The 132661-nt window shown below is 48.1% G+C and overlaps 2 protein-coding genes across 2 annotated transcripts; one reads left to right on the top strand and one right to left on the bottom strand.

Annotated features, from left to right (window-relative positions):
• Positions 1-11034: 11034 nt before the first annotated feature.
• On the top strand, positions 11035-48901 carry LOC149325569 (uncharacterized). The gene is made up of 5 exons (XM_089563541.1): positions 11035-11133; positions 11208-11359; positions 29171-29241; positions 32513-32599; positions 48783-48901. Exons 1-5 carry the CDS (start codon positions 11035-11037, stop codon positions 48899-48901), a joined length of 528 nt encoding a protein of 175 aa, XP_089419667.1.
• A 16232-nt stretch (positions 48902-65133) lies between these two features.
• LOC149325568 (anticoagulant protein rhipilin-2-like) lies at positions 65134-97220 on the bottom strand. The gene is made up of 5 exons (XM_089562917.1): positions 97137-97220; positions 85798-86014; positions 74766-74815; positions 68201-68383; positions 65134-65301 (listed from the first exon to the last, which is right to left on the bottom strand). The coding sequence occupies exons 1-5, from the start codon at positions 97189-97191 to the stop codon at positions 65189-65191; spliced, it is 618 nt and encodes a 205-aa protein (XP_089419043.1). The 5' UTR covers positions 97192-97220; the 3' UTR covers positions 65134-65188.
• Positions 97221-132661: the final 35441 nt, after the last annotated feature.

Raw genomic sequence — 132661 nt, 5'->3', positions numbered from 1 at the left:
ATGAGTACATATCAGAAAACCTAAAAGTTGGATACTTTTTTTGGAGGAATTTTTTTAACTATGGTGGAGCCAGTTTGTATTGCTAAAATATTTTGTGGTAGTTGTAAGAAAAATTACGGTTGCTGACGCAGCATCAGACGGCTCTGTTGTCTTTGCTTAAATTGGTGTCACTAAATGAAGAATGCAAACTATTAAAGCAGTTGTCTTTTTTATGCACGAAAACTAAATTCATTAAGCACCGAGACCGGAAGAAAAACCTTTTTTCGCATTGTCTTCTTCATCTCAATAAACGAAACGAAGCTAATATCTGGAAGACAGCAGAAGGCACTTAAATAAACGAGAAAGAACCCACAATTATTTAATTTTTAAAATTTGTAATAAACGACACTCGCATGAAAAAAGAAACATATACCACATTAACCAAGGTCTTCACGAATTTTTATATACTCGGCAAAAACGCAAAAATACATACACTCATCAACATCCTTATATATGGCGCAAACTTCAGCCTAACGCTCCCTCTAAATGCCGATTCTGTATTTTTCTGCGTTGGTCACTGTAGCACTGATCTGCTACCCTAAATCGTTTAAATACGCATCTCTTTCTATTTCGACCCCGTTGCCTTCAGCGCTTTCGACAGTACCTAGTCATCCTTATTTAAGAGTATCAAGTATCGCGTCTCGGCCTTAAGTTTGCACCTGTCTTTTCGGGAGACGAAGACTAAAGTCGTCAGTGCTGCCCATGTCCGAAGGGAGCTGCCAGTACGGGCAGATGCTTAGTAAGCTCGGGAAAAGGCACCATCGGCGCGTCTCTACATCACTACACCTCCGTTTTTTAATCAGAAACTCTCGAAAGCAATAGCCTGAGGTAATATTGCGCTCTGGCAGGGTCATACAGTTGGTTCGAGAGTCATTTTGAAATAGAAGACGGAGATTAAGCCTTCTTCTATTATGTTTTGTTAAGGAGCAAAAGTACACGTTTACAGTAATATATCATGTTATATCATGTTAATATCATGTTAAGGAGCGTGTTAACCATCCAAGTAGCATGTTCAGTATTTAAAAAATGGCTGAGGCTTAACTAAGGTTAAGCCTAGTCAGATGCGAAGCATATTGATGGCTAGGCTTGGTAAAGTTCCTCGCTTTGTTCTTCAGTTGTTGTAGAACGTTGTCGCCGAGCCACATATTGACCACGCCGCTTAGCCAGACGTTCATCCCGCTCTTCATCGGTCTCTGTGGCATGCTGAAGCTTTCGCTTCTCGTTCAAATCAGCCCTTCTTCTAGGCGGCATCCCAACACCTGGCCGCCTCGTAAGTGCCCGGAGAGCGAGGCAAGCTCAGCTTTATACCGCTGCTGTAGCGTCACGTGGTCAGCTGCAGCGCCTCTGATGTGGAGCTTCCACCGCCGCGGCCGACCGCGCGAGCCGGCAGCCCATCTCTCCTCTGCTGTGACGTCATGTTGTCACGTGGTCATCCGCCGCGCCTCTGATGTGGAGCCTCCAGCGCCGCGGCCGGCCGCGCGAGCCCGCAGCCCATCTCTCCTCTCCTGTGACGTCATGTTGTCACGTGGTGTCACGTGGTCACGCTAAAGGTCAATGGTAGCTCCACCGCCGCGCTCGACGGGCTGTAGTGTAGCTCTAGTAATATGCTTTGCATAAAACGAGAAACATCGTATCAAGTAAAGATATCACGTTCGAGAAATGCTCTGAAGACACTCCGCTCAGAATCTAAGGCCATGAGTGGCGGCTCTGTTTTGTAAAACAATTCTGTCAAGTAAGTACAAAAAAAAATTCAGGGGGCACTTTGACTGTCTAAAGTGCGTAGAGGCGAAAGCGTTTTCTGAACCACTTTCGCTGCTTCTGTGGCACTGGTGGCGTCACATATAATTGAGTACTAATTACTAAGTGATGACAAATCACTAATTAACGGTTAATTACTGATTAATGCCTGAATACTGATTAACTGCTAATTAATGACGCTTAAGCTTCGCCTTTAGGAGTGGAACGCGACAACGTGTTGTAGCGCTGCCAGGAAGTACACGGAACGCCACCACCCGTTCGGCGCGATGCCTTGCCCTTTGAACGCAACGCCTTTTGAGGAAAGGAAATTACGCAGTAACTGTCTCACATATCGCGGTGAACACCCCTCAAAATTCAGGGGGCACTTTTTTTACCTAAAGTGTGGTCACTGATATGTGGTTAAGATGTTAAGTTTCGTTAAGAGGCTGCCCGTACACCACCATGAGGGAGCCGCAGTGTTTTTGTGTGGGCAAAGAGCTAGTATTCCCGCCTTCAGCCGACATGGGTCCCACGTAGGAAATACCGGGGCTAAACTATGGGCTTCACAGTGGCGAAGCGTTTCAGGCATGCAGTTTGGGCTGTCTTAGCAACACCGGCGAAGGTCCCGCGTGGGCTGGGCATGGGCACATTTGAGATTCCGACGTCTTCACCGCCTGTATTCTAAATCGGGTATGAAAGGGGTAAGCATGGGCTGCGTGCAGTTCGTGTGCATAAAAGATGGGGCTACATGACGGTGAAGTGCGGGCACACCCAACAGGGGCTGCCCGTGCAGCGCCCTAACGGAACCAATTGGGCTGTAGGTGGGCTAACACCAGTATTCCCGCCTGTAACCTAAATTGGTCCTGCATGGAAAATATATGGGCTAGGCATGGGCACAATTGCGATTCCAACATCTTCCACGCCTGTATCGTACATATCTGGTAGATAATGCCTAAGCGTGAGCTGCGCAGTAGCAAGACATACAGTGTGTGCGGGCAAACGGCTAGTATTATATCCGCCAGCAGCCTTCGTAAATCCTGCGCAGACTACTCTGGGCTTCACAGTGCAGAAACATCATGCGCCATTAGCGAGTTGCCGGGCAAAACATATCGACAGTCACACGTACACTAGTTGTACACGGGAAGAGTTGACATTCTTGCATTTAGTCTGCCTGCATATCCTACATCAGAGGTAAAAGGGTTAAGCGTGACCAAATAGCAAGACCTTGCACGTTTCACTCTGACGAAGAGCTGCTCTTTGAACGTCGTAATAACAAAAGAACCAGCTTCTGAGATTTGTTGGTGCTTCTTTTGCGTTTATCGCATTGTATTTTTTTCTGGTGTGCTGCGGTCGCCGCGGAGAAAGCTGCCAGGATAAGGTTTCTTGCTTGTTTCAACGTACTTCAATTACGCCTGCACTTCAAGCGCTTTCGTCGTCTCCATGCAACATGTGGCGCATGGAATTCATGACTAGTTGATGAACATAGCGAGCCTCCGGCGACTGCGCCAGAGGCTGCAAAAGGTATGTTACTGTCGCGTTAATTGGAGCAGCTTTCTTAATGTCCGCTAGCAGCAGTCTGTAGCGACACATCGATCAAGACACAAAATTCTTGGTTTTTGTGCAGGCATTCTTTGCGCGTCTTCTTCGTCTAGTGATCGCACATTGATAACGCAACTTGGCCAAGCGCCATCGCGAGCTGCCGCACCCTTCACCCTATCAGGAAGAGATACAAATCACAAATCGCCGAGAACATTTCTATCGACGAACAAGAAAGGTTAGCTAGCGAAAAGGTACAGTGCTAGAGAAAACAAAATAAAAACAAACTCCTGTAGAAACGTCACATGAGTAACCTGTCCTTGCGCACTTTTTTTTCAAGTTTTTTTCTTTCCTCTCACCACCGCCTTCCCTGCTTTTCCTGAGTCCACTCTCAAAAAAAAAAACCTGCTCAACCCTGGTTTTTCTGTCTGCCTTTGTTGCTTCCCCGAGGGCTCCTTTGTGTCTGTCCTGTCCCTCCCAGCCCCCTTCCCCGAAATGGCGCGGAGGCACTCACTCTACAGCCCACTGCCGAACATTTTAAGCCGCCCTCCCGACCACACTCCCCGCGACGCACAATGAAGTGGAGAGGGGGCTCCGCAGAAGTGCACCCCCGCCTTTCCTGCGTTTGTTTGGAACAGGGTTTTCTTTCCTGCGGTTGGGTTGAGTGTCAAGGGATGAAGGTAGCTGCGAAAACACGCTGGCACTTGCTAGTCCTCGTTGAATTTGTGTTATACAGTTTTTTGTGCATTTCCTCGTGTTGCTTGATCAATCCACGAACGAAGATGGCATCGCCTTCCATGCGTACGTCTAGTGCAAGTATGGTGGAACCCTGTCGTCCTTGTCTCAGTGTTGAATAACTTCGCTCCGAAAGACGTGAGTGGTGAACAGTGACATTTACTGACATATGAGCGGTGGAGGCCACGGCGGAGAAGGCGGATTTTATGACGGCGACGTCGTGCTGCTAGGACGTAAGTACGCATTTGAAATCACTCTGTTGTCTGAGTACTGCCGCCGTCTCAGTGATATGCTCGGCGTAAACAGAAACTTTCTAGTTGTTCAGTGTCTTTTTTGAACCAGCCAGTTCTAGATTGCACAGCGTAGAGAGACAAAATACCGAAAAATTTCTCTGTTACATACCGAAATTTCTTGTCCTTCATGGTAACAAGACTAAAATTAGTTTTCTGGTGTGTATTCTTTCTTTACACAGGCATATGGTGCATACGTGCGAGCGCAATCATCGACGAGCGTCCTGAGGGGGAGCGGCTCAAGGCCCTGAAAAAACATCACGCATCGCATCGATGCTGCGGAACGTGCCGTAAAAAAAGAAGTATGACCAAGCAAGCATTGGAATCGTCCGAGCAACCTGTTTACACACCAACACTGTTACGACACACATTTGAAACACAATATTAATTCAAATACGAAAGGCGTGAGATGCATTCACGATACTGAGCATTGCCAATCGTCAGGGCCAGGCGTCATGAGACGCCTGGCTTGTCCGTGCCTTCTCTTTCGTCCTGTCTTCTTTTGCACGCATTATCTCTTTTTAAGTAATGTGACGTACACCATCCGCTGCGTGAGATTCTCGGTAGCTTCTTTTCGTCCTTTTTTCTTTTTCTTATTTCTTAGCGATTACCAATCCACAATCACTTTACCGATAACGATCGTCGATTAGAATCCCAATTATTGATTACCTATGATCAATCCTTATCTAGCTTACAGAGCACGGCATACTACGCCACTTTTACACATACACACCATTTTTTCCAGTACACTGAAGCACCATAACACCCCTTTTCATTCCGTCCAATTTCTGACGGGTAATTTGCACATTAATATTTGTCTGGCTCCGCGGTGGCTCAATGGCTACGGCTCTCGGCTGCTGACCCGAAAGACGCGGGTTCGATCCCAGCCGCGGCGGCCGAATTTCGATGAAGGCGAAATTCTAGAGGCCCGTGTACTGTGCGATGTCTTTGCATGTTAAAGAACCCCAGGTGGTCGAAATTTCCGAAGCCCTTCCCTACATCGTTCCTCATAGCCTGAGTCGCTTTGGGACGTTAAGCCACCATACACGACACCAATATTTTTTTCACTACCAGAACACATCCCAAACACCGGTTACTAAGCCATACACCCGACCACGCGTTCAATCGGTGTCGCTCAAACACGCCTGAAGCAATTACCCTTCGTGGCCTACGGGAATAAAGAACAAACAAAAACCTTTGTGGCATACGCGTTACTTGCCCACCTGGCGCAGTGGGGCTATTTTCGTTTTCTATTTACAGGAATTTGGGGGTTTTCCCGACGGGCGGAGCCGGGATTTCACCTGAACGAGCTCCTTACGCTGTCGCTTAATACCTTCGACTGTCCAATACTAGACCTTTCCCGGAATGCATCACAGCTCGCGTTTCATGTTCAAAGGGAAAAAGATAGCGCGCACCGAGGTGTCTCTAACAAGGAGAAGAAATTGGGAGGGGGAGCCATCACCCAAGGAAAACCGGTTGAGAAGCAAAAGTGGACTGTTTTGCCTGCGGATGAGGTCCAGATTGGGATAATTAGCGTATATTCATAATGATGGTTCAACAGCGCGAACACACCAAGTCCAAGAAAGAGGGAGGACAAACACACCAGCGCTGAATTCAGCGCTGGTGTGTGTCCTGTCTCTTTCTTGGTCTATGTGCGTTTGCCTGTGGGCCGAACTTGGGCTAGCCCACGTGGGTCGGACTTGGGCTAGCCCACGTGGGCCGGACTTGGGCTAGCCCACGTGGGCCGGACTTGGTCTAGCCCATGTGGGCCGGACTTGGGCTTGCCCATGTGGGCCGGACTTGGGCTTGCCCATGTGGGCCGAACTTGGGCTTGCCCATGTGGGCCGGACTTGGGCTAGCCCGTGCGGGTCCCCGCTGCACTGCCACCTAAGCCCCCCTGGAGGTCCCCTCTAAGAAGCCCATTACTGCCCCTATGGGTCCCACAAAGGACCGAGGAAAGCCCCTGTATCGTTTTTATGCATGCAGACCATAGGGGTCCCCTGCGGGGCCTATCTAGCAAGCCCACTGGGCTGCCCCTGTGGGTCCCGCGCGATGCGGAGTTGCAAATCCCGCTCATATCCGACATCGGGCCCCCATGGGCTGCCCGTGTGGGTCCCACGAAGGCCCGCAATTCCGAGCCCCGTTTGTGCTACTGGGGTATAGACAAGGCAAGGTCATTAACTACATCATGACCGTGTCGAATTAATAGACGTATAGCGCACTGTCACAAAGCGGTGGGGCCAAAGAAACACTATACCGCGGCCTCGTAGTGCGCAGGCACTTCTGTCATGTTTCGCCGCCTGGCTATAAGTTATACCAATGTACAGCTGTCTGTTGGATGCTCACACGATGCGTATAAAGAACTGGCTTGGTGTATTCGGGGTCTGACTATGATATAGGCCGATGCCTTTCTACTAATGCTTGGCTGGTCTTTCCTTTTTGTCTTGATTTAAGGTTTTTTCTTGAATTACACCCTTCTTGTTCAAACTGCACAACCACTGCCAGGAAATCACAACCGCGGTCTGGTTCGCTTGTTTTTCCACCGGCTGTCGCATGAGTAGAACCTAACATTTCTATGAAACATTAGGTCGCCATGGCCATGCTTCGATCTGCTGTCACACATAATGGAAAGTGTTGTAAAATTATCTGTTATGGACAATTTTCCTGTTTGCAGCGAAACTATTTAACAAAATGAAAGACCAGTTCCTGTCCTATTTAAAAGGGCACGAAAAAGCGACTGTAGATGTTGATCGTTCGCGAATCCTGTTTCTATCACCCTAATTGACTAAATTCATCCTTTCAGCAACCATTGCCTGTTATTTGATTTGTTGTGGAAGAAATGTTAACCGAGGTATCGAGGCGCCGCTACATTTTAGGTGTACACGAGACCACCTTCCATCCAATCCCATTAAATTCAGTCGTTTGCCTCTATGAATGTTAAACCAAAAAGCGCGACTTCTCGTACTGAAGCAGCATAGGCCGCTAATCGTAGCGGCGATGCTAGCACCTGCCTCGAATTCCTCGTAGCATTATAGTTGTTTTTTCTTCTTTTTATGCTCTCTATACGATTTCTTGTCACACGTGCATGGACGTAGCATTCTCTCTGTTTTGTCATTTTCGTGTTCTCATTTTTTACTTATTCCCTCCTGCTACGGTCCTTCTTATGTGATTTTCTTTTGTATTTTCTTGGGGTTTTTAAAATATTGCGGTGAGGCGATATGGGTTCTAATTTATTTTCGCTGCATTTTTGTGGTTCATCCTAATGATGGCTTTTCTGTATTGTTCCCGCACCTCTCACTCTTAGGCTCGCAATTTTTTACGGGCTTCAGTCATCATCTATTTTTTGTCCTCAGCCTCGTTTTAGCCCTGACGTGCCGCCATACCGTGCTACTATTTCTTTTATAATCCTTTGCTGCTTTTATCATGTCTTTTAAAACCTTTCCCATTTCGCTTACTCTGTTTTAGTGAGTTGATAGCTGTGCTGGAACAGAGGTGTCCTGGCATTTATATTTGTTTTCTTTGGCTGGTGGCTAATAAGATATGGATTCAAATAAGTAAATCATTAATATTCTTTTAAAAACCGGCTTACTGCAAAGCATTCACTTGTACGGCTGAACCAAAGATACTAGAATGTAGAAGACTGGAGAATAGCCGCTTAGCTCACTTGATAGAGCACCCTACACGAAATGCGGAGATTGTGGATTCGGATTCAACAGGCGGCATATGGTTGCTTTTCCTCCTGCTTCATAATGATAAAAAATGATTACACTAAATATTTACTCTACATGAGAACAAAGCAATCAGAACAATCCGATATATTTTTCGTTCTTTCATTGACTGTTGGCTTCTTTGATATGTTTGTCACATCAAGACTATTGCTCCCTATCCTTTCTTGCTCAATAGCGCAACAAGGTCCATGGTTTTCGCAGCACTAATGCCTTAGGTAGCAAAAGAGGACGCATGCACAGCTGGCGCCCCCCGTGTCCAGTGCCGTTGCTTGTTGGCATTACGGCTTTACAAAACGTTTCACTGCCGACTCTGATTGCGGGTGGCTCTCAAGGTTAGACTGCACACACTACAAGTATATTCGAAATTAGATTTAGATAGGTGCCGTAGCTATGTTGTAGAGCCCCGATCGGGACAAATGGATGTCTTGAGTTCGATTCCCACCAAAAGCATGTGGTTGTTTGTCTTCTCTATTTTAATCAGTATTTTTCCAGTTAAAATGATTCACTATTAATATGTCTTCGATGAGCATCAAGAATCAAAATGAAAGCATGCTCCTGGGTTTTCTTTGGTTTTAATGACTATTGGCTTGCTTCATATATATCCTTACGAGCTCCTCATTTCCCTATCTTTGTCTTCTACAAGTGTTCTATTTTTTATTTTTGGTAATCTACAGCATTGTACTCATGTTCCTTTAGTGCTTTCACGAATACGTATCGTACAGTGAAATAAACGCAAGTGGTGACTAGACTAAAATCAATTAAAACCTAAAAGAATAGTAAAGTTGTGTGAAGGCTGGAAGATCGAGTTCAAAAATTCGGTGTTCAAGCCTTAGGTAGAGAAAAAATTTCTTCGATTTAGTTATGAAGTTATCAGTGTATGTGAGAAGGAGTTTTCAATAAATACGTAAGCTTAAGATGTGCACATGATCAGTGATTGAATACCCAGATTGAAAACGTCGTCTCCAAAGCTAAACCACTATGATACCTGAGGGGCACTATGCACAAAGCTATTCCGGGAGTAAAGTACCCCGAATACAAAACCCACGTTAGATTGCTAACTGATACGGTAAAGCATTACGGAAACTTGACACCCCAGCTCACTGTCTCAACTTTGATCGGGCACAAAAACAGCGAGGTTTATCTGTAATAATTACAGCTGCGACCATTAAACTAAATGCTATAAGCTCAGCGACGTAGGCTAGGAACCAGAAACAAGTATGAAGGAAAGGAAAACCTTTATCTGATTAATAACCATTTCTTTAAGTAAGCACATAAGATTACTTTGGAATCAAAAGAAATTGAACATTATACATCACCACTCTAATGTCATTCCCCTAACCACTATACGTAGTAACTGTTTTTAGTTTATTTACTTTCTCCGATGCTGCATTGTGGAACTATCTTACAGACTCGGCTGTTCTGTCCGCATCAGTAACTGGATACCTACACAATTTATATCGTATATTTCAAATTATTCAGTCGAGTTTCATTAGATCTCATGTTAGATACGACAAAGTAGCTTGTGCAGGTTGGTTGTAGAAGACTGCAGACATTACGTACCTGAACTCTATATTGAAACCAATATATAAATTCAAGTAATGAACGTCTTTGTTTTATACTTAAAGGGGAAATGTCATGTTGCGAAATGGAAGGCTGTCTGCGCCAGTGGTAGCCCAGGTTTTAAACATTGTTGACCGGGCGCGCGATTCAACATATTGAAATTCAAAAGAAAGCAATGCAAGAATCTTTGCCTGGTATTTTCTGCGGTGCACGCTTAAACAATGAAATCGCTCGTATCTTTATAGCAGCTAATACAAAAAATTGTGTATTTTATGACATAGAAGCAATTTAAATGACTTTAGCATCTATACGGCGCACAGCGGTTCAATTGTATGCTAATGTAATGCGCAAAAATCAACTCAAGTAGCTTCTAAAAGTGTATTTTTGACGCTTGATGTTTCGAACCCCATAGCCAATTAGGAAAATATAAAAGCTGGCAGCACCAGCGGCATTGCCAGAATTCAATTTTTATTATTACCTTTCCTTCTAAAATAAAAACAATATAAAGTTTAATCCTATTTTTATGTAAATGGTTCAGATTTAAAGCTCCATCACCGACATGATATCCGCCATGCTGTTAAATCCACCTACACAAACTTCATTGTCGTACCTTTCATAGCTTTTCTAAGTGAAAGCTATTGAACATTTCGAAACACACGGTATAAGTTTCTGTATGACACCAGCACACGGAGGCACAGTATTTTACTCTTACTTCAGCCAGCTTTTCTCTTGGATTCTAATGTGATGCATTTCGTTTTGTTTACGCGTGTGTTTAGAAACTATTCTCTGTTATGTGATGCCTGTGTATGTTTCGCAAAAGGTGTCCCTTCTTGCACTACTACTTGTACTGTTGAGCTTTGATTGATTTCTTTTCCACGCCTGTTATAGCATATTTTGGTGCTGACTGTAATCATAGATGAAATGAATAGCAGTGTACACCACCAAACTTGTAGTTATTATTAAGAATTGGAGTATTTAAGGTGCCGGTTAAACTGAATGTACCCTACAAGCCTTCTTCGAAGATGTCGAAGATGCCATCAGACGCGAATATATTCATTAGCAAAGCAGCATTCAGGGTAGGTTCTGTTCATCATACCGCCATTTGTTTGTCTTCTGTTTTCAGATTGCCTGCCTGTCATTAATTGAACCTATCATGTAATCATTTTTCTGGCCTGGACGTAAGCCCTAGGGCTGACCGATAAAAGTCGCCGCTCGTGCAGCTGCGCTGAACGAACGTTGACATGTAGGTCGGAGAACGGAAAAGTTGATTGGAAAACAGAAAGTGACTCCATTTTTAATCACACGTCTGTGATCGTCAGAAGCGGACTATTGCTACGCTTGTTCGCCTGTCTCCAGTGCCGTAGGCGAGAACATCAGAACGAAGCACGGACAAAGCCAGACTGGTCGTGATGAATCTGCCCGTTCTGCTCTGGCTGATGGCAATGTTTGCCTTTCATTGCATTTCTGGAAATGAGGCCCAGGCCAACGAACCTGTGGATGCTCTAAAAGTAAGGAACCTTTGTTTCTTCTATCAGCCTTCGTCGCGAGGAGTGATAAGCGGGAGGTTTTTCTTTTCCGTCAGGCCGTGGCGTCTTTGCCACACGCTGTTCTACGAGCAGCCACCGTAGAATTTCCAATGTTAGAGTGCCTTACGGCTGATGTGACATCATTCGACAGCACGGCAATGACTGCATCTTACATTTGGCATATGAAAGGAGTGGACGGAGAAGAAGGGTGAGTAACGATTGTAGAGAATGCATTTTGACAGAACTCCGAAAAAATAATGCCTGTCCGCACACTCGCGATTCGTTAATTTGTGATCGCAATTGTAGATGCTGTTCAGATAAAATTGGATTATCTAACATTCGCCACACACAAGCAGCTCGCATCTTTTAGTTTGTCTGACAGAGGCATCAAGCGCACTATCGCCGCCATACTACGCCTTGATAATCATTAAGAGCTGCCTTCTTTTTGTGCCTTGGTGCTCCTCTCATTTTTCAACACTTGCACAGAAAATCCAGCACTAAACATACACACGGAAGAACGGAAACCTTAACGACACCGGGCTCCCTCATGCCATCATGGTGAACGTAAAAAGTAGGTTCATTCAGGTAGTCGAAGGAATCGGCAAGCGTAATGGGGCCAGTCCTAGGGCTCGTTCTGCTTGAGGACCTCGCGCTTTGGGGCCTTCGTCGTCCCATTCAAGCCCAACCACGTGCGTTGGCTATGCCACCGTAGAGTTGCCTCCCAGCGAAAAAGAATCTTTCCGTCTGCTTATGAAGTGGAAACACTGCGTTCTGGGGAGATGATTCTTCCTGTATTCAGGAATATTTACACCCACACAGGGCAGGACATGACAGGGCACACACACATGCGCCCACTTAATACGAATTTTACTAAAATTTTACTCTGATATCCACGTTGTTAAAGCATATATTGACACCAGCGCTCGTGAAGACCAAATCGCCTTTCAAGAAGAGGAGGAAGTGTGCGTGGAAGTGTCCTAGAAGCGCACGTCCCTGGCTACGCCGCTGTTGACCCTAGGCCGATTAGTACACACGTGACAATATATATATATATATATGCCGGCGCGGTGGCTCAGTGGCTATGGTGCTCGGCTGCTGGCCCGAAAGACGCGGGTGCGATCCCGGCCGCGGCGGTTGAATTTCTTTGGAGGAGAAATTCTAGGCCCGTGTACTGTGAGATGTCAGTGCACGTTAAAGAACCCCAGGTGGTCGAAATTTGCGGAGCCCTTCACTCCGGCGTCTCTCATAGCCTTAGTCGCTTTGGGACGTTAAACCCCATAAACCAAACCACCATATATATATATATAGATTTGACAGCCGTCGCCGTACCTCAGCGGTAGAGCACCGGACGCGTAATTCGGAGGTCGTGGGTTCGGATCCCACCGGCGGCATGTGGCAGTTTATTGTACTGCTTTTCTAATCAATTAGCTTTAAGCCAAAACATAATCAGTAGTATTCTATATCGAACAACAGCACAAAATAAATAAATTTAAAAATCCCCTCTTTCCTTAGGTTTCTGTGGCTGTTGGCTTCTCTCATATTAATAACGAGCTCCTCATTCCCCTTCCCTTGATTGCTTATATATATATATATATATATATATATATATATATATATATATATATATATAGCACAATAAGATAAACGTACTTCGTTGCTAGGGGTAAGATGCTAAATTGGGAAACGCTGCATTTAAGTAAACATTTATTGGGAGTCGACGTTTCGAACAGAGCCTGTCCTTTTTCAAGACTGAAGTTACAGGGCTCTTGCTTCTCTTCTTAAAGGATCTTCACTGTACTGGTGTTCGACACAAGCGCCAAAACAAGCAGACGATGCAGAAGGAAGAACGGCTCAAGGAAGAGAAAAAAAAGAAAAAATAACAAAAATACACAAACGGAACAAGGAGAGGGGAGGGTAAATATCTTCGCCCGCCACCCACGCAGGCGGTCGCGGGGAGATGAGACGAAAAAATAGAGAAGAAAAGGAGGAAGAAAAAAAGAGCGGGAAGGAGAATGGACGGAGAACGTGAGTCCTAACATAGCGGAAAGCTAGTAAAGTGTATGGAGACAGACGTTGGCCGAAGCACAGCATAGATTTGAGATGCACTCAAATGTTGTCCACTTAAACAAGTAACCAAAATACACAGGAGCAAAAGGAGGGGCGGGGGGAGACTTCCGCCATGTGCAACTTCTTCGGCAGGATGAGTCAAGGCGGGCAGAGTGGAATTTAACTACACACACGTGGGGTGTAGATGAGCTCACATGCACACACCCACAGAAACAACAAAAAAAAAAGGAAAAGACAAGGCCCGAAACGGAGGCAGGCGACTTTGGGGAAGAATTGTCGCGCGGGGCCACTATGAATGGCGCCAGTGCTTAGGGTTCATTGAGTGCACCGCTCTCGTCAAGATGGTCGAACGGGGGAAGGTAAGAGCGCGGTGGGCGATGAGGACATCGGTGTAAGCGTATGGGAGAAAGCTTGCGAGGCTTGTCAAGCCGGCACTCCAAGGTCAGTACTGGATTTGCAAGGGGCGTACTGAAGACCAAACGCCCAGGTTCTCATTAATGCCTTGGGCAATTGTTCCAAACTTATAAATAAAGTACGACACGCGTTGCTCCCGTTCCCGGGTGTTGTTGAACCCACCCTGTAAGACTGTTACTTTAAATGCTTCAAATGGGTGTTTTTGTCATTACTGTGTTTTGACAAGGGGAGGTTACGTAGAGATAGGGAAGCACCCCTCTATCTGGCTACGATCTCCTAAAGCGCTGTGGTTCCGCACAACGCGTTCGTCAATACTGACAATCAGGCCGCGTGAGTACGCTGACTCTCTCTTTCTCAGCCTACCGACAGCCTTTCTCAAAGAATTCCAAATTTTTAAAGTTGAGAAAAATCAAGGATAAACGAATAAGGCCCGAACTCCATATCCATAGCCTAAAGATCTATATGCAATCCAAAATCGCACCAAAAGGTTTAAAAATTTCAATAACACCATCAATGGGTAACCTGTGTAATGAGGAAAAGGATAATTGGAATCGTGTACTAGAATCTGCCTCTTTGGTTTTGCTTGGAGTTACGATTCGCCATTTTGAGAGGGTTTTGGGGCCTCTGTAAAAAGAAGAGAGTCGTGCTCGTCAACACATTTCCCTAACCGCGCCTGAGGCCACCGAACTTACGCTCTTTGAGCGAAACAGAACCAGCGAGGTACGCGAGATAAAACGCAAAAAATTCATTAGGGACGGGATTCCACACCTCGCGTGGACAAACCCAGCTTTACGCGAAGAATCCGAAACGGAGGTAACTACTAATAATCACCCCATTGTTACGGCAAGCCGCAACAACAAATTCAACGCAACGACACAAACAACATTAATACCGACTACACAAGCAGAACGCTCTGGAACGGCAACATCCACCAATCATAAACCCGCTGCTACAAGCTCTGGCTATGGTTTCTAGGATTGCATTATTAATATATCATCCAGCGCTCTAACAATTGACGACAAATCAGTTCTTTCTCGAGGCCTTACGTTCTGTTGCACCACAAGTAAATACAATGAATTCTCAGTTTTAAAATATTTGGTCGATTTTGCACGAATGTTACGACTCAAAGAATACTTTTGTGATAGGCCCCAACTAAGTGCGGACAGCAGAGAATTCTGCGTTACAAACCAACACTGGACTCCTAACATGGGATGAGACAAACACTTGGACAAGTATATTAATGCGGTCCAGAACGACATAATTCGCGCTTACAAAAGGCATACTCCAGGGAGACCGAACCTGTTCAAAAAAGTACGGGATGCATTGAAGGCTCTCAGCAGATGGACAGATGTAACCATAAAGGCAGCAGATAATGGAGGCGGTATAGTCGTCATGGATAGTGAAGCATACATTGAGGAAGGCTTGAGACAACTGTCTAACACTTGCTTCTATCAACTTCTTGAAAAAGACCCAAATCCACAATACCAACAATATATAGCAGAGACTCTGGATCAGCTGCGAAAATAGGGGACATAACCCTAAGGTTATCTAAAGCCCTCCCTGCACCACACCCGTCGCCAGGTCGATTCTACTTACTACCGAAAATCCGCAAACAGGATAATCCTGGCCGCCCTATAGTATCTGGCATTGGCACGATTAAGGAACAAATTTCCAGTTACATTGACACATTAATCAGGCATATTCCAACAACACACCCATCCTACATACGAGACACAAACCATTTGCTTCGCGAAATAGCAGGCCTTAAACTTCCGGAAGGGGCCTTTCTGATAACATTAAATGCAATCTCACTCTACACTAACATTTCTCATTCCGATGGCATCAGATCTCTGACCGAAGCGTACAAGCAAGATAGAAAACAGGAGTCCCCTGACCCACGTGTTCTAGAAATACTTGCGAAAATCGTACTCGAATACAACTTTGAATTCAACGATCAACACTACTTACAAATTAATGGCACAGCCATGGGTACTAGGCTGGCCCCCACCTACGCCAACATCTTCATGCATAGTATTGAATCTAAATTCAGGCAAGATTCTCTCATCAAGCCCATCCTATACAAATACTATTTGGATGACATTTTTTCATTTGGACTGACACAGAGCAAGAACTACTACATTTTATTGAACAATTCAACCTTGTCCACCCCAACATATCGTTCACTCACGCTTACTCCCACACCAAAATTAACTTCCTAGATGTTGAGATTTCGGTAAACGAAGGCTCACTTAACACCAGCGTATATAGAAAACCGACAGCAGTCAACAATACTTACACTCTCAAAGTTGTCATCCTCGCCACTCGAAAACAAGTATCCCATACTCTCAGGCACATCGATCTGTTCACAAGAATCTGTTCACAAGATCAAGACTTCGTGAGAAATTCCAATCGCATGCGAGAAGTCCTCACCAAGCAAAGATATCCCCCCGCCATTGTCGACGATGCAATTCAAAGGACATCTAAACTCAACCGAGAGGAAATACTAGATGGACGTCGACGGAGTGAAGAAGCAGATCATCGGGCAAACTTGGTACTCACCTACACAAGTAATCCTCCCAACGTAAACCAACCCCTTAAAAAACATTTCAACATTTTCACAACTCACAACTACAAATTTTCACTACTCCCTCTCACGTAGTCTACAGACGACCGAAAAACATTCAAACCATTCTCGTACACTCGAAAACACATAACCACCTGGGGTTGGGTTGCCGACCCTGCTCCAAAAGTAGATACCACGGCTGCAAACATATGCAAACAACAAGCTGTGCAATCAGCACAGCCTCAGGATTTAAATGGGAAACCAATGGCGACTTTAATTGTGACTCCTCCAACGTTATCTATCTCCTAGAATGCGGTGTGTGCAGTATGCAGTACATTGGGCATGCGGTTAACCCTCTACGAATTCGCTTTAATAACAACCGCGCTCATGCCCTATCTCTGCGTAACCTCCCCTTGTCAAAACACCTTAATGACAAAAAACACCCACTTGAAGCATTTGAATTAACAGTCTTAAAAGGTGGGTTCAACAACACCCGGGAACGGGAGCAACGGGAGTCGTACTTTCTTTATAAGTTTGGAACAATTGCCCATGGCATTAATGAGAACCTGGGCGCTCCGTCTTCAATACGCCCCTTGCAAATCCAGTACTGACCTTGGAGTGCCGGCTTGACAAGCCTCGCAAGCTTTCTCCCATACGCTTACACCGATATCCTCATCGCCCACCGCGCTCTTACCTTCCCCCGTTCGACCATCTCGACGAGAGCGGCGCAGTCAAAGAACCCTAAGCACTCGCGCCATTAATAGTGGCCCCACGCGACAATTATTCGCCTAAGTCGCCTCCGTTTAGAGCTTTTTCTTTCCCTTTTTTTTGTTGCTTCTCTGGGTGTGTGCATGTGAGCTCATCTACAGCCCACGTGCGTCTAGTTAAAATCCACTCTGCCCGCCTTGACTCATCCTGCCAAAGAAGTTGCGCATGGCGGAAGTCCCCCCCCCCTTTTGCTTCATTGTGTTTTGTTTACTCGTTTAAGTGGACAACATTTGAGTGCATCTCAAATCTATGCTGTGCTTCGGCCACTGTCTCTCTCCATACACTTTACTAGCTGCCCGCTAGTACTCACGTTCTCCGTCCATTCTCCCTGCCGCTCTTTTTCCCCCCTTTTCTTCTATTTTTTTTAGTATTTTCTCCCCGCCACCGCATGCGTGGGTGCCGGGTGACGACATTTCCCCTCCCCCCTCCCTGTTCCGTTTGTGTATTTTTTGTTAATTTTTTTCATTTTCTCTTCCTTGAGCCGTTCTTCCTTCTGCATCGTCTGCTTGTTTTGGCTCATGTGTCGAACTCCTGTACAGATGAAGACTCTTTAAGAGAAGCAAGAACCATGCAACTTCAGTCTTGTAAAAGGACAGGCTCTGTCCGAAACGTAGCTCCCAATAAGTGCATACTTAAATGAAGCGTTTCCCATTATCGCATATATATATATATATATATATATATATATATATATATATATATATTGTAGGGGTGCGTTTATTAGGCTTCCTCAAGAGCCCGAACCGCCGTGCAGGATCTGGCAGCGTAGACGGGCGTAGCCAGCACCAAGAGAGCGGGGCAACTTCGTCGTCGTCAGGCGCAGCGTAGTGTCGGCGCATAGCTTCGTCGTCGTTAGGCGCAGCGCAGTGTCGGCGCATGGCGGTAGCGGAACCTGTCACAGTTGGCACACTACAGTTTCCCCCGGGTGAAAAGGAGCCATCCTGGCGTCTTAAGGGGAAGGAAGAACAGAGGGGTCGTAGTACGGCTTCGGTCGGTCGACGTGGACGGTTTCGCGGCCACGGCGACGCAAGTCCGCAGCGGTTGCAACAGGCTCAACAATATAATTGACCGGAGATGTTTGCTTGAGAACCCGGTAGGGACCATGATACCGATGCAGCAGTTTCCGCGAAAGGCCGGGAGTTGTGGGAGGCACCCAGCCCAATACCGCTGGCGTCAGTGTGGATCTCAGTAGGCGCAGCCGGGTCAAAGTGGCGAAGGATGGGAGGCGAAACCAAAAGGCGGCGCACGGTGTCGAAGGCGTCATCGCAAGCAGCCGTCTAGGCGGAGAGGTTGGAGCTGCCTGCGAGTAGCTGGGTCAGAGGAGCGATGATCGTGGCGAAATTCAAGATGAAGCGACGGAAGTAAAAGCAAAGGCCAACGAAGCTACGGAGCTGCTTCAGTGAGGTGGGCTTCGGAATTCGGCAACTGCACGAAGTTTGGAGGGTCCGGAAGAATGCCGTCTTTAGAGACTACATGTCCTAAAATGGTAAGTTGTCGGGCAGCAAAGCAGCACTTTTTCAAATTCATCTGGAGCCCAGCGTCAGTAAGACAAGTCAGAACGCGCTCGAGGCGGATGAGATGAGAAGAAAAGTCCGCAGAAAAGACGACGATGTCATCGAGATAGCAAAGACAACTCTCCCACTTGAGTCCACTAAGGATAGTGTCCATCAGGCGTTCGAAAGTAGCCGGGGCGTTGCAAAGGCCAAACGGCATGACGTTGAACTCATATAAGCCGTCAGGTGTTATGAAGGCAGTTTTTGAGCGATCAGCGTCAGCCATGGGCACCTGCCAGTAGCCTGACCTCAAATCCAGCGAGGAGAAATACTCAGCTCCCTGCAAGCAGTCCAGGGCGTCATCGATTCGTGGCAGGGGATAGACGTCCTTGCGTGTGATGTTGTTGAGCCGGCGGTAATCAACACAGAACCTGATGGAACCATCTTTCTTTTTTACCAACACAACAGGAGACGCCCAGGGACTGTGGGAGGGCTGTATGACACCCCGACGGAGCATGTCGTCCACGTGATCAGAAATGACGCGGCGCTCAGAAGCCGAGACACGATAGGGGCGCTGGCGAAGAGGGGCGTGTGTACCGGTGTTGATGGTGTGCGCAACGTCAGACGTACGGCCCAAGGCAGTCTGAGGAAGATCGAAAGAAGAACTGAAGCGCTGGAGGAGGGCGACGAGTTGATCACGTAGCGCGGGTGGAAGGTCGGCGTCAATGGCACGGTGGAAGACGTCGGAGGGCGGTGGATCATTCTTAACATCACAAGAGCTGAGCACATCGACATCGAAGGAAGCGGTGGTGTAAATTTGGCGATCAGGGGAAACAAAGGGGGGACCAGGTGGCCTTGTCGGCGAGGATAGTTCGGCATCGTACGGGTAGGAGCGCAGATCACGTCGAGAAGGTGGAAGGCGCTGGCGGCAAAACCGCGCGACATGGCCGGGCAGACCACAGGCGTAACAGATGGGTCGGTTGTCTGCAGTACGCCCGGGATTGGTAGGATGTGGGCGAACCCTTGAGAACGGAGCTTGAGACGGGGGCTCAGACGGCGGCGGAGGACGGAAAGAAGGGGCGGCCTGGTAGGAAGCGGGAAAAAACATGACCGCGACACTTCCGCGGCCTCTACCTCCTACCCAGAACCTCCACCAATTGTAGGGGTGCGTTTATTAGGCGTCCTCAAGAGAGCGAACCGCCGTGCAGGATCTGGCAGCGTAGACGGGCGTAGCCAGCACCAAGAGAGCGGGGCAATTTCGTCGTCGTCAGGCGCAGCGTAGTGTCGGCGCATAGCTTCGTCGTCGTCAGGCGCAGCGCAGTGTCGGCGCATGGCGGTAGCGGAACCTGTCACAGTTGGCACACTACAATATATATATATATATATATATATATATATATATATATATATATATATATATATATATATAGCCTGCTGTAGTCCGGCTGGCTTAGTCGGTGGCGTCGTGGGACTTTGGCACTCGCGGCCAGTTCGGACGTAACGCTGTACAACTGGAGCAACCCTGGGCCAGTAGTACTTTTGGCGTATCCGCGCCAAAGTGGGGGAAGAACCCAGGCGACCAGAGGATGGGTCATCATGGCACGCCTGCAGGACTACGTCGCGCAAGGCCGCAGGTGCGACGAGCAGATAGACAGCTTCCGTCTGGTGGTAGTTTTTCTTATACAGAACGCCATCGCGCGAACAGAACGACGACAGTCCACGTGAGAAGATTCGCGGTGGAGACTCAGCGCTTCGTTCAAAATACTCAATGAGAGGCCGTAATTCTTTGTCGTCTTTTTGGTGTTGAGTGAGTACGGATGTGGAGATGGCGCCGACAAAAACAAAATCGGTGTCGGGTTCAGCTCAGTTGTCCTCAACAGGAGCACGAGACAGACAGCCGGCATCACTGTGCTTCCTACAGAATGATGGTGACGTCGAAATCTTGAAGGCGAAGGCTCCAGCGTGCAAGCCGGCCCGAGGGATCTTTGAGGTTCGCCAGCCAGCACAGCGATTGGTGATCACTGACGACTCTAAAAGGGCGGCCGTCCAAATACGGGCGAAATTTGGTCACTGCCCACACAATTGCCAGGCATTCTTTTTCAGTGGTAGAATAGTTCGCCTCCGAGCGTGACAAGGTGCGGCTTGCGTATGCTATTACGCGTTCGAGACCATCCTGCGACTGTACAAGGACCGCACCGAGGCCGATGTTGCTGGCGTCTGTGTGCAATTCTGTCTCGGCAGACTCGTCGAAGTGGCCAAGGATGGGCGTACTTTGGAGACGAGTGCGCAGGTCTTCAAAGCCCTGTTGTTGCTCCTGGTCCCACAAGAACGGTTTCGCATCTTTCGTGAGGCGGATAAAGAGCTCAGCGATCTGGGAGAAGTTCCGCAAAAAACGCCGATAATAGGCGCAGAGACCCAGAAAGCGGCGCACACTTCGCTTATCGGTTGGCATGGGAAAAGCAGCGACGGCGGCTGTCTTATCGGGATCAGGGCTAACTCCCTTAGCGCTCACGATGTGGCCCACAAACTTCAACTCTTGGAAAGCGAAGAGACACTTTTCTGGCTTGAGGGAAAGACCGGCTGAACGAATTGCGGCGAACACGGCGCGCAGGCGCCTCAGGTGCTCTTCGAATGTGGCGGAGATGACAACATCATCCAGGTACACGAGGCAGGACTGCCATTTTAGGTCGGCAAGCGCGGTGTCCATCATCCGCTGGAAGGTGGCAGGAGCCGAGCACAGTCCGAAAGGGACCACCTGGAATTCGTACAGACCATCCGGTGTAATTAAGACGGTCTTTTCCCGGTCGCGTTCATCCACCTCGATTTGCCAATAGCCACTACGTAAATCTAGCGACGAGAAGTACGTGGCGTGGCGTAGCCGGTGCAAGGAGTCATCAATCCGTGGCAGAGGATAAACCTCCTTTTTGGTGACTTTGCTTAGACGCCTGTAATCAACACAGAACCGTAGGGATCCATCCTTCTTCGCCACCAGAAAAACAGGCGATGCCCACGGGCTCGTCGACGGCTCGTATCGCGTCGTCCTGGAGCATTTCGTGAACTTGTCGGTGAATGGCGTCAAGTTCCTTCGAAGAGACCCGATAAGGCGGCTGGCACAACGGTCGCTGGTTTGCGTCAACTATAATGCGGTGCTTTGTGAGCGGAATCTGCCTAACCTTAGAGGTCGAGGCAAAACAGTCGCGGAAAGATTCGATAATGCTCTCCAGGCAGCGTTTCTGATTAGACGGGAGGTTCGGGTTTACGTCGGTCTTTATGGGAGTGGTAGGCGCCTCCACTAATGCCATCATTATGCCGGCATGCCCGGCATGATGAGATGAGGTGCTTGGAGACCTCGGGTAACACAGCAAAGCAACCAGGGAAAGTAACGCCGCGGATCTCGATTCGCGAAGTGCAGACACCAATCGGAGTTACGACATGGGCACCAGCTGTCCGGATCCGCGGCCCGGACCAAGTGGTTAGAACCTTCCTCAGGGCCGGGGCTAACAGACTGCTCATTACAGAAAAATTGGCGCCGGTATCCACCAGTGCGGTAACGTCATGGTTGTCGGCGGATACCGGAATTTCGGCGGAAACCAGTCGATCGCAGTGCGTCGTTGAGGTAGTCATGTCAGGTCGTCGTCGATCGGAGAGTCGTGGCGAATCTTCGGATGGAGGCTCTTGACACGTTCCAATAGCGACGGCCCTACCCCCGGAGGACGCCGTCTTCAATTTTCCCGATGTGGGGACGCGCCTCTGGACTGGCCAGAGGACGACGGGCGGCCGGGCGAAGAGACCCCCCCTTAGGGATGGGGATCGGGACTGGCGTCGCTGCAGGGTCGAGGACTGCACGTTATCAGCCAGGTGCAGCTCGATATCCTGGGGTATTTCACCGTAGCGCGGTCGAGGTGCGTCAGGCGAAAATCCCCTTAAGCCCATTCTGCATAGGGGCAGTAGAGGAGGATGTGGCCGGGCTCCCCGCAGTGGTAACAGAGCGGCCGATTGTTTGGTGTACGCCACAAGTGCGCTTTGCTCATGGTAGGCCTGGACTCCTGCGGCTCGAATGCTACTGCTGCGGTTGGGTGCTGCAGAAATCGTACTGGCACGGGAACGACGGGGGAAAAGGCTTGCATCGCTGGCCCAGGAATTCGTAGTGTAGTGCTTCGCTGTACGTCATAACGGAGGGCGCCGAGTGTGGAGCTGGCGGCGACTGCACATCTCGTCGGATTTCGTCACGGACCACGTCCGTTACGGCAGCGACACTGGCCTGTGGAACTTCAAGGCAGATGATAATATAATTTAATGGCTAGCGCCTGGCGCAAGCGCTCCGTCCCGCGCTACTGCCCTCTTTGTCTTCGTAAGAATATTTTAAATCATAAAAAAATCCAATTGAAGTCAACGACTGTGCGTGTCCCCTTTCATACCGTGTCTTGTGTGCGCACAAATATTTCGAAAACCATAGGGAACAGACGTAGCTGGCGGATCGTAAAGCGGCATGAGGTGGCTGATGTGCACACTATCCCGGCCTCCACGACGCAGATAGAAAACTGCTTCAATAACGTAATTAACGGTAGAGGTCTTGACTAGGGTAAGGTAAGGATGCGGGTTAGTTGGTAATCCATGAATAAAAATATACAGCGAAGCTTAAAAGATTAAAGAGACAAGCACAAAGACGCGAGCAGACACACGAGGGCTTAATTCCAACTAACGTTCATTGACAGAAACAATTACTTATATGCTTAAACGCAAAAAATCCATAAAAAAATTTCATCGCAAAAAATTTCGATGGAGGCGAAATTCTAGAGGCCCGTGTACTCTGCGATGTCAGTGCACGTTAAACAACCACAAATGGTCGAAATTCCCAGAGCCCTTCACTACGGCGTCCCACATAGTCGCTTTTCGACGTTAAACCCGTATAAACCAAACCGAAAAAAAAAATATGAGACATAGGGGCCTTAACTCTTCAAAAATTGCAACTCAGCTTCTGCCAGGGCAACCGATGGCACACAAATACAGGAATCTTGCAGCATGGCTATCTCGGCAGCCTCTAACATCTCCCGCACTATCTGTTCAGAGTGCCTATACACCACAGAACAGCTGGTGAGATCTGGTTCACATGCCCTTTCGATGCCGGCACCTTCGTCTTCTTCTTTTCATCGACGACGTTGCAGCGCCAGATTTCCGGTGCTGTATACGTCGGTCAGACGGGGAAGGTGTTTGAAGGAGTGGTTGAAAGAACACGAGTATAGAATCCACTAAACAGGCACCGGAAATATGGCTCTGCATCGTTGTTGATTGGTTAAATGCACAAAAGGTTGCGTGCGTAAGACCATTGACGTTTGCTTGCACCGGACAGAAAAAACGGCTGCCGGGCAGCTTCATCCAAGGTGCTGGTTTTGTTTCATTTCTTGCAGTTTAACGTCTCAAACCGACTCAGGTTATTCGGGACGCCTTAGTGAAGGGCTCCGGAAATTTCGACCCCCTGGGGTTCTTTAACCTGCGCTGACATTGCACAGTACACGAGCCTCTATAATTTCGCCTCCATCAAAATTCGAGCACTGCGCCTGGGATCGAACCCGCGACTTTCGGGTCAGCAGCCGAGCGCCACAACCACTGAGCAACGGCGGCGGGCTGGAGTCTGTTAGGATCAGCCGCCTGTAACACTACTGACAAAAGCTGGCAAAATAATCATTTAAAAGGCTGTGATCACGTACAAAATGATAGTATTGTACAGCACGTAATCGTCAGCACATAAGCGAATTTCAGTGGGTACGTTAAAAGGCGGGTCATTAATGTGCAACATGAAAAGAAATGGACTTAAAACAAATAACACCTGACGACACATACCCTGTAGAAGAAATGGCCGTGTGAAACGCACATACAGCGACCGAAAGGAAAAAAAATGGCTCATGTACTTATGCGTGCATGAGTAATAAAGAGTTCGCCAGAATTACATTACTGAGTAGGCGATGCGAGCTAGACACGGAAACTCTGTCCCATTCGAGTCTTAAAGGCGAGCCCTCCCCAGTTTTGTGTACTAGAGGGACAAAGGTACCCCAGCATTTTCTTCAACATTATACTTACCTACGTGTGCGTTAAATTGCTTCAGTCGCGGCAAACATATGTCTCTTATTGGACTGGCTGTACTTTACTCCTCGGCCATCATTGTCCAGCCCAAGACACAGGCTTCGCGCTGCAGGCGAGAAGCAGATGAGAAGCAGATGAGAAAAACGCCCATGTTTCCCTGCTCCTGATGTCAAACAAAGCGGCCTCAGTATCGCTAGATGAACCCATGCATAAGCACCTGCCTTCGAGCCACCGTTATTTTGACAGCGGCATAAACACTTTACTTCGTGCTCAGAAGCCCGAGGGAGTAAACGAAGCAAAAGCCACTAGCGACAGTTGCCTTGCCCTTTCCATTCAACACAGAAACACGTATCGAATTTTAAGGCGAAAGCCTTTAATACCTCATCGTTGTCGACAGAAGGTTGTCAGCAGAGGTGTCACGCTTCTTATAGTCAGACCAAAACAAATAACATGATAGGAATCGAACCACCATCCTTCCGTTCAGCAGTCGAGGGTGCTATGGCTACGCTACTTCCTGCCAACGCATATGTAGTTCTCGTTGTCTACGACGCTGGACAGTGTTTGCAGAAAGGCGACGAATCAGATAGACGCCTCCCAAACGCACTCTAACGTCTCCAGCATTTAAGATTCATAAACAATTGTGTACTTAATTAACATCTTAACCACACATGAGTGACACAAGCAGCAACACCGCGCTAAAGGCGTACCTCACCGCGCTTTAGGTCAACAAAGTGCCCCACTGAATTTTTTCTGCTAGTAATGTACAGCGGAGCACATGTTAACACGAGGGGCCGTAGACTGTAGCTATTCATTTCATTTTCATTATATTTAGGAGTAACGTCAGTTCTGACAATAGCTACACGAAGGGATGAAGCGAATGACCATGAACATAGACGGCCGGTCTGGTTCGTTAGCTGTTGTTATTAACTGCATGAGTTGCGGCCGAATCGCAGGAACAATGCTACACAGCGACCTCACGATTTCTTTCCGAAGACAGGATTAGCACGGAGAAAACTTGCCAAGTGAAACAAACACGCAATTTTGCTCTTTGATTTGTGCGAGTCGCTGCCGGTTCGCCTTGCCGGCGGGGCGTGCAGCGGGTTCATATTAGTAGGTTACTCCATGGTCGTATTCCTTCTTTGGCCAGCGTGACGTACAACCACGTGGCTTGTGTCACTGGAAGAAGCGCCTACACCAGAGGACCAAATGAAATGATAACGAAAAAGAAAATCGATACATAAAACGAAAATGCCTCTTGTCATGGCACTCGTTGGCCACAGATGCCCTCAAGCCATAAAAAAATCACTATCATCATCGTATTATAATAAGGCTCTAGGCCTTTGATTCTGTAGGTGGTCTTTCGGGAGCGTTACGGACCTCCTACACCGGGCATCGTAGATGGATTGCGCATTTGCGCTTTCTGACGCTCTTCTTAGTATGTCGTGTATGACTCTCATCTGCTGGGGATGCAGGTATCCTTCGCACTTGAGTCTTGGTACCAAAAAAAGTATGTTCGTCGTCATCCCATACCAGCCATTTCGGAAACTTTCGCAGCTCTTTTGACATGATCCGTAATTCAACTGCGCCCGTAAGCTCGAATTTGCGCCAATGTGTGGGCGCTGATCTAGTTTGTCTACGTCTGAAGTGCCGTAAAAGGTGTTAGCTAAAATGCAGATGGCGCAGTGTGCAGTACGGGAAGATTCTTTCACATATAAATACATGTGACGTTACAAATATATTGTCACGTAGTGGCGCCTGAAGTCCGAAGAGCAGGAAGGCGGCGAAAATTGCTTCTAGACAAGTCTTTATTTGGGCTGACTTACACCCGCGAAGGACTGAATGAGTTGGCGGCGGCGTAGCAACAAGCATGCTCCGTGGTCGTCGAACAGAATGCTTGCGACTCTCGGCCTTGTTTAATTTAGAGCTTATAGTGAACTTTCGAGATAAAGTGTGCAAATCTAATGGAACATTCTGGAACAACGTAGAAGCGTATCCGCCTGCATGCGATCAATCAGGGTAAATCTGGTCGGTTCTTGCTTCGCAAAAAAAGTGATAAATCGGCACGCCGGTAGCTTTGAAGAATGAACAAACAAAGAAACTCTACCAAGATTCCCGGCATTACTGCCTTCTCAGGGAAGCGTCGACCCGATGGTGTAAAAAAAAAAAAAGAAGACTAGAAACAAATAAAATGAACTGTGCAAAAATACACACCGAGTATGTAAACACAAGATCCTTTATAGCGCATAATATGGCTTTGGACGGACGACATGGATAACTCCTTGTCGTACGCGGCGTTGCAGAGATGCAGTCACTTCTTCAGGGACGAATTCATAGTCCAGTTCACATAACCGATGAAGAACTTTGTACGGGCCGAAATAGCGGTGAAAAAGTTTTTCACTCAATCCCCGGTGTGCGAATAGGCGTCCAAGCCGAGACTCGGTCTCCTGGCTTGTATTCCGCGTTGCGTCTTCGTAGGTTGTAGTGTCTGGCGTCGGTCCGCTGCTGGTCTTCGACCTGCAATCGGCCAAGCCTTCAAGCTTCTGTGCATTGAAGGTAGGCGGCGAAATCGACGTTATCTTCTTCGGTAGCGCTGGGCAGCATGACCTCTAGCATGGTCATGGCCTACCTGCCGTGCACGAGCCTGAAAGGCTTCATCTGAATGGTTTCCTGCACTGCGGTGTTGTAGGCGAAGACGATGTAAGGCAGGATGATGTTCCAGGTCTTTTGTTCGCCATCGACATACATGGCGAGCATATCGACAATGGTTTTTTTAGGCGCTCGTTCTGTCCGTTGGTCTGCGGGTGGTATGCTGTTATCCTCCGGTGGCTGGTTTGGCTGCAGCGCAGGATGGCTGCGTCAGTTCCGCTGTGAATGCTATTCCTCTGTCCGTAATTAGCACATCGGGGGTGCCGTGTCGCAGAAGAATGCGCTCGATGAAAAATTTGGTGGCTTCTGCTGCTGTTCTGTTCGGTAGGGCTTTTGCCTCGGCGTAGCGGATCAGGTAGTCGGTCGCTATGATAATCCACTTATTTCCGGACGGTGACTTCAGGAAAAAGCGAAGCAAGTCCATGCCGATCTGCTGAAAGGGCCTTGAGGGGGATTCATTGGGGCTCAAAACTCCTGCTGGTCGGATTGGAGGGGTCTTTCGTCACTGACAATCTCGGCAGGTTTTCACATGATGTGCGACATCGGCAGACAGTCGGGACCAGTAAGTCTTGTCTTGAATGCGGCGGAGGGCGCGAGAAAACCCGAGATATCCAGCTGTCGAATCTAGCGATGCCTGAAGAACTTCTCCGTTTAGACTTACAGGTAGAACAATGAGGTTAGCTATTTTGTTCGCTGCAAAGTTCTTGACGAGGAGGTCATTCTGTACACAGAACGAAGACAATCCTCGATTGAACGAGGCTGGGGGTGAAGAAACCTTGCCTTCCATGTTCTCGATGAGGCGTTTAGGTTGGGATGCGATCGTTGCTGCTGTGCAAAGAGCTGGAGCTGATGGGCCCCAGGAAGGCATCCTCATCTTCGGTCGGGGGCGGTGCATCTACGGGGGCTCGTGACAGGGAGTCGGCGCCATAGTGCTCGCGTCTGGACTTGTAAATGACGGTGACGTCAAACTCCTGGAGGCGCAGGCTCCACCGAGTGGGGCGCCTAGAGGGGTCCTTCAAACTAGCATGGCGGCACAGCGCGTGGTGATCGCTGATCACTTTGAACGGTCGTCATTACAGGTAGGGGTAGAATTTCGACGTAGCCCAGATGATGGCAAGGCACTGCTTCTCAGTTGTCGAATAGTTAGCCTCCGCCTTGTACATGCAATGTCTCGCGAGTGCGATTACCTTCCCCTGTCCATCAGTTTTTCTTTGGCTTCTAAACAAAACGAAATGCAGTGTTGATGACTTGTACGGTGTTAAACGAGTACATTTTGTTCAATTTTTGTGCACAACATCAGCGTTAAAACTGCTGACAACTTTACACAGTTAAAACGTTTTCTGCTTTGGCTACATTTATGATGTTTTATTACTTTCATGACGAAAAAAGAGGCGTCTCACAGCAATGAGATCAACAGGCGATAATCACTGTGGCACCATTAACTGCAGAAATGTAACTGGTACACCTCGCAAGTTAATTTTCTCACGATGTTTTTTGGTGCTATCTACATAACACTAGTGCAGATGTGGACTTAAGAGCAGAATATTTAGCTCAGGCTGAAAGAAAAGAATTTAACGCGATAACGGTGTAATTATTTGCTAAAAATTGGGCTTATCATTTCTTATACCGCGCACTTTAATATTATCGTCCGCAATATCGGATTGTGACACATAGGCACACAGGCATTCACAGATTCCTTGCGGTGTGTGTATTGTTAGATATATACAAAGCAATCCCGCGATGACAGTCTGACGAATTACGAACACCATGCGAGGATGCTTGGGATATGCAAAGGTGCCTCAAGTAGGGAAATATCGGCGATGGAAAAGCAAAAGAGTGGAAATTTGGGCGAGTTGGTAAGGATCTCTAGTGTTTTGGTGCCACAACACTACGAAGGCATTGAAAGTAAACAAGACAGCTTGAAGGCCCATTGGTTTCAATTAAGGAACAAAGCTGCCAGCGTCATTTAAATGTTTTTTTATTACAGAAAAAGCATTACCGTCGACTACAAGCGCAGCAAAGACCGCCCAGACACGGCTGTGGCTTACTTGAACTCTGGTAAGCATTATTAAAAAAGGTAAAAGATCGAGAAACGCCTTGTGATCTTCTGCGCTATTGAGTCTAGAGCAGCACACCTCTGGTAGCCTTCATCACCGACTTCAGCAATTGGCTCATATGTTCAGCATTCATTGGAAGACGCCGCGCTGTTTAAATCTCATGAGAATTTTTGTGCTGCCTTAAATTCTCTACTGCCCTCATCCATGCACTGCAACCTGGGTATACGGAGGCTAAATCAATATCTCCCTTAATTCGGTACTTGTAGCCATAAAAGCTCTGCAGAGCAAACAAGACAGCGCCTTTTTGGGGGGCTGCCCTTGAGGCAATAGAACTATTCATACAACCCTGAACAAACTTTTTGCGCGCTGTTCCCAGACTGAGACTATTATTAGACATCCGTGTGAGGTTGGATTGGCCCCCACATATATATAGCATTCCGTTAGGAGCTATAAGTGCAATGCATGGCTGATACTAGCGCTTCTTGGAAGCCAAAGTTCTTCACTGGTGCTGCGCCATTTTTGATGTGGTGCTCAACTAAAACTCTTTCAGTCGAAAGGAAAAAGGCTTGTGCTATTCTCATTTCTTCGGTGCGGAGATGTGCAGCCAGAGATACCATCCCTTCTGCAGAAAAGCCCTGAGCGAAAATGATAGTGTTACTTTCAAATTGTGAACGCATACAGGATGCGGGGAAGCAATTTCAGGAGACTAAATTCCTGATTAACAAACGGGAAAGCATGAAGACATCTAACTCCATAGACAGAATAGAACTGGCAGAGCTCTCGTAGGTAATCAATAAGCGCAAGGTAGCCGACATCAGGAAGTTTAACATGGAGAAAATCGAGAATGCTCTACAGATCGGTGGTATCCTAAAAACAGTGAAGAGAAAACTAGGCATAGGTAAAAAGCAGATGCATGTGGTAAGAGAGAAAGAGGGCAATGTCATTAGCAATATGGATAACATAGTTAAAGTAGCCGAAGAGTTTTACACAAATCGATACAGTAGCGATTGCAATCAGAATGTTACTGAGAGGCAGTAGAGCACAGCAATGGGACATCCCGCCAGTAACGAAGGAGGAAGTAAAGGAAGCCTTAGGAGCAATGCAAAAGGGGAAAGCAGCTGGTCAGGATCAGATAACAGCAGATTTGATGAAGGATGGAGGAGAGACTGTGCTCGAAAAACTAGCCACCCTGCATACGCAATGCCTCGTGACCTAGAGTGTACCTAGAGCTTGGAAAAACGCTAAAACTATGTGAGTTCATAAGAAAGGAGACGTCATGGACTTGAAGAATTACAGACCGATCAGCTTATTGTCTGTTGCCTACAAGATATTTTTGTAAGGTAATCGCTAATAGGGTCAGGACAACCTTAGACTTCAATCAACCAAATGATAAGGCAGCTTTCGTAATGGATACTCGGCAATAGACCATATTCACGCTATCAATCAGGTGATAAAGAAATGCGCAAAATATAACCAGCCCCTATATATAGCGTTAATTGATTACGAGAAAGCATCCGACTCAGTAGAAACCTCAGCAGTCATGCAGGCATTGCGGAATCAGGGTGTTGAAGAGTGTTATGTCGAAAATATTGGAAGATATTTATGACGATTGCACAGCTACCGTAGTTGTCCATAAAGCCAGCATTAAAATTCCAATAAGGAAACGTGTCCGCCAGGGAGACACCATCTCGCCTATGCTATTCACTGCCTGTTTACAGGAAGTATTCCGGGGCCTGAAATGGGAACACTTGGGGATAAGAGTTAATGAAGAATACCTAAGTTATCTACAATTCGCTGAAAACACTGCCTTGGTAAGTGACTCAGGACTTGAACTGCAAAGCATGATCAATTAATTAGACAGGCAGATCTGAACGGTGGGGCTAAAAATTAACACTTGCGGGAATACGGTTGCCGCAACTGGCGAAGGACAGGGTTAATCGGAGAGACATGGGAGAGGCCTTTGCCCTGCAGTGGGCGTAGTCAGGCTGATGATGATGATGACAACTGTAAACACCTCCTACGTAAAATTCCAACAATATATAGGTGTAAAGAATTTAGTAATAATACTAAATGTGACCTCAGATTCTTATCCTTCGGCACCAGTTACAGTGAGACATAAGTAAATGTAATTGGCTTTATCTAGTCGATTGTTTTGTGGTTCATTCGAAGCCATAAATATTTAAGACCGGACTTATAAACAGCTCGAAAATAAAGAGAAAAAAATGCTAGTAATGTTGGTTGGAGTGCCTGATTTCAAGCGGCTGTTTACAGCTTCCAAATCTGGACGGGACTCTTAAGCGCCCCTTTAGGAGTGCGACATGATAGGGGTAACGGAATAACGGCCATATATGCCAAAGTAGTAGTTGTGTACCTTACATTTGTTGATCGCTGGGAGTCCTCAACCCACCACTGGTCCAGTAGTGAAGCGAGATGCTTCACTGACCACCGGCAGGTGGCTGTTTGAAACAAAGCTACCGGTGGGACTTCCATTAATTTAGCTGCCACCCGCTATGGTTAGAATTTCGTTCACAATCCGGTGGGCAGGTAGCGATGGGGTCACATAATCACGGAACCTATACTCCGTTTCATACATTGCAGGCAACGCTGCGGAGGCTGCTGAAGTAGTGCGTCTGCGAAACCATATTACTCCGCCACGTATTATTCGTTCTTCTCGAAACTCCGGTCATTGTTTGGGGGAATACAAAGACCGGTATAAAAGGATGTAGTAGCATTGAAAATGATGGTCGAAGCTGTGAGGAGCTCAGTGTTCGGGTTCTCTGGCCACAATTTCCACGGAGTGTGAGCTACTTTTTGGGCACGGATTTAGTAGAAGCGATTCGACCCACCAACCGCACATCATAACGCCATGTATACATTTTGCTTCTCGAAATCTCGACGAGTCGCAGGATGAAAATGTTGCAAGAGGTAAAATGAAGTCTGGGAGGAGCCAGTCACGGCACTTAAGATTTGTCGCTACGAAATATGTTTGCGTTCGCTTTGGTAGCATGGAGACCTACTTCTTGCGTGATGACTTAGCCTCCGCGAGCAGGCGCGCTAGCTTTGGCAGCGTTGCCTGCTACGTATGAAACGGAGTATAGCTGGTACCGAGGTTGCTTCAGTTGGGATTTTTCGCTCACGCCAATGGCGACGACGACGACATCAGGTTTCCGCTGAACAGCGCCCTTAGCGCCATCACGCTGAATTCATTAGTTCATTTCCTTTTCCGCAAGAGAACACTCTGCTCTCAGTAAAATTTTGTTTTTTTCTTCCAGATACCTCTTTCCCAATTGTGACGCAGGTTGTTTACAGCGATTACAAAAATTGCCTCATCAATAAGATGTTTTTTGGCTCCCAAGAACGTGAGTAAGCTCTCTGGAGTGCTGGATATTAAAAGCTTGAAATGGGTTGTTTAAAAGTTTTTAGAAATGCTAGAAAAATCTGCGCTCATCCAAATAGCTTCAGAGCTCCCGAAAACATTTCAGATAATAATATAAGCGCAATCGTTGCAGTGTATGCAGAGGAAACTGTTTGATTAAGGAAATTGTGAGCTGTAATCACTGTATTGGACGATAGCACCATTCTATCAAGCCGGCGCTTAGAAGTAAATAATTTTTTTCGCGCTACCCTGGAGTCAGGCACTTGGGTACACAGAAATGCACAAATGCACATGCAAGAATGTTCAGATGTAAGGCAGGCGTTTTGCTTGCGTCCGCTGCTCGACGCCGGCTGAACTACACCTTGAACATACCCTACTGCTCTCTGTTATTGTATCTTGAGAGCGTGTGGGAAAAGAACGCTTAATTAGAGCATGCCCTTATGCCATTACTTGCAGCATCTCCTTACCGTTATATTCGACAGATTCTGTAATGCATATTTCTCATTAAGAAAGCAAAATAGGTCTATATTAAACATGAGAAAGCCTTTCGATTCTAAGTTGAAGCCATTTTGAATATGCAGTGCTATTTTGAATAACTAAAGAAAACGCACCCATTCAGTAACTTTGCAACTCTTATGTTTAGCGCAACCCGAGTGATGCGTGTTTTATCGATATGACTTGCAGCTTTTCTTGCGAATATCGCTCAGCTGTCGTTACAAGTGATTCCTCAGAAAACTTCAGTTTCTCTGCAAATTGCGACGTGGCATAATGTGCCCTGGCGCTTTGCCGGTCGCTGCTTACGACCTCAACATGTTTCCGCCAAGCTTTGTAGCCTCCCTAGGCTCCAGAGAGAAAAAAAGCAGCACATATAAAGGAGTGTGCTAATTTTTTTTTTTGAATTCGCGCAGTTTATGACTATAAAATCTGGAGTGCCATCATTTTATGGCAGAAATTTAATTGATTATAAAGTAGAAAAAAAGTACCACATGCCGCTAGTGGGATTGGAACCTTTATGTGTGGTATACGGTGCACTACCAAATCAGCTATTGCGACGGCTGTCTAATCTTCTATACACCTCCTGCACGCCGCGTCATCAGGAAAGTGCGGTGGCAGTTACTTTCGCACGGTAGGCAAAACAGGTTCTGCCCACCAGTGTCCGCCGCAGCGACCGGCCGGACGGAGCGGCAGCATCTTGCCAGCACACTGCAGAAGCAGTACGTGTTGACCGGCTGCGTTACTTTGGGATCCGCAAAGTAGCATAAAAAAGACAATTAAACTAGTCTTCATAGATTAGTCGCAGATTAATACCCTAATAGGCAGTGGTTGAAAGCTCAATCTGGGTATTGATCGACAATGCTCGCCAGTACATGCGGTAAAGGATTCTTAGCGGGGAAGATGTTACGCTGACTAGCCTATACATCAGCATGGTACGCTTAAAGCAGGGCATGAAAAAAAAACGACACATATTTAGCTTCACGCGCATGTATTACCCGGAGTCGTTTGTACGAGCCCGGGGCGCCGGCAGGTTCGCTGGCGATCAAGGAATGGGATCTTGTCGATGGCACAGCACATTTTAACGAGTATGGATGATATACGGATATGTAATGGTGAGTTCATTGCACTGAATATTTGCTTGGGGCTTTTTCTAAATACGAATGACATAATTATATTTGATTCATGTGGACAGGTCTGCTAAATTGCGCCACTCTTGCGCGGTCACGTTGGTATGTTTCGAACAGCGCCCTTTACTCTGTACGAAAAGCCGCGTAAGCGAGATTAGCCTCTTCATTGTTTGATATCTCATAAGCTGGTCAATGAGGTCGGCGTGATCGCGAAGCTCGTTTCCAAGAAGACAGACGTGGGCAGGGATTGCCCGTTACAGCGTCCTTTAGTTTTCGTTTTCGTCATTGCATGAGAATGGGCGGTGAACGATACCGAAAAGCACGCGGTAACAATTGCGAGCATTTTAAGCGGCGTCCAGCACACGTAGATTGCAGTCGATTGGTATTCTGCGACCTCAGCCGCTCTGTTTTCGAATCACCTGAGAGGTCAGCGATCGATTCCTTAAGAAGATAAATTAACAGAAACTGTCGGGTCAAACACTGTGACGAGGTATTGGGGATTAAACTATTAAGCGCAGGGCTAATTGGCAACGCACTCCACGGCAGATGTGTCAACTGAAGATCAGCGCACGTTTGTCCGCAGCAATATCATCCTGGCTAGTGTAGTGCAGGTGATATTTTTAATGTCTAGAGTAGAAATCCACGGCTTAAAGCTTTTGTTCATCGCCAACAACATATACATAACTCAGGGCCGAGCAATTTCCCAGAACCCGCCGTAAGTCGTCAACGCGAGGCCCTGAACTTCGAGCGAAATTACAAGTTCAAGGCATGAACCAGTCCAATGAGTTGAAAAAACTGAAAACGCGCCAACGAGCCTTGAAAATACGCGCTCAAGACAACCCCGTGACGCCCCTCCCTCTCCTCTTGCCTACCGCGAGCCCGTTAGCAACTGCAGCGCCAACTTGCTTGCAAACGTTCAGGACGTCTATACTTTGCGGGGAAATTTATTTTCTTGCAACCTTCGTACCTGCTTATTCGCCACAGTTTGGTCTATTTCACGCCGTCCTTCGGCGGCGTAGAGAGCGTTGGCAGTTCTTGAGCTCTTAAATCTTCTCTCATGAACATGTTGTTTCTTTGTTATTTAACCCGAGGTGACTGGCCTATAATTACATTGAAATCCATCGTATGCAAAACAACGCTTTTCCAACCGTGCTTCCAAGAACTCTCTCAAAATGGAGCGGGCAATAGAAATATAATTAATCGTGTAAGCCAGAAGGTGTCAAAAATTTATTTACGCAAGAAAATTCACGAATACAATTATAACTAATAATAATGTAACGTCCGAACAGCGATGAAAGTAAGTAGAAAAAGAGGCAGAAAACATTACTTCCATTACAGTACTTCCTCTGTTCTCAAAAATCTTTGAAAAGGTTATTAATTCTCGGATTACTAGCCATCTACAGAAACACAACTTGATATGTAGCAGTCAATATGGGTTTCAGAAACATAAGTCAACTGAATCTGCCTTACTTAGTATAAAGGAAACACTTATTCAGAACATAGAAACTCATATCTATACCCTGGGCATATTCTTAGACTTTAGCAAAGCGTTCGACTCCATTAAACATGACATACTTATTAAAAAACTCCCGTTTTATGGAATACGAGGCATTTCCCTTACACTACTAGAAAGTTATCTCTCAAATCGTTCCCAATATGTCGTTGCCAATAACGTTAAATCTGAACTTAGAAACATAATATATGGTGTACCGCAAGGCTCCATACTGGGTCCTATGTTATTCCTTCTCTATATTGTTACGTGGCCCGAAGTCTATGTCGGCACAAGGACGACCGGAGCACAGGGTCCAGATCACAGCTAGCCCCGAGCGGCAAGCGCGCACACACCGGGCACTTCCTCTGCGTCGTCTTCACGGAGATTATCCGTTGCATGGCCCCCCGGTCGGAAAGGCACCGTCTCGGTGCTCATCAGGGCGGTGAGGGGGACTGCAAAACGTAGGGCTTGAGGCGAGAGACGTGCACAACATCGGTCTGATGCTGAGAGGACGTGGCACCGGGGAAGGCCGGAGCGATCTCGTAGGTGACTGCGGTGACGGCGCAGAACACGGTACGGGCCGATGTAGCGGGACAGAAGTTTTTCAGAGAGCCCCACGCGGCGAGATGGCGACCAAAGCAAGACGAGGGAGCCAGGGGTGAAGGAGATCACACGGTGACGGCGGTTGTAGAATTCCTGCTGAGAGGTCTGGGAAGCGAGGAGCCGGGAGCGTGCGAGTTGGCGAGCGTGGTCAGCGCGGGTAATGGCGTCGTGGGCGTATGCAGATGGCGGAGCAGTAGAAGTGGGAAGCAGCGTGTCCAGAGGCAGCAGGGGCTCGCGGCCATACAAAAGATAAAAAGGGGAGTAACCGGCAGTGTCATGGCGGGAGGAGTTGTAGGCGAAGGTCACATAGGGGAGAGCGGTATCCCAGTCGTGATGGTCCGGAGAAACGTACATAGCCAGCATATCGGTGAGAGTGCGATTGAAGCGTTCTGTGAGGCCGTTCGTCTGCGGGTGGTAGGCGGTGGTGAGCTTATGCTTCGTAGAGCACGATCGAAGAATGTCAGCGACAACTCTGGACAGAAAGCATCGGCCTCGGTCGGTCAGCAGTTGACGGGGAGCTCCATGATGTAGGATAAGGTCGGTCAAAAGAAAGTCGGCAACATCAGTAGCCGTACTGGTGGGCAGTGCGCGTGTGATCGCGTAACGGGTAGCGTAGTCTGTGGCAAGAGCTATCCATTTGTTGCCCGAGGCGGATTCCGGAAATGGTCCCAAAAGGTCTAAGCCAACGCGATGGAAAGGTTCGGGTGGGACGTCAATGGGCTGAAGCAGACCGGCTGACAGAGTGGTGGGGCGTTTCCGGCGCTGGCAGTCATCGCAGGCAGCAACATAGCGGCGTACACAGCGGTAGAGGCGCGGCCAAAAGAATCGACGACGCACGCGGTCGTAAGTACGGGAGACACCCAAGTGACCAGCAGTGGGCAGATCATGCAGCTCTTGGAGGACAGCAGTGCGAAGGTGCTCGGGCACAACGAGAAGGAGGTCTGGGCCATCCTGGCTAAGGCTCCTGCGGTACAAAACTCCATCACGGAGCACAAAGCGGCGCATCGGAGGGTCGAATGGGGCGGTGTTGAGGCGGTCGATGATGGAGCGCAGCTCGGCATCGCGGCGCTGTTCTTCGGCCATGTTAGCGAGGACAGAGAGGGAGCACAGAGCATCCACGCTGTCAGTGCCAAGATTGTCACACGGGCCAACGGGGTAACGGGAAAGGCAGTCGGCATCGGCGTGCAAGCGGCCAGACTTGTAGAGTACAGAGTAATGGTACTGCTGCAGGCACAGTGCCCAACGACCAAGCCGTCCTGTAGGGTCTTTCAAGGAAGAGAGCCAGCATAACGCATGGTGGTCAGTGACAACTGTAAAGGGGCGGCCGTATAAATATGGGCGAAATTTCCCAACAGCCCAGACAAGAGCTAAGCACTCGCGTTCGGTAATTGAGTAATTCCGCTCCGGGGCAGAGAGGAGACGGCTGGCGTACGCGATCACACGGTGCTCTCCGGATTGTCTCTGTGAGAGGATAGCGCCGATGCCGTAGCCACTGGCGTCGGTGCGAACTTCAGTGGGAGCGGTCACATCGAAGTGGGCGAGAACTGGCGCAGTAGTAAGCTTCGATATCAGGTTGGAAAACGCTTGTGCCTGGTCGGGTCCCCAGATGAAGGTGGTGTCTTTCTTCAGAAGGTTAGTTAGGGGGCGGGCGATGTCGGCGAAGCCTTGAACGAATCGACGAAAGTAGGAGCAGAGCCCCAAGAAGCTTCGGACGTCGTTAGAAGAACGTGGCTGGGGAAAGTCTTTGACGGCTCGGATCTTCTCAGGGTCAGGGTGGACCCCCGTATTGTCGACGACATGACCCAAGATGGTGAGCTGGCGGCGCGCGAAATGGCACTTAGACGAGTTGAGCTGCAGGCCAGAATGACGAAAGAGGGAAAGTATCTGGGAAAGGTCAGTGATATGAGTGGAAAACGTGGGCGAAAAGACAATGACATCATCAAGGTAGCACAGGCAGGTGGACCACTTAAAGCCGTGCAAAAGGGCATCCATCATGCGCTCGAATGTGGCTGGCGCGTTGCATAATCCGAAAGGCATAACTTTGAATTGGTAAAGCCCGTCAGGTGTCACAAAGGCGGTCTTTTCACGGTCCTGATTGTCTACAGCAATTTGCCAGTAGCCGGAGCGAAGATCTATGGATGAGAAGAATTTGGCACCATGAAGGCAGTCAAGGGCGTCATCGATACGCGGCAAGGGGTACACGTCCTTTTTGGTGATCTTATTCAAGTGCCGATAATCAATGCAAAAACGCCAGGAGCCATCCTTTTTCTTCACAAGTACAACGGGTGAGGCCCAGGGACTGTGCGAGGGTTCGATAATGTTTTTCGCGAGCATTTTAGTAACTTCCGCATTGATAACTTGACGCTCGGCGTGAGAGACTCGATAGGGGCGGCGGCGGATGGGAGGGGCATCGCCGGTTTCAATGCGGTGCCTGACGGCGAGAGTTTGGCCTAGCGTCGTGTTGTTGACATCAAAAATATCCGAAAAAGATTCGAGAAGGGCACGAAGCTGGGCAGTTTGGTCGGGACTGAGGTCGGTGGCCATCATGGTCGTGAAGGCGTCGGGCGACTGAGGAGACTGCCGGCGCGGGGTGGCAGTGTCGTGAACAGGGGTGTTGGCCAACTGAGCGACGTGGCAAGGAGCGAGAGGAGATAGGGTAGCCACGCAGATGCCGGACGGGAGCACTTGAGAAGAGACGCCGAAGTTGAGGAAAGGCAGAGAAAGGGCGTTAGCTTGGATGGTGGCGATGGTATGAGGTAGGGCAACGTTACGGGTCAGCAGGAGGTCAAGGTTGGGCGTAACGAGATAGTCGCCATCAGGAACTGGGCGAGATGGGGTCAGTGGAACGAAAGAGGCGGTTCGGGATGACAGGCGAGCATAATCGGTACTGTACAGTCACAGGGATATTTCGACGGGTTCTGAATCCAGCAGTGGAAGTTCGAGGTGTAGGACGCCATCTGAGCAGTCAATGAGGGCGGAATGGTCAGTCAGAAAATCCAAGCCAAGAATGAGGTCATGGGCACAGGTGGTCAGCACGGTGAATTGAACCGGTATACTGTGGCCGCCAATGGTAACGCGCGCGGTACACGTACCGTCGACAGCAGGCGTGCCACCATCCGCGACACGCACACGGGACATTGCAGGCGTGAGGACTTTGCGTAGGCGACGGCGGAGGGCAGCACTCATCACTGATATTTGAGCACCGGTGTCAATCAGGGCGCGCACAGGAACACGGTCGATAAAGACGTCCAGGAGATTTGGTCGAGAGGTCGAGAGAGGATTTGTGGTCCGGGTCGTTGATGCAGCGTCACCTCCGGGAGCTGCATCATTTAGTTTTCCAAATGGGAGCGGCTGGTTGAAGGCGACTGTGGAGAGCGAGAGCGGCGGCCCTGCGGCGACGGAGAGCGGGAGAATCGGCGTGGAGGGGAAACGGCTGCTTCAGATGGTTCGGACGGAGCTCGGGGCGAGAAGGTGCGGGTCGAGGTAGAACTGTAGAAGGAGGGGCAGACGCTGCGGGCTGGTGAAGACCATGGACTGCGGCAATGTCGGGCGATGTGGCCAATGCGAGAACACCGGAAGCAGATGGGGCGGTCGTCTGCCGTACGCCACTCATTTGGATTGCGATAACGCTGCGGAGAATAATAGGTGCGACGATAAACAGAGAGAGGTGGCTGGGGGGTGTCCGGGCTTCTGATGGTACACACAGCCGGAGGAAGGTTCAGGTGAGCGAGTTCCTGACGCACGACGGCCTGAATCAGCGACACGGTGGGTAGAGAGTTATCAGGTGCGGTCGGACGGGGCAGAACAGGCGCAAGGGCTTCCAGTTCGCGGCGAACGATGCGGGTCACAGTGCCGGTAACGGGGTCATCATCGGAAGAGGCGCGGGACGGTAATCGGTGTTCCTCACAGGAAGAAGTAGCGGCAGTATTAGGGAGCCGAGAGAACTGCTGTGGAATTCGGCGGCTTTTAACCTGTACGAAATGACGCATTCTTTTATGATGGCGTCCACGCTGGTGCAGTCTTTGCAAACCAGTAAGTTAAAAGCATCATCCGCAATCCCTTTCAGAATATGGCTCACTTTGTCGGACTCGGTCATGGCGGCGTCGACCTTGTGGCAAAGCGCCAAGACATCTTGGATATATGCCACATAGCTTTCAGTTGACGACTGGGCGCGCGACGCGAGCTGCTTCTTCGCGGAGAGCTTCCGGTCATCGGGTCTGTCAAACAAAGTACGGAGCTTTTCTTTAAAAGTGTCCCAGCTCGTCAGTTCTTCTTCGTGGGTTTCGTACCAGACCCGGGCCGTGCCACTAAGATAGAAGATCGCATTCGGTAGCATCACGGTGGGATCCCACCGGTTATAGGTGCTCACTCGCTCATATAGGCTGAGCCAGTCGTCGACATCAGTGCCGCCGTTCCCAGAAAAGGTACCAGGGTCACGGGGAGGAGCCATGACCACGAAGGGAGCAGAGGGAGCAGAGGGAGTGGTTCGTGACTCGCCGGGTGGAGCCATGATGGTAGTAGCCCCGGCCTGACGACCGCTTCGGAGCTGCGTGGCGTGGAGATCGTTTACCCGGCACGTCCACCAAAGATGTTACGTGGCCCGAAGTCTATGTCGGCACAAGGACGACCGGAGCACAGGGTCCAGATCACAGCTAGCCCCGAGCGGCAAGCGCGCACACACCGGGCACTTCCTCTGCGTCGTCTTCACGGAGATTATCCGTTGCAATATTAACGACATTGTATCAATACCAGGCACGCCAGAAATCATTCTCTATGCAGACGACACCAGCGTTTTCTTTTCTACACCTAACTTATCAACTGCAGCTGCTACTATAAATATATGGCTGACCAATTTGTCACAGTGGCTTGCAGCCAACCAACTAGCACTCAATGTTAATAAAACCAAATATATTGTATTCTCTTCTAGCAACAGACCAATTCACATCGCTAATCCGATAATTTTCCAGTCTCGACCTTTAGAGCGCGTTACGCAAGTGAAATTCTTAGGCGTACAATTGCACGAAAATCTCCTCTGGACACCAAATATTCAGCGCATTAAGCGTACCATAGCACAATGCATTGGAATGCTCAACAGGCTTCGCCCATTTCTACCGCTGCGGCTAAGGCGCCAGCTTTATTTTAGTGCAGTTCATTCAAGGTTGCGTTATTGTTTGCTTATCTGGGGAGTCACTGGAAAAGCAAATCTTGAAAGCCTTTTTTTATTGCAAAAGAAATCTATTCGCTTTATCGAAAATTTATCAAGATATGACTCCACATCCTCCTACTTCAGCAAAAACCAAATACTACCTATACAAACATTATATTATGAGCGACTGTCTCAGGTGGCATTCTTGGAACTCATTGCCAATCGTCAACAATTTTTTTCTAAATACATGACCGATCAAACACGATATGAATTCAGGCACACAAAAATACAGAAACCAAGAAACAGAACAAACTATGGTAGGCAGTCTTTAAACTGGCAAATCCCAAACCTTTTGATCTCCCATCCCGACTTAATTGATATTATGGAGAAATCTTCCTCTCTCTTTGCTTTTCGTAAGCGGGCGAAAATTTATTTTCAGGAAAATGCACAATAATTCTTTTTTTCTGCTTACACCTTTCTATTGATCGCACATTTGTTTTATTTTTTGTGTACACAGTTAGTTTCTATATATATGTGGGATCTGTATCTGCTCTTGCACTGCTCTGTTTTGTGTTTTTTTCTCTATTTTGTTTTTCTAGGTATACTATTAGTTTCCATACATATTTTTGATTTATGCTCTTGCACTGTCCTTTCCTGTGATTTTTTTTAGACGTTGTCTCTGCTAATAAGAATATAATGTATGTTTCTATTAGGAAGTTGTGTTGCACAAACATTTACACTGTGATCATTATATTGTTTATGTATGTGTATATATGTGCCCCTTGCTGTTGTGTTCGAGTGGTGCTTAGGGCCCAGTCAGGCGGATTGATCTTCGCCTTTTGCCCTCTGCACCAAGGCACTGTGTTGTCTAAATTTTCATGAATAAAAAAAAAATAAATAAACTTTGACATTCATATACAAAAAGATGAAAGCCGCCGCGGTGGCTCAGTGGTTATGGTGCTCGGCTGCTGACCCGAAAGACGCGGGTTCGATCCCGGCCGCGGCGGCTAGAATTTCTTTGGAGGAGAAATTCTAGAGGCCCGTGTATTGTGCGATGTCAGTGCACGTTAAAGAACCCCAGGTGGTCGAAATTTCCGGAGCCCTCCACTACGGCGTCTCTCATAGCCTTAGTCGCTTTGGGAAGTTAAAACCCCATAAACCATAAACCACAAAAAGATGAAAAGCGATAGGCCTAGTAAAAAAATAATTTTGCGGTTATAGGCCTGAAATGCAGACACAGTAAAATTTAAGAGATAATTCAGTGGACTAAACGGCATGATGAAAACACAAGCGATCATGCACGCGTAAGGGCGGAGACGTGAATTCGAGCAGAATAGTACATTTCTGAATTGTGTGCTCGCTGGAGGCTCAATCTGAACTGTTAAGTCCAGGAAATGTTGTCTATTGGCAAATTTTCACGTCTTCTTGCTAATGCCTGGCATACGTTATATACGACCAACCGGAATGCTTATGTGCGACAGACTTTGCAAGCTTTATTTTATTAAGATCAAGCGTTGAGGCAATTTAAAATCTTTATTAGGGCGTTCTTCCAGGCCAGTTGGTTCATAGTTCCAGAACGGTTAAACCTCTGAAAATACGAGGACATGGGCAACGAGGAACACGCAAAGCATTACGGACGCTGGCTGTTCTCTCTTTATTCGCGAGAAAAAAACAACGCACTCCATATCAGGCGAAACCCAAGCATGTGACCGTCTCGTCGCTTGGACATGTACAGAGAAAACTGAGGTGAGAACCCATCTTACAAACAGTATAACACTGCTGAATATTAACGACCAACATTAAACCTTCAGCCAAATGCACACTGAACTTCACGTAAAAAACAGCAACAATAAGTGAGCATGACAGAGATAAAAAGGATGGCAAATGTCATTCAACAATTTACCGGGAGAAAAGGGAAGGAACAAAAACATGATAACGAAATGCAATGCAACTGAAAACAAGAGGCAGTGCCTACAAAACCAACGATCGACCAAAGTAAAGATGACAGTGACGAAGTTACAAATGTGAATTACAAAAAAAGGAAACATCCGTATGAAAGAGGCAGAAGGGGCGCGAGAGTGGGCACAGAAATTCATGGTAGAAAATGCTGAAACTCAGCAAATAATTCGTCAACACTTTCAACCCTGGAAGACTGAACTGTGAAAAAAAAAAAAGACAACCCTTTCACAAGCAGCCCTGTAGAAAAATAATTTCCTCAGGTAAAATAGAAACAGAGGAGTTGCTGACACATTTCATGCGGGATTTTCTTTGCTCGACACTTCCATGATTTTCCTTTCTGTCCAGTCCCTAGGCTTGAACGCAAAGGTCGTGTTTTTAAACAGTGGTTTGCCAGGAATTTTTCTGTCACCCCCACCTTTACCCTTGCATCTATTACAATGTTGGGCTAAGTGACCTCCTCCAGTCTTATTCACAGTTCAGTTGTGTTCACGTGCGCTTGCGTTGAAACGCCTACCGATTTGTCCAATATAGACCTTGCCACAGGTGAGTAGAACTACAGACACAATCCCAGAAATGCATGCTGCCAATTCCTTCTAGTGCTTGATGGAACACTGGAGCCTTCCCTGCTTTTTTGTGCAACAAAGGAGCATACTGTGCTAAGCTTGCACGCAGCCGAGACGATGAACTTTACCCAGTAACAGCTAGCCACTTTTTTGATGTTATGTGTCATGTTATGGCATGCTTGATGTTAAGCATAGAGTGCGCGTTCGCGACACAGAAAAAGCATGGTAGGCCACAATGTTCCATCAAGCACGAGGAGCAATTCATAGAATGCATTCCTGGGTTTGTGTATGTAATGCCCCTCACCTGTTACAAGGCCTATTTTGAAAAAAACCGGTAGATTGTTCAATGAAAGCGCACGTGAACCCATCTGTACTGTGAATAACAATGCAGGAGGTCACTTAGCCCAGCATTGTAATGGCTGCCAATAATGTTAAGGGCAAGAGCTAGATTCTGTTCAAACCGCTGTATGAAAACACCACGCTCGTCTTCAGATCGAGGGACCAGACATAAAGGGAAATCGTGGCAGCGTTCCACATATGAAAATCCAGTAACAAATGTATCAGCACCCCTATATTTCGTTTTTACCAGTGGAAACAGGCTTTCTGGAGGGCTACTTCTAAAAACGTTGCCTTTTTTTGGCACTATTCAGTTATCGAGGGACCAAATTTTTCACGGGATATAGGGTGTTTGTGAATATATTTACCATGTTGTTGTTTTTTTCTGCCCACACTCGCGCCCATTCTGTTTTTCCTGCCAGTTTTTTATTATCATTGCAATTCACGTTTTTAACTTCGTAACTTTCACCTGACTTTAGTTGACCTTTCGTTTTCTTAGGCTTTTACTCTTGTTTTGTATTGCTTTGCATTTCGCCTTCGTGTTTTTATTCCCTCACTTTTGGGCCTTACACCGGTAAATTGCTGAATGACAAAAGCATCTTTTTAAGTTCGCAGTTACTTCGGGTAATTGTTAAATGACATTTGCCTTCTTTTCACCTCTGTCATGCTCACTTATTGTCACTATTTTTTACATGAAGCGGAGCGTGCATTTCACTCAAGTTTTTACATTGTTCTTTAGCATCCAGCAGTGGTACACGGTTAGTAAGCTGTGTTCTCACCTCAGTTTTGTTTGTACATGTGCGAGCGACGGGGCGATCACGTGCTTGGGTTTCGCTTGATAGAGACTGCGTTGTATTCTTCATGTATAAACAGTTGACTGTATGCGCCCCTTGTGTTTCGTGTGTACCTGCCTATGTCCTCGTCCTTTGCGCTGTTTTAACCTTACTGAAATCTAAAACCTCTTTCCCCCTCGTTGCGTTCAGAAAGTAAGATGGTTTATGTTTCATAAGGTTTAACGTCAAAAGCGACTACGGCAAGAGGGATGCCGTAGTGAAGAGCTCCGAAAATCTCGACCACCTGGGGTTCTTTAACGTGCACTGACATGGTAGACTACACGGGCCTCTAGAATTTCGCCTCCATTGAAATTCAACCGCCTCGACCTTGATCGAACCCGCGTCTTTCGGGTCAGCAGCCGAGCGCCGTAACCCCTGAGCCACCGCGGCGGCTGTTCACAATTCAAGAGCACTAAGGTCTCGCCTGTGTACTGTGCGATGCCAGTGCACCATGTTCGAATTCCGCCAACACAGATGTGCACAGGATGTCCTCCTGAAACTCAATCGGGAAGTCCTTGACCCCCTCGAACGCCCCCATCATGACCAGGCAGTACTCGCCTTGGATCGTAAAGGAGCATTTGACAATGTAACACACGAGATCATACTCACTAACCTAAGCCAGATCGACTGCGGCCTCAACACATTCCGATACATAGCCCAATTTCTAATGAATCATCAGCCCTGCATCCGCATCTAAGATATACACCATGGTCCTTACCTACTCGGCACGCGGGGAACCTCCAAAGGCGCGGTACTTTCGCCGCTGCTCTGCGATCTGGTTATGATGCACCTGCCGGCCCAGCTGAGTGGTGTCGACGGCATGCAGCACGCCCTGCACGCCGATGACATCACTCTGTGGGCCACGCAGGGCAGTTCAGGGGGCATTGAAACCAGCCCGCAAACGGCGGCGACGATTGTAGACCGCTACACCCGCCGCTGCGGTCTTCAATGTCCCGCTCAAAAATCAGAATTTGTGCGCCTCCACCCGTCGCAAAAGTGCTCAACTAAAATAACTCTTTCTCTTGAGAGTGGTGCCATACGCGAAACTGATGAGATACGGGTACTTGGACTCTACATCCACAAACACAGGCGGCCAGACACTACATTGGCCAAACTCCGTAAGGTGGGGGACAAGGTGGGCCGCACGGTCCGCCGGGTTTCCAACAAACGCGGCGGGTTAGGAAGTAAGGATGCCTTGCGGCTGGCAAACGCCTTCGTAACCAGCCGAATTCTCTATTGGACTCCTTATCTCCACCTACGGAAACAAGAGGAGGATGACCTTGATGTCATCCTTCGCAAAATTGTTAAATGTGCCCTCGACTTCCCCGTCACTACTTCAGATAGCCGGCTTATTTCTCTTGGGGTGGCGAATACTTTCCGAGAGATCCGGGAGGCGCACCTTACAAACACGTACACGCGCTTGTCGCTAACGTAGTCGGGTCTCCGCCTTCTTGCTCGGCTCCATATCCAGCACACTCCTCCCATGGAAGACAGGTTTCACATCCCAGAACTGTGGAGACGCGCCCTCCATGTGCGACCTTTTCCAGCCAACATGTCACACGAAGACAATACTGGTCGGCGCCTGGCACGAGCACAAGCCCTAGCCCGACATTATTGCAACAAAACTGGTGCATACTACGTGGACGCCTCCGCCCCTCACCGCGGGGGATGGTACACGGCCGCGGTAGCGCACAAAAGGAACATAGTTAGCGGCCTCACCTTCAGAGCTCGAAGCGCAACACAAGCAGAAGAGGTCGCGATCGCTCTCGCGGACTCACATTCCGATTCAAAATACATAATCACCGACTCGCGAGGGGGCTGTCGCAACGTCGAACAAGGCTGAACGCCCTTTCTAGCCTATCGAATCTACGAAAACTGCATATGGGATACGGGCTCCGCACTCCGCTACTTTATATGGGCCCCTGCTCATGAGGTTGTGGCAGGAAACGAGGCAGCAGACGCAGCAGCCCGCGCGCTCTCTCACAAGGCTGTTTTCCTCCCCACCTGATCAGGAACCCGATCCTAATCGGATCTATGCCTTCGAAGATGTTACAACCCACTATCAAGACAGTCATCGCGTTTGCTCTCGCCCATGTTAAGGCCTCAAGAAGGCGAATGAACGGCTCCTTATGTGCCTTCTCACTAATACATTGCTGTGCCCAGCAGCACTAAAACATTTTGACCTCTGCTTTAGCGGCAGCTGCCGCACTGTAATGCGGTGTCTTCTGACACCTATCTCAGGTGTGGGGCTGCCCCTCCAACCCGGCCATTTTTTCTATCCCCAACTCAACCCGGGAGGAGTGAGAGGAGACCCTGTTGGGCTGCCACGACTTACAGGCCCAACAAGCCTTAGTCGGGCGCGCCCAGGCGTCGGCCAACGCCACTGGGGTCTCCAACTAGGGACCTCTACCTAGTGCTTGTAAGGATCGGTCCATTACGGGCTGATTCAAACATACCTACTGTTCCTTCTAAATAAATGTTTTCACCACCACCACCACCACGTCAAAGCAGAGATCTCCAGATAGCCAAAATTATGCCGCAGCCATCTAGTACTGCACCAGTTTCTACATTTCTTATTTTAGTCTCTCATTTATTCCTTCTTTCTCGGCTGGCTTCGGGCATCCACCGGGAAGGGATATAGCTACTGAACCCTTAGCTTTCTTTCTCTACTAGTGTTTTCAACAATAACAGAGGTCCAAAAACCTGGAAACGACAATAACGAACCCTTCGCCGTCATTACGATACTACCCTACCGCTTCCTTCAAATACGACTTATACTATAACTTGATAAGACACGCAACCCTAGAAAGGAGCCGAATTCAACTGGTACGTTGAAATAACTTGTTTCCTATACATCACTACGTGCGTTTGTGCTGTCTTACGGAAATATAAATTTTCACCAGTTTTCCATGTAACATCGGCGAACGCTTATCGTTACTGTCGTTAAATTGATCCCGTTTTCTAGCAAAGCGGCGTCACGCTGATGCCCCTGGAATGCTTCCCATAAATAACGTTCGCTCTAGATTAAACTGTTCATTACTAATAAACTATCGATTTCAATTGAATATAGTGCCTTGCTTGATATTTCGCAGGTATTTTACGAAACAGTAGCAGCTCTTTAAGAAGTCAAAATTTCGCTTAATTTCCTCAACTTTCGTGACGGTAGCGCAGAACCTGCTGCTTTGCGTGCAGCATAACAGCTACATGCAGTAAGATTATTCTGTGAAACCTATAGACTACTTCATCAAGTCGGTAGGAGACCTCTTTTCCAAGTAAGGGCTTCGCATCCCGATAAAGCTATCATGGCTGTAAGAGGTTACAACGATGCTTCTTTTGACCTCTAGAGTTATTATGAGGGTGGCGAGTACCGTAACAGCCTCACTATACTGTTCAAAAGCAGACCCTGCGGCTTGGGAACTTTTGACCGACCCTGTACATTTTCTAATAGTGTGGACGGAGCCCTTAAACAAAGAAGTTGAGGTTATTCACTATACCGCTTTTCCTGACTACCTCTAAATTGTGATATATTATTTATATCGCCAGATAATATCATTTTATACAGCTTGTTACAAGCCATGGTGCTCATATCCATCTTGTTCCTCTTTTCTTCAGCTTGCTTGCTGTGGCTTTCAAAAGGAATGGAAGCTGCAGCCCCAGAAGAATGCGCCACTGCATTCAATGAAAACTGTGGCGCCGCTACGTTGCTGTACAAAGAAGACACCTGCAAATGAGGTGATGGCCTGCACCACAGATTTTAATAGCATAAAAGATTGTTTCACTTTTGCATAAGCCTCAGTTTTACGCGAAACTATTTTCTCAGAATAGGTTGCGCTGTGAAAGCCGATGAGAAACTTCAATACCTTACCCTGATACCCTCAGTTCGCCGATTATAAACGCCGGAAATGGAAGCGAATACCTGCGCACAGAGTTGCTGCATGTTTTCTTTTGAAATGGAAGAAATAAAGCACTAGAAAATGGCGCCGCGTCCCGGAAACCATGCACTTGTAACACCAGGGCGTCTTGCCGATACCTACGCGCTTTTACTGCCAACTATAAGCAGCCCTAATATACTGCACTCTTTTGCCTTCTGTAGACACCGACGTAAAGAGCGTTCGCAGAAAACAACGCCACGAGTACAAGCGGAGGCGATTTTCAAGTTCTATCCAGTGGCATGTGTAGACGGCTTCTGTTGTCATTATTTGGGTAAAGCAACACTGTGTGATGGATAATATATCTAAGTATTTTACACGTGTAAGCCATTTGTCGTGCCAGATTAGCAGTGGCTGCAGAGAAAATGAGGGACTCCGTGAAGGCGCTGCATAGTGCCGGCAGTGAACACAAAAATCTTTCCTTCATGCATGCTGCATATGAGCCAAATACAAGTTCTTTCTTTTTCATTGCCGCAGGCACCTGAGACCATTAAGTTCGTGGTAATCATCTCAGACAAAGACACATCGTTCGAATGCAATGGTGCAAGCCGTACACTGATTGATCGATTACTAACACTGAGTTTATACACTTTTTGTAGTCCAACGTTTTCTTTACTCAGTTTCAGAAGCGGTGAATGAATAGGTACGGTGGTGAGACTTTATAGAAAACGGATTTGCGTTAAGCGTTCTTTGCAAAGTACCCTCAGAAGACCAAACGTAGCATATAACCAGCGGAAAATTCACTTACAACAGATGCATTCGTTGACTCATGGAATTCTAGTTGATGAATGTTGAAAACATGTAATTATTTTACTTGAAATCCTTTCGAGGCTCCCAACACTGGTACACGGTTGAGTCATGCGCATGCAATAGTAACAAACAAATCGTTGCTGCCGACACTTACCCGCGGTCAAGTCACGCGCGTGGATCGCTAATGAAGCACTCTTGAACTTCTGTGGTGGCTTCACAAATATAGGAACTTTGGCAGCAAGAAACAATTTCCTCTCTTTGCCGTGAGCCCGTGCGTGCCTTACAACACATAGCAGTGTGACATAGCAGTGCGTAAAGAACAATGGACACAAAGCAATCATTATCAGTTACGCCAATACGGGTGCTATCTCCAGAGCAACCGTTAAAACAGCCTGGACACATCCGCCAAAACAAGAAATTAAAGCCAAGTGTCAAAATACAGACTCCCTTGCCGAGTGCAAAAAAGCGCAGGAGGGGGGGGGGGGGGGGGGGGGGGGCGGGCACAATATACGTAGTCGTAGCCGTGCAAAGAAGGGGCATTTTTTTTTAAATTCCTTACCATTGTCCACCTTTAAATACTTAATGTCATTTTTCAGTGCACAACGATTCACTTTTGTTCTCAGCACTACGTATCCCAGCCAAGCAAATTGATTTCTGGTAGCTACAGGTATAGCACCATGAAGCTATGTCTGTAGCTTAACCCTTTTCTACCAGATGTGAAGGAAAGGACACAAACGAGGAAGATGTGGGAATGGCAAATGGGCCCATGTCCAGCCCCTGTATTCTCAGTGCAGGACCCATGTAAGGTTCAGGCGGGATAGCTAGTGTTAGCCCACACAAAGCATAATTGGCTCTGTCAGGAAACTGCACGGGCAGCCTCTATTGGGGGTGCCCGCAATTGACCATCAAGTTGCCCCATCTTGAATACGCAAGAACTGTATGCATCCCATGCTTACCCCTTTCATACCAGATAGCCTTTTCATACACGAGAAGGCATGGGAATGGCAAATGCGCCCATGCGCAGCCCATGCGAGACCGCTACAGGTATAGCTCAGACAGCCAAAAATGCTCTCCTGTAACGCTTTGCATAGTGAAGCACAAAGTTTAGCCGCTGTATTTTCTACGCGGAACCTATGTATGCTGAAGGAGGTAATACTACCTCTTTGCACATACAACAGCACTGCGGATCCCTCGTGGTGATGTACGGGTAGCACCTATTGGGGTTACCCGCACTTCACAATAATAGAGCCCGCATCTTAGCCCGCAGCTATCTGCGGTGGGACCTAGGTGGGCTGTCTAGTCTGCTCCAGCCCTTGCATTGCCGAGTAGGGTCTCACTCAGGCATGAAGTGGGCAGCCCAAGCGTTTTGTGCTAGCACTGCACCCAAGGGGACCTTCAGCTTTTCTGCAGGCAGCCACCAGCCTCATTGGACATGTCGGATCCGCATGGGCCCGCCACATTCTGCTACTGGGGAATTCTTCGGTGGCAGCGTTGACTGCGCATCTGAAGAGAGTTGCCCTGCTGTCCAGCCCCATTAAGCTTTCCCCTTGTCCGCTGCATGCCTTCTGTCTGTCTGCTGCCTGCCTGCTCATGACCGAGAGAAGCGTCGTATTGATTTTCGGAGACCCGAAATAAACGGTTCGCCTTCGGGCTATTCCAGAGTGTGTGGTCCTTCGTGACTGCCACGGTGTCGTCGAATCAAAGCTTGCGGAGAGGTCTGCGTCCCGACAATGGGCAACTGCCTCGCTAGAAAACTCACACTAAATATAATTCGTCCACGTGCACTGTTCAAGAGGAGACACGGAAAAACAAATAAGGCAGTCCATTACTGGATTGCATACTTCACATCTTCTAGTCGGGCTCAAGAAGAGTCACTTTTGAAGTAACTGCTGCAAGTATTTTATTTGTGTGTATATTTCACCCGGCTGAGATTCTTTTAAATGCAGATGAGCGTGATGGCACAGTATACTGCAGAGATTGCGAGAACTGTGATGTTTCTGATTTTCATATCCAAGAGAAACTGCAGTGCACACATTTTCATTTATTGGAAGAAGCCCACTCGAGACTTCAGCCCTTGCTCCAAAGCTCTGGTGTTTCAAACTAGGACTGTAAAGCATGAAGTATAAAGTTTTCGTTGTTACTAAGCAGCAGTTTTATATTTTGTTTTTCCTGAGAGGTTCTTCATTTGAAAGAGACATTTGTAAGTGACAGCTTACTATGAGAAAAGGTGAACAACATAAAGGAAAGAAACGTTTCAGACGGCGTGCGGGAAACAGAAAAACGTTTTTTTCGGTGACAACCGTTAATGTGCTTTGAACCTTTTCTTCACACCGTAGAATGTATCAGCGCAGTAAAAAGAGCAGATTGCGATGAAAAGAGGGAATGTACTTGACGCAGAAAGTTACGGCTTAAAAAGACTATTCTCTAAGAAGTGAATCTTCACAGTTACTTACGCCTGGAAAGCACCCTTCGCCCTTCGCTCTGAAGTATTAAATATCTAAATGTACCATTGATCCAGCTCAGTAGCATTGACAATATTGTTACTGAGATCTGCATTTCGACACTTTTGCTGCTTCACACTCAGTGTTGTCGGTAACTCGTTACAAGGAACGGCGTTACCGGTAACGCATTACTTTTTGCGGTTACTAAGTAACGTACTCGTTATCATTTCGGAACTGTAACGGGTAACGTGCTTACGTTAACATTTTTCGGTAACGTGAAGTGTCACGTTACTAGTTACTTTTTATTTCAATTGTCCCCTTCCACCTCTTTTTAAAAAAAATAAACGGCGAAAATGATGTTGCAAATAAACAAAATCTACCGGTGTCCTCGACGACCCTTGTTGCGTCTCGCATGCATGCCAAAAAAGAGCTGCCCTTGACGACGCACTCAACTAAAAAAAAAAAAAGCACGCACACGCACTGACACACTTATCTTCACCCCCAAACCAATCTCACACACAACTCTCTAAAGAGTGGACGCATGCCGAGCCACCAATGGACCATTTGCAGAAATCTGTAAGTCAGTTTCTGCGTAAGCTTGTTTTCCAACCAAAACGTCTCGTCTTCAGGCGACACTCTCGCATTCTTTGTGGAAGCAGTTCCCTCTTCTGAGTAAAGTCAGGAATGTCGCCAGTTTACTACAAGATGGTCCCAAGAGAGCCGTCGAAAGAGTACAATGGTACAGCACAGAAAAGAGGATTGCAGTCAACCGGCTTTTTCTATCTGCAACTGCGGCTACGTTTCTGGTTATTGAGTTCCCAAGCAAGGAAATCTGAACTTGAACACCTTGACGTAAACACTCGTATTTTTGCGATAATTATGCAGGTTGAAGTAAAAAAAAATTGTTTAGTGCGCAAATATATTTTTTCCGGAACTATGACATTTAAGCATTTCTTTATTTCAACACAATTTCCGCGTAATTTCCTAAGCAGAAGCACACTAGAATTACTGTAAATTTGTTGAGTCCAGCTTTGTTTTCTTTGTGAAGTTTGAATTATATGAATTATGAGCTTGATAAAATTATTATCTTGAGTTCTTACAGCGAAGGCGCACTGATTAAAATTTATGGCCATGGAGTAACGGCAAAGTAACGCGCGATTCCTTTTTTCGGTAACGGTAACGCTGACGCGTTACCTTTTTTGTAGGTAACATAGGGCGGTAACGCGTTCTTTTTTGTAGTGTAACGAGTAACGTATTTAGTTACTTTTTTTCGGTAACGCCTACAACACTGCTCACACTTAATAGTGTCGATATCGGTCCTCTAATTTACCATTACATTCAAAATCAAAACAACATGGTAGCAGCTTTTAGCGCGCAGATTACCCTTCACGAAGGCCAAGAGAGGAGCCAAAAATTTTTCTATCTTTTCTGGAAATACGGTGCATGACTAGGCTTATCTTGAAAGAAAAAGTGAGAACCACAACGTTTGTTCTTCGAATGTGGCAATTCAACAAAAGAAAGGGACTGTCTACCAGGAATCAAGACAGGCGCACTACGGTCTTACAGTGGTGTGAAATTGCCACGGCTTGTCTTTGGACGCAAATCCTTTTAGTGTCTATGTACGGTCGCTGCCAAAAGAAACTTTTTAGAACATTTCAGAAGCCCATTTCATTGATCACATTATTTCTCTTATATTATGTCCAGAGTCTCGGACACGTAACACGTCAACTCGCTCTGAAAAGAGGAGATGGAAAAACTAAAGCGTAAAATGAACAACTCCTGTTGTTTAGCACCGTTTGCTTTGGGGATAGTTGGCTCATGAGTAAGGACAGAATAAATCATAGCACAACAGAAAGCAAATAGAAGCTTCAAAAGGGTGGAAATTTGGGCTGGTTGGTGCATGATCTGAGACCTCAGAAATAGAAGCTCTTCGCCGGCTACCTTATTGTGTTGCGGTATGAATCGATTCGTCTTTCATAATGCGCTAGTGATGCGGCGGGTATTGTAACAATAAGGAAGAAACAGTAAAATAAATCTTACCTGCGCCTAATAAAGCTACAGACGGACAAAGCGCACTACTTCTAAGGCATAGTTGCTCAGATCGAGCAGTCCAGAAGGAATCTGGTACTTGCCATAACAAGAACAAACTTTGTTTTTTCTAAGCTCTCAGGGAAGAATATAAATCGGCACAGGTATAAGCGCACCAAGCTTCGACGGTTTAACCAGTGCTTATTGAGGCCAGTGTCTGCTGTTAGTGCTTTCTTTTATGTAGTGGGTACAGGAGGACGAAGTGGCTATTTTTTTCCACGCCGATAGACGGGAGCGCCGAAGCGTTGCATTCAGTAGCAACAGCCAGCATAATCGCGCTGGCCACGGTTGAAAATTAGCCTCAGCGAAAAAGTTTCACCGGCGTCACTGGCGCCACTACCACCATTGCAGTCACGCAGAGAATACAGGGCGGCATAGCATTCCAAGTTTTCCGCGTAGAGACAGCTAGAGAGTTTTTAGGTGACGTTCTTGCTAGGCGCTTAGAGAATGCTTCTGTTATAGTAGTAGTGATTTGTCCATCGGTGCTTTTTCTTTCTGCACTCCACGGAGGGCTTTTGTAAGGTTTACTGTAAATTCCCTTCCTTTGCCTCTCATAGGACGCAGAGGTCCGCATTGCTCGGATAATCCCCTTTAGAAGCATGATTGCAGCCTGACTTCATTGTAATATTGATAATAATATTTTTGTTGCCAAATTTATTTCAATACAGACAGACTCCGGCCAGTCACAGCCAAGAGGATACTTCCAGAATTCGTCCCGGCAATACCGGCGAGTGAAATGCAAAGGCGCACACTGACAGCGCACTGAAATACCAAATAAAAAAAAAACAGTTGTAATGTGGGGACTTGCACAGGTAGTGTGGACGGCTACAGTCCTTGTCCCAGCAGTGCTTCTCAGCAGGCCGGCGTTCGCAAGCGCGCACCCGAGCTTCGTCAGCTTCGTCTTCTATCTTCTTCGTCTCCTTCGTCGGCGCTAGCCGCTGGGGAAGCAAACCCCAACTCTCTTTCTTACAATACCCCCCGGATGAAAGGGCGCCATCCTGGCGGCCTAAGGGCACGAGACGATAGCTGGGTCGTAGTAAGGCTTCAGGCGGTCTAAGTGCACAATTTCACGGCCGCGGCGGCGATGGTCAGACGAAGGCGAGAGGGGCTCCACGAGATAGTTAACTGGCGATGCCTGCTGAACAACGCGATAGGGGCCCTGGTATTTGCTCAGCAGTTTTGTAGACTGTCCTGGGCTGGAGGAGGGCACCCAAAGCCAAACCAAGGATTCAGGAAGATAGGGCGGCGGCAGACCGGGAGGAGCGGCGCGGGAGCTTTTCTGACGGTGCTGGTCGTGTGAAGTAAAAGAACGGGCGAGTTGGCGGCATTCTTCGGCATGCGCAGCGGCCTGAGAAACGGTTGTAAATTCGGACGAATCGGGGCGGTAAGGAAGTACGGTGTCCATGATGGAGGAAGGCTCGCGTCCGTACAGAAGAAAATACGGGGAAAAACCAGTAGTGGCTCGCGTTGCAGAGTTGTAGGCGTATGTAACGAAAGGTAGAACGCGGTCCCAGTCTGAGTGATCGGCAGAAATGTACTTGGCCATCATGTCGCCGAGGGTCCGGTTAAAGCGCTCGGTCATGCCGTTCGTCTGCGGATGGTACGAAGACGTCGTGCGGTGAACGATATGACACTCCCGAAGGAGGGCTTCCACGACACCGGACAAGAAGACGCGACCCCGGTCGCTGAGCAATTCCTGAGGCGCACCGTGACGAAGAATGATGTGCTACATCACCGGCTACCGGCTACATCAGAGGCAGTCGCAGCTGGAAACGGGGCAGTTTCGGCATAGCGCATGAGATGATCAATGGCAACGATGATCCAGCGGTGCCCGGCGGCAGTGATGGGAAGAGGGCCATAAAGGTCAATTCCAACACGGTCGAATGGCCGGGCGGGACACGGTAAAGGTTGCTGAGGAGCAGGTGAGTGCGGTGGCGGGTTCTTGCGACGCTGGCATTCCAGGCAAGAGCGTACGTATTGGCGGACAACACGGTACGTGCCCCGCCAATAATACCGAAGGCGTAGGCGGGTAAAAGTTTTCAGCAGACCGGCATGAGCGCATTGTGGGTCGTCATGATAACTGGCACAAATGGCGGAGCAGAGATGCCTTGGAATCACGAGCAGCCATTTGCGACCATCGGGGAGGTAGTTCCGACGGTACAGCAGCTGGTCGCGTAAGGCAAAGTGATGGGCTTGACGTCGGAGCGCTCTAGAAGGGAGGTGCCCTGAGCGGTTGGCTAGGAAATCCAGAAGAGAAGTGATCCAAGGATCCTTGCGCTGCTCAGAAACCATATCAACGTTGTCAAGAGAAGGTGCGAGGCCGGAAATAGATGGTGGGTCAGGCTCAGAGGTCAGAGGGGAGCGCGAGAGAGCGTCGGCGTCGGAGTGTTTACGACCGGAACGATAAATGACCCGAATGTCGTAATCTTGTAAACGCAGAGCCCAACGAGCGAGGCGGCCAGATGGATCTTTGAGTGAAGACAGCCAGCAAAGGGCATGGTGATCGGTAATAACATCGAACGGGCACCCATATAAGTAAGGACGAAATTTTGTGATCGCCCAAATAATAGCCAAACATTCTTTCTCTGTGACAGAATAATTAGTCTCTGCTTTTGTGAGTGTACGGCTGGCGTAAGCAACGACGTACTCATTGAAACCAGGTTTTCGCTGAGCTAGAACAGCACCGAGACCAATGCCGCTGGCGTCCGTGTGGAGTTCTGTAGGCGCGGAAGGGTCGAAATGGCGCAATATCGGAGAAGTGAGAAGCTGGCGCAGCGTTGCAAAAGCTTCATCGCATGCAGGGGACCAAGCCGACAAGTCGTGGCTACCAGCGAGAAGTTGCGTCAGCGGGGCGATAACGGCAGCAAAATTCTTGATGAACCGGCGAAAGTAGGAGCAAAGTCCAACAAAGCTTCTCAGTTCTTTCAGGGACGCGGGCTTCGGGAAATCAGCAACTCCGCGGAGCTTGGCAGGGTCCGGGAGTACACCATCCTTGGAGACGACGTGGCCTAGAATAGTCAGCTGACGGGCGCCAAAACGACACTTTTTCAAGTTCAGCTGCAGGCCAGCATCACTGAGACAGCGAAGAACACTCTCGAGGCGGAAAAGATGAGACGGAAAATTCTTGGAGAAGATGACAACGTCGTCCAAGTAGCAGAGGCATGTCTGCCATTTAAGTCCACGGAGGATGTTGTCCATCATACGCTCAAAAGTGGCAGGCGCGTTGCACAGACCGAAGGGCATCACATTAAATTCATACAGCCCATCAGGCGTGATGAAAGCTGTTTTCGGGCGATCGACGTCGGCGATCGGCACCTGCCAGTACCCAGAGCGCAGATCCAACGAAGAAAAGTATTCCGCTCCCTGCAGGCAATCCAGCGCGTCATCTATACGAGGCAGGGGGTAGACGTCCTTCCGAGTAATTTTGTTTAGCCGGCGGTAGTCGACGCAGAATCTAATGGAGCCGTCCTTTTTCTTGACGAGCACGACCGGAGAAGCCCACGGGCTGTGAGAGGGCTGGATCACGCCGCGATGTAGCATGTCGTTCACCTGGTCATCAATGATGCGGCGCTCGGCGGAGGAGACGCGGTAGGGGCGTTGGCGCAAGGGTCCATGGGTGCCAGTGTCGATATGGTGGCGAACCGCTGTTGCACGACCCAACGGTGCTTGAGGAGAGTCGAAGGATGCGCGGAAGCGCTGCAGCAAAGCGATGAGCTGGGTGCGTTGGTGAGGTGGTAGAGCGGCATCGACAGAATGGGAAAACATATCCGTGGAGGACGAGTCGGCGACGTCGGTGGGAGGAGTGAGGGCGTTGATGTCATGGGCGTCAGGGTCATCAAGGACAGGAGAAGCGTCGTCGAGATCGATCACATCAACCGTGCCAAGCGATTCTCCCCGAAGTAAAGTGGTGGGGAATGGCAACGGGTTTGCGACGTACAGGGCGGCACAACCACCAGAAAGAGTGAGCACGGCATGAGGGAGCATGACATATTTGCGGTGCGCACAAAGAGGAGAGGGTGAATAAAGGACAGTAGCGTCAGAGAGGGCAGCACAAGTCAGCGGCACGAAAACAGAAGAGAAAGCTGGTACGTCGACGTCGTCAGCGGCGAGAATAGGCGCGGCGGTAACAGGGGAGACGTCCACAAGAGCATCACACAGCGGCGACAAATCAATTTCAGCACGTGCACAGTCGATGATGGCGTGGTGCGCGGACAGAAAGTCCCACCCGAGGATGATGTCATGAGAGGAGCGGGGGAGAACGAAGAACTCAATGGTGTATGAGAGGCCTTGGATGACGAGGCGGGCAGTGCACGCTGCGAGAGGGCGAATGGGGTCGGCACTGGCGGTGCGAAGCGAAAGGTCAGAAAGCGGCGTCATCACTTTTTTTAGTTTGCGGCACAAGTTGCGACTAATGATGGACACGGCAGCACCAGTGTCAATAAGCGCGTCAACAGTAACACCTTCAACGATCACTTCAATAACATTCATGGGAGCGGTGATAGGGCTTGAGACAGTCGTTGACGGCGCAGTTCTTGCCTCCGGAACTGCGGCGCCTAGTTTTCCGTTTGGAGGGGTGGTGACCGGCGGCGCATAGGAGAGAGCGAACGGCGTCGAGGAGACGGCGACCGATGGCTTCGGGTGTAGGAGTCGGAGCGAGACGGAGAGGGATTCTGAGGAGGTAGAGGAGAAGTGACAGGAACGGAAGGCAACGGAACGTCGTACGTCGGTGGGCGCCCGTAGTCGTAAGGACGGGATCCGCGCGTGCGGCACCAGCGGGCCACATGGCCAGCGAGACCGCAGGCATAGCAAATCGGGCGGTTATCTGGGGTGCGCCACGGATTCACAGGGCGGGGACCGGTGCGAGGCAGAGGATGGTGAGTGAGTGGCAGCGCAGGGGCGAGCTGCTGCTGAGGGTATACGTTGACAGGTGGCGCATAAGTAGGCATAACCGGCTGAGGTCGTGGCCGGGCGACTGCTTCCGCATATGTCAGCGGTGCAGTGACCAGAGGGGGTGGATTGGCAGGCGGCAGGACCTCAGCTACCTGCTCCTGGATAACACGCTGAATAGAAGGCGACAGCGATGGCGTTGGAGCGGGTTGGCAGGTAACCAGCGATAATTGACGAGCCACCTCCTTCCGCACAAACTGCTTGATGTGCTGAAGAAGTGTCGGCTGATCGTGGGCAGGACTGCCTGCTGCCAAGCTCGAAATGGTGTCGTCCGAGCAAGTGGTACGGCGGGTGACATGTCGCTGTTTGCGGAGCTCGTCGTAGCTCTGACACAGAGACACCACGTCGGAGACTGTTTGGGGATCTTTAGACAACAACATTTGAAACGCATCGTCCTCAATCCCTTTCAGAATGTGTCGGATTTTGTCAGCCTCGCTCATAGATGGATTTAGCCGCTTACACAAATCAACGACGTCCTCGATATAGCTCGTGAAGTTCTCGCCGTTCTGCTGGGCACGACTGCGCAACCGTTGTTCAGCATGAAGTTTTCGGACAGCGGGGCGGCCGAAGACGTCAGTCAGGCTGGTTTTTAGAGCCGCCCAGGTAGTAAAATCCGCTTCGTGGTTGCGGAACCACAAATTGGCGACATCGGTCAAGTAGAAGATGACATTCGTGAGCTTAACGACGTCATCCCATTTGTTGTAAGCACTCACGCGTTCGTAAGAGGCCAGCCAATCTTCTACATCGGTGTCGTCAGTACCGCTGAAGATCGCAGGGTCGCGCTGACGGACGGCACCGGAACAGATGACAGCGGTGGGAACAGGTTGGGCCGAAGTTTCAGATGTCGTGGTAGAGCCTGGTAGCCTGGGCATCGTGGCGTAGCTACAGGAGAAGAGCAAGCAGCACCTCCACCAAGTGTAATGTGGGGACTTGCACATGTAGTGTGGACGGCCACAGTCCTTGTCCCAGCAGTGCTTCTCAGCAGGCCGGCGTTCGCAAGCGCGCACCCGAGCTTCGTCAGCTTCGTCTTCTATCTTCTTCGTCTCCTTCGTCGGAGCTAGCCGCTGGGGAAGCAAACCCCAACTCTCTTTCTTACACAGAGAACAAAAATGCACTACCAAGTCCCAAATTCCCTGCTACATTTTGAGTTAAAACTTTGCGACTATCCGCTTAATGGTCACATAGAAAAAGTGGACTCTACGTTATCAGGAAGAATATTGAATAATGAGGAGACTTACAGACATTTTCATTTTTTTGTATGTATCTGGCTTACCACCTAGAAAACACGTCCAATTGACCTATACATAAGGTTCTCGCAGCAGTTTATTTACTGTTTATTTATGTACTTGTTCAAACGACAGAACACCTAGAAAATAAGCAAGTTTACTTGCGAGGGAAACATATGTTCATAGGCGGCACATTTCAACAAACCTTTTAGAACAGCATCGACAAGATAATGTCCCCTTTGAGAACAATGCGGAAAACGGTGTGATGTCATACCTTTATGAACTGTATACAAGTGCATGTATGATTGTGTTTTTTTATCGATAGACGGAATAAACATTGAACAGTAAACATTAACTTAGCAGTGCTACGTAATGTGCTACAAATGGATAACATGCGACTGTGCCATCAGAGCAGGCTGACTAAACACCCCAACTATTTTATGCAGTGGGTTCTTTGAACTAGTGTAAAATGTCAGTCTTTATCTTTCTGGCAGTCTGGCGCCGCGGTGGTTCTGTGGACATGACGCTTGGCTACTGACCTGACACGCGGGTTTGAGCCTGGCGTCGGCGGTTGAATGTCGATGGAGGTGACATTCTAGAGGCCTGTACTCTGCGATGGCAGTGCACGTTAAAGAACCCCACGTGGTCGAAATTCCGCAGCCCATCACTATGGTATCCGTCACAGCCTGAGTCCGCTTTGGGACGTTCATCATCATCATCATCAGCCAACCACGTCCACCATCCCACAACTCCCACGACCATCAGTTCGGTACTCTTCCTCTTGGGAGTGTCCTTATCGAATATTTTCAAGCAATTCGTAATATGGACCACAAAAACCATAAAGGTGGAGCTTCTCTGGGAGGATACTTTGGTTAACTGAGTTGAACACTTTTGCTACGGTTTGTTTGGGTATAGTTTATGGAGTTTAGCGTCCCAAAGCAACTCAATCTATGTGGGACGCCGTAGTGAAGGGCACCGGTAATGTCGACCTAGAAATTGCGAAATATCGCACAGTACACGGGCCTCTGGAATTTCCCCTCCATCTAAATTCAACCAGTGCGGTCGGAATCGAACTCGCGTCTTTCGGGTCAGCAGCTGAGCGCCATAACCATTGAGCTACCGCGGCGGCTAAACCAACCATAGACAAGCTCTGGCTACGTCTAGGAAAGGCGAGCCCGTAAACATATGTTTGTCAAAGCCTTTACGGAGGTGCTGGGAAAATTACTCAAGAAGAGACATTGTGCTTCGGCAAGGTAAAAAACCTAATTAGAGTTGCGATATGATTTCAGTGTGGTTCAAGGAAAGAGGACACAGTAATCAGGAAGTGTTTTTCCAGGATTTTGCTAATGGCTGGTAAAATAAAAATTAGTCAATAGTTCTCAATTTAATTTTTTTTTTTGCAGCCTTGAAAACAGGTTTACCAATAGTAGATTTTACTTTTCGAAATTTTACTCTTTAACGCAGCGGCGCTAATAAGCTACCGTGGCATCATAGTTGCATAAAACACGTGCCTGCGCGAATGAAAAGTCCGAGAAGGTGACGCGAATCGCTTGTTCATGAAAGCGCCATCTCGTTAAACGGATTCGAAGCCAAGGTAAAAAGCACCGGCCACTGCCGAGTCCGTTGTTCCGCTGAACGTTGCAGCTTGTAGCCCCGTCAAAGGAAAACCAGGGCTGTGACGTGAGCTCTTAGATGTTACTACTAGCACGATGCCAACAAGCCGCGAGACACTGTGGGCAAAATAAATGAGAATTCACGTCGTTTTTCTACTCATTTCTTGCCGGCAAATTCTCCCTCAATTGGGTCTAGGGGTCCTTTCATTCATCATTTCCAGTTCTTGGAAACAATTAAATCTGGGTACTTGCCTGGAAATCAAAATTTGTCCATCAAATGGGGAACATCGGAAAATCGCGTTTCCTCAGATTGACTTTAAAGGGAATGTTCATTTTGTAAACCTTAGATTATTCTATAGATCCTTTTTCAAGTGACCCGCCATCGTGGATGCGTGGTTACGGCGCTCGGTAGCTGACCGGAAGGACGCGGGTTTGATTCCGGTCGCGGCGGCCGAATTTCGATGAAGGCGAAATTCTACAGGCCTATGCACTGCAAGATGTCTGTGCACGTTAAAGAACCCCAGGTGGCCGAAATTTCTGGAGCCCTTCACTACAGCGTAATTGATAGTCTGAGTCGGTTTGGGACGTGTAACTCAAATAAACCTTTTTCAAGCACTGATTATGTTGGCAGGTTTGTAACTGCGGTTGTCTGTACGAGAATACAGTAATCCAAATGTGCACAGAATATGCCAGGTACAAAACTAATTTGATCTGCATGGAACTATGTTCCTGTGACAATGAGACCTACAGATATTGATAATTTTGATATGGCATCACGAATGTCTTCATGTCACAGCATGTGCTCTAAAAATCTACATCTAATGACGTGAATCATTTGAAAGCAGCAGACAGAATTCCAAAAAGCGACAAGGCTGGCAGGGGCTGTAGATTGCCATGGAGACGGCGGACAACAGTCCGTCTAATACTTTAGAATACCTCTCTGTCACCAGCCTTAATACGAAGGAATCACACAGCTCTCCATTGTCCGCTTTCCAGCTTGTCTATGTGTTTACAATGCGAGCCAAACCGCCCTTGAAAGAGACCTTCCATGCCTGCCGTAGGCTGATCGCAGCCATGAACAGGCATGTTCTTAGTGCAGTCTCCTGGCCAAAGGCATTTCGTTCCAGCCGCACTGTGAAACCATCACGGCAGCATTAAAGACCTCTGGGCCTTGAAATAGTGGACTGTTTCAGTCCATGGATGAGTAGCTTATTGTACGAGTAAATATCATCAACATCAGCCTTACTGTGCCCGCTGCAGGACAACAGTCTCTCCCAAATCTCTCCAAGTAATCCTGTCCTATGCCGGTTCTGGCCACTCTACCGCCGCAAGCTTCTTTATCTCATCCGCCCACATTAAGGTCTCTTAATTCTCTTAATTTAATAACACTTAAGGATAAGCGATTATCTTGCCTGCGCATTACATGCCCTGCCTACGCCCATTTCTTCCTCTCGAGTTCTACTATGATGTCGTTAATTCGTGCTTGATCCATGACTCAGTCTGTCTTCTTCCTGTATCCACGCTACGCGTAACATTTTCCTTTCCACAGACCGCTTCTTTGTCCTTGAGTTGAGTCCTTTTCATTAGCCTCCATGCGGCTGCCCCCTAGGTGTGTACCGGGGCGATACTGCTGTTACATATTTTTCTGTTGAAACTATCGTTAATGATCAGAGAGAACCTGCCAAATGCTGTCCACCGCATTCTTACTGTTCCATTTATTTCACTCTCGTTATCTGAATCTGCGGTCACTACCTGCCCTAAGTAGGCATATTTCGTATCACATGTAGCGGCTGGCTGCCAATAGAAACTGTCATCTGCTTTCGAGACTGTTGAGCATTTTTTTTATTTTTGCATACTAAATTTAGACCCCCAAAATGGTCTGCGTGTTTAACTCATTCATAATGTTTTGCAGCTCATCTGAGTGACCAGCAAGCTATGGTCATCAACAAATCGGCGATTGCAAAGGTATTCACCTTTGACTCACATCCTCAGCTGTTTCCAATTCTGGCCTCTGATTACCTGCCAAAAAGGCGGTAAATAGAATTAGCAATATCACGTTTCCCTTCCTGACACCCTTCCTTATAGGAATTTTATTGCTGGCTTTATGAAGTAATTAGTACGTTAGCTGTGCCGTCGTTGTATGTATTTTCCCGTATTTTCATATGACTCTTCTACACTGATTCCGCAATGCCTGCATAAATGCTGGGCTTCCCACTGAGTCAAATGCTTTCTCGTAATCAATTAACGCAATATACAGGGTTTGCTGATATTGTGCGCATTTCTCTACCGCCTTAGAGAACGCGTAAATTAGGTCTCTTGTCGTGTACCCTTTACGAAAGCTTGCCTAATCATCTGGTTGATTGAAGTATAAGGCCGTTCTGACTGTATTAGCGAGTTCCTTTAGGCAAGGAGCAGTAAGCTAATCGTTCTTTATTTTTGCTTGTCCTTGGCATCTGAAGCCCTATGGATTAAGATTATTCTAGCGTTCTTCCAAGCTTCTGGTATGCTCTAGGTCATAAGGTATTGCGTGTACAGAGTAGCTAGCTTTTTTTTTTTGCACAGTCTCTCCTACGTCCTTCAGCAGATGTGCTGTTACTTATTCCTGAGCTGCTGCATTCCCTCAGGGCAGTTATGAAATCAGATTCATGAGAATACATCGCACATCATTTTTTACTGACCCGTGAATGCTTACCCTCTCTGACATGTCTGTGTGTAAAAGGACACATTAGTAAAAACTGTTTTTTACAGTGTTTTACCTTTACCACTGCATGCAGTTTTCCGAAAACTGGTAGTTCGTGAGAATCATTCAAGAAACAAACTATTTTCTTATCCTCCGCCTCTTGCTGCCTCTGATAAGCAAGAGGCAACTACAAGCACTACAGAGGCCTCGATAAAACTAACTGCGCAAGGTTTAACGTCCGCTTGACTCCTCAGGCAAAATTGCTGCTTTCAGGTTTTCACGATTTTTATTGGGTACAACTACGCTCATAATCACTATTTTAGTGTACGTTTCACAGAAGATGGTCATGTTGACTTGCGGCATACACGGTAGCGTCCTCCAGTTCTTTCACAACTCCAGCCATGGGGAAACCTGCCGAGTTTTTTCTCCAGAGTACAGCGATGAAGTTGAGCTTGCCCTGTAAACAGAGTTATAGAAGTTACACCTTTGGGGCAAATAAATCATCAATTTACCGAATTGATGCACCAGTATGATAAGATATGACAGTGATGGCTGCTTGATCAGAGGCGTGCATAAGAAAAATCACTCTGAATGCGGCATGTGCCTAAACAATAAAGTAAACCATTCTTCTAATTCTCCTCAAAACATTATGCTCAATACCACAACATGCGATTTTAATAGACCCTTAGGATATAAAATAATGCAGTTTAGATCAGGATGTTTGCAACACCGCACAGTTTTGTTGTTAAGAAGACACTAAGGAGGAATGAAAGTAGGGTTGTATAGATAGGTTAAGGTTACTACGTCCTCTGAATGAAAATATAGGCGTCGCCACCTAGGGCATGTTTGGCAAGCAAAGGACAATACAACCACACAGTTGTTGGAGCCCGGCTCTGAGGCGCTACATTGCAACGTTATGCACTTGAAGGCGATGATCAAAGAGTCTTTTTTTTTTGCTGCAAATGTCCTCAGTTGCGATCCAGCAGCGAAAAAAAAAAACAGAAGCGTATTTTTAGCCTCTATAAAGGTTTTTTTGCAGCCGGAAAGACAACAATATTCCCCCAAAAAGCCGTACATTTAATTTACCCTACAAGCATGAATTCAATTCCGTTGTTTTCAACGCTCCTGTCATAAATGCTTTGATCCAGAAGTCGCAGTGAAGTTCAGATTACCTTTGATTGACTTAGAAAGTCACCAGTAAAGTTTCACTTATTCGCTTGCATTTACACACGTGTTCACTTAACTACGCCCCAAACCTGCCCGAAGCGGTGGCTTAGCGTCAACTACGTTCTACAGCTGCGCCTCAGAATGATAGACCCGATCCTGTCGTCGGCGACCACAGTTTTGTAGACGAAAAATATTAAGCGAAGTGTGATGTACGATGTCATGAAACATTAAAATCCTCACATGGTATAATTTCTTGTGGAGCCTGACATTACTCGCCTATCATAGGCTACGTGATAACTTGCGGCGATAAATTACAATGACAACATTCTGCACCAACGCTCCAAAGCTGTGACAGTATAATTTTTATTGAGGTTATGATACGTCCAGGCGCGATATTTTTGCACGTAAGTTAATAACGTCAACATTTATGCTGCCATAATATGTTCCGAGAAACATCCTTATACACGTGTTCGGACATCCGTCAACTGAACTACACCCTGTACGCACTTTGTATCATATGATCCGATTGACGTCCGATGGATGACTTAGGGGACCAAACAGGCCTTCCGGCAGAGATCCGTAAGAGTCCACTAGGATAACTGCATAACTTCTGTCGGACATCACATCCACGTGAGAAGTGATCTCCAGCACAAGTCAGTGGCTTCAGATATAGCAGCCGTTGTGCTTTCCCTTTACTCTATGCATTGCATAGCAGAGAGAGCATAACAATTGTGCAAATTGGATATTTGGACAACGTGGCTGCCTCTTCTGACGCACCGCAACGAAGCGGTATAATTCTACACCAGAGGCTTTATTTAACCTTCGCTTCCGGCATTGATTTTCTAGAAAACATACAGAAGTAAGTTTCTTCTCATGCGCTACAAAATAGCAACACAACCGAACTAGATCAGTGTGCCTAATTTCTGGTAAAACTACGGAGGAAAATGTGTTTAGTTTGAAATGACGCCATGGGAAGAGGTTTTGTTTGTAGATATGCGCCAAATCCTGAGGCCGAAACTAAATTGCACCGTAATAGCGAGCAAAGAGATGCGTTTTTCATTTTGAAAAACTTTTAAACTTTTGAAAAAAGCTGAGCAACTATGCCTGGCCGCAAATCGCATTTCAAATGTAAAATATGCGAGATATTTCTTATCAATGAAGAAAATGAGTGGAATACATTAGCGAGAGCATTATTTGTCAGCTTGAGTGTAATAGGCAAGATTAGAGCATGATTTAGGTACACCTTCTCCAGGGCAGTTTTGACATCGACTGAGTGAGTTTGAAGAGTTCGGTATATATCGAGTAAAAAAAAAAGACATGAAGGAAGTGATCGTTAGCTTCGTCGCAAACAAAACAATGGAGCGACTCTGCTACATTGGACTTAAAATCTTTGATGGGGATTGCTCATTGTTGGTAGAGAATCTATTACTTGTAGCGAAAGCCCAGGCGCACACAGAAAACGACAGGATCCTAGGGGTTGTTCTGTCGTGTTGTGTCCTGTCTGCGTCTATAATTCCACTACCAATCATAAATTAGCAAGCTAAAAGGATAGAAAACAAATTCTAGATGCTGTGTGTTTTGAGAAGTTTACTTTTCCGCTGCCAATACACGAACATACGGAGAGAAGGCTGTAACTTCAATGCATCTGACAGCAGCCAGCTCTTCACATTTACTTACTGCTATTGCTGAAGAACAGCACCTGATTGCACACGATGATTGTGCGAATTGTTTCCTGATGATTTTACAGGATAATCGGTTTCAAGGAACGTTTTCAGAAACAACTCTTGAATCACTTCTGAGGACATACATGTTTTAGAGCGAAAGCCTGAACAAGCCTAGAGTTCAACTTCAAACATTTTCTAATACAAGATTACTTGCTGATGTGGACAAATTTATTGGCATTAATTTTTGAGTATATCGTAGTGTAGAGGAGGCTTCAACGTGCATGTAGCGCTTATCACATAACAGCCTTAAAAGCACTAAGCGTTATGCGGGTGAGAAAGGTGAGAAAACTTCGCCTTTTTCTCAGTTTCTCGGGAGGTGAATTTGGCTCATATCGAACAAAAAGATACTCATAAATTCCGTGCGCTGAAAACCAGAATACAGCTTAATTACAGATCGGATATCAACAGCGAACTGTGTCTTCTAACACACTGGGCAACTGAAAAAATACTGTACGATAAACTCACCCTCACTGCATTTGTCGACGCAGTAGCGCATTGCAGGGAAATATTTGTCCCCATGATTTGCGTGTATTACTTCGCAGCGATTGGATGTTGAATTGTAGAAGAAGCGCGTGATTCGACCCGCATCGTGAGCTGGGTCAAAGGTCACGTTGCACGGCGGCAATTTTCTGAGCCAACTAGCGAGCACTGGAAAAAATATAAAACTTTTCTTGAAATGTACCGTAGCGGGTGCTGGAAGCAGAAACTTCCGGCTGAAAGAAAAAAAAAAGTTCTGAATTTAACGCAGCTTGCGTATATGTGCAGGTCTGTAAGGAGATGCGCACTATAGATACATTTTAAAATCAGAAAAATGAACGTAGAAGACTAGGCACCAATAACGAAACCAGAAGTGCAATTGTTTACACTTAGTTCAAGAGGTAAGCAAGTATCAGGGGCTGTCGAGCAGTTTGCACAGAAAACGACCCAGAAAAAATCTCATTGTCACGTCAGTTTTAACTGCTCAAGCTGGTTGCTTTTAAAGAGACAGCTTGGGTAGCCTAGCGGCGCCGATTTCACTGTGTCTGCGCGAATAACACTGAACAGAAGAAGTGGAGCTGCGTAAGCAACCACGTGACGTACCACGTGACTCGCAGCAGCTGCAGCCGCACCCTCCGCCGTCGCCGTGGCCGCTGCGTGCTGCCTATGCAGTGTCTCGCTATGGACGAAGAAAGTCAGCCGAAGCCGACTTCCTCGAGAGTGGGTACGCGCAGACGTCGGGCCGAGTCTGATCATCTTTTCGGCATTGCCAACCGTACGAACGATTAAGCAGTTGACATGGTGCGTAAGCGCGCTAAACGGGCAGCCGAAACTGTTTATGAGCGGGAGCTTCGAAAGCAAAGGAAAGGCACTTAACTTGCCACCTGGGACATTGGACACCTGTGTCCCGCTTTAAGCTACGTGGCAGTAGTGACAGATGTGCGTTGCGTGCGTTAGGATTCACCACGTTGTGGCAGAAGCGCTGCACTTAAGCTATAGGCCTTCGGCGTTTATTGTGTTCATTGGCGTTGGCGTTGACAATGTTCTACACTCCGATGACTCCGCATAACTGGCCCCCTGGGTCAGTGGACGCCTCAATCGCGCTTTGAAGCACGTGACGGTGGTGAGAGAGAGATGTCGGCTGCATGCGTTAGGGCTGAAAACGTTGCAGCAGACACTTGGCACTTCAGCAATAGGCCGCAGCGTGACTTCACGCTGGTTATGCAAGCGTAACTTTCGCTTGCGTAACCAGTGCTAGTTTAGCTGAGGCGCAGCCATTTTGGCGTTTGTTTAGACTCATAAACATAAATCTGCACGTTGTATTTTAGTTACAAGTGTACAAGTTGCTTCAATGGAGTCAGCCGCTAACTTTTAAAATTTGACCTTCGGAGGTAAAGAGAAGTTTTTTGCGGCAAAGAATACCAGTATTCGCGGAGGCCGAAAAAACAGGCGAATTCTGCTAACTCTAGCCGGGTTCAACTCATGAACAAAGCGGCTTTCAAAGACAAGGAACCGCCTTCCAGCCAATGGCGTCGCCTCTGATTCTCATGAACCTGCTATCGCGACTGTGCAAGGAAGGGACTATCTGCTATCATCTGGCACTCCCTACATTGTCACGCTAACATGCTTACGAGAATCGGCGGACGCCATTGGCTGAGTGGGTTTCTTTGACGGGGAAAGCAGCTTCGTACTTGAGTAGGAGCGAACTGTATCAAAGTCATTGTCTAGTAGAAAACTCCCTGACTATTCCGGGTAGGAATCAGACTGCAATTAAAGATTGGTAGCCGGCCGTTAGTGAGAGCCATATACCGGGTGTCCTAGCTAAATGTAACCAAACTTTTAAAAAACGCGAAGTGTCCTAGTCCAGTGAAATAAATTGAGGGTTGTTCATAGTCACGTGGCCTAGTTTTGAGTATTTTTTTCGCTCTTCAAAGTTAATTAGTTAGTTAAGTTTAAATAGCTAACTTTTAATTATTGACTTAGGGAGAAAGTGTCATTGAAAAAGTTTTAGATCGGCTCGAAAAACCGCTAGTAGTGCTGTTTCTGTCAAGTTACAATTTACGTAGCTTCATTTAGAGGCCTTAAAAGAAAGTTATCACGCGACCAGCTGCTCGCTTACTTCTCTGCCCCAATGTGCACCGAAAGTCTAATCGAGGAGAGGACTTCAGAAAAAACGGATTTTATTCTTTAGGGCGCGTCTTCGGACGTTGAAGTGGCACAGTTGTCATGTGGAAGCTTTTTCTTATTATGCGGGTTATGGTTAAAGGCCGGTAAAAAAAACTACTTGACCTAAATATTACTTTGCTTCAAATGTCTCAGTAAGCTGTTTCTCAAAGCGATCTATAACTTTTCCATTGACACTTTGTTCCCCAAGTCAATAATTCAAAAGTTAGTTAATTAAGCTTAACTAATTAGTCAACCTTGAAGAACGAAAAAATACTACAGCCTAGGTCACGCGACTCTAAACAACTCTCATTTGGTTTCAGACGGCTAGGATATGCCGTGTTTTTTAAAACCTTGGTTACATTTAGCTGGGGCACCTGGTATATTTTTAGTTTCAAAACGCTATTAGCCTTGCCGCTGACGCTGTACAAATTTGGACCATTTCTTACGAGAGCGGGTTGGTGGGCCAGTTGATTCTTTTGTATGTAAGGGAACAACGCAAGGGGAGGGACGCAAGCGCCCGCGTGTGTGTTTCAATGTTTCGTTCCCTGTGTCGTCCAAGCCCGAGTACTGTGACAAGTCTGTGTGCGTGAAGAGTGCGTCTAGTGCGGCAAGGGCTGGGCCATGATATCGTGTGTTTAAAGACGACTTTGAGGGTGGAAATAAAGTTGTTTCAGGTTAGCGAAGACCGATATTGGAGTATGGGAGGCGAAGAGGCGTTCGAGAGTGGGTGTGGGATCAGGTAGAGGTCCGAGAAGGGAGCGCAGAAGGTACCAGGATGATTTTTGATGCAAAGTTCCGTCTAAGCAGTCGCATGTTCGTGCTCAGTGTGCGGTGTCGAGTGTCTTGCAATGGAAGATACTGTCGTTGCGGAGTGCTTTTATTTTGTCGCGGAGCTGTGTGTTGTGTGGTTGTGCAGCTAATGCGTGTTGGAGACGTTTTCTCCGCTTCCACAGTCGTAGAAGGTGAGGGTCAGGGTTGTCATGGGGAGTAGGATTGGAATTTTCACATGTGGCACGTGACAGGATGTTTCTTAGATGAGAGACCCATGAAATGTAGTCGGAGGGGTTAGAAAGGGGTGGGGGTAAGCACTGGCGAAAGACTGACCACGAAGTGTGTCGCACCTTCGCCCTGCGTCGGAGGTGTTGTGTGGGTAGGTTCATCGCAAGAATGGAATGGTCATTAAGTAGGTATGGGTCAGTATTGTGCCAAGTAACATGTGGAATGCATAGAGCGAAGGTCAGGTCGGCTTTGGAGTCTCTGTGATAGGAGGAACCCCGTCTAGTTGTGCATAAAAAGTCATTCAGCAAGTAGTCGTGTCGAGACTATATATGATCGTGGCGTAATCGCCCTGCTTTGTGTGTGATACTATAGCTCCACTGTGTCTGTGGTACACAAACCTTGACACTGCACGCGCAAGTTGTAACACACCCTGCCCCCGGTGCAGAAAAAATCACATACACAACTCTCAAGAGCCTTCCCCCCGAAAGCCACACATTTATTCTTACTGTCATCAACAACGCCTGGACCTCTGGCACTCTGCCAGTGGACTGGACATCCTCTCTGGTCTCATTCATACCAAAACCCAATAAACCCTCCAGCATCATTAACCTCCTACGCGGGCAAGCTCATGGAGCACATGATGCTTACCCGCCTCACTTCCCATCTTCAGGCCACCGACTACCAACCCCCCTCATTGGCTTTCGCCAAGCACTATCTACCCAAGACCTTTTCCTTCTCCTTCAACACACCTTCTTTAACTAAAATGCTCCAAACGCTGCGCAGGTCAAAGCCTTAGTAACCGTTAACATACGCAAGTCTTTCGACTACAAATCACACGACCACATTCTCACCATACTAGCTGACACGCAGTGCAGACACAGAATGCACAATGACATATGAATTTTGCTCTCCCACCGCTCCGCCCGTATCCGCTATCTCGACAAACGACACGCAGTGGAGGCACAGAATGCACAATTACATATGAGCTTTGCTCTCCCACCGCTCCGCCCGTATCCGCTATCTCGACAAACTATCTCACCCCATTCCACTCACTCGTGGCACTCCACAAGTTGCCGTCCTCTCTCCCATTCTTTTTAACGTAGGCATGGTCCCGCTCGCCGGGCTTTAGCCGATATTCCCGACCTTCATTTCGTCTTCTGTGCAGACGACCTCACCTTGTGGGTCACCACTGGCTCAACGGGAGAGGTCCAAACCACACTCCAAAGTGCACTTAACACCATGTCCTCACGCATCTCTCAAGCGGGCCTGAAACCCGCTCCGGATAAATCTGAATTTCTACTCATAACACGCAGTAAATATCAACGGACGATGAACCCCTCCATCTCCCTCACCCTCGCCAGACAGCGCATCCCCCGCACCGACTCCTGTCGCATCCTGGGTATACCGCTCACTTCCAACACTTTCACCTCTCTACCATCCATAAGTCCATACGCACATGCCACTCAATAACACACTTACTCCGCCGCGTAGTTTTAAAACATGCCGGCCTCTCCGAGACACAGGTAAGCCGCCTTGCTCAAGCGCTGCCCCTGAACAAATTCCTGTACTACATACCTTACTGCCCATTACAAATACACAAGAAAAACTAACCCGGGCCCTCAATATACTATATATAGTAACACTAGGACTACCCCCTCAGTCTTCTACAGACAGCGTGTACAGAGCAGGCCTTTTCCACCCTCTTCAAGCTCTCCTTATCCTGCACCGGCAGACAAATCATCCGCCTGTCCAGCTCACCAGCTGGGCACTGGATACTATCCCAGACTCCATACGCACCTATCTCTTTCGCAGACCCACCGCAGTCTCCGATCTACCCCTCTAACCTTCGCCTCGCACCCGTTCCACGCAACATGTCCGCGCACACACACGCAGGCTGCCGCCAAGCATACGCATACAACCAAAGCCACCCTTGGACGGCTGCGGCGGTGACCTACAGAGACGCCTGTCTTACGGAAACCGCGGGCTCCACAACAGCTTTCTTCCTCCACCCTTGCCTCTCTGCAACCAGCACTCACAGAACAGTTCTATACACCTCCCCACTCTCCACTGTCGCCCTAGAATTACACGGGATCGCCGATGCCATCACACACTTTGCCTACCTACCCGTCGCCCCCGCATACGTTGTCTATGCAGACTCGCAGGCAGCTCCGCGTGCCTTCCACGAAAGAGCCCTCCGCTTCCCTTCCCGATCGGCCTTAGATGCCGCCGTCATAGCATTAATCCCACGACCGGTGACCCTTCGGTGGATCCCTGGTCACATGGGTATTCCCGGTAATGAGCTGGCTCACTAGCTCTCCTGCGAAACTATACACCGGACTTCGGGGACCCCATGGACGAGCCCACCGACGGAGCAAGCGGTCGGGGCTTACAAACGCAGTTTCGACGAATACTACACGCAGGAAAATTTAGACTCAGCTGATTTACCACCGCCACACCCATCCTTATCGATCCGTGAAGCTTGCATTCTTCGCCGAATACAGTTTAATCTCCTACATACACCAGCCCGGCTTTATCTGTACCGGTACACTTCCACACCTCAGTGCCCAAACTGTCCACACACATATGCAGATATGGAACACTACCTTACACAGTGCCACGCAGCCTTCTAGTCCCTCGCCTATCCTTTCCCCACCCTCACCGTGGCCCATCTGGCTCGCCTCCCTGGATCTAAAACTGCAACGTTCCCTCGTCGCTTTGGCCCAAGATCTATGGAACGCCTAACCGAAAGGCTGTTTTAATAAAAGTGTCACGCCACCACCACCGAAGCCCGAACCTGTAGCCCGAACAAGGAACAACTTTGCATATTTTCTTGTGCTCTCCTAAAATACTCGCCTCCCATTAAGAAACGGGTGCTTTCATACGTACACTGTGAAATGCGAAACTGATTTTGAAATGTTTTCTTTAGACGTATTCTTGCACCCTCACCACGAGGTGCTCTAGCAGGTACACACTGTGGTGCTTTGAAAATACATCAGCACTGAAATGACCTGCAAATCAACCGCGTTTTGCTCTGGGAGGTACTCGACTTTTGGTAATGAAGGGATGAAATGAAATGAAATTTATTTCAGCAGAATCGGGGTACATATACGTGGGGATTTTTGTTTTTATATCTGCTGAGGTTCACGAGGCAAAAGGCGTCCATATGGCGCCTGACGGGGCCTCGTGACCTCGGATGGCCTCATGGACACACTGGTATGTCAGAAAACTACTTTGTAACATTTTATTTACTTGAAGGCCTACGGCCTGCAGCCCCAGCTGCTACTCCCAACAAATAACAGCAACGCTAACGCATTTTGGTTACGTCAGAGAAGTGTGCTGAACTATAGGCGGTGGGTGGTAGATAGTAAATGAAAGCATGGTATCTTACCCTTTCCGTGTTTACTCTCGTCCACCGGATAAGTGGGTACACTGCTTCTCCTGCAGAAAGAAAACGAAAAAAAAGCGAACGCCTTTAATTTTTGCTTCTAGAAAAAACGCACACTGTGCAACAAAACTAGACTATTGATTCTCAAGATGGAACGGCATGCAACCTTATGCGTCACTGTGGAATATTCTAAGATATCTTCCCCGGGGTATTTGTAACTTGGTGCAGTAGTAAATATCCGCTAGTAAATGCCTGAAACAGTCCGTATGACCTCTGACTCATTAGCTTCATGAATGCGATGTCGTTTACGATCGATTTTGAAGCATTATGAGTTGCTGTGCGGGCGGCAGAATAACTGAACCCTGAAAATTTTCTGCGGAGACAAAAGGCTATAAGCCATGACACTTCAGCTATTTATTTTGTTATACAAGCTAAACATAAGGAGCAAGGATATATGCGCTATATTCAAAATGATACAAGAAAGATGTTAAGGATCAGCTTACTTTCGAGCGGCTTCATTATTCTGGTGGTTCTCCTCTACATTTCCTTAGTATAAGCATTTGCTATGAACCTGCTTTCTCCCTTTGGGTTAACGCACTGACACAGCTTCCCTTTCATAGCAGGTTACATAAAGTTTTTGTAAGTTCATTCCCCTCACAGAGTAATGCCTCGAAAATATAGTAAGGCAGTGGTCATTTTGTATTTCTCAAGGAGCACTGTGTTGGAATCCTCAGACAGTTGGAATGCCTCTGCGATTAGAACTGCATGGATGTATAATCGGAGAATTACCAACCTCTTTAAAGTCGAAGTGTTTTTAGTACACACAAACACCACTTACGACATGCTTGTTGGCACTGCGCTTGAGCATCGCGTTCTCAGTGGCCGGTTTGTGAATAGGGCAGCGACAGGTCATTTAACAAGTAATTTTGTCGCAATCCATGTAGAGAAGAATTAAGCCGTGATCCCCCCAATATGCGTATGGCTCCTCTTTCTACAGGCATTCAAATCGCGGGTGACAAGACTCTCAAAGGGAACCGGGGTAAATAGGACCGGTGCAAGTTACCGGTGGTAAGAAAAAGCGTGCGCGATTTGCACGGCACATCGAACGCGGTCTGATAAGATGGTTCCAGGACATAGACTGCACAGCCGCTTAGGTTGCGCTGATCGATATGAATGTTAGTGCATTGATGGAGACAAGATATTGTAACGTAGTGGTGACTGCAGTCCGGGGAACTGGAACACAGCGAGAATGTCTTCAAAACGAAACTCTTTATTCGGGCTGACTTGCGCCCGCAAAGAACTGAACCACTCGGCGGCGGCGTAGCAACAAGCGTGCTCGGCGGTCGTCGAAGAGAATGCCCGCCACTGTCGGCCATGCTCTTTTTAAAGCTGATAGCGAGCAATCGAGATAAAGCTTAGGAAGTTACTAGAACCTTCTGACACAAACTAGAACCGGCTCCGTCCGCATGCGATAAATCGAGATTAATCTAGGCGCGTCTTACGTCACAAATGAAGCGATAAAGCGGCGCGTCGGCAGCCTTGAAGCATTAACAAACAAATACTACATACGAACGCTACAAAGATCCGCGGCATTACTCCCCTCTCAAAGAAGCATCGACTCAATGATTTCGAACATAAAGCGGCTATAAACAATCAAAAACGGATTGTGCAAAAATAAACACCGAATGTGGAAACACGGCGTCCTCTAGCGTGCATGATAGGGCTTTAGGCGCACGACATGGACTACTTCTGGTCGTACGCGGTGTCGCTGGGATGCAGTCATTAGGTCAGGAACGACTTCATAGTCCAATTTTCCTAGCCGACGAAGAACCTTGTACGGGCCGAAATAGCGGCGCAAAAGCTTTTCACTCAATCCTCGGCGGCGGATGGGCGTCCAAACCCACACTCGCTCTCCTGGCTTGAATTCCGCGTTGCGTCTTCGTAGGTTGTAGCGTCTGGCATCGGTCCGCTGCTGGTCTTTGATCCTTAATCGGGCAAGTCTACGGGCTACTTCTGTGCGTTGAAGGTAGGCGGCGACGTCGACGTTATCTTCCTCGGTAACGTTCGGCAGCATGGCGTCCAGCATGGTCGTGGCCTACCTGTCATGGACGAGCCTAAAAGGAGTCATCTGGGTGGTCTCCCTCACTGCGGTGTTGTAGGCGAAGACTACGTAAGTCAAGATGACGTCCCAGGTCTTGTGTTCGGCGTCGACATACACGGAGAGCATATCGGCGATGGTTTTCTTGAGGCGCTCGGTCAGTCCGTTGGTCTGCGGGTGGTATGCAGTTGTCCTCCGGTGGCTGGTTTGGCTGTAATGGAGGATGGCTTGCGTCAGTTCCGCCGTGAATGCTGTTCCTCTGTCAGTGATGAGCACATCGGGGGCGCCGTGTCGCAGAAGAATGTTCTCCACGAAAAATTTGGCGACCTCTGCTGCTGTTCCGTTCGGTAGGGCTTTTGCCTCGGCGTAGCGGGTCAGGTAGTCGGTCGCTATGATGATCTACTTATTTCCAGATGTTGATTTCGGGAAAGGGCCAAGCAAGTCCATGCCGATCTGCTGAAAGGGCCTTGAGGGGGGTTCTATGGGGTTCAGAAGTCCTGCTGGTCGGTTTGAAGGGGTCTTTCGTCGCTGACAATCTCGGCAGGTTTTCGCATAATGTGCGACATCGGCAGACAGTCGGGGGCAGTAATACTTGTCCTGCATGCGACGGAGAGTGCGAGAAAACCCGAGATGTGCAGCTGTCGGCTCGTCGTGTGAGGCCTGAAGAACTTCTCCGCGCAGACTGACAGGTACAACAAGGAGGTAGGCTGTCTTGTTCGCTGCAAAGTTTTTCTTTAAGAGGACATCGTTCTGTAAGCAGAACGAAGACAATACTCGCTTGAAAAAGGGGGGGGGGGTGAACAAACCTTGCCTTCCAAGTATTCGATCGGGCATTTTATGTCGGGGTCCGAGCGTTGCTGATGTGCAAGAGAGCTGGAGCTGATGGGTCCCAGGAAGGCGTCCTCATCGTCGTCCGGCGGCGGTGCATCTACAGGGGCTCGTGACAGGCAGTCGGCGTCACAGTGCTTGCGTGCGGACTTGTAAACGACGGTTGCATCAAACTCCTGGAGCCGCAGGCTCCATCGAGCGAGGCGGCCGGAGGGGTCCTTCAAACTGGCGAGTCAGCACAGTGCGTGGTGACCGCTGACCACCTTGAACGGTCGTCCGTACAGGTAGGGGCGGAATTTCGACGTAGCCCAGATGATGGCAAGGCACACCTTCTCAGTTGTCGAATAATTAGCTTTGACTTTGGACAGGGAACGGCTAGCGTGCGCGATGACCTTCTCCACTCCGTCAATTTTCAGAACGAGGACAGCGCCTAGGCCCACACTACTTGCGTCGGTATGAATTTCAGTCTCGGCGTTTTCATCGAAGTGCGCGAGGATCGGTGGGGACTGTAAACGACGCTGAAGTTCGTTGAAGGCTTCTACTTGCGGCGCTTTCCATTTAAATGGCACGTCTGGCTTTGTCAGGTGGGTGAGTGGCTCGGCGATGCGGGAAAAGTTCTTCACAAATCGTCGGTAGTACGCGCACAGTCCGAGGAATCTTCGCACAGCTTTCTTATCGGCTGGCGGCGGAAACATTGCGATAGCAGCTGTTTTCTGCGGGTCTGGGCGTACTTCCTCCTTGCTAACAATGTGGCCTAGAAACAGCAGCTCTTCATAGGCAAAGTGGCACTTCTCTGCTTTCAAGGTTAGCCCGGACGATTTGATTGCCTCTAGTACTGTTCGAAGCCTTTTCAGGTGGTCCTCAAAGCTCGAAGCGAAAACATCGACGTCATCTAAATGTACCAGACAAATTTGCCACTTCAGGCCTGCCAGCACTGTATCCATTACTCGCTGAAATGTCGCTGGTGCTGAACAGAGACCAAACGGCATCACCTTGAACTCGAAGAGGCCATCTGGAGTGATGAATGCGGTCTTCTCGCGATCTCTCTCGTCGAACTCTATTTGCCAGTAGTCGCTCTCGAGGTCCATCGATGAAAAGTACTTAGCGTTGCAGAGCCGATCCAGTGTGTCGTCGATGCGGGGGAGGGGGTAGACGTCCTTCTTTGTGATGTTGTTCAAGCGGCGGTAATCAACACAGAATCGCAGTGCACCGTCTTTCTTTCTCACTAGAACAACAAGTGCCGCCCAGGGGCTCTTTGAAGGCTGAATAACGTCGTCGCGCAGCATTTCTTCCACTTGGACCCGGATGGCTTGTCGTTCTCGCGGCGACACTCGGTAGGGGCTCTGGCGGAGAGGTCGAGCATGCTGGTCGGTTAAAATGCGATGTTTGGCAATCGGCGTTTGTCGGACCTTCGGAGATGACGAGAAGCACTCGCTGTAGCTTCGAAGGAGATTGCGGATCTGGTATTGTCTGTTCGGGGGTAGGGCTGGGTTTACGTCGAAAGTGGGCGAGTTCTCTTGGATAGAAGAATCTTCTACGGATGGGTCGGAGAGCGCGAAGAAGTCTCGTACGTCAGATATTTCGTCGAGGAATGCCATCGTTGTTCCTTTGTTAACGTGCCGGTATTCTTCGCTGAAGTTAGTGAGCAGTACTTCGGCTTGTCCTTTGCGGAAATGTGCGATGCCTATTGCGATGCCGATTCCTCGGTCGAGAAGCAATTGCATGTTTCCCTCAATAACGGCTTCAGTGTTATTCGCTTCCGTGGCGCCTACGGTGATGATGACGCTTCAGTAGGGTGGGAAGCTAACTTGTTCCTCGAGGACACATGGGCGCAACGTGATGTTCCGGAGTTCTCATCGACGGGATGGCCTCGTCCGTGGAAAGTGTGATCATCTCGGATCGCAGGTTGATGATCGCTTGATGCTCATTAAGGAAACCATGCCCAAGATCACTTCGCGGGAACATTGCCGTAGCACTACGAAGGTCGCGGGATAGGTATGTCCCTTGAGATATGTAACTCGCGCTGTGCATCGCCCTGTTGGCGTAATGAGGTGGCCCCCTGTGGTGCGAATTTGTGGGCCGTCCCCAGTGGTCGTTACTTTCCTCAGCTGCGCAGCGAATCGTCCGCTCATCACCGAATTATCGGCTCCTGTGTCGACTAGAGGGGTGACTTTCCGGCCGTCGATAACCACTTCTAAATCGGATGTCCTGGCTCTGGAGTTGCACGTCGTCCTCGGCGTCGGGTTACGGCTTCGTCGGGTATGTGAATCGTGTGTGGGGCGTGTGGTCGGAGCTTTTCTTCATGGCGGCGTAGTTTTGAAGGCGGTTAGCGCCGTAGTCGGGGTTGTTGTATGCGTCGTCGGCGTAGTAGGTGCGGCGTCTTCATACGGCGTGGTCGCTGGAGGATCTTCGTCGTTTTCTCGGCAAGCAACCTGACCTCCACAGGTCAGGTTGATGCAAATCGTGCGGTGGACGGCGACGGGGAGCGGGAAAAACGGCTTGAAGACACGTACTCCCCTCTACGTAGGTAGTCGTCAATTTCCTGTGGTCGCTGGCCGGGGAGCGGTAGAGGGGCGTCGATGGCGAAACCTCGCAGCCCGATGCGTCTGTACGGGCAGTGGCGAAGTATGTGCCCGGCGTGGCCACAATGGAAACACAGTGGGCTGTTCTCGGGAGTTCGCCACTCGTCGCATTTCCTAAAGCTGTTGCGTCGGTCGTAATGCGGGCGCGCGGGAGCTTGGGGCCGTCGTTCTTGTAGAGCTGGTGCGCGTCGAAGAGGGCTTGGGGGGTCTCGTCGAGGCACAGGACTGCGTAGTGCGGCGGCGTAGTTCATGGCTACAACTTCCTTTTGTGTCGTCTGTGACGGGGAGCCAAGTGCATGCTGTACGTCTTCGCGGATGATGTCCGTGAACGACGCCACCTGAGTCTGCTGCGTCGGCTGTGTAGGCGATGGCAGCAGTCGGCGAAGTTCTTCGTGAACAATTTCGCGTATAAGATCACGAAGGTTATCTCCACTTGCAGGGGTATCTTCTGGGGGGCTCGCCGACAGCACATCAAGTGGTCGGTTGTAGTAACGGGTCCGGGCGTTCAGGGTCTTTTCGATGGTTGAAGCTTCAGCTTCAAACTCGGCGACGGTTGCTGAAGGATCCCGGATCAGTCCAGTGAAGAGTTGCTCCTTCACGCCTCGCATTAGGAAAAGAGAGTTTCTTTTCTTCGTTCATGTCAGGGTTGGCGCGCTTGAAAAGGCGTTTCATATCTTCCACATACGCAGTCACGGTCTCGTTTGGACGTTGAAATCGTGACTGCAGCAGGATCTCCGCTCTTTCCTTGCGCACGATGCTAGTGAACGTATCCAGTAGTTGCTTCTTGAAGGTCGCCCAGGTCGTGAGGGAAAATTCGTGGTTTTCAAACCACGTTCTGGCAGAGCCGTCCAATGCAAAATAAACGTTACGAAGTTTAGCGCCTTCGTCACAGGCGTTCAGCGCTGCTACACGGTCGTACATGTCCAGCCAGTCTTCCCCATCTTCGTGTGGTCCTCCACGAAAAGTCGGTGGCTCACGGGGCTGGCGAAGCACGACGGGCGTTGGCTGTGCACCAGGTTCCATCTTGACGGGCATAGCAGGTCAGCACCTCCACCAGATGTCACGTAGTGGTGACTGCAGTCCGGCGAACTGGAACACAGCGAGAATGTCTTCCAAACGAAACTCTTTATTCGGGCTGACTTGCGCCCGCAAAGAACTGAATCGCTCGACGGTGGCGTAGCAACAAGCGTGCTCGGCGGTGGTCGAAGAGAATGCCCGCCGCTGTCGGCCGTGCTCTTTTTAAAGCTTATAGCGAGCATTCGAGATAAAGCTTAGGAAGTTACTAGAACCTTCTGGCACAAACTAGAACCGGCTCCGTCCGCATGCGATCAATCAAGATAAATCTAGGCGCGTCTTGCGTCACAAAGGAAGCGATAAAACGGCGCGTCGGCATGCACAAACAAAGCATGCACAAACAAATACTACAAACGAACCGCGGCACTATTTAAGATCCGCGGCACTACTTATGACATGCTCTCTTATGACTTTTGACATGCTCGTTGGCACTGCGCTTGAGCATCGCGTTCTCTGTGGCCGGTTTGTGAATAGGGCAGGGTCAGGTCATTTAACAAGTAATTTTGTCGCAACCCATGTAGAGAAGAATTAAGCCGTGATGCCCCAAATATGCGTATGGCTCCTCTTTCTACAGGCATTTAAATCGCGGGTGACAAAGACTCTCACAGGGAGCCGCGGTACATAGGACCGGTGCAAGTTACCGGCGGTAAGAAAAAGTGCACGTGATTTGCAGGGCACATCGAACCCTGTCTCATAAGATGGTTCCGGGACATAGACTGCACAGCCGGTTAGGTTGCGCTGATCGATATGAATGTTAGTGCATTGATGGAGACAAGATATTCGAGGGAGTGTTCAATGTCCTAAAAAATTTGCGAAGAATACGTTAGTTCCTAATACGAAATTTGAGCGCAGCACATCAGCTATTTCAGCTTTTCGAGGATTGAGGAAAAGAATTCGAGCAAGACATGCGTGTACAATTACAGACAACTTGTTATTTTCACACACATTTCTTCCTCAAGAAACATTCCGCTAACAGTTCATGATTGTCATGAAGGAAGTTTTTTGGTCGGAGAAATAGATATACATGTATGCTCGACTTCCTGCACCAATGCCTGGTTCTCAAACAAGAGTTCTTTGCAAGCATTTTGCGACCTTGTCACAGCCATGGGAGGCACAATACACCGATAAATAGCAAAAAACCAATATCTGCGGTGGATTACAACACATAAACGAAATGCAATTCCAGACTCAGTACTTTCGCACTACATGCTGGTCCACTCTAACACAAGCAGGAAGCTATGGAAGAAAACACCGCAATCGTTACGATTGTTCTCTACTGCGTACTGCGACGGGAGTTCTGTTAAGAAAGAAGCTATTTCTCAGCATCAGCTTATTCCACTAATTTCTTTAAACCAAAAGTAAGTACGATATATTTCAAATAACTTCGTCCCCTACAGCAAAATGGTAAGAAAAGAAAAAGTAATCATAAATGTAGAACACTTTTTTTCTGATATTGATAACGGTCGAATAACTGCCCTTGATTTATGCTCGTTTCGTCATTAATACTTGCTTAAAATACGGTAGGAAGATTCATGTTGTGTTTACCACTAGATGAATAATATATGCATAAAAGAAACCAAGGTTCATTGAAACCAAGGTAAGCATGACGGATACATTTTACACGTCCGTGTTTATCAGATGGGTAGAAAAAGAGGAAGCCAATTCAATAGTTTTGATGGCTGCTACAAATTCAATAAGAATTTCCCCCATACTTGTAGACATAATAAATCAAACAAAATTCACATCCCGCCCGATGCAAATAAGGCGGAATGCATAGAGAGCTCTTGCCGAACTCGAGTTTTTTGCTGTAAGGTGTCGTCATTGCCCCTTTAAGTGTGATTAGGAAAAGTCATATAACCTTGTATGCAGCTTTGCACTCAACTCTCGGCAAATCGAGCTCTAATTGTTTTCTGTGTGTGCTGTTCCTTTTACCTGTTTCTGTCTGTGAAGTAAATTGCGCGTCTTTAATATGACAAATTGAGTGCTTTTTATGCCAACTGGGGAACGCATTCAATAATTGTACCAACAGTAATCTTCCCAGCAAGTTCTCCATTTCTATTCTGACTGGTTTGGTCACCAGCCGTAAGTTCAATTTTTATTGAGTTTTTATCTTCAAGTTACTTGTAATGCAATGAAGCGTTACGCTAAAAAAAAAGGTGACATGAAGACACAAGACACGACAGGAGGAGCGCTCGTCCTGTCGTGTCTTGTGTCTTCATGACACCTTTTTTTGAGCATACCCTTTCGTGGCTTTACAAGTACCAAGCCAACTAGCCCGACATCACCTCTTGCTGAAGTTCTATCTTCAAATACATCTACGAAACGCAGAGTTTTCGCCATCCGTTGGGCGTTTATTTGCCAAGCCCTCACATTTCATCAAGAAATTCTCGATCATTGAGGGCACTGCGGTCAAAAATCTGAACATTCCTTCTAAAAAATAGCTGTTTGGGACTCATTAGAAATTTAATACTTGGATCTTCTTGAGGCCTGTGTATAACACTTAGGTAAAAAGTACTTCTTTCAATGTAATAACCAGTGGCGCATAAACGGCTTATGTCGCAAGGACATTGTAGTACCACAGATGGTCACACCCAGACCAACTCTAACCAAACGAATTGACCCAGAATGGCTTCCGTGGTAAATTCGGCTTTCGCTGGGCTCAGGCTCCTCAGCTTCAGTGAAAAACGGGCTGGGATCCTCTTATTGCACTTTCTTGCTTGTGGTCTAGGCTGCTTGTTAAGAATGGTTTTGACGGTTAAGTGCTCACGTTCGTTCTGTCGTACCCATGGAAAAGCTTGCGATCAGCAGAACCGGATATGTCCACAGCCTTTGAAGCAATGCCTGTTTTCTTACAGAAGTACTTTATTTCCCAGAGCGTAACGAGATAACTTCAAACGAAGGGTAGAGACGAACCCATCGCTTCACTTCTTGCACACAAATCACAGTTAGCCTCGTGCAACCTAGCTCCTCCACCTTTTCGCTCTCACATTCATGTACACCGCGCCGGCACCCTTTTCTTCTTCTTCTATCCTTTCTTTTTGCCTTCTCCGCGGAACTGCTGTACGGTACCGCGATTTAAGCAGTTGAAAAGCTACCACGTGGCGTGGGGAATTCTGCTCGGCCATACTCTTGTCATATGCAAAGCTTTATCAATGACCGAAACTTCCGCGCCAGGTCAGGAAAGATTTACATAAAGATCCTCGATGTTCTTCCTTATAAAGATCATTGATAGGGCTGTATACCGCATTACGCGAAATGTTGCGGAGTCATATATGTGAAAAAAAGTTTGCGGATAGCAAATAAGACTACATGCTTTGAATGCGACGTCTTAGAAATAAAATCATTCTTTTCTTATGTTTTAATTTATTTCACTTCCCTTTTTTTAATTTGAATTTTTGTTTAAAAACTTTTCTTCCTTTCTATTGACCACCTACTCATGGGCTTACATTTGCAAGACAGCGCATGTACAACGTTCATATTTGTTAGCCAGAGGCAGCGTGGTTCTCTCAGATATGCTGTTAGCGGGTGCCTGCGGGAAGTCTTTAGCGCTTTCAGGTGTTTTACAGTTCTATTTTCAATGCAGTGCCTCACCAACGTGAAACGCAAGCAGTTGAATTCGAACATAGTACACAACATATTTCCAGAGTGAATGTATAGGCCCCTGTACAGCGCAGGCCAACGGATACATAAAAATGCCCTAAAAGAGGTTAATAAAATGACGGTCTCACGTGAGTTATAAAGTTCTGTAAACTGCATAGTAATACGTTGCCTGTAAAACGTGGCTAGAGAGGCGTGTTTTTGCCATGGGGGACTAATTGACTCCTATGTACAAAACACGGGAGTGTCGAGCATGTATTTCTGGACTGCTGGGAAGCCGTATTCTTTTGGGACGTGCTACAACGTACTCCAAAAAGACATCCCGCCCACATCCAGAGATATTCGGTTTCTCGCTGTAAACGAGCAGTTGACTCCGCATCATGTACTGTTTCTTCTTTGCTTGTATGAGATCTGGTGGTCTCGAATGGCACTCTGAAATGGTTTTCCTGACGACCGCCCTGCGTGCACTTATTTTGTAGAGAATATATGTAAGTTGCGTGATGTCCTCAGTAACCATGATTTCTGTGATGAAATCACTAAAGGGATAGATTTTCTTGTCAAAATGAAATTACATAAGTGCTGACGGCGCACCATTCGCCACAAAATGTGTGTTTGTGTACTTCCTTCGAAAGGCAGTGAAGAAAAAAAATGTTTTGGTGGTCTGTAGGTGAATGCTCTCCTCGCAGTCCGAATGTCTTGGGTTCAGTTCCCATCTTTCGCAAGAAATGTTTTTTCATTTGCTTGATCGCCTGGTTTTAGTACCCCACTTTTTCTCCACAGTGGGTTTCTTTACTGATGAGCATTGATTTAGTGCTTTCCCATGAATAAAAAATACTTTGATTTAAAAGTCGCTTACTTGCAGTGGTCTGAACAATCTTCGCCCGATGGAAAATTGTTCTGGTTTCCTCTACATCCTTTGTGGTCAAATTCTTCGCATCGGTTACTGCTGCTGTTATAAAAATAGTTCCGTGGGTAGCAGGCCAGGCCGCTATTTTCTCTTGGGCATGACCAACCAACCGGATTGCTATTAGACCCTTCCTTTGGCTGACATCGATTCTTCTTGATGCTGTTGCCTGGAACAGATAAACAAAGGGAAAAAGAATTAATAACAATTAGATGTCAACAGCATTGACGAACATGCATATCTGCGAGAGTTGACGGTCTTTACTCATGGTGCAGTTGGAGAATTCTTCCCCGCCATTATGCTGCAATTGCTTTTTATTTCTTAGTCCATCAACATACGGCCTTCAATTTTTCACTGATTTACTCGGTATATATGTACGCCTGTGAGAGGTTTAAAGGAGAAAGCTATCAATAGTTCACCCTCTGAAGCGTAACCCGCTAAAGGGTGCAAAGAGGACCTGATGCTGTTCAGATGACGACGTTATTGACCACCGGCTGATACGCCGGTGCTGACATATACACTTTGTTTGTTATCTATTTAAAATAGTTAGCCTCTCGGGCTGTTATAGGATGGCCGTGAGATAAATAAACATTCACACAAAGGAGCAACTTAGAAGATACACAGCATACAGGCTGGGATGCAACAGAAAAAAAATGATCGGAGGATTGAAAAGAAATACAGATCAACAGATTGCAACGTACGCTCAGACAGCAACTTAGACAACATGCCCGTCCAACTTTAGCATAAAATTTTCTATTTATGTGACGTCTGGAAGTATTTGTAAAGGCAGGTTATTCCAGTGAATTATCGTTTTTGCAAGGAAAAATATTTAAAAACATCAATTCTTGTTGAGTGAATCAAATAACGTGAGGGCTGAGAAAAGGGCCTACTGAAGATTTCGGTGCGAGGGCGTCTGCACCACGGGGAAAAAGGCCTTTGAACATTTCAGCTGCACACCAGGCAGCCGGAATTGCGATGTTCCTCGGCCTTAACTAGAAAACGGCCTCATTCATCGGTTCTGCTACAAGACAGACGGGTGAAAAAAAAAGTTATGATATTTTGGATTTTTTTCTGAAATTTAAAGTATCACGAATATAAAAAGCCTATTTGTTATGTCTGAATATATTATGAATCCATGATTACCTCTTTTTTTCGTCTGGAGTTATTGGGGCCAAAACCCTTCACCTTCAGTTTGTTCCCCATTTTTGTCCCATCATGAGCCTTTCGCATTGCGTTCAGTTTCCGTTTGTTATATATTATAATTAACTGGTTGCAATTTTCAGGTGACACTTTCTGCGGTTACATGTGTTACTGCGGCTTTTGATAGGCAATGAGCGGAGTGTGAGGTTAACTTAACGCCATCAAGACTACCCTAATAGCAGTTATCTCGGCAGTAGCTATGTGATAAAACACTAGCAGATTTCAAACTGGCGCAGTGCACGCCGTGAGAAGTTTTGAAGAAATATATGTTTAGAGGAAGTTTGGTTTCTCGATCTTCGCAGGAGACACACCAGAACGGCAGACGCAATTGAGAAAGACACTGTTCGCACGAACCTAACCAACTAGACTCTGTTATCTAGATTTGAGAAGAGTTGACCCTGTTATCAGGCTCTGCACTAACTGCATGGGCTGTGAGACATCGCGTGCATAGTGCTCTCAGCGAGAAGAGCCCACCTCAAAAACCCGCACATCTGTTGAAAGAAATGTATTTACAGGATAATGTAGGTAAAGGAACACCATTTGGGGATGGGTCAGGAATGAAAAATAGGGATTTATTTAGATTAATTAAGTTCTTGCTGTGCGGGAAAAATCTGATTCCGTGTTGTACGTCGCCTCAAACACAATTTATATGGACCTCGTCGTCAGATTACTACGCTAAACCACAGAGATGTGAATGTAATGGCAGATGGCTCGAATCACCGCTCCTGGAATTTCTCTCCCTGAGAATATTTAAAGAACCATGAGCGAAGAGGTTCATCAGGGCATTCTTGAAAAGGTTTTGCTTCCATAGCATCGCAAGAATTGGGGATTTGAGAATGTGGTTCAAAAGGATTCCGACATGAAGCGGTTTTCTAGGTATGTGAAAGATGGAATGAAGGAGAAGACGGTGGACCCTATGGAATGGTCAAGCAATCTTATCGAGATTATTTCAATTGACTGTATTTATATAACCGCCGTGCGTCGTCTCAGGTCAAAAGAAGAGCAGTGCTAGCACAAGGTCGAGAAGCTGCTCCCTGGGCTAGACGTTCACTGACAGCTTCTTGGACTCCACGCTTCGGAGTGATCACACAGTGATCGCCGGAAAAGGCTTGTGTGTAAAGTATTCATGTCTTAGTTTGTTGTTATGAAGCATTTTTGTAATATTTGCCTCACTTGGCAGTAGAAAACATAATCACCGATACCTTCATGCAGGCAGAAAGCAGTTCAATAAAGTTTTGTGGGAACAAATTACCGCTTATTATGATGATAAACCGTGGTTGCTCTTGTCTAAAATCTACGATGTTGTCGTTCAAACAACCTCGTGATCAAATTTTAGTCCGTTAAAAAAGTTAATTTCAAAAACATCACCTATCATATCTTTCTGTTCGATACTGTATACATATATGTGATACCTGCTTTACGCCTACAGACACGTTATTCGACTAATTTCAGCTACTTTGCTCGGTGTTGTTTTATTTGTGCCGCAGCTTAATTTTATGCCTTGAAGCTTAGATTAGGTTGCATGCTAATATTCCTCTTTTAATGGCATTGTAATAGTGGGAGTGGAGGAGTATTCTCATTATCTATGCAAACAATTAGTTTCATCGCACCGCTGGATTTTTGTTTTATAATCAACCAAAGAAAAAGAAAAGAACATGGACAGGACATATAATGCGCACCCAGGAGGAGACGCCATGCGGCGCAGGAGGCGGCTAAAAGTTTAGTGTGTGGATGAGAACAGGAAACGTTTGCTGGGATAAGGTGGGCACTGCTAGCATAGGAGAGAGTGGATTGGATAGATAAGGAAGCGGCCTTTGTCCTGCAGTGTCGTGTCGAGGATGATAACAATAATGAATGAAGAAGCGTTCTATTCCTTCATTCCTTCGTTTGTGTCAGTTGCTCTTTGGCCGACATCATCTCTGGCGAACCCTGCATTGTACCCTAAGTGAAAACTTGTTTTGATGATTTGTTCTGTGCCAGATAGAAGCGCTACGTGGTCGTATAAACCTCTACTGCAGCTTGCTTTGACACTAGCCCGTTTTTGAAGTTAAACTTAGAAACGTGTGTCAGGACGGGAGAAGTAAAACGGTAGTCTATCTCCTCGCTTGCAGCACATGTAAAAAGCATAACATCTATTTCGGGAAAGCAGGAGACGATGGCAGACGCACAATGGTATTTTCCAGGTCATCTGGCTGCTGAACACACCCCTCCATCGCACACCTCTGTTCTCAAACCAAAGCAATGTGCATCGGTCTTGTGACAGATTTGGCGGCTTGAGGAGCCTCAGCCATCAGCCGATGTTGTTAGCTGCACAGCGCCATTAACGTATACCTCGCGGGTTTCGCTGCTAATCGTATCATAGCGCTCGACTCATCAGCGCGTACTCGCTTGTGTTTAATTTTGCCGTTAACATTATATATTATACAGTGCACTTGATTTGTAAATGGTGAGATGATTTTATTTGGTGCTTCAGAGTCTTCCTATTATACTGCTTAATATTATACTAAATGCGCCAGCTGATTTTTGATTACGGTGATGTCAGGGAACGCTACGCCCCCTTTTCCGCGCCTTAGGTCATCGGTCATTATATGACCGACGGTGTGAACCTACCTTCAAAAACTAAATTCCTAGATCGTGAACAAGCTGCGTAATCTATTTTGCGTTTATAAGACCATCTCTTTGATTTCAGTTTTTTTTTTCACTTTCTAGCACGAGAAAGCGACGTGGAAGTTGAAACTTTGACCAGACGTAGTCCGCCGGTGTTTTTTCATCTAGTACTGTTACCAGCATAGAAACGGGAGAGAAGGCACACTTGGCTTCAGCAAGGGCTTCGCAGCGACGCGAGCAAATAACGCCAAGCGAGGGCCACAACCAGGCTTAAGTTATTTTCGCTTACGAACATGACAGCCATGTGGCGTAAGAAATACCTGCAAGACATGGAAACTGACCTTGAGACAAGCCTCACGTTTTCCTAGTCCCAAGGTTTCACAGAGCTACCATTGTCATCAAGTGCCAAAGGTCAGGTGCCCAAGGTGAACGAAATCTGTTAGGTGCAGCAGCACTTGCAGAGCCACGGCTCAGACTCCGATATGTCGAAGGACCAACGAAATTGTAGTTCGAAATGCTGTGTGACTTTCGTGCACATTTACATAGGATTTTTAAGGGAACAAACTATGTATTCAATATAGTCAATCTTTATAAACAGCCATTTTCGACTACATGTGAGAAAGAGGCATGAAAAAACCACGCTCCCCTTCATAATCAGGAGCAACAATTAAAAAAAAAATGCGACCTGAAAACATCGAACGAATTGGGCAATTTAAACAAAGAGCTCCAGTAGAAAACAATTTTCGCAGAGCGACCTCACACGAACGCGCAGTGATAACTCTTAAAGAGTGTGGAGAGAAAAAAGATAGTTAAACCCAAAACAATTCTCCCTGAAGGCGTAAGCTCAAATCGTAGCAGAGCAGTTTGGGTGATATTTTGTATGCCTTGCTTCTACGCGCTGTTTCCCGTCACATTTCTTCAAGGAACTCAACAGTTTCTTGAGATATGAGTGCATTAATTTCCTCTAATGTTTTTAACGCGAAAGCGTTAAAGGCCTCATTACGCAGGAAATCCGGCGTCGGCGTTGAGAGCGATAAATGGTTGTCGTAGGTGGGCCCAGGCAGCCGCCCACGCAGAAGCAGCCTAGGTGGGCACCCTAGGTCATGTGCCTTCCGGAGGTCCTCACAGCGTATCCATAGGGATTTGCGCAAACTAACCACCCAAGCTGGTGGCAGTTAACTTAATAGTTGATTGCGAGAGTTTACTTGGGAAGAGCACCTTGGATAGCACAAGACTCATCGGTGGTAGCACCTGTCATCGCAGGGCAGTGCCGCATCCCTTAACCGCTGCACCATTGCACAAGCAGTGGGATTAGGACTCCGAAGGGACATATGACGGTAAAGTTGAGAATCGCCTATTCCGCATATATGGATCATTAGCTCTATAGTTCCATCGCTTAATATCTTTAAGGTCTTAAGTTTCCCTAAAAGATTGTTTTGTATTCTTGCACTAAGGGAATAATTACTCATTGGCATCCACCCAAGCGCAGCCATACGGCTACAAATTAAAGCAGAAATTTTGTATTTAAAGAAAAATTCGCCCTGGTCCGGGGTTCGAACCCGGGACCACTGCCTCACCAGAGCAGTCGCTCTAGCAATTGAGCTAACCTGGACGGTAAGCTTATGGTAGGGCGAGAGCGAATTGATGAAGAACTCGAAGTGGGAGCAGTCTTGGTCAAATGTTTTAGGGTAAACCCTCAGGTGGAGTAAATTTGTAATAAGGGAGTAATTACTCATTGGCATCCACCCAAGCGCAGCCATACGGCTACACAGGAAAGCTATACAGCTTTCTCAGAAACTTCGTAGTTAAAAAAAAGTGTGCTCTGCGCACTGTGCTGGCTTTAATCCTCTTGTTCAGTTCCGTGTCAAGCATACTCTTATAAGCGCGTGTAAACCACGTCTTTTGTGCGTATCCCACTCCTGCTGAGGTAGTCTGCCCTGCAGCATCTGATAAATAAGCAATATATAACAAAAAGCCACAAACTAGCCGAATTCCAAACTTTTATAAAAAGCCAAACAAAACTGAAAACTAATGGCTATTAAAATCAAAGCAATAACCATCGTGAACAGCAAAAACACAAGTTGAAACGCATAGTCTAAAGGCGCGTAGCAGGTAGAGTAAATAAAATGTGCCTAGAATTTAAATACAAAAACACTAGGATAAGGAGAACAGGCAGGTGAGTATGCGAAAAAATCAGTTCTTTTTCGAGAATTGACATTGAGAGAATAGACATTTCGAGCACTTGCCTCCTGCTTTGTCGATCTTCAAAGAGCTCTCTGAGTCGTGACTCGACTGCACAAAGAACTTTCGCGTTTTCTACGACATCTTTGAATGCAGGTCTTCGCTCATAGCGCTGGCAGTGTCCAGAGAAAGATGTGAGATTTCTTTTTGGCATTCAAGAGGCAGTTATTTGCTCGGTGACTGAACCCCCGTCTCATTTGGCCTTTACAAATTTTACTGCAAGCAAGTGGAGTCTCAAGCGCAACCTACAATTTGTATTGAGGGCACCTGACCTCGTGCTTCTTACAGCAAGGATCGTTACAGCCGTCACAAATCATCAGGCACACACTGCTAAGTTTGCAGGGAATTGGAATAGAGAATATCAATATATCCTGTAGCCACCGTCTTGACCTTCTTGTATTATGTCTACAGACATGGTGTGACCAGCACAGATGTATTTTTAGCCCTCTCTTTTCTTATCCGGCCTTTCAGTTCCTATGATATACTTTCACCCTCTCTAGAAATCAGATTTCAAATATTCAGCCTTACGATGTAAAGGATTCACAAAAAATGGGCAACATTTCGTGAGTACCCCTTCAAGGTTAGTGCTTCCGCGCAATATCAACAGCCTGGAAAAGAGCATTTATCAAAGCTGTGACACCATTTTGACTACGAGGGTGACATAATCCCCTCCCTCGCGGCTCTGAAAAAGCAGCAGTCGAACTAAAGCTCCTATCCGAGGCTGTAAAGGGTGTCCGGTGAACGTCATTGATCTGGTAGACTCAAAACCTCTCGCGACCTCCAAGCACCATTGGAAAAAAGGTGGTCGTTGGGACGCTGTCTTTCCATGTTTTGATCTTAAATCTTTTTCTGTTTTCTTTATTTCATTTCACTCTACAGACAAAATGCAGCAGGAGACAAAGCCCCATGGCCTGACAAAACCTCCTGCCTCAGGTAGCAAAGTCCGCTGCTAACATCACAATACTCACGTAGGTATGCCAATAATACATTTGAAGACTGAGCACATGTGTGTTGCTGCATGAGAGTAAAAATAAATACGCAATTGCAGAGCAAAAAATCTAAAATCTTCAAGTTGTTTGGATATGGTGAAATTCGCGCTGATTGTTCATGTTTTGTTGCACTGAGAGTGAAGGCAAGAGCTATAAATCTCCGTTTTCTTCCAGAAATAAGGTTATGAATGCATCATTCACAATATAGTGCATCTGTCCTTTCTGTTACAAGCTTATTCTGTGTCCGGCCTCTGTCGCATTGTTCGAAACAAAATCTCTGAACACGGAACAATTCGGTTTATTCAGAGTTTGTAACACTCTGCTTTTTAAGCGACTTAAGGCTATCAAAAACATTCGTTGCAATCTTACGTGTTTAAAGCCCAATCTTTTTAGCGGTTTGAGCAGCGTCATGCTGTGCACATTCAACAAGACACATAGTGCATCAAACGTACCTGCGGTTCATGTTAAGATTATTCTGTAATTCTCAGGCAGGTCCATTCGCAGTCAGCGGTAAACATGTTATTGCGCCTTCGAAATAGCTTATATAATGGAAACGCCGAGTATGGACGCCCTTTTTGAGCGCCTAGAAAGTCCTTTCTTAATCTTTCGAACGACAGAGCCCTTTGCTATCGCGCAGAGGTGTCACGAAGAGACGACGTGACAGACGGCTGGAGACTATCGCAAGTATTTTCTGCTGCTCGCCACTTGCTCGCTCTTTGTGAGAAAGATTCAAAAATGACACGCTTCTACGCCTGCAGTTTCACAAGCATTCTCGACCGTATTCTTCACGGCGCGTGCACTTTGTGGTTGCCTTCTGCTTAGGCCGCTGACATCCTCCTTGTTCAACAGTAGTTCAGCGGTTTGGTGAAAAAATAAAATTTATTCTCTCAGCATGCTTGACTAAAATGTTTTGAAAAGTGAACGACTTTTGTATTGTCGCTTCGGAGGACATGCTATTAATCGTTATTTTGCGGTGACAGTGATCGATTCCATAGCACTACGTTGACAAAGCATTTACATACGGGTATTGACCTTTTAAACATTAGCAAACTTTGATTTAGAGCGTTCCTCGTGAATGCAGCAGGAGATTGCAAAATTAAAGGAACTGGTGTACATTGCGAGACTTTACGTCTTACTCTAATCAGGCGTGAGAAGCCAGGAATTCAGCGACAGTTCTGGTCCTCTGCATAAGACGTGCTTCTCCAGAAGCCAGCAACAATTTTAAGTTAAGGTTTAGGAAAATTCCAATAATATGCGCACGCCAAGTAGCACCAACCACATGAAGGGTTTATATTGAAGTCTGGTGATCCCGGATACAATTTTCCCGGAAAAAAGCGCGTTCTATCGAAGACACAATTCCAATATCAGTTAGTTAGTTTATAGGGTTTAACGTCCCAGAGTGACTAAGGCTATGATGGTCGCTGTAGTGAAGCGCTCCGGAAATTTTGACCACCTGGGGTTCTTTAACGTGCACTTACATCGCACAGCACACGGGCCTCTAGAATTTCTCCTCCAAAGAAATTCTAGCCGCTGCGGCCGGGATCGACCCCGATGCTCTGTGCGAAAATTTGTGCGCATGCTCTATTGCAGTGTCGCCAACCATGACAAGGAAACAGATTACTAAAGCAGTCCCGTTTCTTTAATATTAGCAAAGTTTTGAAGCATTCAGAACAAGGATTACCAGCTTGCCTCCTTCAACCATATTTGCGCTACTTCCTTAGCGCCGTTAGCAGAAAAGTCGTTAACTTAAAAATGTAACAGTGCCGAACTTTGTTTCTCTCTTTCGTAAAGACGGCAGTTGAAGGAAATGGTTCCGACATGGTTGCTGCTTGGAAATACAAGGCTTATCACAGTAAATCGTGTACTAGAAATTATGCGGGTATCTTGCTCCTTGCTAAACTTTACAGTAGCTATCGGTGCCTGTTACAAGCCTCCAGGTTAATTTAACGCGTTTGTTGTACAGTTAATCGACGTATTAACGCATGTTCATAACGCGTACGAATAAGCCTTTAATATTCTTGCCGGAGACTAACTTTCCTTCAAATATTGGTTTCTGTTTCGCTCATTATTTTTTTCGTTGAAGCCATCAAATATAGTGCATTTTCTTGTATGTTTCAATGTTGTTGTATGTCATTCATTACGTTTTCATTGTTCAATGCTTAAATATTTTTTATGATGCATTCTAGCATATTTTTCAATTGGGAATTGGTATACTACTGTATTTTGCTCATTGTTTTGTTGCGTGATGTCCTCCTCTAGTAATGCCCACATGAGCTTTTCGGCAAATAAATAAAAAAAAGGGAAAATGCCTTCGATATAGATATATGTGGTACCTTTCGCGCGAGAGAAATGAAGGAGCAAAATTCCACATTGGCGATATACAGAATGGACCATCACTGGACTGAAAACGCCGACAGTGACTGAAATATGGCGTTTCTGTAGTTTGCATCTACAAGTGACGGACAAATAATCTAAGAGAAGCGAAGTCTGGGGCACCTAAGACTTTCAAGAAATGAACACATAAGACGCTATCCGCCATTTTTTGCAAGATTCGCGAGGGAAGGTTCTCTTGCGCATATGTCACTGCTGAATAGAAGGTAACTTGCTTATTCTGCTGTTTCATAGCGGAATGTCGATTTCAACTACACTGTTGCCTCAGGACACTAAACTACCCAAGATGCAATCAAGAATATTGGTTTCTGCCCCCAGCATAAAAAGACAGAATTGCTTTTAAATCCGTTTCTTCAACACACGTCCGGGCTGATATCTAAGTGCTTCCGAGGGGTGCCCTTCTGCTGGTCCTGCCTACACGCATTGATGTTTGTTCCAGTTACTCCTTACGGAACTTACTTTTCCATTCGTAATTTCCCACAATCCACGATGTTTTATTGGAGCATGCCACATGAAACCAACTCGTTTGAACCAATCGAAAAGTACTTTCAACCTTGTGCTCACACACAAGTGCTTCACTTGCAAAGGGATCATGAGACCAACATGTCGTCATTCGTACTGGCTGGAACGGCTCAGAGCTCTCAATGCGCAAGAGGAAAATAATGAATGCTGCATTTCTGATAGCTGGCCAAACAGTGCGCCATCCTCGAGAAACGATAATATCAGCTTTTCACGTGTGTTTTTTTTCTTCACCTCTGCAGCTCACTTTTGCTAATCTCTAAGGGCTACGGAAAGCCCTGCAATCACCAAGCACCACTGCCGGTTCAAGGCGGAAATGCCATGTTCACCGGTGGGTGCTTTCACTCTTCCAAATATGGGCTTCTTGCAAAGGATCTACTGGCCAAAGATCAATAATGCGGTGCGATGCGTTCTTCACTATATTAAAGAAGATGGAACAATTCATTTGGTTTAATATTTTGAAATATGCAGCGTACATGAGTTCAAGTTGTGGTTGTTGCTTCGTTGGGGCATCAGGCGCGTTTGTGATCCATCAAGCATTCACCATTGCGAATTCGGTATGGCAAAGTACTCGTAGCATTGAAGTTGCACCTTTAGTGAAATACACAAAAGCGTCGTTTTTATATGCATATGCTTCACGCAGAGCATTAACGTGATGTCTAAGCAGTAAATGTCTTCGCAACCGGTTTCACCGAACATTTTAATCATGTATATACGAAGTGGACGTAAACATAGTGTTGCTTTGAAGCTTCCAACCCTCTTGCAGCTTCCTTTCCAGACGTTCACAGTGAACGGCGAACAGTTAACTCTTGATGGTCGAATTTTTTTGTTAAAAACTTTCCCTGGTGCTTTGTTTTATTGCGAATTTTGAATAAACAAAATCGTTAAAGTCGGGAAGAAAACTTTAAATAAAATTAGGGACAATATTTTAGTGCCAGCATCACTAAGAAGTGCAAAAATATTTGATAGCAATTAAGACTGTAACAGGTATTGAAACACAGCTCTAAGCACAGCTCCTTGTCGCTGTCTGCACACTAAAACGTGTGTCTGGCATCCGCTTGGGCACCGAGTTCTATTTCCGCACACGTGACACCTTCGCAGCGTCTTCAGTTGCTGCCTTTGGGACGGGTCTGCAAGCTCAGTAGGTGAGGAGAGCGATAGCAACATGCCATCGTCAGTAATAAACAAACTATGGACACCACTAGTAAAGATATAAATCAGCTTTTGACAACCTCTTGAAGAGAGTGCTAGTATATGCAGTTTTATAGCTTGCGAACTGTGCAGCAAAAAGACCTGTTGCTGCAGAAACTGTGGGGAACAACTTAACCGCAGTTTTTTACTCACCGTGGGACGCCGCAGTAGCTGTGAAGAGCACGAGCAACGAAGTGAAACAGTTCATCGCAGCAGTCGCTGTGGATGGGCCTAGCTGGCGCCAAAATGCACTTGACTGAGGTGTGGATTGGCTGCACTTATATTTCTATGGCTGCAACAGTCAAAACAAATAGCAAAACATTTAAGTGGGCGGAGCCTCGCAGTTCCCTGGCGCAAAATGTATATTTTCACCCTGCTTGTTTCATATTTTACCGACGTGACAGAAGTGCCAAAACGTGCGCCGGTAGCTTGACATTTGCAGTGGAGAAGACGTCAAATCCACAAAGTTTACGAAATGCACTTTTAGCGTATTGTTATTCGCTGCGCTAAAAATTGGCTTGCCCGTTCACCTTCCTATTGCCCTTTCAGATCTCCTGCTCCATATCAAAAGCCCAAATGCTAAAGAAAATGGACACAGGAGCAACGAAAGAATAAATGTAAACGTTAAGAAGACCTGCGCTCATTTGGCTGTTTTTTCTGCCATTTATGACGCCAAAATAGCAAGGGTATTTTGATTTGCTTAGAATCACTGACATCCTCTTTAATTTGTGCTGAGTGTCGCAGATCAGCAATGATAAATAAAAAATATAGTTGGGCGCAGGGTAATTTATAAGCTCAGCTGCTAAAATTTTAGCATGGTGTCAAAGCACTTAGGACGAATAATGTTTTAAGGAGGCTTTCCATGAGCGTCTCACATGGTTCTAGCCTGCAAGAGACTTTTAATGAGCTTGAATTAGAGCTTACTTTAAGAAAATCTGTCCGTCCTTCTGTAGCCTCGATTGGTAGGTGACAAAGTAGAGGAAGTGTATGGGAAAATATTAGAGGATATCTATAAAGACTCCACAGCCACCGTAGTCCTTCATGAAGTCCGATCAAAACGCACGGCAGAATTTTCTGTCCCGCATCTATCACACGTGAAAATGTTGTGTCTCAGACAAGCTTTCTTCTCGTGCGTTCTATCATGCGACAGGGGCTTGTGTCGTTGGTACTTTTGCTCGACAAAGGTGTTTGTAGCGGGTTCTGTCGCACGACAGTCATTTCTGTATTTTGTCGTGCGAAGAAGGTGCCTGTAGCAGGATTTATCGCGCGACAGGTTTCTGTCGCAGGTGCTGTCGAGCGACAGAGAGAGTCGTGCCGCGGGATAGGGCCTGCGTGCTTCGACAGAGTTGCCAGTCGTGGGTTCAGTCATGCGACAGGCTTCTAGCACCCGTATTTTCACACGACAAAAGCGCCTATCTTGAGATCTGTCGCGCGACACAGCAGCCTGTCGTGCGACAGATTGCTGTCGATGGAATTGTGTTTTGTAACAGAATTCTCGAAATTCGGTTGCGCCGTCGTGTGATAGCGATAAGCTGGAATTCATCAATGGTGTGTTTAATTGCTTTTACTCTGGCGAGCCGCGAAGACGACGCATGTTGCTCTGGTCAATTGGCGAAGACCGTCTAACGATATCGAGTGTTAATTCACAAATGCGACTCAAGATTACAACTCGCTTCCCGAGACCTAGCTACACTAACGAAAACTGGCGCGGAGGAGAGGCGCCGCTTGCGCACCCTCTTCCCTTCAGTTTACACATGACAGTGTGAGCGAAAGAAGGCCATGCTCAAGAGTAATGCGGCTTTAAAAATCCAGAAAGCTGTAATTCACTAGCAACGAAGCCAGCAGTGCTTGTGAATGCGGTCGCGCTTGCAGTGGTGGCAAGCTGCCAGCTACGCGAGTCGGCGTGAGGGCGGAGAATGGCGCTACCAAAGGACAGTGTCCACCTGGCTGCAGCGACGTGCGCGTCTCCCATGTAACACACTGTACCCACTACCACATGCGAAATAAAAGGCTAAAGGCACATATACGCGTCGCCTAACGACGCCTAGTGAGAGTAACGTGATCGCGAAAAAAACTGAAAAATTACTCGCAGTAATCGTCCTGCTGTCACAAAGGCAGCATGTATATATATGCACGCATTTCCTGTTGTCTTTATAAATGTTCAAGGCGACTCCGATATCAGTTTCCAAGCCTCAGTTTTGAAGCGGCACATGCTGCTTACCATAAAACACGAAAAAAAAAAAAACATTTTTACGACTTAGTTCATTGCCTGCTCTGGAAATCTCATGACAGTGACACGCCATCATCATCAGCCGACTACGCCCACTGCAGGGCTAAGGCCTCTCCCATGCCTCTCCAATTAACCCTGTCCTTTGCCAGCTGCGGCCACAGTATCCGCTACCGGCAAAGGTCAGTAAGGCACAACCACCTCGCTAAATATAGAGAAAAGCCAAGTAAAGCCATCAGCGTGTTTGAACACGGACGCCTAGAAAGGGCGCGCGCGTGGACCACTGCCTCGCGCCTTCGCTGTAATTTCCCGGCGGAGCAGGAACCCGGATATTGGTCAGTTGACGTGGTGTTATACCCCGCGACGCCAAGGATTGGGTGACGAGTTCTACGAAATGAAGACGCGCCGCAAGAATTCGGTCAGCGAGTGACTTCCCCATGAGCATGTAGAGGCCAAACGCATGTCTAGAACACGTTCTGAGCCTGTTTCGGGCTGATCACGCGATAACTAGCGATAATATTTGGTTAAAAATGGTCTGGATGCAAACATGTGCTGTTAAACTCATAGAATATAATAGTCAATTTTCGCCTTCTTTGTCTCAGCGGCTTTGGGAGTGGCGGAACACACAGTTTGGTTGTTCTAGGCATGTGTTTTGCCCTTAAAGCGTCGTCCACTCTAAGTACGAACACGGCGCAGCGTGGCCGCGCTCCGCGGGGCGCGAGCGCATCCGGCGCGGCCGCGCATGGAAGCTGTGCGGCGCAGCGCACACGGGCCCGGAGGCGGTGCTTGGCGTCGTGTGCGACAGCGCAGGCGCGCACAGTGCTTGCTCTGCGGTGAAGCGCACCTAACTTTCTGCATGATTACAGCGCTCGTGTGCACCGAGACAGCACTGCGGGAAAGCGCACTAACTGCAGCGCGTTGTCGTTGGTTGCGCGCACGACAACCCAGCGGCCCCTCGTCTCAGTGCCACGGTGTCTGGGATAAGCACGTATTGCTGCAAAATTGTCATTTCAGCTTTGAATTGATTTGGTTTATGAGATTTAACGTCCGAAATTGACAGACTACAAGGGACGTTATAGTCGAGGGCCCCATGTTATTGTAGACCACATGGGGGTTTTAAGCATGAAATGCTTTTAGCTCCCGTTGTCGGCAGTGTGGTGACGTCACGCCGAGACCGAGAGCCAACATCCGGGCACTGAATTCCACACATCCGGGCACTGAAACGAGAACATCCGGGTACCGTACGAGATTTAACGAGACTCTCTAAGAGAGAGGGCCGCGCTTCCGCGCCGTCCCCAAGGATGGCGCTGCGGTCCCACGCTCACGCATGTAAAAGACCGGCGGCTGGGCCATCAGCTCATGAAGGTTCCCCCTTTGGCAGGCAGATGCACACAAGCTCGCGGAGTATTCGAACGCGCTGCAGATACATTCTTGTCAGGCCTGCGTCTCATCGTGTCCGCGTACGGTTCTGCATCGTCCTGCACTTCAATGCCGCCAGCGTCACAGCTGCTTAAGCCGAGCTATGGAGCCTGATGAAAGGAGAGATAGGAAGCGTCTTGCGGAAAGCGATCGCCTTGCGAGTAATACGCGGCAGCAGAAGACTGTTCGCCCCTGCCGACAACGCCATGATTGTGCGGCCGCTCCCGAAAGCTACAAGGCCGCCGCGGTTCGCGGCTGCCTACCTAAGCCCGCACTATTGCAGGCGAACGCTTCGACGCAAGAAGAAGAGTGTGGTGTGGTGTGTTGAACAGTAGACCCATTTCAAAATTTTGACTAGTACCATCTACAACCAATGTGTCATGCGTAAACATTTCATGCTTTCTCTAATCTCGGTTACGGGAGAGGCAGATATTTTTTGAACGTGCGCTGACATCCCACAGCCCATGGGTGCCTTGCGTTTCGCCTCCATTGAAACGGGACTGCCGCAATCAAGGTCATACCCTTTAAGGCCGAGTGAGTTTAAGCATCTCCCAAACTTTACTGTTCCCATCTTCGCTGTGTCAGACGCCCGTCACTTGCTTTTCGACTGCTTATGAAAGCTTCTCCGGCTTGATGCGTCATCATTTAAGTTAGAAGTTCCGCCCCTGTCCTGTCGTTTATGTTCTCTCTTCTGTGGCACACAGTGGAGTCACACATATTCCATAGTCTTGCACAAAACGGTGGTATTAGCCCCGCCACGGTGGCTCAGTGGTTACGGCGCTCGGTTGCTGACCCGGAAGACGCGGGTTCGATCCCGGCCGCGGTGGCCGAATATCGATGGAGGCGAAATTCTAGAGGCTCGCGTACTGTGCGATGTAGAACCGCAGGTGGTCGAAATTTCCGGAGCCCTTCACTACGGCGTCCCTCATAGCCAGAGTCGCTTTGGGACGTTAAACCCCAATAAATAAACAAACCAACAAACAAAGAAACGGTGGTATTAAGAGCTGCTTGGGGTTCATTATTTTTTTCTTGAGCAGAGGCATTGCCGTAGATTTCAATGTGATATTAAAAGCATGCAGTAGAACAGTAGTACAGGTCCGACTTCAGTCATTTGCAAGGTGTATCGGATGTCGGTCCATGCTAGGCTGAGCATTCCAATCTTTCATCAGCAAGTGAAGCTGATACGCTGCTTGAAATGACTGTCTGGCTAGGTGGCTTGTCTACCCGAGCGAACAATTTTCGAACGATGTGTGAAAGCTCGAGCCACCAGACGTTGCTGGCTCAGCATATTTTTATCGGTAGACATAACGTCACGCTATCAGTTTTTTCAGTCATCTTTGCGACTTCTCTTATACTTTGTCGCTTGTTTCCAATGCCCCTCTGCAATAAAAACGGTGTGGCAGCGTGGGTTCGCCGCATTTTTAGTTGCCCGCACTGGAAGTTAGCCATGTCTCGTGTACCGGAATGCGACAGAAGACGCATTGTAGATTTAAGTCTGCAATCGTACTCACAAAGAAAAATATCCGAGTTGACAAATAGGCCACTATTCACCATCAACCGGATAATTAAAGCCTACACGGAAGAGCAACGAATCAAGGATGCTCCGCGGAAAGCCCGCCCAAGAGTCACCACCGCGGAGGACGACATGGCCATTGTTGCGGCAGCGGTCGACAAACCTACTGCGAGTGTGGGCGAGATTAAGAACTGCGTCCGGCTTCCAGGTGTTTCAAATACCACAGTGAAGCTTCGTCTGTACGAGGCAGCGCTAAAATCAAGAACCGCGGCTCAGAGGCCAGTTATGAGCGCGGCCAACCGGAAAAACGCCTCGAATTTGCCCGGCAGCATCAGCAATGGGCCGAGGACCATTGGGCGAAGGTGGTGTTTACATACGAGTCAGCATTCACCACAAGATGGGACCAGAGGCAGCGAGTCTGGCGGCCCGAGAACTGTCGGTAAGGATAACTACATAGGCTATCGTATCCTAGACAGTGCGAGCTCAGATTTCGTCCACTGTTATTGGCTGCCCAACGGTATAATAAAACTAAGGAGCATTTTTACGTTTTTAGGCTAATTCTAGCCAAGAGTAATTTTCGCACTGGCCTAATCTTCGGCTTTTCGCAAATCGCGTACATTAGGAAAAAAACCCAACGAAAGTTTGGCAAAACAAATTATTCATATCAGCATATTTCTGCTGCCCATCAGACAACGCTCAAGGATGAAATTATTTAATGCTGGTTCCTTATAGCTTAGCGGTTTTAACTGCTTGTGTAAGCATTCCCGACAAAAGTTTTTCTTTTTTTGTAGGTATGTGCCGGAGTATATGCAGCGAGTTGCAGCCAGCGGCCGTTCTGCTGTCAGCGTTTGGGGAGCAATCACAGCTGAAGGTCTAGGACCCCTGGTTCGAATTGACAGCCGGTTGAATGGAGACGCTTATTGTGCCATCCTGGACAATGTGCTGCTTCCATATCTTGCTGGAGGACCATTCGCTGATAATGATTTTATTTTTCAGCATGATAATTCCCCCATCCACACGTCAAAGAAGGTGGCCGCGTTTCTGGAGCTCCGCGACGTGGCGGTACTGGAATGACCTCCACAGTCGCCGGACCTCAACATAATAGAAAACATCTGGGGCAACATGAAGTTCGCCTTGGCCCGCCCAGAGCTCCGCGTGCTCTCAGCGGACGCGCTATGGCTTGCCGTCAAGGAGGAATGGGAGCGGCTTAGAACTAACACGGATATTTGCCGGTCCCTCTACAGCAGCCTACAGAACAGAATGCAGGCTGTGATAGACTAGGGAGGCGAGCCCACCCGCTACTGAGCTCAGTCAGGTAACTCGCGGAAGCGTGCCACATAAAGGTTAGTGACAGTCAGTGGCCCCGTCCTTCGTTCACAATCGATGAAATCTTTGTTCTTTTGTCCTTGTTTTTTGTACGGCCGTCCAGTGACACGTTCTGTGGGGGGTCGCAAGTATGCCGTCGGCTGTCGTTTCCGATGATGACTGTGTTGCCGCGATGTCGACATTTGAATGTGTTCTGTAATTTCACCTTGCTTGCAACGCCCAGAGAGGACAACCAGCACGTTCGGCGTCTGTACTAGGGTAAAATTTTAAACATTCAGAGCAGGAGGTAAAAAATGTGCGCGACCTCCAATAAAACTACGCCGACCAATTAAAACAATAAACTATATCAGCTTTTTAATTTTTGACTATATTAAGGAACCCAGCGGAATGGAAAAACATTATTTATTAGTTACTTAAATTTATTTAAGTTGCGTAGAGTTATTATGTACTTTCGAATTTGCTTCTTGATCAAATGCCAAGAAACGTTTTGGCTGCAGACTATTTTCGGTTTTGCAACAATTGTGTGTCCCGATCTTGAATACGGCTGAGCTTTCTTTGACTTCAGTTCTATCCGACTTGTCCTGGAATGGGTCTTCATATTGTCTCTTCCGTTCCTATTGTCTCCCAAAGCGGGGCCTTTGGCGCTAGGTATTGAGCTTTAGGAATTGTTTAACTCCCCGAGAGGGAGAGTGCCGGCTGGGTTTCCTTTATCGCTATCGTCGGCATCAAGCACCTGGTGTGTCGCAGCCGACAGCCCATGTGCTTCGTGCAATAAAATTCGTACTTGTTGCTAGCCCTCTTCTTGTGATTATTTACTTCGTTCCTTTTTCATTTTCGTTACGTTCCACCACGTACGAAACAAAACATTCGCCAGAAAAGCGCTAGCGAAGACGAGGAAAGCGACTGCGGCGGGCGAGTAATGAAGAAAGAAATCCAGACCCATTATCAGTGTTTAAGCGCTACGCTTAATGTCCTGCGGCTGGTGGCATGAGCTTCGCATGGCATGGCATAATTTTCTATGCATGAGCATAGAAAATCGGGGCGACTAACCGCAGCTTGCTTACAGAATATCCCGGTGATAGCGTCACTTGCGCTACATATTTTGGCCTTTTCTAATTCATAAAGAACATAGCATGATGCTTATTTGCGCGAATAAAGCGACGCACTGCTCCCTGCGCGACGGAATTCTGCGGCGCTTATGGGGCACTACGGCACCGCTGCGCATCGACTGTCTTTGTATTCTGCTCGGGCACACTGTTCCCGTCTACAGCAGTATTTCCTCGGTGCAGAGGGCGCACACTGATGCTCGATGCGTATTGTGTGCTCAGATGATGTTCCTGGATGGGCAGTTGCATGAATGACTGAATCACGTCGATGCTGGTAAAAAGCGCCTTCCTTCTGCCGTTGGCATAGCTAACATGATGAGTTCGCCTACAGACTTGTGTGGCCAATACAAACTCTAGGCAGATTAGAGGAACCACATAATGCAGGTACAATACCGGCACAGCAATCTAAGGAGAGAAAGTAAAGATTACAAAATAATAGGAACGATCTATCACTTGAAGCTACAGCAAAGTGCACGCTGGTATTTCCTACAATATGTGCGCTCAGTCGGCTAGCGCCATGTAAGTTGGCAACGAGTACAACTTCACAGGCAAAGTGGCAAGCACTATGCGCCAAGTAAGTTAGGGCTGTGTCTTAGACACGCTGTAGGTGTTCGCCCGTCCAGATTACAACCCTCGTACTTTGTAGAGCTCGGTGCGGCAGCGAAACAGCGGAACACGATCGAAGCACAACAAAATTTTCGTCTGGCAGTCTTTCGTGAGTTTAACGCATCAAGGTTACACGCACAGTGTTATCCCGAAACCCTCGAATGCGGCTTTCCCAAAAGGATTTCTGGACTATTGATGTGGTAAATACGCTTCACTGCGGCATCTACGGGGCTTCAGAAAAGTTAAGAACTTCTTGTTTGGCGAGATGGTCGGAAAAGCGGCGGCGAAAATACAGAAAAGGTATAAACGGCACCTCTTTACAATACTGGCCGTACTAGTCGTGCGGCTGCGGTACAACGTTGCAGTTTCAGGCTCCTGAGGACTAAAGCCAACCGACATCGAGCGAAAGCCCCTTCAGGGAAACCTGCGCATGCGAAGAATCAGCGCTGCTCCTGCGAAATGGTGTGGGCTGAAACTAATTATTCGGCAGTTTAGAGGCGCCCTTCCTCCTTCTGGTGGTGGCTATACAATACATCCTTAGTCGGATGACTCTGCCTCGTACGCTCAAGTTAGAGCATACGCCATAGACGCGATCATCTGCTCGCCACTTCGCGTATGAAAGTGCGTTTTCTCGCTTTATATCACCCCCACTGCTCTATGCGTATGCGCGTCGTTGCTATACTACAGAGGCACGCCTACGCCCGTCGTCTCTTTCGGACGGCGCCTCGGCCCAAAGCTGTTCGTCGTGCTAGCGGCCTTTGAAAGTACAAGTCACGTGCTTGAGCAATCGCGCCAAACCTGTGAGCTGCGATAGGTGTGCAGCGCTGCAATTTTTCACTGTTACCAGCACTGCGGTGAGGGCAGGGAGCTTTTATTATTCTTCTCTTTAAAGCCCTTCTCAACATACGTTACCAGCGCTGCGGTTCATCATGGTGGGCGACATGTCAGCGTCATCTCGAAAAGAAGTGCCTTCATGAAAGTTAATCGATAGCGAAAAGCAAGAAAACATGTAGAAAGGACAAGAACTATCTCTCTGGGCGTATTTTACACTTAAACGAGACCAGACCTCCGTCAACATCACCTCCCGATGTGACCAATCAGACCGCGTGAAATTATCACAGAGGCATACCTCTTAGCGTGAGCTCGCGTCATCACATCCTTGCAATTTTGTTGCAATATTGAAACTCGGGACCAAGTCGAAGTGGTCCTCCCCATCTATCCTCCTACAAGTCGCTAGTAAATGTATTTGCAGTCCGGGGATTCTGCGGTATCACGTTGGAGGCTGGCAGAGAAAGGACACTGTCTTTTGTGGCCGGCGTGTGCGCAGCTATGGATGTTTCGGAGACAAGCCGCGAAGCCTCTGACTGGCGCCATAAACATACTGTATCTTCAAGGGAGCTTTTCGCACCACACTTGTGTCCGGGCTGTCCGAAGGATTATGGAGCATAGCCCATAATACGCAAAAGAGATCCACCCACTCTCTTGGAGCAGAAGTAGCGCAGACGCAGACGTAGAAGGGGACCTCAGAGCGGCCAAGTTTAATTTAAAAAAATGGCAGGTCATGCACTGCACGAAAGTGGTTTGAAGGCGCTAGCAAGCTGTTAACCACTCTAAGGACTGCTTGGCTATTTTTTAAACCACTGCAATCACATTATTTTGGGCTCTTGCAAACGCCTTCTTTCATGAACTCAACTTGTGCTGAACTAGTGCCACCCCTGTCGCTTCTGTCTTGTTCCCACCACATAATTGTCCTCGTTGTGTGGCTTTTGTTCACAACAGAGGCGTGTTTAGAGACCTTTTAAGGGCGAAGCGAATCGGCTACGCATGGAGGTTTTATGAGAACCGGCGTTAGTTTGCTATTACGTCAATGGAGGCGTAGTTTTCATTCGTCATTCACCATCTGTTCACTTACGCCAGCTAGGATGACGTCATGGAATGTTTTACCGCCACAGCTGCTGCCTCCCTCGCACACTATGTTCACCTCCATCCATCAAGTAACACCGTAGTGGTCGTGGCTATGAATGGAGCTTATAGGTGGAGCTTATAGGACTTCTGATAAGGTGTTTTTTTATTAGTAAACTCTGGTATGTTATGCAAGTATATCATTGTTCATGTGTAAACGCTGAGAACTTGCTTACGATTACTGTTGTTTTTCTATAGCCTTGTGAATGGGAGGGGTGCAGAAGGACGGTTTGTTGAAGCGGGGAAAAGACATGTCGCTGGGACTAACGCACCAGGTTTCACGGCAGTGTCTAAAGCGGTTTTTGTTTTGAAATTGTTTGCCAAGTGAGACTCGGCCGCGTTTTACCAGATTTTGTTGTGCCCACCGTAGACGTTTCAGGGTAGATGTTTGGTTGCCACACAGAAGTTTTGTAAAGTCTTCATCTCTGGGAGAGCGTTTCTCCAACAAATATTTGCCTCAAGTGAACAGGAAAGACCTGTACGCGGACTTCTGCGATGCTCTTTTTCAGGAGCCCTTGTATTTGACCCTGCACTGTGGAGGCCCAAGAAAATATGTTTTGACAACAGTTAAGAAAATGCAGTTGCCGCAAGGAGCAAACACTGAGGCAACGAAGGCATTTTCCTAGCGTTTTCAAGTATAAAATATAGTATCAAATTATGAAACTGGACCTGATATCATAAAGATAAGCTGATTTTAGGCATTTGTTCTTCCCTCGGTGACATCGCCAATTATAACACTTGAAAAAAATTATTTCACTGAGCGCGTTGAGGACACCAAGGTCCTAATCTCTGCAACCGATGAGAGGAAACAGCCAGTAAGTACCCTTGTACAGAGACTCGATTTTACAAGAATATTTCTGCAGCAGGTAGTTTTGATTGCCTAATAGTCGCAAGGAAAATAATCTGGTTGAATACCTTCTCAGGCTGGCTTGGTGAGAGCATTGTACTTCAATTGGCCACAAGATAAGGTATCACGAGCTTCTCGGGCAACTTCAGTTAAATGACTGTTTAGCCTGACCGTGCTATCGCCGCAGCCGTGGCCTAGTGGTCTGGTCGTCCGCCTCGGCTCCAGGTGGTGGCAGGTTCGAAACCCACCGTCGGATACCCGCCGAATGGCTACAGGCGCTCCCCAACCTGGCGACCGGTTTTTTGATGGAGAGCAGTCCTGGGGGATGCTCCGTAGATTCCGCTGTGAACTTTGGGGACGTGCTCTGTTTGGGGACGTACGCCGCCTTCACAGGCGGCGCGATATGTGATGTTCGCGTGGTGGTCTGAGTGGCGTGTAAGTGTTCGTGTTAACTCCTCTCAAAGGGGTTTTCTAAGGCTGTAAATGGCGGCAGAAGTACATGGATTCCGGTCAAGGATTATCGTGAGGATTGGTCACAGCCGCGGAGCCTCTTTTTGTTAGCTGTTTTTTTCATCAAAAGCTTTAATGGTACTCTGTGGAGCGCTGTATCTATTTTTTTTTTGCGTAGTTAAATTCATCCTGGGCCCCTCTGGGCCTATGCTCTGAACATGGCATCGACATGCTCTTGTGCAATGACTCCAGTTCACGATATTTACATAGAAAATGGCTCCATGATAACCCTTTTGAGGTCACCGGCCTTGCATCCTAACCTCGGCGATATAAGGATTCAAAAACCGCGCCATCTAACGGCGGGTTGCTTGCAAAATAACGCGGTTATGGCATCTCTCGCGTTACGCATTTTCTCTTTTTCAAATTTATACGGAACCTAGCATGGTGTTTATTTGCGCGAATAAAGGGGCGCACTTATCCGCTCGGGACGGAATTCTGTGGCGCTGATGATGCACTAAGGCGCCGCGGTGCATCGTCTGTCTTTGCGTCCTGCTCACGCACGCTTCTCGCGTCTGCTCCCCTCTATTTTGATCGGAAAGGGCACACACAGACGCCAGACGGGTGGTGTTTGCGCAGATGTTCATTAGTGCGCAGTTTTAGGGATGTCTGAATCACGTCGCCGCTTCTAAAAATCACCTTTCTTGTTCCGTTCACATTGCTCACATGACAAATTCTCTTACAGACTTGTATTTCCAGCGTAAACTGTAGGCAGATGACAGGAATCGTATAATGCAGTTGAAATATCGGCATAGCGTTGTAAGGCACTAAGCAGCACATAACCTCCCGAAGTGGCCACTCGTAGTGTAAAGGGTTCGACCACGTAAATTATGACAAATGCATATTCCTTGGCGTTGTGCTTGTGTTTTCAAGTCAGCTTCTAAGGTATAGGTGAAGGTACAGCACGAAACAGAGCGCGCCTGGAACGGCTCAGAACTGCAAAAGAACTGTAGCTGTCAGCCAAAGTGTCAGAGGACTGTCAGCCGAACTGTCAGAGACGGGCTGGGAGTTAAATGAAAGAAAGCTTGAAATCTAGTGATCTTAAGCGATTGCCTTGTGAACTTGGTATTGTTGTTGGCTGTGAACTGCAACGCATTGTTGTTTTTTGCCTCTGGTGGAACGTTCTTCTACTTCTTCTTTTCCATATGAAAATGGCACGTGCTATATCAAGGATTTCTTTTTTCTTCCTGGGCTGTAAGCTTTATCGTCGTTCACACTACATTTCCGCATTATTTAAAACTAATTGTCATGTTTGCCCTAACTTTCATCTTTACAGTTCCGAATACACATCACGTAAGAAAGCTCTGCTGAGCACAACATACTGAACAAATGAACAAAAAGACGGGTGCTTTAAGCAAGTACTTTATGCAAGCGAAGCCAAGGAGTTGTAAAATTTCTTTTAACATGCGATTAAGCTTACTCCAATCGACACAAAAGCGCAGCATTCTATACTTCTTTGTCACGACAGCCACAAATGAGGACAAAGGACCGCTCAAACCTTTGATATGCCATCATTTGACTTCTGTCTGGCTAGCCTCTCGCTGTCAGGTTGAGACACCATACCACTGCTGATCTGCTATGCGTGCACCCTCATATGTGATTATTCATTGTTTAGTGATTGGCGAATGACCTACCTACCGTATAGATGTCTAACTAGTGCAGTTTCTGCGCTAAGCCTCGAGGGCAACGAAGCGGATGCAGTCGCGTAAGGAGCGCTCGGTTGGGATAAGTATTTAAGGTTAAACATGGCCGGTATGGGCTCCCCTTCTACATCTTTGGCTGCCGTCATTCTGATTCGTGACAATTGGTGCCGGGTGGCGTAAGACGACGTACCACATCACCAAGCGTCGCGGTACGGACACGGAGTTCGTAGAGGCGGTGGCTCGGCCTTAGCGATGGTGCCATCAGTGCGTGCAGAGCTTCCTGTCGAAGGACGTTGGTGAGTAAATGCACTAGACAAGGCCCGCAAATTTTCTGCAGTTGTTCGAGGAGCACGGAACGCAGGAGATGGCGAAGAGAGGTCAAAGCTGCCCCGGAGGCAGTATCCAGGGGATGCCGAACGGAAACAGGATTTAACGGCCGGTCATACTGGTTGTACCGCAGCTGCAGTGCCCTCACCATGACCACACACACGCAGAGGATTTCGATGCTCTTAGGTGGGTTACGTACTCTGTAACAGAACAGCTGCTCTTTCACATCGCCCTTCTTATTACTTACACCGTAACGTTCTCATGCTGACGATGAATTTGATGTTTCAACGCACGCTCTGGCCGTTCACGGCGCTCGCTTCAGGTGAAATGATTCAAAAGTTGGCGAACAAATTCCTGCCCCGTCCGAAGTATCACCTGGCGATTTTCATGCGATGGGCGGTCGGCGTCGTCCAAGCTGTAGTAGGCATTGCGCATGTCTGTAGTTTTCTCCCAGTCGTTGAAGCCTGGGATGGGTTCGACGTTTTCGACCCAATCTTGAGTGTACTCCTATAAGTCGCCATGAAAGGTCTTCCGAGTCTGGAGATTCTCGTAGGAGGCAGGAAGGGAAGAGACGCTGTTTGTTCTGGCCGTGTGGGCGAAGTCAGGGGAGTCCCTTCTCGAGGAAGAAGTCGAAAATCCGGGGACAAGCCGTGAAGCCTCTGACTGTGACATGAACAGAGGTGTCGGAGAGGGCCTTTCAGAGCGGACTTGCTTCCCGTCTCTCCCAGGCATTTTGGAGAATAGGCCATAATACCCAAACGAGATCCTTCACTTGTCACAGACCAGAAGGGGTAGAGGCGCTGACGTGGAAGGGGCCTCAGAACGGCTGAGTTTAAAGTTTAAAAGAATCACACGTCATGTTCTGTAAGAGCGAGGTGTGAAAGTGCTAGCAAGCAGTTGACAACACTAAGGACTGCTTGTATATTTTTAAAACCACTGCAACCAAATTATATTAGCCGTTGCAAACGCCTTCTTTCTATCACTCTTAACATCTGCTGAACCAATCTCATGACTGTCACTTGCGTCTTGTTCGCACCGCATCAGTGTTCTTCATGTGTGGCTTTTATTCGCAACAGTGGGGTACTTAGACACTGTTTAAGAAACCTCAAGGCATTACCCATTTTGCCTTGTCTGTGCTTAGCAAGAGGCCGATGCGACTTAGCTACACAATGAGGTTTCATAGGCAAGTGCGCGCTAGCTTTCCATGACGTCAATGGCGCCGGATTGATTGACTGAAACAAAACATGGAGCATGCTCGGGCATCTGCTGGACCTGACAAATTTGAAAACACATTCGGGAATAAGTTTGGAATAAGTTAGTAAAGACTGTGGGCGATTCCTCTGCTCGGGGACGCACAGGCAGTGACTCGAGGCAGGTCTTTGTATGAAAAGGTTTAATATCACATCAGGGGGGCCGGTCGTCGTCGTGGGGCAGCGGGGTGGGCAGGTGGTCCTTTGGCAGGGCTGGTCCAAGAGCGAGAGCGCGCGGGCCTTCCCGGTCGTGCCTTATGAAGGCTTTCTCCTAGCCTCGCTCCCCCCGCCCCACCACTCGGGAAGAAGGGGTCCGAGGCTACCCGCGGTGAGCGGCGCGAGATTTGACCTGCCCGCGAGCAGACCCTACATCTCCCCCCCCCCTCAAACGTCCGTCCCGGGGTCCGCCAGTAGGCGTTCGATGACCTCCGGGTCCGGGTCCATAGAGTCGTTGCAGGGGGGAGGGGTGCTCGACGGGGGGCCTCTCACCGCTAGCTGGATGGGCTCCTCACGAGCCGCCTGGGGGAGCGAGGCGCCTGGCTCCACTGGGGGCCCTGCCGGCAGCGCCCTCCAAAGCTCCTCGGCCGCCGGGGACAGCAGGTCTGGGCAGCTGGACTGGAGGATGCGGAGGGCCGCCTCCTCCGGGCTGACCCTCTGCAGTGGCACAGCGGGGAAAGGTGCGGCAGTCGCCGTTATGCCAGGTATGCAACGCACCGGCCTCATGGCGGAGCCGGTGCACGACAAGTGTGCCGCAGAGCGAGCACAGGCCGGCCCGCTCCTCGCCGTTTTACAAGCGGCCGATGGCTCCTGGACCGCCTGGGTTGCGGCTGCTCGGCGGCCGAAGCGCCGGCTGGGTGCTGAGGGGTGCCCGGCGCTTGATGATCCCTGGCGCCCTTGCGTTGGCCTGCACCACTGGGAGGTGCTCTCCAGTGGTTAGGCACGTGGTTTGGCTGGCGGTTGGGGCCACCGCGGCCGTGGAACCTCCGCCACTCGCGCGGCTCCTGCCGCCAGCCGGGTGGCGCGCCTTGATGGCGGCCACCGTTCGACGGTGGTCTGCCTTGCCTTCTGGAGTCCGAGCCACGGGCGTCGGTCCGCTGGAGCTTCCTAGAAGACATACTGAGAGGGCGAGAGCACTGCGAGTGATTATTAATCGAGAGACACGGGTGCTACCTGGTCCTCAGGTTGTAGCGTCGGTCTCGAACCGCACCGCTACCTGCTCGTCCTCCCGGGGGTGAGATCGCCGCATCGCGCTGATTTTCCACCGCTTCGCAGCCATCGTCCTTGCGAAGGTGGAAAGCCTTCAAATCAGCGACATGCACCGGACTGGCGGTTTCGCCGTTTGTCAACAACCGCAGCTGGTAGGTGAGCGGCGTAGTCCGTGCCGTAGCTTCGTACGGCCCAGCCCACTTGTGCGCTAGCGACGCGGCGAAACCGCGCGCTGCGTTACTAAGTGGGTGCGTTCTCTTGAGTACTAAGTCGCCCGTGTTGAAAACAACGTGACGGCGACCTTTGTTGTACTGATCCGCCTGCTGCATGCGCGCGACATCGAGGTTTTCGCGGGCTGCTCGCTGCGCTGCCTCCAGGCGCTCCCGGACCCTTGCCGCGTACTGCGAAAGCGGAGGGGGCGCAGGCCCCGCCGCGTCGAGTAGGGCATTCTCTAGCGGAAAAGCGATCTCTCTCCCAAAATTCAAGTAAGCGGGTGTAATACCCACTGACCTGTTCACGGTTGTCCTTGTAGCGAACGCCAGTTCGGACAGCCGCGCGTTCCAATCTCTGTGCTGCTCGGTCGTCGCGACCAGCATGCTCTTCAGATTTCGATTCACCCGCTCGGTTATGTTGCTCTGAGCGTGGTAGGGACTCGTTCTCCTGCGGCGGATTTGAAGCGCCCGACAAGAGTCTACAAAGACTTTGCTTGTGAAATACGAAGCATTGTCTGTAATCAGGTCGGAAGGGAAACCGAAACGAGTGAAAGTCTCCAACAGTTTTTCCCAAATTCGTTCCGACACAAGCTTCCTAAGGGGGAAAACCTCAACCCACTTGGAATAGTGGTCCGTTATTACCAGGATGAATTGGTTTCCGCGCGCGGACCGAGGGAGGGGTCCCATGATATCGCACGCGACCACTTGCCACGGGTAGTTGCTAACTACCGCCTTCATCATGCCAGCGGGCTTGCCCGCCCGAGGCTTGGCTACCTGGCATACCGGGCAGGTACGGGCGTATCCCAGCACATCCTTTCTCATGCCTGGCCAGGTCGCGACACGGCATAACTTGTCGTAAGTCTTACTGCCGCTGCCATGGCCTGCCAGCGCTGAGTCATGGAAGTACTGCAGGAACCGTTTCCGCAACCTTCTCGGGACCACGACTCGGAAATGGGATGCTATCGCCTCTTCCTCGTCAAGTTGGGGAATATAGCGGAGCAGCAAGCCATTATCGCCCAGCAGATACGCGTCGTACTTGCCCTCAGCGTTCCCGGTGCAAGCTGCGCTGCTCGCAAGCTCCTTCAGCACCCGCTGGCAAAGACCGTCTGCTTTCTGGGCCTCGATCAGCTCTTCTCTACTGACCGCTACTCCCCAAGACAGATTTCTTTCTGCCTCGCTCCTAGGCAGGCGAGCGGTCGCCGCCACGAGCTGCTGTGTTTCCCTTCCGTCACAGCACCGTGAGGGACCTTTGTCCGTCTCCTCTTTCTCCAAACCGGGCGCGACACTCCCGTCCGCCGTCTCCTCCTCTCAAACAGCGGTGACGCCGCTTTTGACAAAGCTGGGCTGCGCCTCTGAAGCGCTTCCGCCAGCATTCCACGGTGCGCGCGATAAATCATCGGCCACCTTGTTCAAGCTGCCCCGGCGGTACTCGATGGCGTACGCGTAACGTTGCAACGTCAGCGCCCATCTCGCGAGTCTGCCTGCGGGGTTCTTGAGTCTCTTTAACCAAGACAATGCCCGATGATCTGTCTGCACGGTGAAGACCGCTCCGTCTAGGTACATGTTGAACTTCGACAATGCGAACATGATCGCCAGGCATTCCTTTTCGGTCACGGAGTAATTCCGCTCCACCGATGTGAGCGTGCGACTAGCGAACGCGACAGGGCGCAGTTTGCCCTCGTGTTCCTGCAATAAAACAGCTCCAACACCGTAGTCACTAGCGTCTGTCTGCAAGACAAACTGCTTGTTCAGGTCGGGGAGGCGCAGACTAGCGGTATTTGCTATCGCGCGAGCCAAGGCAACAAATGCGTCACTCTGTTCCTTGCCCCAGACCCACTTCGAGCCTTTACGCAACAGCAGGTTCAGCGGCCTTGCAAGCTCCGAACAGCGCGGGATGAATTGCCTGCAGAACGCAACCATCCCCAAAAACCTCTGCAAGCTTTTCACATCCATGGGGCAGGGGTAGTTCAGAATTGCTTGCAGTTTGTCATCATTCGGTCTCAGTGTGCCATCATCCACGACAAAGCCCAAGAGGTTCACTCTCTTCGATGCCAACTGCACTTTCTTTGGAGTAATGGTTAGACCGGCACGTCTCATTCTATCGAGAACGGAATTCAGGTGAATGAGGTGCTCCTCGAACGACTGTGAGAATATCACAACGTCGTCGAGGTACGCCATGGCGTAGTTGAACCTTGCATCGCCCAGCACGATGTCCATCAGTCGCATGAACGTGCTCGGGGCGTTAGACAAACCAAACGGGAGTCGAGTAAATTCGAAGAGCCCACGGTGGCAGGTGAATGCGGTTTTCTCAATGTCACCTTCGGCCACCTCAATCTGCAGGTACCCTCTGCTTGCATCTAGGACTGTGAAGAACCTCGCGTTCCCTAACGCGTACATCACAGCCTCGATCGACTGAAAAGGGTACGCACCGTAGGCGTCAGTGAGTTGAGCTTACGATAATCAACACACAGCCTGACCGATCCATCTTTCTTCGGTGCTAGAACCACTGGTGACGCCCAGGGACTTTGTGAGGGTCTCACCGCCCCGGTGTCAATCATCTCGTCAAGGGCACAGTCGAGAAGCTGCCTCTTATGCGCACTTAACGGCCGTGGGTTACACCTGAAAGGGCGCGTATCGCCCGTCTGAATCTCGTGCTGAAGCAGGTCGGTTCTGCCCGGTTTCTCCGTGAAGCAATCCGAAAATGGGAGTAAAGTTTCCGCGAGCCTTCGGCGCTGACTACTGGGTCCTGAGAAAGACGCAATAATCGCTTCTAACGGGCCACCGTCTCTCAGCATCTCGAGGGAGCTCCCCTGCCTTTCTGTCGTACAGGTGTGGACACCCACCTTTTGTGCAGGACAGCCGGGCAAGGATGCGCTTTCGAAGGGAATGAGGGGGGCGAGATGGCTGTAACGATAGCCATTCTCCCCCATGTCGAGCACAATGCCTTCGCTCGAGAGAAAATCCCTTCCCAGAATTACTGGTATCGACAAGCCAGGCAGATAGACGAAGCGATGTCTCCGCTTTCTGCCGTCAAAGCGCATCGTAAGACGCACTGCTCCCTTTGCCTTTGCCGCCCCAGCTGCTAAGCTTAACGGGGTTTCGGCCGGTCTGACACGGATGTTACCTATCCGGCAGGCCTCGTACACCTCGTCACCGACCAGTGACAGCGTTGAGCCCGTGTCTACGAGTGCAGAGTAGCGTCGACCCGCTAACTGCACTAGCATAAATGGGCTTGAGCACGGAACGACTCCCTGAGTTCTACAGGCGAGCGGGACAAAGGCCTCCCCGTCGCCGGCGCGGGAGTTCTTTTCCTGACTAGCGCCTTGAAAACCATGAAATTCTCCCGCTGACGGTGAAAGCCCGGTGCCACCAGACATCACCGCCAGCGTCGGGCGTTTCCCTGCATACGCCTAGCTAGGCACTCGCGTGCCATGTGGCCGGGCTGGTTGCAATTCCAGCAAAGCCGGTCGTTCACCCGCCGCGTGGACGGAGGACCCCTCGTTCCACGAAGCGGTTGGGGACGACTCTCCCCTTTCTCCGCGCCTTCCTGACGCTCGCTCGGCGCGCGGCCTGTGAGGCCGGCACGACGCCGCTGCTCGAATGCGTACGGGTCCAGCGCGCGAGGGACAACAGGGGGTTCCGCCTGTCTTTCCACGGCGATTACCTCGGCGCGCCGAGCCCTCATCGCGCATTCTCGGCCTCCATCCCATGCGCATCCCGGTTCTAGCGATTCGGCCGGCCTGGGCGGCGGCTGGTAGCGCAGTTCGGCCAGTAAATCCGCCTGCACGGTCTTGGCCTCCTGCGCTAGGGCCTCGATGTTTGTAAAACTGCGGCCCCGCAGATACGGCTTGAAGCGTGGATGGCACTTCCTGATCACACCCGCAACCTGATCTCGGTCGGTTGCCGTCGGATCTGCCCTCTTGTACAGCTCTTGCATTGCGCGTACATACTCGAGGAGGCTTTCCTCTGGGTGTTGAAAGCGCAACGCGAGCTCCTCCAGCATCCGGCGCTCATAATCAGGCGGCAAGAACTCGGCGCGGAAACGGTCTTTGAAGTCCGCCATCGACTGGAAAGTCGGCTGGCAGCGCCTCCATCGCGCCGCGCTCTCGACGAGTGCTACAGGCAGGACCTGCCCTAGCATTACGTCATCTGGGGCGCCCAGAGCCGTCTGGTAGTCCTCGAGTTGTTGTAAAAACTCGTGGACTGATTTCGCGTCCGTGTACCCGGAAAAGGAGGGGACCTCCATATTTATCCGCGGGCGCGATGCTGTCGCCGATGCTACCGATGCTGCGGCCTGGTTGGCGCCAGCCACCGAACCGAGCTGACGGGCTAATGCGGCAAACATCTCAGTCACCTGCCCCATTACGGCCGCCGCGTCGGCCGTCTCACTACCGGCTGCCCCGCCATCCAAAGCCGTGGCTGAAACATCCTTTCTGAGAGGCATAGTTCGCGCTAACTGTCCGGCCGCACCGGCTAACTGCTCATGGCAACAAGAACATTCATATACACAACAATCTATCTACAAACACACGGAAATACACAACAGAAAACGCCCGAAAACTACATAAATAACAAAAAACCCCTAACAAATTTACAACACTACACAAGTCGCCACCACGCGAACATTCCGCCTGACCCGCTCCTTAACCCTAGCGGTCCGGCGTGGCCCAGAACAAAGAGGGCCTGCTACGAGTCTGGCTGCACATCCCAAAATCGGCAGAGAAATCCTCCACAAGGTGTTAATTAAAGCCGCACGCTGGGCGCCATTATTTATGGGCGATTCCTCTGCGCGGGGACGCACAGGCAGTGACTCGAGGCAGGTCTTTGTATGAAAAGGTTTAATCTCACATCAGGGGGGCCGGTCGTCGTCGTGGGGCAGCGGGGTGGGCAGGTGGTCCTTTGGCAGGACTGGTCCAAGAGCGAGAGCGCGCGGGCCTTCCCGGTCGTGCCTTATGAAGGCTTTCTCCTAGCCTCGCTCCCCCCGCCCCACCACTCGGGAAGAAGGGGTCCGAGGCTACCCGCGGTGAGCGGCGCGAGATTTGACCTGCCCGCGAGCAGACCCTACAAGACATACGTTGGGAATACACAACGTCCTACGTTGAACTCGAAATCAGCCCCGGCCACTAATATGGAATCTGGGCGATGAATCCATTAGTGAAATCATGGCGGGGTTTATATTCGTCATCCACCTTCAGTTCGCTTACGCCACCTAGGATGACGCCACGGAAAGTATCACCGCCGCAACTGCTACCTTCCCACGCCAAATATGTCATCTCAATCCATCAAGAAACCCGGTAGTCGTCGTAGCTATAAAGAAAGCAGAGGAGTGGAAAGAGGCCAACATCTCTATATTGTCACAGCTACTGCTTATAAGCTGTTTTTTTATCATTAAATTATGCTGTGCAATGCAAGTACTGCATTGTTCGCTTGTCAACGCTCAGAAGCTGCATAGGATTTTCACTGTGTTTGTCTGGTTTCTTAATGAGAGGTGTGCAGAGGGAAAAATTTGCTGAAGCGAGTAAAAAAATTGTGAGGACACTTTGGCAACTAAAGTGTTGGTAGGCGAAAGATGAGGTGAAAGGCGATGTTTCGGTCCAGCGTCGCTATGCAGCTGTATCACGGTGTTAAATTCTGCTGGTTTAACATTTCTTGATTCCCATAGACGCCAGAACTATGCTTATAATTTACGTGAAGGCAAATATGTCAAAAACAGAGCTCGAACATTGTATGCTACACAGTTAGCTGGCCATCGAAGTCCAGAACTTCTCAATACATACCTTAAGCTAGTCCACGCCCTATCCGAGTCAAATTCATCATCTGGGTTCAGGAAAAGGGTGAAACACCTCCTTCTCAGTGTACAGCATGCATAGGAAATGAATCTCTCTGCCTGTGTGTAGTGCGTACCTACGCTGTGCATTTATGTTTGAAATCATGCTACCCATGCTACCCATCTTCATAGTGTTATGTTATTAGTGTTGTTCTCCGTAGTGTTATTGTAACTGCAATTGTGCAGACCACTTGTGTGTATCCTTATATTTTGGTCCTTTTACTTTTGTTAGTGGGTGCCCAACGTTTAATATTGTACTTAGTGCAACACAACATTTTTGCTTTGCTTTCGATCTGTACTTTCTTTCTTTTCCTTCCCATCAGTGTAGTGTTACTTTTGATCGTCGCGCCGTTGTCTGAGGCATGTGTGCAATATAGGTTCTGAGGCCCCGTCAGGCGTTTGAATACGTCTTTTGCCTCGGCTATCCAGACAGGAAAATTAAATATGTATAAGCATATGCACTGTACCTCTTTCTATCAAAAATGAATGAATGAACTATACCGTGAGGACTTCAAGTGGATGTGACGTCACACTGTTCTCGTGGCTATACCGATACCCAATTTATACATCTTTCGGGGATCTTAAGTGTTAACTACGCTTAATTACACATCTTTCCACATAATTTGACACAAATGCAACGTTTTCCGACCATTCTGTGATAATTTTCACTGTGGCGTGACGACTCCCGGTACATCTGACGCCACACAGTTCCCGTGGTTGTATCGAACGACAGCGCTATTTCGACGCACTTTCGGCATTTGTGCCTATAGTTAATAAGCTAGTTAATCTACAGCATTCAAACTTGGCTTCTAGGTTCACTTTTTTCACCTCTCTCTGAAGCAACCATTGGTTCTCTTCTATCTTTCATAGTTCCCGCGTTAAACGTGTGTGACACGGTTTCTTAACGGGCGACAGTATGAGCCATTAAAGTCTTTCGCCATAATACGTGAGGCTTGGACTAGGACAGGAGTTTTTGTGGCTTTTGTTCTCAAATGGCCTGCCATGTGAGACTCGGACACGTTCTCCCATATTTTGTTCTGTCCACCGTAGTTGTTTTGGGGGTGGCTGTTTGGTTAACACAAAAAATTGCGAGAAGCCTTCATCTTCTACCAGTGCGTTTCTCCAATGAACATTTGTGTCATGTAAACAGGAAAGCACCCTACGGGGACTTCTGCTATCTTTTTTTTTCGGAGAACTTTTTGCAAGGCCCCGTATAGTGGAGGTCCTACCAGTAACGTTTTAAAATGGTTCAAGAAAATGCAGGTGCTGCCAGGAGCAAAGGCCTTTTTTTTCTTTCAAGCCACACACGCGAACGATACCGGTTAAGGAGTTCGTAGAGCGAAAGAATTTTTTCTACTTCAAGGGTCTCATAGTTGAGTTGGTAGGCAGCCAGAAACAATACACCATGTTTTCTTACATTGTTGGGAAGGGGTATATTTTCGGGATGTATTACAACGAGCAATAAAGAAAGAATTTTTCAATTGACTCTCCCGACATTTGCCACTTATGCGCATTCAGTGAAGATTGTGTACCATTTTATTTATTAGGCTGATGGGCCCCCACTTTACTAAGCGCTCCGGAATGGCAAGTTACAATTCAGATCCGGGTTAAAACCAGACCGTATTTTATTTCCTAAAAGTATACTTTGGTTTGTTGCAATGCAAAAACAGGCGGTGGAAACGTCCGTGTGGCTCTCGAAAGTATAGCCCTCGTTACGTCCGCACAAATCTTAATAAGCTGCAGCCAACCTGTGGCTGGCTAATCACAAAGTCGCCAGATGTTTTTTGTGTGTATATACATCTTGTTCTGCGTAGTGTTTAGGTTTTTCTTTGTTGTTATCTAGTGTTTGTTGTGTTTGTGAAATATCGTGTTGTGCCGGAGCCTGGTAATGAAGGAAAAAGGCTCGTCATGGCTACTCGCTTCTCACGAGAAATTCCTGCCTTCGAAACCCACCACTAAAACTTTTTCCCTCTTTACATTTTTTATTAGACATAAAGTCTACATAAAGATAGCTTAAAGCCGCTAAAGCGATTGCAAAGCATTTGCGGCACGGGGACTGAAAAATGAAGAGAAAAAGTACTTTTCCGAACATTCCTGAAGGCGCGCGCGGCTGTCTGTAAGAGCATCTCAGCGCAGGTGCCAAGGCTTCCTCCCCACGCGTCACTGGCGAATCGGGATGAGCGTGGACAGATTTTCGAGAGAATTCAGCCCTGTTGAGAAGACAGGGGAAGCGAGACGTAGCTTAACGTGTGCAGCGACACCTCCTCTCCCTCTCAGCGCCTCGCTGTCTTCTGGAAATTTCGAACTATGTTATTTAAGGTCATGATGCATCTCGTTATGCAGTTCTAAGCCAGCCTTCACGCTGCGATGTAGACAGGCCCCGGGTTCCTAGAAGCCTTGAAGAATGACCTTTCAGCTCGAGTGTTTCTCTTTAAACAGCTTTGGTAGGTTAGTGCGTAGTCACTCTTTCGGCTTCGTAGATTCGTTTCTGCACAGTTTTTAATTATTGTAAAAGACCTGTTCTTTTGTCTCCCTTTTCTCTTCGTCTGTCCATCACCCGGCTGCCTGCTCGAAGTTCCGTGCCAAATAAACGAGCCTCGAAGGAAGCAAGGTGTGAAGGAAGAACCTATCATTTTAGTCATAGATAAAACTGATCACCGCTGAAAGTAATGCAAGCACAATAAAACCTAGCTCAGCGCGAGCCCACCTTACGTGACAGTGTTCGGATCGTTGTCTTCGTGGCTTAGTGCACAAGTTGCACGGGTCAGGCGCAGGGCTATAGGTTTGCATGCTCTAATAAAGTTTTGGTCAAGATGCAACCTTGTAATAACCAGTTTTCTTATGTATTGCTTAATGACTGACAAATGTATTTTATAATAATAATAATAATACTTTATTGCGCCAAATATTTTAAAAAATGTACTGAAATCCGGCCTGCCAAAGCCTCATAGGGCTTGAGCGGCAGAGCCCGACAGGCAGCGGAACCGCGCAGACATACACACAGGCAAAAAAAACATTCAAAATAACGGACATCAAATTAGAATGACGGTGAGAACAAAATAGACACAAGACTGATGTTACATGAAAGAAAAAAAATCCTCATCAGATTAAATCGCAAGGAAGAAAAACCAAAGTGGCATGACAATACCTCAGATCAGTGCAATAAAAACAGCAGTAACCAATGAAATCACGAGATTTACTTGACAGGTGGGAAAGCACATGCATGATGTCGTAAACCCTCTAATTAATGTATCGCAGCATCTTTTTTATTTTGTATTTAGTTTTTGCCCGGCGAACACTTGGAGGTAACCTGTTAAAGTGAAAGGGAACGTAATAATCTCTTACACGCCTTCCATATCTTGTAGACCGTCGGGGAATACAAAAAGGTTCCTTCGGTCGAAGAGACCGTGTGGGAACATACGGAATCTTATAGTCACTAAGCCAAAAATGTTTCAGGATGATCGTTTCCATCAAAAGGCGATCAAAATCAGGTAGAGAAAATACCTTAAAGAGATCAGAATTGGAGGGAAGGCCTAAATCATAGCCGATATTTTTTAATAAAGATCGTAGGAGAGAATTAATCCTGCACTTCCAGCGAACTGCACAGTGACCATAAATCGTTATGCCATAGCGCAGTATGCTATAACCAAGGGCGTTTACGATAACTTTGCGTATTGAGAGCGGCATGTAGTACCTGATGTTGTAAAGCACACAGGAGACGGTTCGGAGCTTTTTACAAACGTGGGACAAGTGATCATTCCATGAAAGAGCACTGTCAAAGTATAATCCTAGGTATATCACTGTATTTGTATAGCTCAAGGGTACACATTGACATTGGGAACAATCAGATCCGTGCAAGAAAAGGTGATGGTTTAAATCTACCTTCTTCATCGGGCTGTGAAAGCATATAAGCTGAGTCTTAGAGCTGTTAACTTTAATTAGGTTGTTAGAGAACCAGTCCATAGAAATTATTGCTGCAGCTTGAAGAGAAGAAATTGAGTCAGAGTAGTTCGGTGACTGGGTTACAAGTACAGTATCGTCAGCGTACTGGTACAGGCCTACAGGAACAAAGTTTGAAAGGTCATTCACGTAGACGTTAAATAACAGGGGGCTAATTATAGAACCTTGCGGGACGCCAGCTTTAATTAACAAAGAAGTGCTCTTTGCCCGGCCAATGGAGATATATTGCGTTCTCTGCAGTAAAAAACTTTCCAAAAGCGAAAGAAACGCTCCACGGAAGCCTAACCTGGACAGTTTACACAATAACACACTGTGACACACGCTGTCAAAAGCCTTGCTGACATCCAGAAACAGTGCACACACCACTTGGTTACGTTCAAAAGATCGATTTAACATGTCAGAAAAATCCTCCAAAAGCATTTCCGTCCCTTTACCTTGTACAAAACCATATTGACACGGTGACAGGATTTTGTGCTTATCTAAAAAACTTGTCATTGTAAACAGCAGATGTTTTTCTAATATTTGAGTCAAACAGGGCAAGACTGAAATAGGACGATAATTCTCATACCTATTACGTGCACCACCTTTGTGAATTGGGGTAACTATAGCCGCTTTCATGTTCACCGGGATCATGCCGCTTGAGATAATGCTGTTGAACAGCGACAACAACACGCCTTTAAGTATGTCGAACAAGGTTCGCAAATCATCAACTGAAATGCCATCTATTCCCACAGATCTATTGCGTTTAAGACCAAAAATAATTGAACAGAGGTCATCCTCACTTAGCAAAGGTAGGTGTGCAGATTCAACTGTGCTGTTCTTTAGAGTACAAAATAAGGGATTCTGTTGCGCACTGCCCGAAACTTGCGAGAAGAACCTGTTGAATTCATTAGCTATTTTTTCTTCATCAGTGCCGAAATACGACACAAAATCTTTGCCATCATTGCCACGCCTTTTGACACCTCGTAGATTGTTAATCAAAGACCACGTTTTTCTAGTATCAGAGCCTGCATTCTTGAACTTGTTACGAAAATGTACTCTTTTAGCCTGACGAATCATTGCGTTTACTTTATTTCTTGCAACCTTAAACTTGGACCGTAGCAGGATAGATGCAGGTGCCCTTTTCGACTGGGCCCAGAGCAAATCTTTTTCTTTTATAGCTGATAGTATATTTAAGGTCATCCATGAGTTTTCTTTATTGCGCTGCCTGATTTCAACCACGCGAGTAGCCGCTTTCTTAAACTCTTGTAATAGCTCAACAAGCTTATCATAAATGTCTTTCGGGGGCACGTTTTCCAAGAACACTTCCCAATCGTATTCCGATGCCAGTCGGTAAAAGATTTTGGGGTCGCAGATGGAAATTTCTTTTTTACCGCTATCTGCTGTTGGAGGGTTCGATTTCCGGGCTAAAGAACAACAGACAAAGTAGTGGTCTGACAGCTTTGCTTCGACGATAGTAGATTGTAGGGCACAATTCGGAGCTCTTATATTTATGTGGTCGATGCAAGAGACGACAAGTTGCCCTGACAGAAATTCTTCTCGCGTAGCTTTCTGGATAGTTGGTTGCAGTCCCCATTTTGATAACAGATCAAGATAATCTGAGACCAGAGCCCTAGAAGGGCGAAAGGTATCTATGTTAACATCGCCTATAACACAGATATAATCTTCATGCGAGTGGGCTGAGAGGGCGTTGTCAAGTTCGGCCAAAAAGAGCCTGCCATTGAAGCAGGGGGGTCGGTATACTGAAAAGAGTATCAGAGAGAGAGCTGGCGTGCTCAAACGCAATGCTACTACTTCTGCTTGCTGGAAGTCAGAATTTAGCTCTGTGACAGTCCAACTGTCTCTCACAAAAACTGCGACGCCACCCCCTTTTCTAGCAGGTCGGGTACAGGAAATTGCTTGGTAACCTGGTATTGCATACTGATTGAAAATATCGGCTGAAATACTGATTTCCGTCAGTACAAATACGTCAAATGTAGAACGAGAAGGTGAAGTTAGTGCCATGAATTCATCCCAGTGCTTTCGGATACTGCGGATATTAACGTGCGTCGCGCAAAAAGCAGGTTGTGCGTCACTTGTGAAAAATTTTGTTACTTCGGAAAATGTTGTACATGCAAGGAATTCGAGATCACCCATGTTCAGCAGATCTTATCCAGGTCAGACATCTTCTCAATGCGGATAACAGTCTTCACTTCTTCTGATTTCTTGGCCAGAACTTTGCCATTACGTGTCCAAACAAATTTGTACTGCTTTTGTTTTCCCTTAGACCTGGCCAATCGGAAAAGCTCCTTGTTAGTCCGTGTCAAATTTTCGTTGAAATACAGCCGAGGGTGAGACTCATCCGTAGGTAAATCGCGAAGCTTTTTCCGTAGAGCAAGCCATACTTCTTTAGACGCCACGTCACGCATCTGAACAAGGATAGGGGGAGACGAACTGTCCTTTTTCGGCAGTCTGTGTATTGAAGCGACTGTATTCGCTTCAAATTCAGGAAACTCTAGTGTCTGAGCTAGATCGCCCATGAAAGAAACCAAATTCTCATTAGGGTTGGTTGGGAGGCCATGTATTTCAAAGTTGCATCGCCTGCTGTACTGTTCAAGATCATTAACTGCGCACCTTGATTGATCCAGAAGCTCAGCTTGAGCGACAACAGTCTCAGAAAGTGATTCCACTCGGGCATGTAGCTGAGTTAACTCAGCTTGGTTCGCTTCTAGGGTAGACATGACAGAGTCATATTTATTAGAAAGGAACTCAATTGACGTTTGGATTTCAGTGACGGTTTCAGCCATCTTTTCACCTGTTGCCTTAAATTGGAGCAGTTCCTCCACTAGTTGTGAGAGCTTCAACCGTAACTCTCAGTTGGTCAAGTTTGCTGTTAACTGCAGAGAATTCATGACCGAAAGAAACGTCACTATCATCCGAGTCTGAGTGATTGCTTGCACTGGATTCGCATGATGGGCATGTCCAGGTTTCACGCTTAGCAGTCGACATTTTTGAAAAAGCATTTTTCGTAATAGCAGAACAGCTCTTTCCAAAGTGGTAGCTACTTTTGCAACGAGAACAAGTCAAGCACTTTCCGTCCACGGGTTTGGAACAAGCAAAGCATGTAACAGGCATTTTTGCAGTAAGCGGCGAAAAAAATATACAATATATCCAGTTTCAGCAATTTGGCAAATCAAACTCACCTGCCAAGAGCGAGAAGCAGGGTTAGACAAAGAAGCGGATTGCCGCTGACTGCGATGATGCCTGGGCGTTCACGGTTTTTATAGCTGTTGGCAGACACCACGTGATCCTCCACCCGGCTTCTTGCATCCGGGTACTTTGGGCTTGTCGACTGCACGTGGATGATAAACGACCAGGTGGACGCATGCGCAACGGGACAGTCCTAGTGGCAGCGTCCGAGATCGCCGTGCGGGCGCAGCCGCCCCTTGAAGATCGCGGTACACCTGATCGGCCTGCCAAGAGCGAGAAGCAGGGTTAGACAAAGAAGCAGATTGCCGCTGACTACCTTACGTTATACGTTATAGGGAAGATTTACAATCGCATGAAATGACGCTATACAAATTTAATTTTGTTACCATGATGCGCTGACATCCGCCCTCAGAACAAACAGGATGCGCCAAGAGGCAGAAAATGCTCAAAGAAATAAAAGAAATACCCTAAAATGTTCTCTCCATGGTCTTCCTGGATTGTGTTATATGCTGTGCTGTAATTGCTCGTACGTATTTTCGAAAGTGCCTGTAGACGCTGGTATTGGCAACGTAGGCATTTTTTCTGTCGTTTTCAACCGGGAACCAAAGAATAAAATTTTGAAACTTTGCCTAATCTCTGTAAGGTAGACCGGTTTTATGAATTTCTGTTGCCTTCTCCGTAACCTCTGCAGTAATAAGGCTTGAAAAAAATAAATTTCTCTGCCCCATTCAATACACCGGGATCTAAACGTTAGCAGCAGACGACAGAGGAAACAGCCAGTACTAAAGCGCAGAGCCTTGATTTTGCAAGAATAGTTCCACAGCCGGCTGCCATAATCGCCCAGCAGTCGCAACGGAAGTGAACAGGAGTGAATACCTTCTCAGTCTGGTCTGCAAAGAATATTGTACTTCAATTCGGCAAAAGATAACGAATCACGAAGATCTCGGGCAACTGCCGTTAAATGACTGTCTAACTTGACCGTGCTATCACCGCAGCCGTGGCCTAGTGGTTTGGTCGTCCGCCTCGGCTGCGGGAGGTGGCAGGTTCGAAACCCACCGAGGGATACCCACCGGATGGGTACAGGCGCTCCCCAACCTGGCGACCGGTTTGTTCGTGGGGAGCAGTCCTGGGAGAGGCTCCGTAGATCCCGCTGTGCCCTGGGGGGTAAACCCTGTTTCGAAACACCGCCTGTAAAGGCGGCGTGGTAGGTGTTCATGTGCTGTCCTCGTGTTTGTCTCTGTGTCGTGTAAGTGTTTTTGAAACCTCGGTGAAGGGTTCTGCCAAGGCCACAAATGGCGGCAGAACTGCAAAGATGCCGGTGAATGAGTAGCTGGACGATTGGTCACAATCGCGGAGCCTCTTTTTGTTTCCTTTTTTTTTTCTTTGATCGAAAGCCCTTAAAGGGAAACTGCGGAGCGTTCCATCCAATTTTTGTGCGTAGTTAAAGTCCATCCTGGGCCGCTTTCTGGCTACGCTCTGAAGATGACATCTACATATGTTCTTGCGCAACGGCTACAATTCGCCACATTTGCATAGAAAACGGCTCAATGTTAACCCTTGTGCAGTCAACGGCGTCGTATCCTAACTCGGGTGTGCGAGCATATAAAATCTTGGCGACTAACCGCAGCTTGCTTGCAAAATATCCGGCTGATGGCGTTTCCAGCGCTACATATTTTGTCCTTTTCTAATTCGTAACGAACCTAGCATGATGCTCATTGGCGGGAATAAAGCGACGCAGTGCTCCCTACGTGACGGAATTCTGCGGCGCTTGTGGACACTACTTAGCGGCGCGTCGCCTGCTCGGGCACACTGTTCCCGTCTACAGGCGTATTTTAACGCAATAGCGGTAAGGGTCCTGTGTCAAGGAAAGCCGCTGTCGTCGTTGGCGGCGTTGGCCGTGAGCGAAAAATCCCAGAAGCATTAATAAAAAAGCGTCTATCGGGTCGTAGCTTGGATTGGATTGCAAGGTTTTAACTGATCTATTGTATTGACTACCAGGACGTGCTGTCGTATACAAAACTTGTCATGCACGCTTTCGTCGGTGCGGACATGCGGCTACCGCGTTCGCCGGCTGCCTTGAATTCAAGCTCCATGCACTGGTGCTTAAACCAGTGCTTCCACACACTCGCGCCCCTGCGCCATGATGGAAAGCACGCGTGAGTGCCCCGGCCATGTTTTAATTTCTACTTCCACTGCTCATCTGCATCCTTGCGACCGAAGGCTAGCACTCTTCGCTCGCGTGTCATGCCTCACAACCCGCATATCTCTTGCTCTGGGGTTAAGGTTAATAAAAAACAACAAATGACATGACGGTCACCACGTGTCAACGTAATTTTCAGCGAGAGCTGTCAATGGGATATATTGTGGTTGAGAATATGAGCGTTTTTCCTGTATAGTTCTATGGCCCTCTTTTCAGTATCCCACACATAGCCGTTTACGTACAAGCGTATACTGCTCGTACTGTCGAAAAGCCGTCGGCGTCGTATTTAGTAGTTGTCGGCCCCACGCGTTGGAAAAAAGTCTGTCACGCCAACCGTTTGCCGCAGAATGTTCTAGATGTAATACGGTTCAGGGTTTCGAGCAGCATAAACTTACTATTTACGTTATAGAGCTTGCGGATGGAATTCGAACCGCCGACCTATAATTGTGGCTTCGGGTGTCTACCGAGATGCGTGAGACAGTTACTGCCACATCCTTTCCTCAAATACAATTTTCGTTCCCTTCATTATGGCACCTCTTTCTCTATCTCTATCTCTTTTCTTTCACTTCCACCTACCTCCCTTTCCTTACGGTGTGGCTCGGGTGTCCACCGAGATGTGATGTGAGACAAAGGAGTCTCTGAAGTCTGCTCGGCTGTCAGGACCTAAAGACCCAAAAGGCCTTGGTTCACCGGACGCGGGCGGCGTTGCTTGCCAATGGGGCCCCGGAATAGGGGCTCCACCTAGTATTGTTAGGGGAAAGGGCCAATAGGGCCTACCCCAATCACCTCTCTGTAAATATTTATTGTATTATAAATGTTTTTCACCACCATCACCTCCCCTCAAAAATGCGTTGCGTTCAAAGCTGTTTCAAACGGCCAAGGTGTCGCGCTGAACGGGCAATGGCGTTCCGTGGACTTCCTGGCAGCGCTGGAACACGCTGTCGCGTTCCACTCCTTAAGGCGAAGCTTAAGCGTCCTCCATTTTTATTGCCAAAGCAATACTATTCGCACTTTGAAGCCTTCGCGTGACCCGGCCTCAGTTACGTTTGACCTTTAGCGGATAGAATATGGGCGACCAACTCGTTCCTTCTGATAGCCCGGCTGCAGTTACGCCACGACGCGCACCTGTGGCGCTACTGCCGCTGTGACGTCATACCAGCTGTAGATTATGGGCGACCAAATCGCTCCTTTATAGCTCGGCTGCAGTTACGGTGTTTGTTTGCCGCGCTGCGCACCTGTAGCGCTACTGCCGATGTGACGTCTATCAGATGTAGATTATGTTTCTTTCAGCCGCAACAACATCAAAAAAGTATAAAAAATTACTGAAGACGCTTTGAGTCGTCGTGCAGCGGCGGCCGGTATCCATGCGTGGCCTGTAGACGCGGCGCATTGCGTTCCAAAACGCTTTGAGTCGCGCAGTGGCGGCCGGTAGCCACGCGTGACCTGTAGACGCGGCGCACTGCGTTCCTTGAGTTGGAGGCGCTGTGCTTTTCCTTTCGCAACCTACCAGGTTCAACCAAAGCTAAGCCCCCGCCAATTTTTGTTGGGAAAGCAATACTGCTCGCAGTTTGAGGCCTTCAGCGTCGCCCGGAGGTGTAACCACTTTTGACATTTAGCTTAACCTCCGCTGCGACGTCATGCCAGACGGACAGAGACAGAGCCCCAACTCGTCTCGTCGCGGTCGTCCCAGCGTAACCATGACGCGCCGCGCAGCAGCTGCGCGCAGCTGCCACAAATAAAAAACATGAAGAAAAAAATAAAAACCTACGAACATAAAAATGAAATAGATATATATATATATATATATATATATATATAATAATATATAATAATATATATATATACATATATCGAACAGTGGATTTAATAAGGGGTCACGGCGACCAACGCACGCAGTGGTCGGGTCGTAGCAGGAAGGCAGAACCAGCCGAAGGAAACAGCTTCAGCACGAAACTCGCGCCCGAACCACCAGCGATGACGACGAAGTGCGGCACTGCGGAGACGTCCTCTTCTTCTTCTTACAATTGCCTCGGCGAGAAGGAATAGCCACCCTGGCGACTTACGGCGAGGAAACGACAGGCGGGTTGTAGTGCCGTTTGTGGCGGCTAACGTGGACAACCTCGCGACCACTACGACGGTGGTCCGACGAATGTGTAACTGGCTCAATGAGGTAGCTTACAGGACACTGCGTTCAATGGCGCGATAAGGGCCATGGCACTTGATGGAGAACTTGCTGTCGGTAGGAACCCAAAGCCAAACGAGAGAGTCAGTGGAGAACGTCGGAGCAGGCCTGGCATTGTCGTGCACGTCTTTGCGGTATCCTTGTGTGTCGGAAGTAAAGGTGCGGGCCAGCTGACGGCACTCTTCAGCCTTGTGGGCAATGTCGGAGATAGTTGTGTATTCAGAAGGATCGGGCCGGTAGGGTAAAATGGTGTCGTTAGTAGAGGATGGTTCACGGCCGTATAAGAGGAAGAAAGGGGAGAAACCTGTCGTCGCTTGATGGGCGGTATTATATGCAAAAGTAACAAACGGAAGTACCCGATCCCAGTTGGAATGATCAGACGCACCGTACATTGCGAGCATGTCGCCCAGAGTGCGATTGAATCGCTCCGTGAGGCCGTTTGTTTGCGAATGGTAGGCAGTAGTTGCACGCTGTACGGTTTGACATGCTGAGAGGAGCTCTTGAACTACCTCTGACAAAATACACGCCCCCTGTCACTGAGGAGCTCCCGAGGTGCGCCGTGACGGAGGACGAAGTGGTGTAGAATAAAATAAGCGACGTCACGAGCCGTTGCCGTAGGAACGGCGGCTGTATCGGCATAACGGGTCTGGTGATCGACGGCGACGATTACCCATCGGTTACCGGCCGGAGTGCAGGGAAGTGGGCCATAAAGGTCGATGCCGATGCAGTCAAAGGGGCGACCGGGGCATGGTAAAGGTTGCAGGGGACAGGCCGAGCTTCAAGGTGAATCCTGTCGTTGCTGACAGGTATCGCACGATCGAATGTAGCGGCGGACAAAATTGTACATTCCACACCAGTAGTAGCGCTGACGTAGCCGGTGATATGTTTTGAGGACACGAGGGTGAGCACTTTGTGGGTCAGTGTGATGATGGGCACAAACGTCGGAGCGGAGATGGCGTGGGATAACCAGTAACCATTTCCTGCCGTCATGGTTGTAGTTTCGGCGATAAAGGAGACCATCCCGGACGAAGAAATGGGAAGCTTGGAGGCGGAGAGCTTGCGGAAATGCAGCCTTGGTAGGGGCATTGATGACATTGAACAGGGCAGAAATCCAAGGATCTCGGCGCTGCTCGGAAGGCATATCTGAGATTGCGAGAGCGGTCAGGGGAGGGTCTGGTGTGGGAACGGCAGGCAGGGACACCGGCGAACGAGAGAGAGCGTCGGCATCAGAATGCTTGCGGCCCGAGCGGTACACAACACGGATATCATATTCCTGAAGCCGGAAGGCCCAGCAGACGAGACGGCCCGACGGATCTTTGAGCGTAGCGAGCCAACAGAGGGCGTGGTGGTCTGTAACAACGTCGAACGTGCGTCCGTACAGGTAAGGACGGAACTTGGTGATTGCCCAGATGATCGCCAGACACTCTTTTTCCGTAACGGAGTAGTTTGACTCTGCTGTCGCGAGGGCGCGGCTGGCATGAGCAACGACGTATTCAGAAAAACCATGCTTGCGCTGGGCGAGTACAGCACCGAGGCCGACACCACTGGTATCAGTGTGGAGTTCCGTTGGAGCATCGTGATCGTAATGACGTAGTATGGGCGTGATGTCAAAACTTTTCGGTGCTTCGCAAAGGCCTCGTCGCAGGCCGGTGTCCAAGACGACAAGTTACTGGGTCCATTCATGAGCTTTGTTAGTGGGGCGATGATTGTAGCAAAATTACGTTCAAAACGACAAAAGTAGGAACATAGGCCCTCGAAGCTGCGCAGCTCTTTGAGTCAGGCCGGTTTCGGGAAGTCAGCAACGGCGCGCAGCTTCTCAACATCGGGGAGAACGCCATCTTTACACACGACGTGGCCGAGGATGGTGAGTCGGCGGGCGCCAAAGTGATATTAAGCATGAAATGCTTTTAGCCCCCGTTGTCGGCAGTGTGGTGACGTCACACCGAGACCGAGAGCCATCATCCGGGCACTGAAATCCACTCATCCGGGCACTAAAATCCACTCATCCGGGCACTGAATTCCAGTCATCCGGGCTCTGAAATGAGAACATCCGGGCACCGTACGATACTTGAGATTTAACGAGACTCTGTAAGCCCTCCTACGCGACCAGCATGCAAGCGCCGGTTGGTCTCCAAAGGAGTCACAAAAAATAACTGCTGCCAGTGCCTT

The sequence above is a fragment of the Amblyomma mixtum genome, chromosome 10 (genome assembly GCF_055824585.1).
Source record: "Amblyomma mixtum isolate Tamu chromosome 10, ASM5582458v1, whole genome shotgun sequence".
NCBI classification, from domain to species: domain Eukaryota; kingdom Metazoa; phylum Arthropoda; class Arachnida; order Ixodida; family Ixodidae; genus Amblyomma; species Amblyomma mixtum.
The sequence above is the reverse complement of the archived record's forward strand: the minus strand, read 5'-3'. Positions and strand labels throughout refer to the sequence as shown.

What these genes read in the sequence shown, in the direction of transcription:
- LOC149325569 (XM_089563541.1), top strand. Translation starts at nt 11,035, where the DNA reads ATGAATCTGCCCGTTCTGCTCTGGCTGATGGCAATGTTTGCCTTTCAT. An exon ending in AACCTGTGGATGCTCTAAAA is followed by an intron (nt 11,134 to 11,207) that starts GTAAGGAACCTT and finishes CTTTTCCGTCAG; the next exon opens with GCCGTGGCGTCTTTGCCACA. An exon ending in GGAGTGGACGGAGAAGAAGG is followed by an intron (nt 11,360 to 29,170) that starts GTGAGTAACGAT and finishes TTTTTATTACAG; the next exon opens with AAAAAGCATTACCGTCGACT.
- LOC149325568 (XM_089562917.1), bottom strand. Translation starts at nt 97,191, where the DNA reads ATGAACTGTTTCACTTCGTTGCTCGTGCTCTTCACAGCTACTGCGGCG. An exon ending in AGCTACTGCGGCGTCCCACG is followed by an intron (nt 86,015 to 97,136) that starts GTGAGTAAAAAA and finishes TATCTGTTCCAG; the next exon opens with GCAACAGCATCAAGAAGAAT. An exon ending in CGTCGACAAATGCAGTGAGG is followed by an intron (nt 65,302 to 68,200) that starts GTGAGTTTATCG and finishes CTCTGTTTACAG; the next exon opens with GGCAAGCTCAACTTCATCGC.